This window comes from Panthera leo, chromosome D4 (genome assembly GCF_018350215.1).
Source record: "Panthera leo isolate Ple1 chromosome D4, P.leo_Ple1_pat1.1, whole genome shotgun sequence".
NCBI classification, from domain to species: Eukaryota; Metazoa; Chordata; class Mammalia; order Carnivora; family Felidae; genus Panthera; species Panthera leo.
The window spans coordinates 85,081,408-85,223,304 of record NC_056691.1 but is presented as its reverse complement, the minus strand read 5'-3'; the positions used below and the strand labels follow the sequence as shown (position 1 = coordinate 85,223,304).

At 52.9% G+C, this 141,897-nt stretch overlaps 1 protein-coding gene, 1 long non-coding RNA gene and 1 other non-coding gene across 4 annotated transcripts; 1 reads left to right on the top strand and 2 right to left on the bottom strand.

Annotated features, from left to right (window-relative positions):
* Positions 1 to 59,141: 59,141 nt before the first annotated feature.
* On the bottom strand, positions 59,142 to 139,017 carry LMX1B (LIM homeobox transcription factor 1 beta). 2 transcript variants are annotated; one of them, XM_042913829.1, is made up of 8 exons: positions 138,879 to 139,017; positions 137,867 to 138,053; positions 64,747 to 64,979; positions 62,661 to 62,842; positions 62,399 to 62,476; positions 62,192 to 62,258; positions 59,852 to 60,016; positions 59,142 to 59,541 (listed from the first exon to the last, which is right to left on the bottom strand). In XM_042913829.1, exons 1-8 carry the CDS (start codon positions 139,015 to 139,017, stop codon positions 59,384 to 59,386), a joined length of 1,209 nt encoding a protein of 402 aa, XP_042769763.1. In that variant the 3' UTR covers positions 59,142 to 59,383. The 2 variants fall into 2 exon arrangements, with proteins under 2 accessions (XP_042769763.1, XP_042769764.1); XM_042913830.1 differs by having other exon boundaries at positions 59,873 to 60,016.
* TRNAE-CUC lies at positions 61,868 to 61,940 on the bottom strand. The gene has a single exon. It is a non-coding gene; the product is annotated as a tRNA-Glu (tRNA).
* LOC122205443 lies at positions 105,785 to 108,747 on the top strand. The gene is made up of 5 exons (XR_006196055.1): positions 105,785 to 106,048; positions 107,101 to 107,154; positions 107,385 to 107,623; positions 107,760 to 107,960; positions 108,406 to 108,747. It is a non-coding gene; the product is annotated as an uncharacterized LOC122205443 (long non-coding RNA).
* Positions 139,018 to 141,897: the final 2,880 nt, after the last annotated feature.

Below are 141,897 nucleotides of genomic sequence, written 5' to 3'. Positions count from 1 at the left end.
AGGGAGAAGCGTGTGGAGTGCACTTGAAGTTGTACTGGCAGCTCCAGGGGAGCCCGAGCTTGTATGGAACTGTCCGCTGCAGCTGCAGCTGAAATCAGAGGGGAGCCGAGAGGATGGAAAGCGGGGTCCTGGATTCCCTGAAATGTGCCCTCTGCACTGCACCATTCCACTCCACTACGGGATCAGGAGCTGCTATGGCCGCCATTTCCTTCTGGAACCCGTCTCCTGTCTGAGCTTCAGATGCGTCAACAGGATTGACACTCTGACATCGCATGTGCCTCAAACTCAAAGAAGCCGAAACTGAATCATTACCTTTGTGTCAAACCAGTTTCTCCTCCTAATTGTCCATCCCAGCATCCACCCAAGTGGACAGCCTAAGACTCAGCCTCGGCTTCTCTGTGGCTGCCATTCTCCATGCCTCATTAGTCACCAAATCTTGTGGGGTCCGTCCACCTGCCCCCGACTTTCTTCTTCTCTCTCTCCCCCTTCCTTCCTTCCTTTCCTATCAAACTAGCACAGATTAAAAGAACAAGACTAAAGACTACCCATACTGATGACAGCATGCTCTCATACTTTGATGACAAGAGGTCACATTGATAACCTTTTGCAAGGCAGTGCGGCAGAATGCGTCAATAGTCACAACTGTTTTTATCTTTTAATCTAGTTATCCTTATTCTAAGAATCTGTCCTGAGAAAATAATCCTATATGCAAAATCCTATATGCAATCCTATATGCAAAAAAAAGCTTTCTGCACAAAGATGTTCATGACAGTATTGTTTATACGAGCAAAACCCCAAAACAAACAGTAACAGTGACAAAAAACTAGACACAACCTAAATGTTAGGGCTAGAGTCATGTTTAATTGCACTATTGTGCCTCTCTCCCGGTGGGGTATCCATCAGTGTTGCTGTTCTCCAGGGGTCTGGCCTTGATGGTGCATCTTCCCATGCTCTCCCATGGGAGGGACTCCCAGGGGAAGTCAGGCCTCTTCCCATGCTATACACTCTCCCGTGGCCTGGAAGACCATCCACATTGACCATTCTGAAATCCTTACTTCCAGCCCAGATAGCTCTCTTGAACTTCTCACCTGTATATCCAACAGCCATCTGGACATTGCACTTGAATAACCCAAAGCCACTTCAACCTCAAGAGTCTATAACTAAACTTCATGTGTCACCTTCAGCCTCCTGCAATCAGGGGTCTGAGCTCAGTGGGTGGTACCACCATTTTCCTGGATATGCAGGCTAGAAATATGGATGTCCACATTCTCCCCTTCCCACAACGAACTCATCACTAGGTTCTGTTGATTCTACTTGATGTTATTCTCAAGAACATCCATTTGTCTCTATTTCTTGCCATCACTAATCACCAACAGGCAGTTTTCTTGCCATCACTAATTTCTTGCCATCACTAATCAGTTTCTTATCTGCTCTCTCCACTTCTATCTTGCTTCCTCTAATCCCTCTCCCTCTCTGGAGCCAGAGTGGACTTGGAAAAGCACAGATCTGATTGTGTTCTGAGTACAAAGATGCTGGCCTCACTTCTGAAGCCACTAACATGGCACTTTGCAGTTCCTGGTGGTGTTTTCAAGAGCGGAATGTGGGGGGGTGGGTGTTTCTGTATGTGGGTTGACGGTCACTCCTAGCCCCGCTTGAAACCAGCAGAATCTTCCAATGAAATGAGCTGGGAAGCACCACCATGTGGCAATGTCTGTAAGTGGTCTCTCATTCATTGACAGACCTTTGTTGAGCACCTACTATGTGTTAGGTCATGCACGTTCAACGGGGGGGGGGGGGGGGTGGTGGTGAAAATTTTCACCCCCCCCCCCAGGCATGAAAATTCGTTCTTGGTAGGTGAAAAATATTTAGCTATGACAATGTTTTGTGGCCCTCCAAAGCTCAAGCCTACTCAACAATATCTTATCCCTTAGTATTTAATTTCTCCCATCAGGGAGAATTTAAATTAAATTAAAAATTTCTCCTTAGAGGAGCAATAATGAAAGAAAAAAAAAGGTTGAGAAACACCATGGTAGGCTTTGGTGATGTGGTAGCTACTGAGTCAGACATGGTCCCTCACTGTTCAGAGCTTTACCCACTGGCAGGGAAGACACACATTAAATTATTATACAATGACTAAGTGAAAGAAGCCAGACTTAATAGGCTGCATGCCACAGGTTCCATTTATATGGCATTCTGTGAAAGGCAGAACTCTAATCGCAGAAATCAGATCAGTGGTTCCAGGGACTTGGGGGGGGGGGATTGACCCTAGGGGGCATGAGAGAACTTTCTGGGGTGGTAGAAAAATTCTATGTCCTGATTGAGGTGCTGCTTCCACAGCTGTATATTTATGAAAACTCGTAGATCTATACACCAGGAAGGGGTGAATTTTATAAATATACAAGTTCTGGGGCACCCGGGTGGCTCAGTCGATGGAGCGTCTGACTTCAGCTCAGATCGTGATCTCAGGTGAGTGAGTTCGAGCCCCACATCCGGCTTGCTGCTGTCGCCAGCCTGTCAGCGCAGAGCCTGCTCTGGATCTTCTGTCCCCCTCTCTCTGCCCCTACCCTGCTTGTGCTGTCTCAACAATACAAAATAAACATAAATATGCAAGTTATATCTCAATAAAGCTGCCTTAAAATTATTATACAACAAATCGGAGCGCCTGGGTGGCTCGGTTGGTTAAGTGTCCAACTCTTGATTTGGGCTCAGGTCATGATCTCATGGTTATGAGATAGACCCGCCTACAGAGACTTGCTGGTCTTGCGGGAGAGTCTGGAAAGGGACTTGATCAGCTTTGCCTTTGCTAAAGGTCACTGATGCAGTGTGGTGAATAGTGTGGCAGGTGGCACTACAAAGAAGTGAAAGATGACAATTCCTTAAACTAGGGTGGCAGTGATAGAGAGTGACAAAAGTGGATAGATTCTAGAAGTATTTAGGACATAAAATCAATTGGACTCCATGGCAGGTTGGACGTGTGGGATGGAAGAGAGCAGAGGGGTCAGGGGACCTCTGGCTTCTGACTTGTCTGCCTGGGAATATGAGGGTATCTTTCAGAACCAGAGAACCCTTGGTGAAGGACCAGGTTGGCGGGAGATGGGGGAGGGGGAGATCCTGCGCCCGGTTTTTTTCACGCTAGAGTTGGATGTATCTATGAAGATCACGAGTGAGGTCAGGGTGGAGGCATCTTTTGGGGCATCGAGGTACCTACATGCTTCTTGTCAGAAAGTTGTTCCTTTCTCCAACCGGAAGTAAGTTCCTGAATACCAGCCATGTCTAGTGGGACCAGGGATGAGCACTTGGTCTGGGGAGGTCCATAGGTCGCTGCTGATCCTCCTGGCACAGCCCTGCTTCCTGCCCTGTCCGAGGTCTGCGTGTTCACCTTTGACCTGGATTCCGTCAGATAATCTAACTTTGCAACTCCTAAAGCCATGACAGAACCACCACAGATACCTGGGTGTTTTGTTGCTGTGCCTTTTTTTTTTTTTTTTTAAATCTCTGTTGATATTTGCCGAATTTCCTATCAGTATTTTAGTTAATTTTTATAGTACTGAAACTAACTTGGTAAGGCAAGTCCCCCATCATAGCCTTTTACTTTCCAAATTTCTTGACCATTCTGTGCAATTACTCTACTAGATGAACTACAGGACCAATTTCTCAAGATAAAAGTGTCCCGTGGAGATTTTATTGAAATCACATCAAATTTATAGATTACTTGAGGGAAGATTGACAATTTTGCAATACAGCCCAAGCCCGGGATCTGTTTCTCCATTGATTCGAGGTTTTTTTTTTTTTTTTTTTTAATGTCCTTCATCCAACTTTGACATATATCTTTGCACATATTTTGCTAAGTGCATTCTTTTTATCCCCTGGTGCTTTCCAACTTGTTATTGCTGGTATAGAGGACAGACATCGATCCTGGTGTATTTATCACCTGCTGTTGTCCTCTGTATTCAATGCTCTAATTAGTTCCTGTGGTTTTCCAGCTTATCCTCTTGCCTTCTCAGGGCAAACACTCCATCTACAAATAATGATAATTTTGCCTCTGCCTTGAAGAGCTGTCTACCCCTTCTTTCTTTTTGTTGTCTTATTGTCTTGGCTGGAACCTTCAGAACGAAGTCAAGGAACAGGAGTGACAGCAGACAGAAATGTTGCTACCTCGAGTAGAAGAGTCTATCGTGATGTTTCCAAAACTGACATCTGCTGGCCTGCAAGATGCTGGCAGCTTTATTGAGAAAAGAAGTGTGCTGGGCCCAAATAACTTTGGAATATGTGGAGGAAAACAGAGACAAATCTGTTTCTTTAATTCTGCAATCTGAAAATATGATGCTAATATGCCTTGTGAATGTCCAAGACTAAGTAACATATCTTTGACTGATTTGACCATCGACCTTTTCTTGTCCCGCTTTGTTTAACATCTCCTGCAACAGTGTTCTAACAGGGTAGTGCTAGCACTGCTGCTCTAAGGTTTCACCAGCAAGTACAATGTTTGCTGTGATTTCTGGGAAAGGAATTTGCTGGGCAGGGGTGGGGGAAGGGCACCAATAGTTTTATCACGGTGAGATGACTTTCTTCAATTTCTGGTTTAGTCAGAATTTTCTTAAAAACAGAAAAGAAGAAGAAGAAGAAGTGTAGGGGTGCCTGCGTGGCTCAGTGGGTTAAACATCCAACTTCGGCTCAGGTCATGATCTCGCGGTTTGTGAGTTTGAGCCCCATGTTGGGCTCTGTACTAACAGCTCGGAGCCTGGAGTCCGCTTCAGATTCTGTGCGTGTCTCTCTCTCTCTCTGCCCCTCCCCTGCTCGTGCTCTGTGTCTCTCTCTGTCTCTCTAAAAAATAAGTGAACATTCAAAAAAATTCTTTTTAAATACGGAAGTAGAAGTTGAATTTGATCAAATGAATTTTAGGTATCTGTGAAGATGGTCATATAGTTTTCTGGTTTTAAATTTGCATAAAGTCCACCACAATGCATTAAGTGTGGTTCAAGATATTTACCATTGGGTAAATAAACCATAGGATCACCTGATGGTGGAAGAAACAGGATGAGACTGTGCAGCCAGCAGGCTGGGGGCTCCCAGGGTCTGACTGTAGCGCCCAATATGTCCCTGTGCTACCAGGAGACAGCAGACTGCCTCCTGGGAGTTGTTTGCTGCTGTGACTTAAGTATCCATGAGGATGATTCTGAGTTCTACGGCTGGCTGAGACTTCTAGGCTAAGAGCAACAATTCTAAGAATCCCCTAGTTTATTTGATACTAATTTTGTAAAACCAGTTTAGGGAGGCTGGGCTGGAAGAATATTGGGAACAGAGGGCCGTTCTTGCCCCTTGCGTTTCCTGCCCTGTTCCCCCTTCGTCCCCATTCCTCCCACTCAGAAATTAAGGCATTTAGTTGACCCCTGGTTGAGAAGTTGGTCTGAATGGAGAGCTCAAGCCAATTGCCAACTACATCATCAAGGTTTTTTTTAATTATTATTATTTTATTTTTAATGTTTATTTTTGAAAGAAAGAGACAGAGTATGAGCTGGGGAGGGGCAGAGAGAGAGGCAGACACAGAAACCAAAGCAGGCTCCAGGCTCTGAGCTGTCAGCACAGAGCCCGATGTGGGGCTCGAACTTAGGAACTGCGAGATCACGACCTGAGGCGAAGTCGAGCGCTTAACCAACTGAGCCACCCAGGTGCCCCTAAAATTATTTTTTAAATTAATACTAATGTTTAGCCATTGTTGAGCGCTTGCTACGTACCAATTCTTGGCTAAGTTTGTCAAACAAATTAATTTAATCCTCCCATCCCTCTGAACCAGATGCTATTATTTACATTTTTATAAACTGGGGAACAATCACAGAGCGGCCACAGCACTTACCTGGGTCACCCAGCCAGTTCCTGGTAAGTGGTGAAGCCAGATTCAGAACCTGACAGTTTGCTTCCCAAACTCCCACTCTTGAGTGAAACTAACCTTGCTTTCCAAGAATAAACTCCGTAATGATGGATTACTCTTTTTTTTTTTTTAAGTTTATTTATTTATTTTTGAGAGAGAGAGCATGAGAGAACGAACCGGGGACAGAAAGAGAGAGAGAGGGGGGAGATGGGATGAATCCCATTGCAGAGCCTGATGCAGGGCTGGTGAAAGCTGGATGATAAAAGAGGAACAAAACCCTAAAAACGTACCCCGTAAGAGTCAACCTTCAAGTTTTTGGCCCCCTTGCCAATTTCAGTGTCTTCAGGCAATTGCCATTTGCCTTTTGTCCAGACCTTTCCTCGTAATCAGAGAGAAAGATCGGCCAAAGTGGCTCACTTTATCTTGGCCAGCACCAGAAGAAGCCCAGTGTAGATTTTGCAGATTGAGTTGCTGTGTAACATAGTCACATATATTTAAACTACTAACTGATACTCCCAAATTGTTCTTTAAAATGGCCATATCAATTGACAGTCCATGAGCATGATACAAAATCCTTCCTTTATACCAACAACTGATATCCAATTTTTAAATTTTTTTCCTAATCTTCTGGGTGAAAAAAGATATCTTGTTGAGTTGATTTCAAGTTCTTTGTTGGCTAGTGAGGTTAGATCATCTTTTCATATATTTTGGGTCATTTATATATCCTCATTTGTAAATTGTTCCTTCTTATTCTTTGCCCATTTTTTTGTTGTTGTTGTTGTTGCTGTTTAGTCATTTGTCTTTTTATTATTGATTTGTAGAAATTGTAGTTTCTACTGTCTGGAATTTATTGAGGTTTACTTTGAGACTCATTACTTAATCAATGTGTTTTTATGTTCTGTGAGCATTTGGGGGAAAAGGCATTCCCTGCTCAAGATCCATCTAGATATATTAAAACGATCTTGTTAATTTTGTTATTTAGGTTGTCTATATGATTTTTAAAATATCTGATCAGTTAACTTCTGAGACAGATGTTTTAAAATCTCCTAATCTGGTTGTGGTTTTGTAAAAATCTCTTCATATTTCAGTTTTTGTTTTATATATTATTTTCAGCATACTTGTCCATGTGTGTGATCCAGATTAATAATTGATCAATTGCTTAGTGATTAAGAGTAGGAACTATGGTGTTAGGTTCTCTGCATCTGAATCTTGGTTTGTCCTTTTACAAAATATGTACATGCGGATGGCTTGCTTACTTAGTATTTCTAAGCCTCAGTTTCCTTATCCCCAAATTAAATGGGGCAAAGAATAGCACTGACCTCCCAGAATTGTTGTGAGATTAAATAGAATTATCCATGGGAGTGTTCAATAGATGGCCATTATTACATTTTCTTGATGATTGGACAAATTTTGTCAGTTAAGAAATAACCTTCAGTTTCATTTAATGCTTTCCCCCTTAAATTACACCTTTAAAAATGTGAACATTGCCACTGTCTTTATTCTATTCGAATTTTCTCAAAATACATTTCTTGATTTTATTTATTTATTTATTTATTTATTTATTTATTTATTTATTAAGTAAGCTCTACATCCAACATGGGGCTCAAACTCATGACCCTGAGATCAAGAGTCACATGCTCCACTGACTGAGCCAGCCATGCACCCCTATATTTACCTATTTTAAATCTTTCATAATTATTCAAGTTTCGATGGATCTCTTATAAAGGACAATTGTAGACAGTTTCCAAAGAGACAGCCAAAGGTGGCTACCATAAATTCTTTCCTTCCCTGTAAGCCGAGTCCTTCCACTCACCTGGAGGTAGGGTCCGTTTCCCTGAATCAGCATTGTATCGGGCCCTTGATCAATAGAAATCAGAGGGAGTGACATTGGTCAGTTCCAGATCTAGCCTTTAACAGGCCAGGTAAATTCCACTTGTGTTTGGGCAGACAGTCACCATACTTTCAGGATCAGGCTCTAACATTAAATGATGAAGCATGTCTAGAAAAAGAGAGGCCGTGGTAGAGAAGCATGAGGTTCCATACATGTGAGTGAAGTATATTTGGAGAGTCCAGCCCAGCCCAGCCACCTGCAGAATGCAGCTGGGTGACCTCAGACCATGACCCAAGGAGCAAAGACCTCAATAAGGCCCTGCTAGCATCCCTGACCCACAGAATCGTGAGAACTAACAATTCATCAGTTGTTTTAAGCCACTAAGTTTTGGGGTGACTTGTTACTCATCAGGAGATAACTGAACCAAGAAGAGAGTTGGATTTTTCTTTTTTACTTAACCTGAGAGTCTTTGTCTTTTAATAGGAGAATGTAATCCTGTTGAATTTTTTACAGTTGTTAATAATTGTCTTGCATTTGACATCTTGTGTTACGTTTCCTGTTTCTTTTACTTTTGCGTTGTTTCTTCTCTTTGTTTTATTGACGTTTATTAGCGTGATCTTTCTTCTTTTTCTCTCTCCTTTTTTGGGCCATTCTCTATTGCCCATACTATTCTTTAATATAAAAAATTTTTAAATGTATTTAAAATTATATTTCTCTCTCTCTCTTTTTTTTTGAGAGAGAGAGAGATTGAGAGCTTGAGTGGGGGAGAGAGGCAGAGGGAGAGAGAATCTTAAGCTGAGCATAGAGCCCGATGTGGGGCTCAATCCCATGACCCTGAGACCATGGGAGCTGAAATCAAGAGTCTCACGCTCAACCGACTAAGTCACCCAGGCGCCCCCAAAATTGTATTTCTTTAAAAAAAATTTTTTTAATGTTTATTATTTTTGAGAGAGAGAGAGACAGAGAGAGAGAGAGAGAGACAGAGAGCAAGCAGGAAAGGGGCAGAGAGAGAGGGAGACACAGAATCCGAAGCAGGCTCCAGGCTCTGAGCTGTCAGCACAGAGCCTGATCCGGGGCTCGAACTCAGACTGTGAGATCATGACCTGAGCTGTAGTCGGCCTCCCAACCGACTGAGCCACCCAGGCACCCCATATTTCTAATAAAAATGTCAAAAAACTTTAAGTATCTATAATCTCCAAGCAAGATTTGCCCTTTAGAATGATACAGTGTTCCTTACACCCACACTTAAAAAGCACTATTAAGTAAACATATAAGATTAATTTTGCATTATTATTTTTTTTTTTAATTTTTTTTTAACGTTTATTTATTTTTGAGACAGAGAGAGACAGAGCATGAACGGGGGAGGGTCAGAGAGAGAGGGAGACACAGAATCGGAAGCAGGCTCCAGGCTCTGAGCCATCAGCCCAGAGCCCGACGCGGGGCTCGAACCCACGGACCATGAGATCGTGACCTGAGCCGAAGTCGGAGGCTTAACCGACTGAGCCACCCAGGCGCCCCAATTTTGCATTATTATTAATTGTCACTGTATGTATCTTATATTTCAAGAATCCTTTTTAAGAGATTGCACAATTTCACACCCACATTGCCAGCTACTGGTTAGAATTAACTATAAGCTAAACAGTTCGGAAAGAAAACCAATAAAATGTACCTAAGCTATTAAAAAAAAAAATCTTACCAGGTTTAAGTTCTTATAGACCACATTTTAAAAAGTTTTTGTCTTGAGTAGATACTTCTTTGAATCCCTGTTGAAAAGAACGTTTATATATTTTGAGAGAGCGTGTGCACCAGCAGGGGAAGGGCAGAGAGAGAGGGAGAGAGAGAATCCCAAGCACGGATTCCACACCTAGCGTGGAGCCTGACATAGGACTCGATCTCATGAACCGTCGTGAGATCGTGACCCGAGCCAAAATCAAGAGTTGGATGCTCAACTGACTGAGTCACCCAGGTGCCCCTGAATCACTTTTTCAGAAGGGATATATTGGTGGCCCGGGTCTGGAATTTTCTTTTTTCTTCTCACATGAATATTCTGCTGGGTATCCTAGCATCACTGTTCTTTCTCCTCAGAGCCTTGAACGTTTTCTCACACTCAGTGTGGTAAATGAGATGTCCATTGACAAGTTGTTCTTCTTTCCCTTGTCGGTAACTTGTTTTCTCTTTCTGGAAATGTTGATCTATTTTCCCTGTAATTCTGGTTCTCAAATTCCTAGTCCAACAGCAGCGTTACTGGATGTTGAAATGGAAGTTTTGGCCACGCCCTAAGCAATAGCCGTCAGGTACCCAGGTACGGGTGGGAAGCGGGAGACCAGCTCCCCTGCGGGATCTGCAGAGGGTCCGTGGCAAGGAACTCGCCAGACACCTCCCCAGCCTCTCACCACACTGAGTGTCGGCAAGGGGCAAGGCAGTGGCTACTGCAAGAGAATTTGACCGTGGACTTTTGGGGAGGGCTGTCGGTGTGATGGGAGTCCCTCTCCTCAGCAGGGAGAGGCAGGGGAGGGGGGGACCCATCTGAGGCCCTGTACGAGAGGCTTCATCAGAACCATCTGGAGAGCTTGACGTGGAGCCCCTGAAGCTGGGGCCCACAGTAGACTTGTGTCAGAAGCCCACCTGAGAAGTGTAAAGGGTTAACTAAGGGGAGCTGACTGGCTGCTGGACCCGAAGGGGAGGTGTCCGTGTGAGCGGTTTTCATTCTCTGGCTTGTCATGGCTAAGGATACATAGATGCTTCTTGTGAACCGGATGTAGAGATGTCTTTTCCCTCACTGGCGGGGCGGCATGGGGGGTGGACACGGCAGAGTGGAGGAAAGCTGAAGGTATTGCCAGTTCGTCAAAGCTGAGGAACGAGGAAGCTAGCGGCCAGGGGAGAAGTGCTTTTGCCTGGGCCAAGAGAGCTCAGGGGAGCAATCGTGTGATTAAAGGTCTTTGGAGAGCCCGTGTAAAGACCCAAGAAAGGACGTCAGCTTGAACTCCCGCCAGGCCTGGAGAGTGTGACGGCAGCTCCTGACGGTACGGTCAGGTAACAGCTTTCCTGCTCCCCTTACTTCTCTTTTCTCACCTCCACTCCTGGGCCCGGAGGAGCCAAAGTCAGGGTAATAAGGATGATAGAGAGGAGAAAACGGAGAACACATTGGTCAGGCATCCATCTGTGGATGTACCAAGGCATCTCTGGGCCATCCCTGTGGATGGAGGGAAGACGTGATGTCTACGCCCGTTCAGTGTTAGAGGAGAGAATCTGCCTATGTCTGCCCCCAGCAGGGGATGCTCTCCCCATTTCTCTAGGCATAGCTAGTCTTTTTTTTTAATTTTTTTTAATGTTTATTTATTTTTGAGACAGAGAGAGAGCATGAGCAGGGAAGGGGCAGAGAGAGAGGGAGACACAGAATGTGAAGCAGGCTCCAGGCTCCGAGCTGTCAGCACAGAGCCCGACGCAGGGCTTGAACTCATGAGCTGTGAGATCATGACCTGAGCCGAAGTCGGACGCTTAACCGACTGAGCCACCCAGGCGCCCGTAGGCATAGTTAGTCTTAATTCCTGCCCTAGTAGAGCCAGGGAAGCCAGTGAGTCACTTCCTGATGAGGGAGTGGGATGAGGGCTCACACGGCTGTTTTTTGGACGGTACAGGGAAGGGGGGCTCTGGAAGCTAGAGAATTTGGGGAAAGGTAATTTCACATGAAGGTTAGAAGGCATAGTTCCGCTATTCGGCATTTATCCAAGAGAAATGAAAAATGTGTCCATGCAAAACCTCGTGCATGAATGTTTATAGCAGTATTATTCTTAATGCCCAAAAAGTGGGTACAGCTGAAATGTCTGTGAACTGATGAGCAGGCAAACAAGACGATATATTTACACATGAATATTACTCAGCAATAAAAAGTAACGAAGCCTGATACATGCTACAGCATGGATGAACTATGAAAACATGCCAAATGAAAGAAGCCAGTCACAAAAGACTGGACGTTTTATGACTCCATTTATGTGAAATGTCCGTAATAGGCAAATCAGTAGCGACAGAAAGATTAGTGGCTGGGGTTTGGGGGCAAATAGGGAGTGACAGCTAATGGGTATGGAATTTCTTTAGGAATGATGCAAATGTCATGAAATCAGATACTGCCAATGGTCGTACAACTCTGTGGCTATTAAAAACCACTGCGCTGTATGCTTCAAACAGATGACTTTCAGGGTGTATGAAGTAGATCTCAATAAAGCTGTAAAAAAATCTACATATGGTGAAATGCAGAAATAAACAAACAAAACCCCCAACACAAGAAAGTGTAAGATTAAGTAAGGCATGGGGAAGGTACCAGGTAGCTTTTGGACGTGGTGGGTGTGAAGAATGGGCAGGGCAATCCTAGGTGGCATCGCCCTGCTTTCAGATGGCAGAGTTAGGGGCAGGGCCTTCCAGATGTCACGAAGGGTCTTGCCTGCCTCTCTAGGACTATGGTGGATGCCTCACAGAGAGTCCCTGACAAGGGCCTGGGGACAGGAGGTCCAGCAGATGTCCTCTGCTCTGGGGATTCCTCCCTACTACAAGGGGGAGGTTCTTGAATTGGCGCTTTGAAGATTAAAGAATGAACCCAAGAAAAGAACAACAAAAGCCCCACCGAGGCGTCAATATTTTGCAGTGTCTGCCCAGCCCACAGCAATCCCCATGGCTCAGTCCTTCCCGCCCTCTACCTAACAGGAGGCCCCCAGAAGCCAGGCTTACTAATGGACCCCCCTGGCAACAGTTACCTGGCCCAGCCTGTCGCCAAAAGCTTCTCAGTGGACACGAGGAGGGTGGGAGGCACTGGGTTGCAACACCAGATGGGTCTGGGCAACTCTCATTGATGCAGCCCGCGACTTTCCCTCCAAGAAGGGCCCAGCCCAGTCAACACCGGCTTGGGTAGGTGTTGCTTGGCAGACACAATCCTGACCCTGCGGCCTCAGCTGCCTGACGCGGTGTCTTCCCACTTCCAGGTCGGGCAAGATGACTGTAAACCCAGGAAGGTAGAACCTAAGCACGGAAATCATGAGGAACTGAGAAACCCACATTATCAACGTCAAAGAAACTTCAGTTAAAGACTAAATACAGGTGCAGTAGGGAGGTTAGGGATCATTCGGATCAGATTTGTCTGTTTTGAAGATGTTTGAAGCATTTTTTAATAAAGATTTTATTTTTAAGTAATCTCTACACCCAATGTGGGGCTCGAACTTACAACCCCGAGATCAAGAGTCACATGCCCCATTGATTGAGCCAGCCAGGTGCCCCGATGTTTGAAGCATTTAAGAGCACTGGAATATTAAAAGGGGTGTGATTTTTAACTAGATGTTTAAGAGGATTTGAGAAATATTATAAGCAGTTTTTCAAAATTTTTATTTATTTTTGAGAGAGAGAGAGAGAGCGTGAGTGGGAGAAGGGCTGAGAGAGAGGGAGACAGAGGATCCTAAGTGGGCTCCAGGCTCTGAGCTGTCAGCACAGAGCCCAATGCGGGGCTTGAACTCACACGCCATGAGATCATGACCTGAACCAAAGTCAGATGCTTAACCGACTGAGCCACCCAGGCACCCCAAGGTCTGAGTACTTTTTTTTTTAATTTTAATTTTTTTTATTAAAAAAATTTTTTAACGTTTATTTATTATTGAGAGACAGAGAGAGACAGAGCATGAGCAGGGGAGGGGCAGAGAGAGGAGACACAGAATCGGAAACAGGCTCCAGGCTCTGAGCTGTTAGCACAGAGCCCGATGCGGGGCTCGAACCCACAAACCGCGAGATCATGACCTGAGCCAAAGTCGGATGCTTAACCGACTGAGCCACCCAGGCGCCCCGGTCTGAGTTTTTTAAGCTGGAAACTTGAAACCTGTTTCTTCCCCAAATTAATATTTCCATGCAATTACCATAAGCCAATATTGCAATAAAGGATAGTCTTTACTAAAAAGATGTATATAATTAATGAATATATATATAATAAATGAATATAATCAAGGTTCAAGAGAATTTGATACATTTACAAGTTTTGACTGAATAGTTGCATAAAGATGTTCAAATGTTTGTGGAACTTTTGGTTAAGAAATTTACAAGTTTAATGCATTTGATCATGAAATGTATAAAGAACAAAACGGCATTTATGGTCTACGTCAGGCCCTGTTCTAAGCATCTTAAATGCATGAATTCATTTATGCCTCATCACAAAAGGTATGAGGTAGGAGCTATTATTATCCCCATACTATGGATGATAAAACTGAGGCACACAGAGGTTGAGAAATCCAGCCAAGGGCCTGTGGACATACAAGTGGCAGAAACAGATACAAACCAGGCAGTCGGGTTCTGGCTGAGCCTCATGCTTAACCATGAAGCTCTGGAGGCTGCCAGATCGTAAAGACCGTGCGACACCATCGACTAACAACCTGTTCCCCTAAGCTGGTGGGAAGTGGCTGCTCTTATTTACAAATGAGTCTTAACTGAGACCATTGAAGGGGGTGAATGATACACCGCAACCCTCAAAACATTCACATCTTGTGCCCCTTCGAGAGGGCTTGGTGGGGGCTTCCAGCCTGGGTACCCGAAGTCAGGGGGAATATCTGAAATACTTCACAAGTGGTAGGTCGAAGGGCAGGCGAGGTCAGGACGCGTTGGTGGTGTCTCACTCCTGGCTGGCGGTGTCCTTTGAGATCTTGTGCCCTAGCACTGCCCCCCTCTTCCCATTTGGCTTTTCTCTAGTTCTCTGCCCTGATTGGCCCCTCTGCAGTGTTCAGGAACCTGGTTTCTGATGGGCAAGTGTCTGTGGCCAAAATGTGGCACCTGCTACTTGGCAGCTGTAACTCCTCTCTCCTTTCTCATTAAAATTCATTTCAATTACTGAGGAAATACATGCTCGGTGCAACTAAGTCAGACAATAACAGAAGTGTAAAAAAATAAAAGGTAAGACCCCAACGGAAGACCTACATCTTTAATAATCTTGTCTACACTTACAACACTCACTTGTTTTACAAAATTGGGATCATACTAATTTCATAATGTACAAATTCTTTATTTTTTAAAGTTTATGTATTTTGAGAGAGGGAGAGCGAGAGGGGAAGGGGCAGAGAGAGAGAGAGAATCCCAAGTAGGCTCTGTGTTGTCAGCACAGAACCCGACGTGGGGCTCGAACTCACGAACTGGTACATCATGACCTGAGTCGAAATCAAGAGTCGGTTGCTTAACTGAGCCACCAAGCCACCCCCAAATTCTCTATTAACTTAATAATATATTGTGGGCATTTTTCCAAATGAGTAGTCACTTCCTCACTCTTTTACAGGCTTCAAAGTATCCCATCTGTGTTTAAAACAGCAAGGTCCAAAAGAAATATAATGTGAGCCATACATGCAATTTAAAATTTTCTAGTGGCTACATTGAAATAAAGGAAATGGAACAAGTGGTATTGATTTTAATACTCTGTTGTACTTAACCCAGTAGGTCCGAAATATTTTCACTTCAACATGTAAACAATATATCATCACTGAGATTTTTTTTACATTATTTAAAAATACTCTTTGAAATACAGCGTGTATTTTACACTAACAGCATGTGTGAAAAAGTCACATTTCACGTGCCGGGTAGCCACACGTGGCCAGTGGCTATCGTACTGGATGGCATAGACTTCAACCATAATTTATTTAACTGTGTGTCTGCTGATGAAGACAGAGATTGCTTCCAATGTTTGCTATTGTAAGCAATGCTACCATGAACATTCTTATGCTTATCACGTTACACACGCATGTGATTATTTCTGGTAGGATAGATTTATAGAAGTGAGGTTTCTAGGTCAGAGAGTTTATGCATTTTATAGTATAATAGATATAGCTAAATTACTCTCTAATAAGGCTAAACTAATTTATACTTCCAGCAACAGTACATAAGAATGATCATTTTCCCACATTCCTGCCAAATTGGATGGCATTCCTTTTTTAAAAATTCTCATTTCTCTCTGCCCTTTTGCATCTGTATGCTAGCACACTGCATTGCATCATGAAGGGGAGACCATTTCAAAGCTGGATTTTTTTTTTTTTTCTATTTGCTGCCACTATCAGCCAGATAGAAGATGTGTCTGGCTGTGTAGGTGAAAGAAAACCCAGTATACATTGGCTCAAATAAATCACCTTTTTTTTCTCACGTAAAAAGAAGTATGGAACAAGGTGGCCGCTCGTGGTGGTTGACCCAATGATCACTGAAACCTTCAAAGTTTTTTTTCTGTCTTTCTAATTTAATATTCTTAGCTGGTGGGCGTTTCTCTCTTCGTGGTTGTCATCTTATGGTTACAAAGTGGCTGCCACCACTCCAGACGAATGTCTGTGTCCCAGGAAGGAAGGAAGGGGAGGTAGATGGCACTAGCTACTTCTTACCCAGCCACACTTGGTAGGATTCCAGACCTTCAAGAATCTGTGAGGTAAAAATGTTCTTGTTTCAAGCCCCTAAGTTTTGGGCCGACTTGTTATGCAGCAACGGATAGCTAACAGAGTGCTCTTGGAAGACCATCTCTTTCCAAGCTACCGACTCCCATCTCTGTATCATTTTCTTGCCCTTAAAAAACTCACTCCTTTTCACAGGGCAAGGGCAGCTGTGGTTGAAAGGGAAAGGTAATTTACAGCCATTCAGAGAGCAGAGAAGCCCTGGGCAAACTTTCCCCATCTTTTCACGCTTTCTGATGAGTTTCTTGGGATTTCATCTCAGAAGAGAGGCCAGGGAAGGAGATACTTTGATCTCCACATGGACTCAGGTTTCTGTGACGAACCCTCCTGGCCTCCCTCTGCACCCCTCACTGATTCTGCCCCAAGGGAGGTGAGACTCGATTGGTGCACCATGCCTCACCCAGCCTCCTCTGGGCTTTCTGGACTCCGTAGGCCTGCCTGCAGGGAGAATGCAGGGGGTGGTATAGCTTCCCAGAAGCCTCTGCCCACAAACAGAAAGGGAAATTCAGATCAGAGGGAGCATATGACACAGTCCTCTGGGTGGCTCATCTCAGCCATGCCCTCCAATTGGACTCGATGAGTAAGTAAGCTGGTTTGATCTATCTCGGTGTCTAAGTTCTCATTGGTTCCAAGTCACGAGGGAAGGAGAGGTTCTGTTTGTTGTTTCCACCTCAAATATATATATCCGAATATATATATGTGTGTGTGTGTGTGTATGAACATATATATATATATATATGTATATGTATATGTATATATTCAAAGACACTGCACTGCACTTTTTATGAAGATATAAAACAAGTTTTATATAAGGGAAGGATCAGGCAACTGGGTCATTGTGGGTGTGTGGTGTGAGGCCGGTTGGGACAGAGGTTGCAACATTTCTTGGTTCAACCTGTGTCCCCGATATTGAGGGCAACTGAACGAGTGTGTCTACACCCATTCGTCCCTCTGATGTATCAAGGACGGTGAATCCTGGGTCCCCCCTTCCAGCTCATCCTTCCCTTCTCTGGGCAGATCTCCCATGGGCCTGCAGGGCTGGGCTTTGACCCCACCTCCCTTCCCTGCAGAGAGGACAAGGATTCAGTGAGGCTCTGACCCCACAGGGAGGGTCTTGACTCCTGCATAGCACCTGCCGGCCATAGCCCCGCTTGGGACCTCACGTGGAGGGTGTGGAGCAGCGTCCCCCCCTCCCCCGAAGCTGCACCGGCCCCTGCTGCTTCCCGGCATCCCCGATCTCTGTTCAATGCGTGATTTTTTACGATCGATCTTATATCCGGCACAATCAGATTTATGGCTCCTGCATCTTATGAAATTACACAGATGTTGCTTCTCTCCAGGACAGTAAAAGGCAATAACATTCTTGCAGATTTCTACAGCAGGCAATTCAATAAAGGGCCATGTATATTTTATAAGTACAATAAAGACAAGGCTCTCTGCCCGCACTGCGGCCCGCCAGGACCCAGAGCTGCACTGGGCGGCCTCCCGCACCCCCCTTCCTGTCTGTTTGTCGATCAGGTCTCTCCCACTGCCACATGGGGGACCGGGGAGATTTATCCCCTTTCTGATCCATTATTTAAGTTTGGCTCCAGGGACCCTGCAATGGGGGCTGTTTAAAATTTAAAGGTGTTTGTGGAACTTAATACTTTCCTCCTCCTGATTTGCACTATAAAATTTTATCTATATTTTTGTTGCCCCATAAAACGTTTCTATCTTATCGGGATGGCTTGTCCTTTTACGGGCAAAGCCATAAATACCTGATGAGGTGAGGGTTGGTGGAAGGTCTCATAGAGGAGTCCTAGGGGGAGACAGGAGAAGACAGCCTTCCCCTGATCTGCCACAGACACCCTGGGTGGCCGGAGGCCGGGGAGGGGGCTGGGCACCATACTGTTCGGAGGCTCGATTTCTTCACCTGTAGTAGGGAGAACCATGGCACTCACCAGATAGGGCTGTTGCAAGGATTTGGGGACACGTGGCACCAGGAGTGTTTGCTGGGTGCCGGCCACAGCGTGTGCAAAGGCCCAGAGCTGTGAAGAGTGGAGGGAAGGGGCTCTGTCTCCAGGGCAGGATTGCAAGGTGCCAGGCCAGGCTGGGAGCAAATACCTGTGGCCAGCTCAGCATTCACTCACCTCTCTGTGCCTCGGTGTCCTCATTTATACCATCGAGGTCCCTGCCTCACGGCAGCGCTGTGTGGATTAATGACTTCATTCCTGCAAAATGACTACCTTGGTGCCCTGCACACGGTAACCACTTGGCGAGAGTCAAGTGTGGCTTTTGGTATTTTTACAGGCAGGGCAGGCAGTGGGGCAAGGCAGGCGACGTGCCCAGGTCACAAATTGCAAGGAGGCCTCGCTCTCAGAGGTGTGCAGGTGCAGGGTTAGCACCCGAGAGCGAGGCCTCCTTGCATCTCGTGCCCTACGTGCCTCCCTTGCCTGCCTTAGCCCTGGCCCTGCTACCGAGGCCTCTTCCGTGGAGGCAGGTATGCAGACATGGCTGAACGAAAGCAGAACCTGGGATGAGGGTGGCGGGGGAGCAGTGTTCACTGTCAGTGGGAGCTCTAGGCCTTGCTGGAACGAGATGAACGGCTTTTGGTGTTCCCCAGGCCAAGCCAGGCTGGAGCTTTCAGCTCATACTCACCGATGCCTGCTCTGTGCCAGGTACTTGCTGGGCAAGTCAAGCCTGAACTTCACCCTCAAGGAGCACCCGGACAAGTTGTAGGGACGGACACAGACAGGCGTGGGCAGGGATCAGGGGCTGCGGTGGGCACACGGGAGCGAAGGGGCTTCTTTGGGTGAGGATGTGAGATGAGTCAGGAGAGGCTTCTCAAAGGAGGTCTCCTGAGCTGGACCAAGAAGGACGAGGAGGAGTTCGCCAAAGAGAGAAGGGCACTCCTCCCGGGGAGGGCAACGCGAGCCCAGGCTCGGAGTGTGAAATGCGTGATTGATAGGTACCAAGATGGGAGGTCAGTGTCTGGGTGGGGAACCTTGTTCCTTGAAACTTCTGGTTACAACAGAGACCTCAGCTGACATCAGCAGGAGTTCTGGAGCCGGGATGGCCCCCAGAGCCACTCCAGGCGGAGGCAAGGAGGCCAGACCTTGTACTTCTGTGCTAAGCAGTCACTGGACCGCCATCCCAAGGCGAGGAGGAAGGTCCATCAGCCAACGGTGATTTCGGGGCATGAGTTTAGTGTGAGCCGTCAGCAGGCAACACTCCTAGCAGCTGAGGGAGTGGACGCCCTGGTCCTGGGGGGATCTCAGGAGCTCATCACAGCCTCCAGGACACCAGCCTCACCCTGTCAGGGGAAAGGGCTGGGTGCCCGTCCCAACAGAAATACAGACAGACCTGCCACATCATATTCACTGGGATGTCTGCTATCCATAAAACCAGAAAAATAGCATGCATGGCTGAGGGTGTGGAGAAGCGGTGGTAAAATACACACAGCATAAGCTTTATCATCTCAACAATTTCTAAAGCACACAGTTCAGTGACGTTAAGTACGTTCATAGTGCAAACGGGTTGTAGTTGGTGGGAATGCAAAGCGCTGCGGCTCCTCAAAGAATTAGAATAGAATTACCACGTGATCCAGCCATCCCGCTTCCGGGTATACGTCCAAGTGGATCGAAAGCAGAGACTCCGAGAGATAATTGTACGTCATGTTCATAGTAGCATTACTCACAGTAACCAGAAGGTGGGAGCTATCCACGTGTCTACTGATGGATGAGTGGATACACATATATAACAGGATATCATTCAACCTTAGAAAGGTAAGGAAGGGGCGCCTGGGTGGCTCAGTCGGTTAAGTGTCCGACTTCAGCTCAGGTCATGATCTCGTGGTTTGTGAGTTTGAGCCCCGTGTCGGGCTCTCTGCCATCAGCCCAGAGCCCCCTTCAGATCCTCTGTCTCCTCCGCTCTCTCTCTGCCCCTTCCCTGCTCACGTGTGCACTCTCTCTCTCTCTTTCAAAAACAAATAAACATTAAAAAAATAAAATTAATAAATTTTTAAAAATTCCACAGGCATCTTGGTGGCTCAATTAAGCATCTGACTTTTCATTTCGACTCCGGTCATGATTTCACAGTTCATGGGTTCAAGCCCTGCTTTGGACTCTGCTTATGATTCTCTCTCTCTCTCTCTCTCTCTCTCTCTCTCTCTCTGCCCCTCCCCTGCTTATGCACACACTCTCTTTCAAAATAAATAAACTTTAAAAATGAAAAAAAAAAATTCCAGAACTAGAGGTTATAGGACAAGGAGTGCTCTGGGCCATCCCTCTTCTGGGCATGCGGTCTTTGTGAGAGCTGCTATTTTGTGCAAGGTCATCCTAACCCCTGGAGCTCAGAGAATGGCCAACAGGTGGGTGCTGTGTCACTTGGGTCCTCAGGGAAGCAGGAGCTGAGAGGGTTAGGAATGCAAATGGTCCTTTGGGGAGTAAGCCCCGGGAAGGGAGCCGGGAGGAGGAAGCAGGCATGGGAAGGGGACCACTGGTTGTGGTTTGGGCCTGACATAGGCTGTGTCCCCAGCCAAAAGCTCTGGGACAAAGGCTGTCAGTTGAAGGAGTCCCATGTTGGATCCTTCTACCACAATCTTGCGGGCCGCCGTCGTTGGCTGCTGCCACCTCAAGAAGAACATGACCTCGGCTCAAAAGCTGAGGCAGACTTGAAAGAATTAACAGCTGGAGGCTGGCAGCTGACTTCCTTCCCCCAGCTGGGCAGTGAGTTCTTCCTTGAAGGGAATTTCTGAGCAGGGCATCTCCACGTCCTCACAGCTGTCTACCCACTCTGAACCGGTGAGTCCTATCCTAGGACTTAGGATCTCGGATCCTAAGTCAGGCTCTCTGGACAGCCAGAGCTGTGACACGGCCAACTCTGGAGCCCTTGGTGGCCACGTTCTGTCATGTGGACGTAAGGGTTGAGGGCAGGGGAGGCAGGTTTGTGGAGGGAGAGGGGGTGAAGCAGGGGTGCAGAGAGAAGAAACAACGAGACGGAGAGAGAAGCCCACAGCACTCATTTCCTGGTGCCGATTTTAAGGCTTAGCTGCCTTGCCCCCCCCAGCCTGGTAGTTCACCATGTTCTTTCCCAAGATTCTGCTGTCCCTCCTTTTGTTTAAACCAGTCATTAAAAAGGTTTTATTTTGTTTTTGAGAGAGAGAGACAGAGACAGAGAGACAGAGTGTAAGCAGGGGAGGGGCAGAGAGAGAGAGGGAGACACAGAAACCCAAGCACACTCCAGGCTCTAAGCCATCCGCACAGAGCCCAATGCGGGGCTCGAACTCACGAACCGCAAGATCATGACCTGAGCCAAAGTCGGACGCTCAACTAACTGAGCCACCCAGGTGCCCCTAATGTTTATTATTTCTGAGAGAGAGAGAAACAGCGTGAGCAGGAGAGGGGCAGAGAGAGAGGGATTCCGAAGCAGGCTCCAGGCTCCAAGCCATCAGCACAGAGCCTGACGCGGGACTCGAACTCACGAACCATGAGATCATGACCTGAGGCAAAGTCGGACGCTTAACTGACTGAGCCAACGAGGCGCTCCTAAACCAGGCATTTAAGAAAAATCACTATAACCCAGACCTTTAGCCAATCCAGGGAGGATTTGCCAGGGCTGGAGGAAGGGGAGGAGGAAGAGAGTCAAGAGGAGGAGAATACGGAAAAGTTGTGGCTGGTGGCTGTCCTGCCCCTCCGCAGGCATCTCTGGGGATTCATTGCGACCTTTCTCAGACTGGGGATGATCCTTCCCGGATTCTGGGTGCTGACAAGTGAAGACACAGATCGGACTGTCCCAGAGCCTTTCCAGGGCTCCCCGACTTGAGCCATTAGGGTCACATTGTTGCTGCATTCTCACTGGTCAGTGGGCCAGGAGGCCTGTTTCTCTGGCAGAAACTAACTGGGCACTGAAACTCACCATCCCTCATCAACCCCTGGAGATGACAGAATAGGATTTATAAAATTGAAAAAGAAGAGTACTCGAAAGCAATGAAGAGAATGTTCTGAGCCATGGAACCCAAGGACTGTCACCCAGCTGGATTCCATTGGCCAGAGCCCGTCACCAGGCCAGCCCAAGGCCAGCAGTCACAAGGATGGGGAATGAGGCTCTGCTTCTTGATGGAAGGAGCTGCAGGGTCACATGCAAGAGATTTCTGCCCTCGTATTTTTTCTTTTCCATTCACCGTGCCGTGGCAGATTGCAAACACAGTAGATTGCCCACCTTAGATGCCTGCCTCTTCTTATCCCCATGCTACAGATGAGGAAACTGAGAGTCAGAGAGTTTCAGTGATTTCCTCAGGGTCCCACTGCCAGCGAAGAAGTGAGTAAGGATGTGGGACTGGAACGTAGTCTAATTTCAAAACTCTTGTGTCCTCAATGTTAGCAAAAGGCGAGAGGTGGAGAATCACTCCGCCCCTTTGAGGTGGGTCACTCACTGGCAAAGGCTGTGGCCCTCACAGGGAGCGGGAACGCAGAATTCCAGGGGAACTTGACCCTTTCTAGGCCCCTGCGTTTTCTTAGTGGGCACTTAATTTCCAAAGGAAATCTCTTGAGGAAAATCCTAACTTTGTGTTAGATGAACTCAAAGGCAAGGAGCTTTTGCTTCATACAGAGAACATGTGGGGCTTTGAGAGGTCCAGGACAGACGAATGCAAGAGGGCAGGAGGACCAGAGTGTGTGGGACAGAGAAAAGGAAGTAGGAGGGGAGACCAAGGTGTCGGAAGAAGGGTGATTTTGAGAGAGAGAGAAAGGTAGCTTGGTGATAGACAGACAGACAGATAGATAGATACGGATGTAGAGTCACAGAGAAGCATTTAAGTGAAGATGGAAAACAAAGGATAGAGTGTGAATTGAGAGAGAAAACAGAAAAGCAAAGTGAGAAGAGAAAATCATTAAGAAACAGAGGCACAGAAATATAGAAAACAGCAATCGATGGACGGAGAGAAGGAATTTAACATAAAGGCACAGAGCCGAATGCAAGAGAGAGACATCAAGAAAGGAGGAGAGAGAGAGAAATGGGGGAGAAAGAAAGAAAACGTCACAATAAGAAAGAACAGAACAGGTGGAGACCAAAAGTAATGAAGACATAGGCAGAGAGAGGGAGGGAGGAAGGAAGAGAGAGAGAGAGAGAGAGAGAGAGAGAGAGAGACAGGAATGACAGGAGGGGGCAAGGAGACAGACAGGAGGGAAAGAAGGCTGCCCAAGGAGGAGGCGGATGCTGGGAATTGCCCTCCCTCTGCTGTCTGCAGGGAGGCTGACACCAAGGGGCGGCGACTCCCCCTCCACTGGGAACGACCCGCCCCTGCCACTGCAGCCCCGAAGCCCCCTACCCCCACCCCCCGCGGTACCAAGAAATCAAAGACAGGAGGTATTTGGGTGCAAGTATCCCTCATTCTGAACAGAACCATTAATGTATTCTAAAAAGCTTTTTAGCTGTGGCCTGCTCTGCATGTTATTAATTTCTTTATTACAGATCTTGTTATTTTCAGAGGTCCCCGGGGACCCATTAACAACAGGTTTTTATGGGAAAGAAGTCGGTTAAAGTGGTGGGAATAACTGCTCCTCAGCCCTGAGTCAGTAATCGGAGTTGCACCGAGGATAATGTAGGCTGTTTTAATTTCCAAAATAGCAACAGTTCAGACATTTAATTGCAGTTTTATGCCCTTTTTTCATGCTGCCGAGTGTAAAATATGTGACCAGTAATATATAACGGCTAACCACTGCGCCCCAGCCTGCCCCAGCTTCCTGGTCTCTCCTGGAGAGGGACGCAGGGAGGAAGGAAAGAAAGAAGGGAAGTGGGAGGAAAGGAGGGGGAAAGAGCGAAAAAAGTCCCTCGGTGGCTTTGCCGGAGCTCGAACCACTATACGGATTCAGTTCTGTCTCTCCCCTCACATCCTCCCCGACCCTTTCTCCAGCTCAGCGCCCTTGACTCGAAAACTTCATATTCCACCACCCCCCCCCCCATTTTTTCTCTGCCGTTTCTACCTTCCCCACAGGTTGTGAGCACCTGGCCCAGGTGACCACAGGGGACCAAGTGCGACAGGGTGATAGGGTTGGCCTCTGTCACAAGTTCCCCTTCCTGCCCTCCCCCAACCCGTGACCTACAAACTCCCAAGGAAACGCACCAATGAAAGCGCACGGATGGCACGCACCAGTGACATTCCTTTGCGCCTTTTCCTGGGCAGGCCACCCTGACCCCCAGTAAAGGCACGGGCCACCGATCCTTGCTGTCCTGACTCCCCACCTGCTTGGTTGGACCCGCCGCCCTGGGCTTTGTCTCTCTAGGACCCATGGGGTCCTAGTGTCTTACACTTTGTTTTCCTGAGCCTCTCCTGTGACCCCTCTTGCGGCCACACCCAACTGACCATCCCCTAAAAGAACACAGAACAATCTCTTAATGTGGCAACAGACGGGAAGCCTTTTCTGAGTGAACCGCGCGAGTCTGTCGGGGGCTGATGTACGGAGACCAGGCAGCTGGCTCAGCGATGAGCACCCCGCTGGCCACTGTGAGGTCTGGAGAGTTGAAAAGCTGCTTGTCTGGTGGGTGACACCAGCCCGCGTTTCTTCTCTGATCCCTTCCTCCCTTGGGGGCCAGGAAAACCTTGTCACGTGTGAGCTCCGGGAAAGCTGACATGGCACTAGAGGGCAAAGCCCAAAGCAGGTGGGGCACGCGGTGCAAATTTATTGAGCCAACGACAAGGATTTCCCTTTCCCCCTTTAGTTCCTGCCATCCTGGCACCCACAAGTGGAGTGTGAGCTTCCCTCCTTGGATACCGCTTTACTCTCTCTGCGAACAAGGTGCCTCATGTGAGCAACAGGCAATTCATCAAAGTTCTTGATTTTACGAAACCCCAGCTGTGGGGGTTCGTGCCTCGGCTTTGCGTTAACTCTCTTCTCTGAGAACTGCCCCTGGATTTCCAGGGGAGGGCATCCAGCTGTGTTTTACCAGGAGACTCGTGTCCCTTGGGCATAGCTAACTGGACCAGGTGTGGACACGTGACCCAAGGTGAGATTTTCACAGAGCAAAGGAGTCTCAATCGATGGCTGAAATTATACCTTGCTTAAATTTTTTTAACGTTTATTTATTTTTGAGAGAGAGAAAGAGAGAGAGCGAGCAGGGGAGGGGCAGAGAGAGAGGGAGACACAGAATCAAAGTAGGCTCCAGGCTCTGAGCTGTCAGCACAGAGCCCAACGCGGGGCTCGAACTCTTCAACCGCAAGATCATGACCTGAGCCGAAGTCGGACGCTCAACTGACTGAGCCACTCAGACACCCCTGGAATTATAACTTCGACACTGTAAACCGTAAACTTAGAAACTGTAGAACCATAATATTGCTTGTGCTGGAATGTTCTATTGTTAACTTGGGTAAGCTACGAACTACCTCTCCCAGAATCTCTTTCCAGAGTAGAGTTGTCTGAAAGAGGAATTTGGAAGTGGAAATGCAGTAGCTGCTGTTGTTCTATGATGGTCTTTGTGGTCAAATATAGTGATGACAGATGCTGAGGTGTCTGGGCGATCATGTTACTTTTGTCCTATAGTCTATTAACATGGAGTATAACATTGATTGATTTTCATATGTCGAACCAACCTGTATTCCTACAATAAATCCCACTTGGTCACGGCACATAATGTTTCAGTTGATGAATTTTTAAGTTGATGAATTTGGTTTCCTAGTATTTTGTTAAGGATTTTTACACATATGTGCCTAATGGATATTGGTCGATAGTTTTTCTTTTCATGTGATGTTTGTTTGCTTTTGGTATCATGATAATTACTAGCTTCACAGAAAGTGAGAAACACTTTCTCCTTTTCTATTTTTTGAAAGAGTTTGTGAAGGATCTGTGTTAATTCTTTAAAAGTTCAGTAGAATACACCGGTGAAGCCATCTGCTTCTAGGCTTTTCTTTGTGGAAAGTTTTTGATTACTAATGGTTACTGGTGACAAGTCTATTAAGTTATTCAACTTGAAAAACAAAAAAGCCAGTGTCAATAGTTCGTCTTCCTAGATGTGTGTCCATTTCATTTAGGAATTATTTAATTTGTTCATAGTATTCCTTTATAATCTTTTTTATTTCTACAAGGTCAATAGGGCTATCTCCTCTTTAACTTCTGATTTTTGTAATGTGAGTCTTCTCTGGGAATGAGACTTTGAAGGACACCCACCCATTCTGCCCCTTCTAACGGCTGCCAGCTTTTTACAGTAGTCACAGTAAAAGGGCTAATGCAGAGCCAGGAAGAGGGGAGATGAGAAGAGCGAACGTTAAAATGCCATAAAGCTTGCTGTTCCTACTGAGGTGCAGCTATTGGCTTGAAAAAAATAATAATAAATGCTTCCCAGATTGCTGCAAACCTTTGGTTAATTTCCCGAGTTCTGAAAAAGTTGTTTCTGACAATTCTTGCCAGTGTTTTCATTACTTTTATGGCAGAGGGAATTTTCAGAGGTCCTTACACTGCCATTTTTGCTGACGTCATTCCTCCTTTTTCTTAGAGGTACCTAAAATAATAGTGTTTCTTACAATTGTTGACATCTTAGATTTGATAAAATATGGTAAGCCTTAGCTGTAAAACACAGCTAATGAACTAATGGGAGAGTTAAGGATAAGGTGACACTAAATGCTACACAATAAAAAAAATAGGGGGTGGGGTTGATATATAAATTAAATGTCTTAGTCCTTACATTGTTGTGGAAAATGATAGAGATACTGATTATTAACCGATAAAAAGGAAAACAGAAAAAAGGCAGGAAGAAAGAACAAAGAAAAGCCAAGTGAAGAGACACATACAGACACAAAATAGATGTTATAAATAATTACAAATAAAATAATAATCACAATAAATGTAAATAAATTAAATTCATCCATTAAAAGATATTTTAATTTTTCAGATTGGTTTAAAAATTCAGCTGTCTACCCTATTTATAAGAGACACACCTAAAAAAGTGAAGTAGGTTGTAGTAAATGTATAGATAGAAATACACAGTAAGTTATGAGTAAATACTAACCAGAAAGGAGCTGGTATAACAATGTTGATACTAAACCAAGTAAGCTTTAAAGAGCAATATTAAGAAAAGTGGGTGATATTTATAATGAAAAGAACAACTTTCTAGGAAAAGATAACACTGAACTTGATACAGCCTAGAATTCATTAAGCAAAAATTGACAAGTCCCCAGTTATAGTAGGAGATTTAAACACATTTGAGATGGAAGAAGGAGAAAAAAAAACCTAGTAAGAATAAAGAAGATATAGAAGGGGCACCTGGGTGGCTCAGTCGGTTGAGCATCTGACTTCAGCTCAGGTCATGTTCTCACTGTTCGTAAGTTCAATCCCCACATTGCTCACTGCTGTTGGCCTGTCAGTGAAGAGTCCACTTCAGATCCCCTGTCCCCCTTTCTCTGCACCTCCCCCATTTGTGTTCTCCCCAAAATAAATAAATATTAAAAAAAGAAGATATAGAAGACTAGAAAATAGCATTGATAAGCTTGATATAAAGAACCCCTGTAGAATACTGAATGTAGCAAATGGAGATATATAGTCTCTTCATGTATATGAGGAATGTTTATAAATATAAACCCATTCTAGTACATAAAATTGTTATTTCACAAAAAAATAACAGAGAAACACTATCACACAGACCTCATAAAATTAGAATTTAATAATAAAGGCTAGCTAAAGTGGAGAAACATCTCTAAATAGTTATGGATTAAAGAAGAGATTATAACACCAACTACAAATATTTATAACTGAACAATTTTTTAAAAACATTTTTAATGTTTCTTTCTGAGAAAGAGAGACAGAGTGTGAGTGGGGAGGGGAGGAGCAGAGAGAGAGAGAGAGAGAGAGAGAGAGAGAGAGAATCTGAAGTAAGCTCCAGGCTCTGAGCTGTCAGCACAGAGCCTGACATGGGGCTTGAACCCATGAACCATGAGATCATGACATGAGCTGAAGTTGGAAGCTTAACTGACTGAGCCACCTAGGCGCCCCTAACTGAGCAATTAAAACTCTACACATCAAAACTTGTAGGTTGTGTTAAAGTGGAAATTAGAAAATTATAGCCTTAAGATAACTTGAACCAAATTTTCAACGCAAGAAGATTAAAAGAAACTAGAACAAAGAAGCAACAAAAGTTAGCAACAAAATCAAAAGTTGATTCTTTGAAAGGACTAATAAAACAGATAACCTCTGGTAAGGTTAATGAAGAGAAAAAAGAAACTTTTAAAAAAGGGACATAAGTACAGACACAATAGAGATGAAAAGGATCATAAGGCAATGCTTTGAATAACTCTATGCTAATACATTTAAAAACGTATATGGAATAGATATCTGTTTTATATATCTAAAATTGATCAATATTAGCTTCAGAAAAAAATAGAAAGCACAAATAGATCTATAACCACTTAAGAATTTGACTACAATGAAAACATCAGAACTTAGACATTTTTTCAGATGAATTTTACCAAAATTTCAAGAAACAGGTAATGCCTGTCTTGAACTATTTCATGAACAGAAAGGGAATAAAGCTTCATTTCCATCTCCTTTTCTGTGGCTGAGATGACCTTGAAGTCAGAATTGGAAAAAATAGTATACAGAAAGAAAAACAATAGGCCAGTCTCACTTAAGAACCTAGATGTAAAAATCCTTTAAAAAAGTTAGTAAAATGAAGGGTGCCTGGGTGGCTCAGTCAGTTAAGCCTATGACTCTTGATTTTCGTTCAGGTCATGATCTCACGGTTCGTGAGTTCAAGCCCCACATTGGGCTCTGTGCTGAAAGTGTGGATCTTGTTTGGTTCTCTCTCTCTCTCTCTCTCTCTCTCTCTCTCTCTTTCTCTTTCTCTCCCTACCCCTCCCCACTTTTCTCTCTCTCTCAAAATAAATAAACTTTTTAAAAAGTTATCAAAACGAATCCTAAGTTTTACACTAAAAACACACCAAGATGAAATTAAATTTATTATAGGAAGACAATGATGGTTTAGTATTAGTAAATCTATTGGTGCAGTTCACCACATTAACAGATTAAAAATAAAATCATTTTAAATTTCAATAGATGGAAACAAACCATTTGAAATAATAGTAAAATAATTAAACTCTTAGAAAGCTATTAATATAAGAAATTTTTTTTTAATTTTTTAATGTTTATTTACTATTGAGAGACAGAGAGAGACAGAACATGAGCAGGGGAGGAGCAGAGAGGGGAGGAGACACAGAATCCAAAGCAGGCTCCAGGCTCCAAGCTGTCAGCACAGAGCCCGACACGGGGCTCGAACTCATGAGATCATGACCTGAGCTGAAGTCGGACGCTCAACTGACTGAGCCACCCAGGCGCGCCAAGGAAAAAATTTTTAACCTACCTTTGAAATATTAGAGGCAATCCCTTTACTTTTGTACTGAAGAGAAACATGTGCAACACCAATTATATCATCCATAAAAAAAAATCATTGATAAGCTGTACTTCATTAAAATTGAAAACTGCTCTATGAAAGACAAAAATCAAGAGAATTGTAAAAACATACCACAGGTTGGGAGAAAACATTTACAAGAGAAGTATTTGATAAAGACTGTTATCCAAAATATACAAATAACTCTTAAAACTCAACAATAAGAAGACAAACATCCCAATTTAAAGAATGGGCAGAAGACCCGAAGAGATACTTCGCTAAAGAAGATACCTAGATGTCCAATCAACATATGCAAAGATGTCCCACATTATATATCATCAGGGAAATGCAAATTCAAACAACAATGAGCTATCACTACACGCCCATAAAAATGGCAAACATCCTAAACACCGACAACATAAAGTGCTGACGAGGATATTGAGCAACAGGAACTAATTCGTTGCTGGTGGGAATGCAAAATAATACAGCAACTTTGGAAGACAGTTTGGCAGTTTCTTAAGAGAACTAAACATACTCTTACCACATGACCGAGCAATCACACTCCTTGGTATTTACTCAAAGGAGTTGAAAACTTATGTCCACACAAAAACCTGCACAGGGATGTTTGTAGCAGCTTTATTCATAATTGCTAAAACACGGAAGCAACCAAAATGTATTTCGGTAGGTGAATGGATAAATCAACTAAGGTACATCCAGGCAATGGAATAGTATCCAGTGCTAAAAAGAAATGAAACATCAAACCATGAAAAGTCATGGAAGAACCCTAAGTGCACATTGCTAGGTGAAAGAAGCCAATCTGAAAAGGCTACCTGCTGTATGTTTTCAACCATATGATGTTCTAGAAAAGGGAAACTATGGAGACAATAAAAAGAAGAGTGGTTTCCAGGCGTGCAGAGAAGGAGAGATTTTTAGGGCAGTGAAAATAGTCTGTATGCTATTGTCGTGATGATAATAGGTCTGAACCCACAGAATGTCTGTATAACACGAAGAGTGAACTAGCCTAAGGTAAGCTATTGACTTTGGATGATTATGATGTGTCGATGTAGCTTCATCTTTGGTTAAAAAAAAAAAAAAGTTCCATTCTGGTGAATAAATGTTGACAATGGGGAGGCTATCCATGTGTGGGGACAAGGAATATAAGGGAAATCTCTGTACCTTACTCCTAATTTTGTTGTAAAGGCAAAACTGCTCTAAAAAAAATTGTTTAAAAAAATTGTTTTTTTAAAAAAAGAAATACGTGGGAAAAAGAAAATAAAGAAAGACACTGAACTTGATACAGCCTAAAATGGTAAAGGTAATATAGGTAATGGTAAAGGTAATAAGAAAGGTAAGAATACATTCAACATTATTCATGAAAAAAATACATATATCTATTAAGCTAAGCACTGGACGATACAGAAGCAAGGAAAACAAAGTTCCTGTTCTTAGAGAGCTTACATTCTAGTGGAAGGAGGCAGACAAAAACAAACCAATAATGTGTAATATGTTAATCCTAAAAAGAGAAATAATGTAGGGTAAAGGGGATAAAGAAAACTGTGTGTATATGCATGTGTGTGTTATTTTAATAGGGATGGGGAAGGCCTCACTGATTCCATGCTAGTTTAAAAAGACCTGAACTTCATGAAGGAGTGAACCAGGTTGGATAAAGTAGCTCTAGTCAGTGGGAATAGCAAGTAAAAACATCTTTTATATGATTTTTTATGTAGAAAATTCAAAAAAATATACACCATTAGAACTAATAAGAGAATTTAGCAAGGTTGCCAGATACAAGATAAATATATTCAAAAACCACTTGGGTTTCTATGCTATAGCAGCTACCATTTAAGACACAGAATGTGAAAAAGCAAAAGACTTCATTTACAACAGCAACAAGATCAGCATAACTATGACTAAATGTAACAGAAGATGCATAAGACCTATGTAAAAAAATGAATTATATACCTTTTTTGATCTAATAAAATTGAATCAAATAACATCTAATATTATCTAATAAAGAATATCTAAATAAATGGATCATGTTTATAAATGGAAAGACTCGGTATTGTAAAAATAGCAAGCTTCCATATATTAATGTTGAAATTAAATGGAATTCCGACCAAAGACACAGCAGTTTTTAAAGAAACTTGGTAAACTGAAGAGTGACAAGGGCATAGTGAGGTACTTAGCCATACTGCATTAGGGTGACAGTAGCTAAAACAAACAAACTTCAACATCTTTGTTTGTTTAAATAAATCCCAAATGGATGTTTCTGATAAGTGGACATCTCTCCTACAAGCAGCAAGTTGTGGACCCTGGCTTATTCCATTTTTGGTTCCCATCTTTCAAGGTCACCATGCATATTTGCATCAAGCTGGTGGAAAAGGAAAGAGAATGAGGGATGATGCAGCGAAGTTTTTGTAAGCAATGCCTAGAAATGGTGTACATTGTTTCCATTCACATCACTGGCCAGAACTCACTCATGTGGCCACACCTACTGCCAGGGAGGCTGTGAGATCGGGCCCATCTGCAGTCCCAAGAACAACAGGGAACAGGTAGGGTGAAAAGCTAGCCAGTCTCTGTCATACCTGCCATATCCAAGACTTCATATACAGACAAAATCATCAAAACTATGTGGAGTGGCATAGGGATAAACAAATAGATCAATAGAACAGGAAGCAGAGCCCAGAAACTGAATTACACATGTATGGAAAATCTCTTCACGACAGTGACAGTTTCACAAATCAGTGGGAAAGTGAGGAGCCATGTCATAAATGATGCTGGGACAACTGGCCATCTGGACAAGAGCCAATATAAAATAATATATATGGAAGGCCAGACATAAAAACCTAGGTGACTTGAGATCCTAAACATAAAAGAGCAAAGACTTTAAAATAATTAGAAGAAAGTATCAGAGAATATCTTATGGTTTCATTTAGGTAAAGATTTCTTGAACATGGGAAAGACAGAGAGGGAGGGGAGGAAACATCGACCACGAAGGAAAAGACTGGTAAATTTGACTCTCCTTTCTGCTTCATTGTTTTACTTGTTTATTACTGAGCCCAGACCACTAACATCCTCAGTATAACATTTTTTGAACCACAAGTAAGAGAAAACATTCTCAAAGTAAAAAACTGTAAAGGGTTATATTCAGGTTACATACAGAACTTCAACAAGATGAAGGCAAATGGCCAGCAGAAGAGTAGAAAAAGGACAACTAATATGCAAAGGAGAAGATGGAATTTCCTATAAAAAAAAAAAGGCACAGATGGGGGCACCTGGGTGTCTCAGTCGGTTAAGCGTCCGACTTCAGCTCAGGTCATGATCTTACACTCCGTGAGTTCGGGCCCCATGTCGGGCTCTGTGCTGACAGCTCGGAGCCTGGAGCCTGCTTCGGATTCTGTGACTCCTTCTCTCTCTGCCCCTCCGCCTCTCACTCTGTCTCTCTTTCAAAAATAAATAAACATTAAAAAAAATTAAAAAAAAAAAGGAACAGATGCCCAACTTCACTGATAATTATGGAAACACACAAGAAAGATCAACAATAAGATACCCAAACACATCAATCAAGTGGGCAAACATTTTAAAGTCTGGCAGTATGAAGCATTAGTAGGAAAGATGTGGGGAAATGGAGGCTCTTGTGCCCTGCTGGTGGGAAGGCAAATTAGTGCAAACACTTTGGAGAACAATTTGGAAATACAGCCTGACAATAGACACACCCTGGGGCCTGGTGATTCTTCTCTTTGGCATGTGCACCAGAGACATTTTGCTCTTAGACACAAAGAGACACGCATGAGGATATTCATGGGAGGATTGTCTACAGTTGCAACAAAATCAAGAAACAATCTGTCTACGAATAGCGGAATAGAGAAATCACGGTGTTTTCCTACGATGGGCTTCTCTTCCTCAGGTGAAATGAACGAACAAAGGCTACGTATAACAACGTGAACAAACCTTGGGAAAATAATGCTGGATGCAGGCAAGTTGAGAATGATTCCTTTCATATAAATACGTACACAGTGGCATGTAACAGCTGATATAAAAATTAAAAATACACCAAATAATACTATGTTTTTTATGGACAGCTACATAGTGAAAGTATAAAAATGTGGATGGGCAGGATACACACCAACTTAGAGTTACCTATGAGTCAGTGCCGGTGAAGAGGGTGGTGGAAAGGAATCAGGATGAGGGTAAAATCATATAGAAGTAATATGGCAGGGGCAACTGGGTGGCTCAGCCTTAATTAAGTGTCCAACTTCGGCTCAGGTCATGATCTCGCGGTCCACGAGTTCGAGCCCCGCGTCGGGCTCTGTGCTGACAGCTCGGAGCCTGGAGCCTGCTTCCGATTCTGTGTCTCCCTCTCTCTCTCTGACACTCCCCCCATTCATGCTCTGTCTCTCTCTGTCTCAAAAATAAATAAACGTTAAAAAAAAATAAAAAAAAAAAGAAGTAATATGGCAAAATGTTAATGGTTGCTAAATATGGGTGATGAACAGAAGGGTTTTGTTATATTACTCCCTATTCTTCCACGTGTGAAATATTTTGTGTTTAAAATTTTATTTAAAAAATTTTTTTTAATGTTTATTTATTTTGAGGGGGGAGGTAGGCAGAGAGGGGAGAGAGAGAATCCCAAGCAGGTTCCGCCCCATCAGCTCAGAGCCCGACGTGGGGCTTAAATATACAAACTGCAAGATCATGACCTGAACTGAAATCAAGTGCCAGATGCTTAACCAACTGAGCCACTCAGGCGCCCCCTTGTGTTTAGAATTTTAATAAAATAATTTCTAAAAATCTTAGGGAAGGATTCCAGTTGGCCTATCCTGAGTCACGCCCATTTCTGAACCAATCAACTGGAAGAAAATGGCGGCTCTTGCTATAGCGACATATAGGTAGGTTCTGTGGATGTGGATAGTGTTACTGAGAAGGAAGAGAGGTAGCACAGAAGGTACCCAAGTTACCTACTCTGTGCTGGTCCCAGGACATAAACAGCGAAGATATCTTGGAAAGGAACTAGGGAGCACATTGGAATCCCCAAGGAGCTTCTTTCAGGAATCAAACCCCAGCCTGCTGAGTCAGAATTTTCCAGGCATTCACATTTCAAAAAAGCCTTCCATCTGGTTCTGATGGGAAGCCCTAGTGAAAGAATAGTCACATAAGGTCTTGGGTTCAAAGCAGTGTTGAATCCCTGGCTCAGGTGAGCAGGGCCCAAGCCTTTACCCACCCGCCATGTGTCCGGGTAGGGACCCCTCCCCTTTGAGAGACAGCCTGTGGACAAAGGAGAGAGGACGCACACAGGTGGACTGGTTTCTAGGAATGCCCCATTTCCAGATTTCATCCTCCAGTGATACCCTTGGCCTTAACCACCCACTCTGGTTCCTCTGGGGTTTGGCGTTAGGAGGTAGATTAGGGAGAGAGGAACTTGAGCTCCCCCTGGAGGCCAAAAGTGTTATTGTTGGAGATTCTCCAAAGCTCTTTTGCGTGGTTAAAAATAATCGTAAGTAAAACAATGGCTTCCCCCACCCTTAGTAAATGCCAGACAGTGTGCAGAAATGATGTGCCCAAAGTCCTTAAGCTAGGGCGTGGCACATCGGGGATTCAAACCCAGGTCTGTCAGACTACCAGAGCCATACCATGGGGAATCTTGGGTCTTTAAAGATCCTCCATAGCGTGGCAGCAACCGGCCACCTCTCCCTAGGCCTGCCCACGATGACACCTCAGAGTCTACTCTTCTCCAAGTACACGGAGCACCACGTGGTGGTGGTGATGCTGTTCATGCCTCCATGCCCTTCTTATCGCTGCCCTCCCTGCCTGGTGTCCCCTGTGTATCCTTTCTACCAACACACCTATGTGGCAAGTCCTACTTGTTCCTCAAGGCTCCGCAGCATGTGCAAGAGCGATGGTTGTCCGCCTGTCTCCCCCGTTCCGCTGTGCATTCCCCCAAAGCGGGCACCGATTTACTCATCTCTGTATCGCCAGCTGATGACAGAGGGGACGAACGAACACACCAACAAGTGAACGAACGTGTGGCAATGGCGATGGCAAGCAAATGGTAGCGATTGCGGAGGAGGGATGCCTGTAGCCATAGTAACGGTGATGTTGCTGTGTGATAGTGCTAGGGGATGGTAACCATGGCGACACTGACGGTGAGGCCTGTTTGGACAGTCCTAGCGCTGTCCACTGTCCCTGTCCATGCTAAGCCTGACCTAATCGGTGGCCAAAGGAGACGAGCGCAAGCAGCAGCTGTTGTCCTGGTCTCCAAGACCCCCGCCCAGGGCTGAGTTTCACAGTGGTCGGATCCCCTGAATGGTCTCTGAGACTCTAGGAACACCGTGTTGGGGACGAGGGGGTAGAGTCTGCCTGGACGTGTGTGTATCTGTGCAGGCAAGAGGCAGTTGGACGCGCAGACGCGTAAGGTGGAGTTTGCGCCGAGGCTAGTCTTGTTGTTGTGAGTGCCAGGCAAGGGTCTGTGGCCAGTGTATTGGGGGGAAAGGGACAGCCCCCTATATGAGGGTGGGTACCACCAGATGCGTGGGGTGTTGCGGGGAGGGTATCAGTCTGCCACGAGAGTGGCCTCAGAGCGGTGTTTCTGGGAGGGGCGGGGTGTGTGTGTGTGTGTGTGTGTGTGTGTGTGTGTGTGTGTCCACGTGTGTGCGCGTGCGCGCTTGTGAGAGCGTGTGCGCGCACGCCCGATCGCTGTCATGGGGGGCGGGGTCCCAGGGCTGTGGGGCGGGGACCCTTGGCCGCACAGCTTGCGCGGCGGGGGGTGGGGGGTGCTCCTCCCCATCCATCACCCGGAGCGCAGCGAACGAGGCGGATATCACGGTGTCACGGGCGACTCGGCTCGCAGATCTTATCCTCTTCATTTCCGCCCGAGCCCAGCCCGCCCGCGCTGGCTCCCTGAAGGCTCCATCCATCACGGGGGAACGCGGGGGGCTGCAAGGGGTGGGGGGGGGGGGTACTCTCAGACGGCGCGGAGAGGGAGGGGCGGCAGGAACCAGAAGCACCGTCCGACACCCGAGGAAGGACAAGTGGGGGCTGGGGGGCTTCTGAGTGCGCTGTTCCACGTGGGGGAGGGGACGCTCTCTGCCCTGGAGCGGACGAGGGACAGAGGCCAGGCGAGGCCCTAGCCTGGGACACTCGGCAGGTTGCTGAGGCCCGGATCCCTGGGCGCCTGGCCTCTCTCTCTCTCCCACGCTGGGGGGCAGCTTGGGGAGCGTATCTGTGCCCCAGGCCTGGGAGGGGGTGCCGAGCGCCGGGCCCGCACCTGGACCCTGCGGGGCGACCCGGGGCCCGGGCCCGCGGCGCGGGCGGGGGCGAGCGCCCCGAAGGGAGGCCTTATTTCATTTCCCCGCGCTGCTGAGGTTTCTGCGCAGTGTCTCTCTCACCTCTTTAAATTTTACGGCGCTTGGCTTGTGGCCGCCGGCCCCGCCCTGGGGAGGAAGCGGGTGCTGGGTCTGGGATCCTACACCAGCCGAGGGGTGGCCCCACCAGGCAGGGCGCGGGTCAGGCCCGGGGCGCCCGGACTCTGCGGGGCGCCCGGCCTGCGAACCCCTCTATGGTTCGTCCCTGGGACCTTCCAGGAAGGTGGTGTGGGCTGTCCTGGGCCAGGGGGCGGAGTTTGCCTCGGAGAGCCTCAGGTCAGGCCCCGCCCCCTTTCCCGACTCCAAGGCTGGACGCGCCTCCCTCCTCTCCCAGAGAGTATTGGGGTGTGTGTGGTGGTGGGGACCGCTGGAAGAGGGCATAAGAGGAGCAGAAATCGATGCCAGCCTTGGGTCTCCTTTGCGGTGCCAAATCCACCCCACCCCAAGCTTCCTCTGGGGCAGGATGGTACCCCCAAAGTCCAGAGGCGGGGTCAAGTACTCAGGCCAGGCAAACTCTGGTCGCTGATGGCCAGGCCCAGCACCTGCCGGGAGATCAGGTTGGGGGGCTGGAGATGATGAGAGAGGGGTGAAGAGGCCCCCGGCCCCCACATGATTCCCTCAGGAGCCTGAGATTCCCTCAGATGCCTACCGGGGTCAGTCTGGGGTAAGGGTAAGGGGTGTGGCCCTTCCTGGAGACAGGTGAGGGAGAAGAGGGGAGCATGAACAACAGACACCTGTGAACATGACAGAGGGAGTGAGGGAGGAGAGACGTGTGAGCAGGATATGTGAGGATATGGAGTATCTGTGGATCTCATTAAGTGGGGGAGACGCTGCCCATAGACACAGCCGTTAGGGTAGAGTCAGGATTCGCACACAGTTCTGACTCCAGAGCTACCTTCTTAGATTTGCAATCATCACCTTGACTTCTCTACAATTCACCTTTTTTGGTTGTTGTTTATTTATTTTTGAGAGAGAGAGAGAGAGAGAGAGAGAATAAACAAGCATTGGAGGGGCAGAGAGAGAGGGAGACACAGAATCTGAAGCAGGCTCCAGGCTCTGAGCTGTCAGCACAGAGCCCGATGCATGGCTTGAACCCACGAACGGGAGATCATGACCTGAGCCGAAGTCAGACCCTTAACCCACTGAGCCACCCAGGTGCCCCTCTACAGTTCACTTATTAATACAGCCCCAGGCTGCACAATCGAGCAGCCACCCACGTCGCTGTGACAAGTACGTAACCAGAAGAGAACAAGGCACGAAACAGAAATTTGGCTCCTCTGGCCTCCGAGATGGGACCATCGGCACAGCAGTGGGAGACACCAGCCGCCCAGGATGCCCCTTGCAGGGGCTCGGGGGAACACCAGGGCTGGTGCAGTTCAGAGCAGGGGTGTGGGGGCAGTTCTGGGGGGCAAAACTGTAGCTGGAACGGCCCACCTGGTGGTTGAAGGCTGCTGGAAGCCTCTAGGCTGAAGAAGCCTCTAAAACATTTTTTTTTCTCCATTGACCTGGAGAGGAAATGTCCTGGATATCACACTCTAGGGAGCTCAACCACCGGCATCTTTATGAGGAGAACTGGTCACCTCCACATGACCCAGCAAGGGCCTGATACGGCCGCCCCTCCTCTATTCCCACTCCTGCTCCTGCGGTCTGTCTCCTGGTTAATGCGCCCATCTTTTTCACGCTCCTCACGTACAATCTCTCACCACGTCCTGTTGAATTGCTCTTCTCCACATCTCTCAAATCTGTCCCCTTCTCTCTTATCCCTGCCACTAGTCATCGTCCCCGGGTCTTATCCATCCTCCAGACTGTGATGACAGTAGGGCCGTGTCATCCCCTCGTAAAACTCTTTAAGGGCTGCCTGCTGCTCCCAGGATAAAGCCCGAGTTCACAGCATCACGTTCAAGGCCTTTAAGCTCTGGTCTGACTCCCCTCTGCGGCCGCCTTTCCTGTGTCCTTAAGTCGCTTCACTCTTGCATGCTTCTGAACCCGTTGCAGATAATTTCCTCTGCCTGTAATGTCCTTCCCTCCCTTCTCTACAGGGCTCGCTTCTTGTCACACTTTGAGGCCCAGCTCAAATGTATCTGTCTGCTTAGGGAAGCCTTTCTGGAGAGAAACGCTTCTCCGTACTCTCATGAACTCTCTGCTTCCTTGTCCCCTGGCTAGGAGATGTCTGGCTCTTGTATGAGACTGCCCACCGAGGGCAGGGGTCCTCGTTCATCACAGGAGCCCAAGGACCTGGCAGAAGGAGGCATGAGGGAATTGCTACTGAATGAGAAAGGGGAACCTGGTTTTGTTTGGGACCTAATACCAGGCTGCCTCCAGCCTGTTTCTAGACTTCTTGGACCTGGGACGCTGAGGCCCCCATAATTGGGGTATGGGTGAGGAAAAAGGAGCCGGTGAGTGGCTTGTGTGAACATTACCGCATCACACAAATTCTCTTTCCTCTGAGCCTCCCTCACACCGCCCCCCAAGGCTGCGGAAGACCTACCTGTAATGAGGACTCAAGATTCAGACTCACTGCCTGTGGCTTTTGCATCTCATAGGATGCCTGGTTGCCATGGAAACGTGCGTGCAGGAAGTGCCTGTTGGCTCCCTTCCCAGGGTGGGAGCAGCAGGCTGAGTGCCCTGTACAGGCTCTGCTTGAGCCAGTTTGAGATGGTGCTAGATGGCTGGGGGCCTGCCCACTCTGGGCCAGACTGGGTCTCCTCCTTCTTCTCCCAAGAGAAGCTTGTGGGTTCATCCGAGTGTCGGCCTGGCCTGCCCCACATACTCTGGGGCTGCAACCCTGTAAATACGTTACTTTTCCTTTGGGAACCAGCAACCCACGGGTTAAATACTCATGCTTGGGCTCTGGGGTCAGACCGAATGTCTTGACTCTGCCACTGGACGGCTATGTAGTCTTGAGCAAGACATTTGATTTTCTGAGCCTCAGTTTCCTCATCTATAAAATAGGGATGATAGAAATTGGGCAGAGGGAGAGGGAGACAGAGGATCTGAAGCAAGCTCTGTTGACAGCAGAGAGCCTGGCACAGGGCTCGAACCCACAAACTGTGAGATTGTGACCTGAGCTGCAGTTGGATGCTTAACAAACTAAGCCACCTAGTCGCCCCTGGGATTTCTACTTTTGGCAAGATGGTGAACTACTGCTCTGAAAGGCCTTCCCACTAAAATTCAAGTCGATTCTGCATGAATTACAAAAACAAAACAAAACACCCAGCATTTTTATGCTTTGCTGGGATTGTTAGAAAGTACGGGGAATCTCCAGAGCGTGTTTACTCCCTGCCAACAAAAATACAACAAGACAATGGGGAACTGAAACTGAAGCATTGGAGTGGTGAATAACAGGTTAACAGGAAAGTTAGGCTAAATGGTGAAATATGTGCTGTGATAGGCAAATTAAGTCAAGAGCAGAGGCAAGGTGAGAGAACTTAGCAGGAGACTCTGGCACTGAGCCAGGGTCTCTTAACGGTGGTTGAAGTAACTCCAGGTTAATAGCAGCCCCTGACTCTTGGCAGAAACGAATGCACCTCAGGAGGAAGGCACCGTCAGCTTAGGCCCCCAGGATTCTCACAGATTAAAATCAACAGAACATGAGCTCACAACCAGTGATCACCAAACTACAAGGAAACAAGCCACAATGAGTGAGAGTCAGCAACACAATAAACACTATACTTGGATACCTTTTCCTAAATACTTTGGCTATTGGAATGACTAAAGACCGAATGTAGAAGAATCATGTGTAAAAGGTTCAAAGAAATACAAGATGGAACACAAAACAATGATTGACCTAAGACTTATGTACTCCTCTCTTTTGAAAACTATCTTTTGGAAATGATACCAAAATAAAGCCATTTTTACATGCACAAAACCTGAGGGAATTCACCACTGTTAGACTTTCAGTAAAGGAAAATAATCTCAAAAGGAAAAAGAAATCATTAGTAAAGAAGTGGTAAACACGTAGGTAAATATAAACAAAAAATGTATGAAATGGGAGTGCCTGAGTGTCTCAGTCGGTTAAGCATCCGATTTGATTTTGGCTCAGGTCAGGATTTCACCATTCATGGGATGGGGAGCTCTGCATCAAGATCTGTGCTGTCAGCACAGAGCCTGCTTGGGATTCTCTCTCCCTTTCTCTCTGCCCCTCCCCTGCTCACATGCTTGCTCTCTCTAAATTAAAACAATATTTTTTCCAGTGTGATTTTTTTCTAATTTACAAACGTATGGCAATTTTTTTACTCATTTTATCATTGACTTTTAACCTGCTTGCATTGTAGGTTACAGAAACATGATTCGTATGATGCCAGTTATTATAATTTGTTGAGAATTGCAGTATATTCTAGTATGTGGTCACTTTTTATAAATTTCTCATGTGTGCATGAAAACGTGTGTGTTCTCTAATGTTGGAGCTGGGATTTTATCTATAGCCACTGGTTCAGGTTTTGTTAATTGTGTCGTTTAAATTCTCTATGTCTTAATTTTTTTCTTTGCTAGACATATCAATAATTACAAGAGATACGTTGAAATCTTTCATAATAATCATGGATTTATCGATTTTTCTCTGTAGTTCTTCCATTCTTGCTTTGTATATGTTGAGGCTGTTTTATTCATTCAATTGTTTTATCCTCTAGATGCACTAAAACCTTTATTATTATTAGAAGCTTTATCTCTTACAATAATATTTAACTTAATCTCTATTTTTTAAATATTTTAAATTTATTTTTATGTTTTTTATTTGAGGGAGAGAGAGAGAGAGAGAGAGAGAGAGAGAGAGAGAGAGAATGCCCGTGAGCAGGGGAGGGGCATAGGGAGAGAGACAATCTCAAGCAGGCTCCATGCTCAGTGTGGAGCCAGACATGGGGCTCAATCCCATGACCTTGGGATCATGAGTGAGCTGAGATCAAGAGTCAGACACTCAACTGACTGAGCCACCCAGGTGCCCCTTACTCTCTATTTTTTTGATACTAATAAAACCCCTGCAACTTTCCTTTGGTTAATATTTTTCTGATATATTTAACGTATACCATTATTTTCAGCCTTTCAGGGTCCTTACGTTTTAGGAGTGGTTCTTACAGACCACATATATCTGGTTTAAAAAAAAAATTGTATCTGATCATCTCTGTCTTTTGCCGAGAGAGTTTAGCACACTTGCATTTTTTTTTAAAGATTAGTGATAAATTTGGACTTGCATCTGCCATCTAATTTTGTGCTTCTTTTTGACCCACCATCTTTCCCATGGTTCTCGTTTCTCCTTTTTCACTTTTTAAAAACTTGAGGGTTTGGGGGGTACCTGGGTGGCTCCGTCAGCTAAGTACCCAACTTCAGCTCAGGTCATGATCTCACAGCTCGTGAGTTTGAGCTCCACGTCGGGCTCTGTGCTGACAGCTCAGAGCCTGGAGCCTGCTTCGAATTCTGTGTCTCCCTCTCTCTCTGCCCCTCCCCCACTCATGCTCTGACTCTGTCTCTGTCTCTCCCTCTATCTCTCCCTCTCAAAAATAAAGAAACATTAAAAAAAATAAAAAAGAAACTTGAGGGTCTTCCATTTCTTTTGCACTGCAGTTGGTAATCACATCCTCCTTTTCTATTCTTTTAGTAATTACCCTTAAAGTTATATCTTTCAAACTTAAAAAAGTCTAAAGTTAATAATTATTTTATTTCACCACCTCCAAAATAATCCAAGGAGCTTCAACCACATTAACTCCAATCACCCCTCCAACTTGTGTACAATTGATGTCCAGTATTTGAGGTCTGCCCTTTTTCTTGCCCACAAAGTAGACATTATTACTATTGATACTATTTTATACATTTTTTAAAGAGTATTTTTATTAAGTTTTTTATTTATTTTGAGAGAACAGCTCCACGCTGAGTGTGGAGCCTGACACGGGGCTTGATCCCAGAACCCTGGGATCATGACCTGAGCCAAAATCAAGAGTCAGACGCTCAATGGACTGAGCCACTTAGGCACCCCCACTGGAAAATGTTAAAGCACTTAAACTGAATGCAAATATTACATATCCAAACTTGTGGAATGCAGTAAAAATGGTAGCTGGAAGGAAATGTAGAGCCTTCAATACTTATATTAGGGGAAAAAAAGGGCCGACAACTAATGAGCTAAGCGTCCATCTCATAATATTAGGAAAAGAACAATAGAACTCAGTGAAAGTAGAAGAAAGGATACCATAAGTTAATAAAGTAGAAAAATAAAAATACATAGAATCAACAAGGACAAAACTGGTTTTTTCAAAAGGTCTGATAAAACAGATAAGTATCGGCAAAGTTTAAAGAGTAAAACGACATGGGCATAAACCAATAATATTAAGAATGAGAAAGAAAATACTGCTACAGGCAGAGAAGAGACTTAAATGATAAAAAAAGAGGGGCACCTGGCCATCTCAGTGGGAAGAGCCTGCAACTCTTGCTCTCCCAGTTGCAAGTTTGAGCCCCGTGTTGGGTGTGGAGATTACTTAAATAAATTTAACTTTTATAAAAAGATAAAAAAGAGAATGTGCTATATAGCTTTGCATTAATAAATTGTAACACAAGCAAAATGCACAAATTCCTTGAAACACATGACTTCTCAAAACTGACTCAAGAAGAAATAAAAATCCCAAATAGTCTCAAAACTACTAAACATAATTGAATACATAGCTGAAATAGTTCCGCATAGAAAATATCAAGCCCAAATGATTCCAAACATCCAAAGAACAGATATTACAATTTTATACAAACTCATCCAGAGGATAGAAAAGAGGAAGCCCTCATCTCATTTTGAGAAGCCAGCATAACTTTAATACCCAAACCTGGACAACCTCACGCATGTACCTGCATACAAAAATCAAGAAAGAATAGGAGAAAACCGAAGCCAACGAAATATTTAAAATCACAGATAGCTTGGGGAGCCTGGGTGGCTCAGTCAGTTAAGTGTCCGACTTCGGCTCAGGTCATGACCTCACGGTTGGTGGGTTCGAGCCCCGAGTCAGGCTCTGGGCTGACAGCACGGAGCCTGGAGCCTGTTTGGGATTCTGTGTCTCCCTCTCCTCTGCCCCTCCCCCACTTGCACTCTGTCTCTCTTAAAAATAAATAAACATTAAAAAAATTTTTTTTAAACCCCAACATTAAAAAAAAAACAAAACAAAATCACAGATAGCTTTGTATAATAACAGGAATAAAGAAGAAAAAATATAGGGACACCAGGGTGCCTCAGTCAGTTGAGCATCTGACTCTTGATTTCGGCTCAGGTCATGATCCCAGGGTTGTGGGATCAAGCCCTGTGTCAGGCTCTGCATTGAGCATGGGTTCTGCTTAAGATTCCCCCCCACCCTTTTCTCTCTCTCTCAATCCTCTGTGCCTTTCCCTCACTCACGTGTGCATGCACTCTCTCTCTAAAAAAAAAATGAGAAAAAAAATATATTTAAAATCATTACCAAGCTGGCTTTATACCATGGGTGTAAGGGTAGTTAAACATGAAAATATATTATATATGAATATAATACAATATAATTAGTATATATTATAATACCATGCATAATAATTGTATATCTATATATTATGTCACATATTAGAATATCATATATCATATATTATACATTAGAAAGAAACAAAATGATCATTTCCAGATATGATTATCTACATTCAAAAACCAAAATAATATACTGAGAGATTATTAGAATTGATAAGAGTTTATCAAGGTGGCAGGATATATGATAATATTTAAAACTAAATTACATTTCATAATACTTATAAAACAGCTCAGAACAAGACAACATTTAGGAACTTGAAAGTAAGCACTCTAAAAATAAAGCTAATAAAAGATGTATACGACCTGATGCAGAAAATCCTACAACTCTGCTGAAAGATACTAAGAAGGAACTAAATAAACAGGGAGCCTCGATCCTCCCGATCCTGTTCGAGGAGGGAAAGACTCGTCAGCCATGTTTTATCAATTCTCCCCATATTGATCTATAGAGGGATTAGAATTCTGATCAAAATCCCCACAGGACATTGAAAAGTATTCACAAGCTGATTCTAAAATCTATGTGGAAGAGCAAAAGGCCAAGACTAGCCATACAATCCTGAAGAAGAAACGGGGGGAAACATGCCTTCAATGCAATCAAGACTTACATAAAGTCTTTGTAGTTAAGACAGTGCGATTCTGGCACAGGTTTAGCCGAACAGACCAATGCAACAGTAGTAAATGCTCAGATGCATGAAAACCTGACATACATACATACATACATACACACAGACAATAGAACCGGTTTTCCAGGGAAAGGATTAATTATTCAATGCGAGGTGCCTTAATAACTGCTTACCCATATGAAAAAATATGAAATTGGATCTTGATCTCGCCTGTGCCAATCTCTTTTTTTAGAGACTTTATTTTTAAGTAATCTCTACACCCAACATGCGGCTGAGATCAAGAGTCTTATTATGCTCCACTGACCGAGCCAGCCAGGTGCCTCCCCCAAATAAATTCTTAATGGCTTAAAAATTTTAAATGAGAAAGTCAAAACATCAAAATGTAAGAAGAAGTATATAAGAGAATATCTTTATGGCTCCGGTAAGGAAGGAATTTATAAACAAAACAAAACAAAAAAGTCAAACCATAAAATGTAGAATAAATTAGTCTACCTTAGATAGAAGAACTTCTAGGGCCACGTGGGTGGCTCAGTCAGTTAAGCAGCCGACTCTTATGTCCACTCAGGTCTTGATCTCAAGGTTTGTGAGACTGAGCTCCATGTTGGGCTCTGGGCTGACAGTACAGAGCCTGCCTGGGATTCTCGCTCTCCCTCTCTCTCTGCCCCTCTCCCATTCTCTCTCAAAATGAATAAAACTTTTTCAAAAATTAAAAAAAAAAAATTGGGGCGCCTGGGTGGCTCAGTCAGTTAAGCGGCCGACTTCGGCTCGGGTCATGATCTCAGTTTGTGAGTTCAAGCCCCACGTCGGGCCCTGTGCTGACAGCTCAGAGCCTGGAGCCTGCTTCGGATTCTGTGTCTCCCTTTCTCTCTGTCCCTCCCCCACTCACACTCTGTCTGTCTGTCTGTCTCTCTCTCTCTCTCTCTCTCAAAAATAAATAAACATTAAAAAAAAATCCATAAATAGAAGAACATCTATTCTACAAACTGGGAGAAACTCCTTACTTACAACACATATAACTAGCAAAGAATTTGTATCCAGAATATACTAAAAAAACAAACGAACAACCCTAGAAGTCAACAAAGAAAAAGACAAACAATCCAAAAGAAAATTGAGCAAAAGACACAAATGAGCCTTTCACAAAAGAGAAAACACAAGCGGAGGATATCCGTAGGAAAAGACGCTCAGCCTCATTAACAGTAAGGTAGTATAGGTCGCAAATTCAGATCGTTTGGGGCAGGTCAACATTGGGAAGTACCGTGAAGGATGTGGAGTGACAGGAACTCTTATTTATCGCCAAACCACTTTGGAAAACCGACTTGGTCTTACGGAGCCGACCCTGTGCCTATCCTGGCAACCCAGCAGTGCCCCTACCAGCGTCTGGTCTGGAAAGACTGTCCGGTGTCTGTGCAGTAAGAGCCTTGTAGCTGGAGACTCATGGCAGCATTGTTCATTCTCGTGAAAAGCTGGAAAAATCCAAATAGCTGCAGTAGGAGAATTCATAAATAAACGGAATGTTATACCGAAACAAACAATGGCTGCGTGCAACAATGTGGGGGAAAGCTGGCAACAGTACTGATTTTTTAAAAGGAACCAGTAGAATCTGTGATATCCTTTGTAAAAAAAAAGAAAAAGCTCAAAAACAAGCAAAATTGAATGATATCTAATGGGTGGGATTAGGATTTTTTCTTAAGTCACAACAGTGATAAACACCAAATATAAGATAGTGGTTATCTTCAGGAGTGAGGGAGGGGGAGGGAGGGGGTGGAACACAGAGGAAGATTCAATGGTTTGGGTAATGTTTCAGTTCTTATATGTGGCCCATGTTCAGAGGCGTTCTTCTTATGCTTCAAAGCTCATCTCAGTTATATATTTGCCTGGCGTATGTATCGAATATAATGAAAATAAAAATGAACCCCACCGGTACACTTAAAAAAACAAACAAACAAGAAATAACCAAAAAAGGACAGAGCGAAAAAAAGGGTCCGGACAAAGATAAAGATAGTAGGTCAAGGCAAACAAAACAGGATGTAGGCGTGCCAGTGTTGCCATCGAAGGAGAATTCAAGGCTAAAAGCATTACACGGGACAGAGAGGAATGCGATTGAACGATGGAAACGTAGAACAATCATAAACCTTTTGTGCCCAACAACAAAGCAGCCGCCTCTAATAAAGCAAAAACTCCAGGAAAAACACAATCACAGCAGCTTGCCTGAATACTCCCCCAGCGCGGTGGTCGGTGGTCCGAGAGTCCTTCCTTCAGTGGTGCTGAGAGCTGGGCCCACTCTTGAGCAGGGCCCTGGCTTGGGGGGGTGGAGGCGTCGCCACTAGGACGGGGGGGCCCACCCTCTCGGTGATCTGGAAATGGCTCAGGGAGTGTGGCCAGGCTCCTGGGGGTCCCAGACTGACTGGTCCAGACTCCCAGCCCCACGTCCTGCAACTGCTCCTATATCCAGCCTCCCCGTGGACGAGCTTTTTTCGTCTCCTTCCCCGCATGCTTGTCCACCAACTTTCTAGGTTCCCAATCTACAGGATTTCTTCTCCGGGTAATTCTGGTGGTGGGTGGGTGGGTTGGGGTGGGATGTGATAGGGATGAGGGGGCTTTAATCTGTAAAATGAACCCATTCTCCTCCCTCCCCTTTCCCACGTTCCTGTTCCCATCTGTGCTGATCAGCTGTGTGAACTTAGCAAGCTGCTGACCACTCCGAGCTCTGCCTTTCCCCTCCAGACGGAGAAAGGCAATGATGTAAGGGGCACAGGTCGTTCCTGCAATAGGGCCCGGCTGGCTCAGGAGGGGGAGGGTGGCTTTCTGGCCTCCAGTATCCCTTACTCCTCCCTGCCTCTCACGTCCTGAGAAACGGACTTGCTGGCCTGGGAAGCAGCTTAGAATGGGTCACACCCCTCAGCCCTGCCTTTGAATCTTCACCCCTGTTTCCCTGGGAAGAGGCCTCCTCGTTCGTCCCTCAGGCCATTCCAACTCACTCCTTGGCCTGGAGCCTGGTCTGGTGAAGCCCGCTCCACCCCTTGGAAGGGCAGAGTTGCAAAAAATTGGGAGCTTTACCTGTCTATCCCGGCCTTCCCTCTGGGTAGAACTGCTTGTTTACACAGGTAACCTGCTCTCGGGATCTGCCGCTCACTCAACAAGCTCCTTTACCCCTCAGAGCCTCAGCGTTCTCACCTGTAGAATGGGGATAATCGTAATACTTTGAGGAACAATGAAATAAGACCACACCTGGAGTGTGGCCCGTGCTAAGTCCCTGGGACGTAGCAGCCGTTATTACCGTCATGGCCGTCACGGTTATGACCACATTTCTAGATGTTGGCAGGGCATTTTATAAACAAAAAGGTCATTTGCAGTGAGTTGACCTCTTGTGCAGCTGCAGCTTGACTGTTTTACAGAGAATGACTCCAGTTTTCTGCCCTTGTCACAGTCGCTCTGTTGGTGGACATTTTTGCGATGGGTGTAACCTGATTATTTGCTCATTAGCAACTCAGCACCAGTAATTCACTTTTTCAACCGAACTCTGTTGCTTATGAAGTACCCCACTGCCTGGGCCTATGGCACAGCCTCCAAGTTCCAGCTGTGGGTGAACTAGAGGGGTTCCCCCTCTGTGTGGCGGGGAGCCTGAGGGGACCCTGCACCAGGCAGGTGCTCATGGCCACCAGAGCTCTGACGGCAGGCACTGCTCTTGGCAGGGACGATGTATGCATTTTACTATTGTATGAAACTATTGTTTCCATTCGTTCTCAGGAATCTCTGACGATATCCGGTTGAATGGGATCCACAGGAAAAAATGTCCCCCAAACAATGTCTCTTCTTAAATGCCAGCTTGAAATCTGTGTCCCTGTTAGGTAGAGCTTTCACAAACTGTATTTGTAGAAACAAAGTGGGGTGATGTTGCAAAACCGGGGGCGGGGGAGGTCCATGGGTTGTTATTGTGTCCTGTTGAGAATCAGCTTTTTTTTTTTTTTTTTTTGGAACACTGATTTTTATGTCAGTGACTTGGAAATATTATCTCATTTATTTACCCAATAATCCTGTGAGATGGGTATGGGTTTTAGTCACGACTCTTTGGTGGCAAGTGACAGAGACTTAACTCTAACTAGCTTAAGCAATAAAGGGCTTTATCAGCCATTTATTCGTTAGCTTCTTAATGGCTCCACAAACCGAAGCCTTGGTCTGCCTCCCTGTCCGTTTGACCACGGTCTCTAGGGCTCCCCCCTGTGGTACAAAGCATAACTGCCGGCATTCCGGCAACGGGATCTCGGAAGGTGCCCGGACATCGTCCTTGGGCCAATCACAGGTAATGGAGTGCTCTGGCCAGGAGGCGAAGAGGCCGCAAGATTCAGGCTGACTGGCAGGGCCAAACTCCCACTGCCCATGCCTCGATGCCTCCTCTGGCATGGCCCCTGAGGTCATGTGAGGGCCGGGAGTCTGTCAGCCTCAGAGCGTAGGGAAAGGAAGGCTGGCATCTCATGAAACACAGCTCCTGGAAGCTTCCCTGGCCTATAGGGGTGGGGGGAGCTCTGCCATTGCCAGTGTCAAGGACAACCCCAAACGCTCCGTCCCGCGCCTTTGGGCTCCTCTTGGCTCGGTGTTCTGGGCTGAGAGTTAGCTTCCCGGGTAGGCAGAAGCGAGGGGCACCCACAAATGATCTTAGCCCTGTTGTCTGAGTGGGTTTGGCAAGGACCCTGTGTCTGGCTCACTTACTCATGTGACCCTCATGATGGCTCTGTGCTCACACCTCAGTTTATAGAGAAACCAAGGCTTGGGATGATTAAGTGACTTGTGCAGGGTTACATGGCCAGTGAAGGGCAGAGCCAGGGCTGGAGCTTGGTAACACTGCTCTGTATATTTCCCAAAGCTGGAGGGAGGGCGGTGCAGAGTCCCCCAAACCCCAGAGGAGTCCCAGCGACGGAAATGATCAGAATGAAACACTGACCTCTGATCGGGGGCTTCCAGCTATGACTTGAATCCCCTGTTCTGGAAGCATCTACAGGGGTCTGTGCTCTATGGGGGCAGACCTGGATCTTGCTCCCGTGAGGGAGCATCCCTCATGTGCCTGGGGAAGCTGAGGCTGCCCTGGGTCATGGGCGGGGCCTGAGCCCGCTATCCCTCTTTGAGGAGCAGGGGAAGAGAAGGGGCCAGGGTATGTATATGTGTGTTGGGGCGGGGGCGGGGGTGGGGCTACTCAGCAGTTCTGTGCTCGCCCTGGTGGTCCTCCCTCTGGGTTCAGGGAGGCCTGATTCCCCAGGAGCCAGAGCACTGATAATAAGTAGCCTCTCTCTGGCTTTTAGCCTCGTCGAGCCTTAGTTTCCCTATCCATAAAATGGGGGTCGTGGCAGTACCGGCCTCACAGGTCAGTGTGAGGAGTCAGTGAGATGGGCAGAATAAGGCTGGGGTTGCAATTTTTACTCCTCTTCCACCTCCCCTTGTTTTCCTCCTCCTGTGTCTTCGTCACTGCCCCAGCTCTGGTTCAGATCCCAGATCTGTCATTTCCTAGCTGTGTGGCCTCAGGCAGGTTACCTAACCTCTCTGAGCCCACATTCCTGTTTCTGTAAGATGGGAATGCTCACACCTGCTTCTCAGGGTTGTGATGAGGAAACGGTATCATCCCTGTAAAGCGCCCACACAGGGCCTGGGGCTCAGAAGCCTCTGCAGAGGAGGATTTCTTCCCTCCTTTCTTCTCTGACCATAATCGGAAGCCATCCCCACATCACCTCTGAGCCCAGCCGCTGCGTCGGCTCTCACCTTCCTGACTCCCGATCGCCACCTCGTGGCCTGACAGGTAACTGCAGGTACTGAAGTGAAATTCCACCTAGCTTCTGGTCTGTCTCCAGGATTGAGCAGCAAAGCACCCCAAGGTTTGTTAAGGGGAGCACTGCTCATAGAAGGCTCCTGGGCATTCTGCGCAGAGGATAGACGCACAAGGGGCTGCCTACCATTGAGCCCATTCCCACTAGATTCTGTGCTAAGAACTTTCTGTGCATCACTTTGTTACTGATTTGCCGCTGATTTGGATCAGAGTTTTCCAAAGGAACAAATGAAAGCTCCCGGAATCATGGTGGGGCACATCAAGGGTTCCAAGGCCTTGAGATGTATGTTTTCCTTTACCTGTGGAGTGGGTCTAGGGGTTTTTGTTTATTATTCCTCTTCAGGCCACAAATAGATACATCACGATACTCTTGTGTATTATTCAAAATCTCATAGTGTGCTGACTTTATCTCCAACTAAATCAGAGAACGGTTTGTGCCAGGTGCCCTTCCAGTGCCAAGGGCCTGAATGGCTCCTGGCGTGTTCAGCATGGGTACTGGCAGCACCAGGGACCTTACCTCCTGCCACCTCTGGCCTTTGGGTCCTGAATTCCACCCAGGCGCGCCCCACGCCACTGGTGCCCTGCCGCTGAGCATTTGCTCTGGCTGTTACTCCTCCAGAAGGCTTTCCCTAAATTTCCGGGCACAGCTGACGAGCTTTGCCACTTGGAGTCCTTTATGCCTCTCTCGCAGCTCCTGCTTCAGCTCCGTCAGGCGGGCATGCGTCCTGAGAGGTCTGCCGGGCGAGAGGTGAAGATCAGGGGGAATGGGCAATCGGGGGCTATCTCTGTTCTCCAGTCAAGCCCCAGGGGTTGCTCTGACGTCAAAGCCATAAATAGAGCCCCCCTGTCTGCCTGTCAGCGCCCGGGGTCAGAATCTGCCTGGTACGGGGTCCCAGGACACTAGAGGCAAAGAGGACATCTGAGGCACAGCGGCGCTGGCTGTAGGAGGGGAACTCCTGGGAGGGAAATGGGAGAGCGGGGTCTTCGCCTGCCGGGTGGACATCACAGCCCTTCCTGCCTCACGGGGCTGCGAGGAGTAAGTGGAACGAACCGTGCAAGTCTCAGCACAGTGCGCGGGGCACGGACAGTCGCACAGGCAGCCGCCGGAGAGCAGGCCGGCATCACTGCCTGGCCCTGGGGGCGTGTTCCCATCAGGGCAGGGGGCTGCAGGGCTGGGTGCGGTCGCCCTCCTTCTGGCCATCCTCCTAATGCCCGTGGGACCACTGTCTCCCTGGCCATCGGTCCAGGCGGATGTTCGTTCTGCGTGCCGTGCACATCCCTCACCTTCTCTGGTCCGGGGCTCCCGCTGGGCAGGTTTCTTGGGCCAAGCTGGGGGACGGCAGCACAGGGGGCGTTCCGGGGGCAGGACCGCCCTGTGGGCAGGACCAAGGGGCAGGACCCCCCTTGAGGACCCAAGGTTTGTAGGGTAGGCTCAGAATCACATTCCTCTCCTGGGACCTCCGCCTTCTCAACTCCCACGGGATCCCCGGCCTGGACCCTCTCCAACCCCAAGTTCCCGAGAGGAATCACCCTGGAGCAAGTTACTTCTCTCCAAGCTTCGTTTGTTGTTGTTGTTTGTTTGTTTGTGTTTGTTTTTGTTTTTCATCTGTGCAACGGGATAAGGAAGAGCTGTTCTGGGTTGTTGTGAAGGTCGGTGGGCTGAGGTCGTTCTGTTCCCGGCTGCCTCCGGAGCGGGGGTTGGGCGGGAGGGAGACCTCCTCCCACGCCCTCTGTGTCTCCAGGGACTCAGCCTGTGTCTCCCACCCCTCCTGTGCCTTCACCTTCTGGGCTGGGGAGAGAAGACAGGCAGGAGACAGGGGAGCGCTGGATTAGCACGGCCCCTCCTCTCCACCCCCCCACCCCCCCCCGCCACATTTTTTAGTGACAGGATTTTAAACGGTTGCTGTAGGCAAGAGAGTTTGCAGCCCACTGCTGGGGGTGGCAGGCAGAGCTTGGAGGCCCCTCTTTTTTTATTTTTAAATTTTGTAATTTTTTTTTTGAGGGAGAGAGAGAGAGAGAGAGAGCAAGTGGGGGAGAGGGAGAGAGAGAGAGAGAGAGAGAGAGAGAGAATCCCAAGCAGGTTCCACACTCAGCATGGCCAACTCAGAGCTAGATCCCGACCCTGGGATCATGACCTGAGCCGAAATCAAGAGTGGGATGTTTAACTGGCTAAGCCACCCAGGCGCCCCCTGGAAGTCCCTCTTGCAGGAACCTGGGCCTGGGGCTTGGACGTGAAGACCCGGATTAGTCCTGTCTCTGTGCTGTGCCGCTGGGCTGTGACTTAATTTCTCTGGGCCTCAGTGAGGCCACTCTGAGTGTGGGAGAGTTTCCTTGGTCCCCAGGTCCCTGAGCCTGACCTTGGAGGACCACAGGCTTGAGGGGACAGCTGGGGTGCCGGTGAGGCCATGGATGTGCAGCCAAACCTGATTTGGAACCCTGGTTCTGCTGCCCCTTGTTAGCTTTGTCATATCGAGCCGATCACTACCTCCTTCTGAGCCTCGGGTTCCCTTCTGAAAAATGGGACCTTAATACTTGCTGTTCCGGGTATTGTGGGGTGCAAAGGAGGAAATGAACCGGAGTGCTTCCACTTATCTAGGTTTTTGGCTGTGAGAATTACCCAGAGGCTGAAGAGGGCGAGGGGGTGGGATGTGCCCCCTAGGGGGCGCTGGTGTCCGCGGGCGGAGGGAGAGTAGCTAGAGGGGGCTTCCAGGTAACCGTGGCCACAGCAGCGGGGACGGAAGGCTGAGAAGGAGGAAGCAGAGAGGTGGGGGGAAGGGGAGAACATTAGGACATCAGATCCGTGGACGTGAGGCCCAGAGGCCTCCAGGATGCACAGAGGTATGAAGACGCACAATGATACACCCACGTGTGGACACGCGAACATCTTCACCAACACACAGAAACACGGCCGAGACTCTGCCCGGATCTGGACAGCCTTGCTGGTAGACATCGCTGCACAGGATACACTGATACCTGGCGGACATGTAGCTTCATGCGCAATATATCCAGACCAATCGACCCCCAGAGCTGTTTCCACGGACACGCACATACACCCACCTACATGCACACTGATAGTCCCCAAACTACTCTGAGGAAGTTTGAGAGTCTCTGTGCCTCTGAGTCTCTCTGCCCACCCTCCCATCTCTCCTGGATCCCACAGTCATGTCCCATCCCAAGTCCTCATGATTACTCCGGGATCTGGCCTCAGCTTCTTCATTCTCCCCCTGGGTGAGTTCACCCACCTTGTGCCTTGTGACCGTCTGTCTGGCTCTTGAACACCTGGGTGCTCCGCCTCTGATCTTTTCGAGGCCCCCAGCTCTGCTCCCAGACATCTCCGCTTGGATGCCCCAGAGACCCTCAGCTCCGCGTGTCCCAGACCAGAGTGCTCCAGGAACCCCCATCTTGGGGATCTAGCCGTTGCCTTGACTGCCCTTCTCGGTTATCTCTAGGATCTGTCCCCTTCATTCTCCCCACTGTTCCACTGTTCTCCCCCCTAGTCAAAACCATCGTCACCTGTCACCTAGGTGACCCAACCAACCTCTGTGCCTCTATCCAGTCCTCCCAACCCAATCGGATCTATTCTTCACTCATCATCAAGACCCTGGGTGGTCTGGCCCTGCCTCCAGTCTCATCATTTCTCATTCCCCCCCCCCCCCCCCTGCTCCCCCCACCCCCGCAAACTTAGCTATTCTTCTAGTTTAGGAGATTTACAAGATTTTGCCTGACCCTGAGATTTTGCACAAGCCCAAAGCACTGGCAGACTCCCCACTTAGTCTCCTCCACGCTGGCTAACTTCTGCTTGCAGCTTAATATGTAGCTTCCTCCAGGAAGCCTTCCATGATGCTTCACACCTCCAGGTGAGGTTGAATACACTGTAACAAGGCCTCTCCATCCCTCAACTGAGCGTGTGTCACAACCTACCTCCTTGAGGCACAGACTACTGATCCCTGGTTCTCAGACTGGTAGCTGGCACTTAAAGGACCCTTCACGTCGGTTGGGTGAATGAATGAATGAATGAATGAATGAAGAGTGCTGCAGAATGGGAGAGAGTGGGATGTGATGGAAACGTTTAAGCATGGAGGTGATTCAGGGTTGGGACAGGCCCAGGATTAGGGAGACGATGATTATGGGATGGGACAAGGAATGGGTCAGGGCGAGAACAGGGCCCCGAGGCCTCCCTCCTCCTTGATCTGCTGTCCCTGGTGCCCCTGGAGAAATCCCTCACGCTCTGGAGGGCCCGGGCCCGCCCCACCCCACCCCTCCCCTCCCCCCAAGGAGAGGCGGCACAGGCGTGTACAGGTTGGTTTATTTACAAATATACTGATGTCTCGTCTTTTGTTGTTTCCATTTTCTGCTTTTGTGGGAAGAGGCAGAAGGTGAGCGTGGAGGGCAGGGTGGGGGTGGTGATGTGGTAAACGCTAATAAATAATTTAACAATGACAAGTTATTAAATAAAATGTGTCTGGGGATGGCGGGTGGGCAGTGAGTCTGTACAAGGAAAACAGAGGAATGGCCGGCGGCCGGTCCCCACGCCCAGCTGGGCTGGGGGCACCAGCAGACAGGCTCATTGCAAACTGCACCTTCCAAGGGCCAAATGTTGGAGGGTCTTTCCTGCTCCCCCAGCCCTCAGGCCTCGTGCACCCGGAGTGTGGGTCTGTGAGCCTCCGTGCGCGTCCGGGTGTGAGTGTGTGTCTGTGCGCGCGCGTGTGTGAGTGCGGATCCTCTCCTCCCCCAGGGCGGAGGGAGCCCCAGAGCTGCAGGTTCCCCGGACAGGAGGTGAAGTCCTTAGCCCAGGTGGCGCCCAGAGCCCTGGCCAGGCAGGGGTCAGCCAGTTCTCCTTCCTCCAGGCTCCCCGTGCGCGTGCGCGGAGCGCGAGGGGCCCTGGCTCCACGTGGGTGGGTGGGGCAGCCTCACTGCTAAGGGCAGCTGAGCCCCCTAAGGGAGAAGAGGCTACTCGGACCTGTGATGGGGGCCTGACCGTGCTGGGGCCCTGCTTGCCCAGAGGCAGTGGGCTCCTCCCCTCCCCCTCCCGGGAGGCCCACAACATGCCCAGCCCGCTTGCAGGGACCGCTTCTCCTGCGGCTCTGCGGTCTGATCTTTGGAACCATAGTGGCCCGCGTCTGTGTGGCCCCCTCCGGGAGGCTCCACGGGGCAGGCAGATGAGGCTCTGGCTGGGGGCAGGACGCCACCGTCTTGTCTCTCCTCTGCCTCATTTGCGGTGTCAGTTGGGGCCGATTCCTTCCTCCCTCTGAGCCTCACCTTCGCCAGCAGGGAAACGAATTCGGACTTGGTTTTATCCTGACACTCCCCCTGCCCACCTCACACTTCCTGCCTCTTCCTTGGGGCCAGACCTTTACCTCCCTCTTCTCTTGGGCTTCCCATCCCAGCCACCGGGGGGGGGGGGGGGGGGGGGGGGGGGGGAGTGCCCCTGACTACTCACTCTGCCCCCCAAGTCAAGGCTGCACTTCCCCCCACATGAAGCAGGAAGAGCCTGTTCACGGCAGCTCACCCCAGATTCCAGCGAGCCTGCGAGCCTCTGCGTGCTTCTGCTGGGTCGCCCTGAACATTTGCTTCCTTTCTCTGAGCCTCAGGTTCCTCACCGGAGAAATGGATCCCCACTAATGTTTGGACAGGGCTAGGTCTGAGTGTGAATGGCTCTCCTTCTAGAAGAAAGCCCCTCAAGGGTGGGCCCCACATCTTGTTCATCTGTGTCTCCACACCCAGTCCAGGGCTGGGCGGAGCGGGCATCAGTGTCTGGGGGCGCCTGAGGGAACTGGGGGCAGTGAGCTGTAGCATACGGCAAGTTCCTAATCACGACTGATCGGGTGTCTCTGGCCCACGGGGCTCTCTAAGGTTCCCTTGGCTGTGGCCATCCATGGGACAGCAGTGGGGGGGGGGGGTGTCTCTGTACCAGCTCCTCATAAGGAGCCACTAGTGCACAGGGGGGACAGAGCCGTGGCTGGACTTGGGAGGTTGGGAGGCCCCCAAATGGGAAGAGATGCCCTCCAGGGGCTGGCAAAGTTTCCCAAGACAAGTCATGTCCCTCTGACCTGGAGGCCATTCACCAGAGGAAGAGGACGAGGAACTGACATGGTGCCCCTGCTCCCTCCCCTCTCTCAGCCCAGCTCTTCCAGCTGCAGGGTCAAGGGAGTGGACCAGATGACCGTTCCTGAGGTTCCTTCCAACCGAAAGAGTCTGGGAGAAAAGGACCAGGGCTCCTGGGGGTTGGGGGCAGGGGCCGCCCCAAGTGCCCTCAGCATGATTTGGACCATGTAAGCACAAGAGAAGGAAGAGAGCATCTCTCAAGAAACCAGCATGGCTGTCTTAAGGGACCGCTGGTGGCCCAGGACGAGAGAGGGCACAGCTGGACTAAGCTACAGAGAACAGAGGACAGCGGCCAAGGTCCCTGTGGCAGCCTGTGTGGAACGAGGAACGCACGGAACGGCCAGGCTGGCTGCCCAGCCCGAGGAGGGCTGCTGAGAGTCCTGCCCCACGACAGCTCTGGTGAAAAGCACAGGACACTCCGGAGAAGCTGAGGCCTCCCCACTGGACAGAGGAGCAAAATCACAGGGCAGGTTGGCGAACTTGGAGGATCCCAGAGGGAGTCAGGTGGGGGGCCCAAAGGCAGAGAGAGACACCCATCGTTCTATTAGCTCAAAGCCTGGACTGGGCAGATCTCAGGGTGGCGGCCTAGGGCTTGATGTTAGAATTAAAGGCAGGGCTGTGAGCACCTAGCCGAGGACACAGTGGCCACCAGGGGCCAGCGAGGGGGTCACTGAGAACAGGGCCCTCACGTCCTCTTTCGACAGGGTTAGAGCTGAGTGGATCCGGGGTGGGGTGGGGTGGGGTGGGGGGGGGGGTGCAGATCTGGCTTCCGGCAGGGCGTTTGACAAAACAGGGCTGGAAGCACACTGGAAAGCATCATCCGAGGAGGACTGACCGGTTCACGGCCAATGCCAGACGGGGAGGGGCCCTGAAGGTTCACATGCCTTCGGTAAGAAGCACAGGGCTGACCCCTGACACGGGCAGATGTGCTCAGGAGGGACAGCAAACGAGTGGTCACAGAGTTGGGGGTGCAGAGAAACTCCACAGGCTGGACTGAGTCAAATAAGAAGAAATGTAAGAAGTCAAAAAGTCAAGGTCCTTCACTGGATCTAAATAAGAAATGCCCCCTCCCCCACTTACACACAGAAGAGAGATGTGGCTTAGCTGCCACATGTGTGACGGCCAGGAGATTCAGTTACAGAAGGGAAGGGAGAGTTTCTAGGTTATGTGGCCTAAACTGTGCACTGGATTTGGGGCCACATTAACAGAGGCAGGGTGCCTAAAGCAGGGGAGGTGGCTGGCTGATGTCAGTGGGAAGACAGGGTTATATCTACTCCACCTTTAGAGGGAAAGCTGGAGCCCAGATGAGGGTACAGTTTTAAGAGGAAGAGCTGGAGAAACTGGAAAAGTCTGGCTTTGAGAAGTGAAGACTCAGGGCTGAAAAAGGCAGAGGCGAAATCAGCAGAAAACGGCAGCTGACTCGGGGCCCCGATGAAGTAGCGGGCTCCTTGCCACTGGAGGGACGCGAGGAGAGGCAGAGGGAGCCACACCTCAGATGATGAGCCGAGTGGGTGACTTTTGAAGTTGCTTTCCTGCCTGGAGGTTCTGCCATACGTCCTCCCTGGTTCTGGGGGCTCTGTCTCTGCCCGTGGAGCTGGTCGCGTCTGGGGCCGCCCCGCCAGCTCAGGCAGCACCTACTTAGGCTGAGGCTGGGATACATCTGGGTCTGCATGTTTCAAGCCCCAAACTCCCCCCTCCCTCCCTCTCCTCCTTCCTTCTCTCCTATTGCTGTCAGAAGGGGGGTCCCCGCCCCCGTCTGGCCTCTTTCCCCTTCCTGACACGGCCAGGCTGGCCCACAGAGCGCCTCTGCGTCTCTTTTAGCTTATCCACCTATCTGTGTGTGTATCACACGGGTGTGCCTTCGAGTGTGCGTGTTTGCAGGAGAGGCTCAGTCTACCCTCCCCAGGGACTCCCCCTCAGGGCTGTGCCTCAGTGGGCCTGGCACACCTGCCAAGCTCTTCCCCACTTCTGTTCCAGGCTCGGGCTGGGACAGGTGAACCCAGGCTGGCAGGCCTGCCCTTGGAGGTGGGGGAGGTGGGCACCAGCCCAGGGCGCAGGGTCCTACGCTCCTCGCAGGTGACGGGTGCCGCGCGCAGCATCCCTGTCCCGGGGCACGCGCGGGGGCCTTGCCTTGGCCTAGGCCCGGCCTGTGGAGGTTGGCTGGACACAGAGAGGACGTTTAAAAAAATAGAGAGAATTTAAGCTTCCCAAAAAAGAGATGGGTAGGGAGAAGGAGGTGATGGAGGCCGAGGTGGGGCTGGGAGGCGAGTGGCTTTCCGAGACTCTGGGTCCCTGGGGTGACACGGTCTCTGCGGGCAGGGTACAGCCCTGCCCAGGCTGCGCCCATCTGCCTGCCCGGCTGGCCCAGGAAAGGGCACCGTATGGCTGTGTGTAGAGTCTGTGCGGGCGGTGGGGCTGGCTGCGGCGGCCGCAGGCCCACCCCAGGACCCTGGCCCAAGCGTCCATGCAGCCAGCTGGCTCTCAGGAGGCGAAGTAGGAACTCTGCATGGAGTAGAGCCGGTCGATGGGGTTCCCCACGCGGGCCTGCAGGGAGCCCACGTCCGAGGAGCCCAAGAAGCAGTCGCTGAGGCTGGTTAAGGAGGTATCGCTGTCGATGTCATGGAAGATGGAGTCGTTCCCTGAGGGTAGAGGGGGCGTCAGGAGCCAGTACAGGCTGGGGCTCCTGGGGGCCCTGTTGGCCCTGCAGGCTGTGTGGCCAGAGGTGAGGAGGGACAGGATGGCCTGTGGCGGCAGCGCGGGACCAGAGGTGCTGAGGGCCATGGGTGGGGTCGCGAGGGCGCCCCTGGCGTCAGGAGGAGGCAGGTGGGCTGTGTTGGCAGGGCCTGCCCGGGCCCGGGGGTGGGAGGTGGCTGTCATGGCCCCAGGCCTGCCAGGTCAGGCAGCGGGCGGGGGCGGTGCTGGGGCAGGCAGGGGCTGGGGGCGGCTTACCATAGGGGTTCATGTGGTCACCTGGCATTTGGGGCGGCGTGAGGCCCTGCTGGAAGGGGTCGCTGCTGCCGTAGGGGCTCTGCTCCATGGCCACGATCTGCTGTTGTGGGGGGGCCAGCGGCGTGTAGGAGGCCATCATGCCCTCCATGCGACTCGACAGGACCTCTGGGGACAGAGCACACCTTCACCGACCAGCCCTGTCCACCTGATCCTGGAGGTCCCCCCACCCCGGGAGCCCTCACAGATGTACCTTGGGAGTTCCCACGGACCTCCCTCCCACACGATCCCCCAGTCCAGGGTGCCCACACCGTCCCTCTGACCTCCTCCAGACTTCCCCAGGCTGCTTATGGCCTTCCAGGGCCCATGAGCCCAGGTATCTAACCCCTGGCCCCTTCCCCAGACACACACTGTAGTTTCCTCTTCAAAAATCAGTTTATCGAAAGCCACAGACCTCCCCATCCCACCTCCTCCCTTCCTCCAGTGGCCTTGCCCTCCAGGAGCTCACCACCTGGCAGAGACAGACATTAAGCAGCCAGTAATCATTCAACATGTGGGTGCAATGAGCTCCCTGCATCTGGGGGCATTAAGGTGGGGCCCATGCCCGGGGCCAAAGAGCTTCAGGGAAGGCTTCCTAGAGGAAGCCTACCTCCATATGACTTAAAGAAGCAGCAGGGGTCCAACCATGCTAGGGGCAGGCATGCCAGGTTGAAGGGCGGCAAAGGCAGGGAGGGGAGAAACTGCTGGGTCAGAGCAGGGAGCCTGGTGCACAGGGCTCCACTGTTGAGAACGAGAGAAGGCCAGGGGTGGGGAGGAAGATGGCTCCTTCGGGGGCCCAAGCTGAGTGTGGGTTTTCCCTGAGGCTCTAGGAAGTCAGGGGAGGGTCTCAGCCAGGGAGGGGCAGGCTGGAGGCCGGAGGCAGAGACCGTTGAGGAAGTGGAGGGAGGGTCTGGGGTCCCTGTAAGGTGAATGTAGGAATGACAACCCCTGGGAGGAGTATGAGGGACACAGGACAAGAAAACCACCGCCCTACTTGGCAACCGAGCAGATACAGCAAATGGAGGACAGGAAGGGTCAGAGGTGACTCCCGGTTACTGGCGTGGCCACCGGGTACGGAGTGGTGCCATTTGCTGAGATGGGGTGGGGAGGAGGAGGGGGTGTTGTGCGGATGGGGTGGCAGGGTGCTGTGTGGAGTACAGTATGGGCTGTGATGAGCTCAAGGCGGACTGTGGAACATTCTCGGGAAGGCTACATCTCAGGGGCAGCTGGGAACACTGAAAGGTGTGACATAGCTCAGGAGGTGGCTGGGAGACCAGAGACAGTGGCTATAGCCCCAGGAGGCCAGGCTGTCTTGGGAAAGGCGGCAGAGGCGGCAGAGGAATAATGGGGCTCCAAGGCTCAGATGCAGCCGGGGACACTGGCCTGGCCCTGAGTCCTGAGTAGGAGGGGCTGCCCACTAGTACCCTAGCATCTGCCCTGGAGTCCCGGTCTCACCTGGGAACAGGCAGCTCTAGGGCCCCGACTCTACTAGGGCAGTCCCAGGAAGATCTCCGTGCCCTCCCTTCAAGGCTCTGTGTCCCCATGGGGCTTGGGAGGCCAGCCCCGGCCCAAGAAATGGACACGGCATTTTGGCAAAGCCCAGTGTTCAGGGGCCTGGCCACTGCCCTCAAACTAGCTCCTCGTCACTCAGCAGGAGCCCACCCCCAACTCCTCAATGGCTTGCGGAAGCTCTCTGGAGATTTCTCCGGAGACTTCTGCTAAATTGTAGCATGGGCAGTGGGGTGTATGGTCATGTTAAAGGGGCCGGCTTTGCCCCTTACGAACTGAGAGAACCCAACAAGTCCCTTGGTCTCGCTGAGCATCGGCGAGCATCGCCGTGACAATGCCCTTCCCCTCGTGGGTCTGTGGGAGTGAAGCGAGGCAGAGCGTGGCCAGCGGTGAGAAAGGTGCCTGGCACAGCGTGAAGGTGAGAGATGGTTGCAGATTTGTGTTTTTGTTTGTTTTTTTAAGTAAGCACTATGCCCAACGTGGGGCTTGAACTCACGACCCTGAGATTGAGAGTCGCGTGCTCTACCAACTGAGCCAGCCAGGCGTCTCAGATGGCTGCAGTTTCGACCTTGAAAATTCTGCCACCCCTGTGGGCCGCCCACCCTGCCATCCCTCCTCCTGCATCCTGCCCGTGGTCCCCACCGCCTCTCTTGATCTCACCAGGTTCCAAGGTAGCAGTTCCCTGAGCCCTGATCACCACCCCCCCACCGCCCCCGGAAGGTGTCGGCTGGGGGGCTGGGGGGATCTCATTACCAGAGGCTGAGCCTGGGCCCCAGTGCCCTGGCCCCGGCTCACCTTGGCCCAGCCGCTGGGAGTTCTGCTGTTCCTGCTGCTGCTGGTGCCGCCGCGCCAACTTCTTCATCTGCGGGGGACACAGGTCATGCCAGTCCCTGCCCCCCTCCCCCCCCCCATCCGTTCATTCCCAGCACCTCCCATCAGGACCCTGTCTTCTGCCCGCACCCCTGCTCCATCCCTGCCCAGCGGGGGTAAGCGGCCTCTCACCTTGGCTCTTTGGTTCTGAAACCAGACCTGGACCACACGCACGCTGAGGCCCGTCTCCGCCGCCAGAGTCTCTCGGACCTGCCCGGATGGACGGACACAGATCAGGCCGGGGGTGGGGGTGGGGCGCATGGGGCTTGGGGGAACTGTGGGTTGGCGGGGAGGTTCAGGGAGGTCCCCGTCCCCAGCAAGAGCGGTAGGGGCATTGTCTGGGAGGGCAGCGGGTGTGGGGTGTCAGCCCCGCCCCACCCCGGGGGCCCCTCACCTTTCGGCAGGGCTTGGAGGACACCTCAAAGGAGGCCTTGAAGGCTCTTCGCTGCTGCGTGGTGAGGATGGTCCGGGGTCGCTTGGGCCTCCGGGGGTCCTTCCCGTCGTCCCCACTGCCCTTGCTCTGGCTGCCCTGCCCCTTGGCTGGCTTCATGTCTCCATCCTCGTCCTCACTCTTCACTGTGGTGGACATACCCGGCCCGTCAGCTTTGTACAAGGGTCTCAGCCTTGTACCCGTAGGCAATCTGTTGCCTGGCGGGATCCCATTACTTCCAGCCAACACCCGCCAGGGCTGGCTCCAGGGACTCCGGAGACCCCAGCCCAGCATGTCAGCCTTACAGAAAACTCGTTCCCACTGCCCTCGCCCAAGGCCAGCGGGCCCCAGGACCCAGGGAGAAAACTCTGGGGAACCTTCTTCCTTGAAGCTTCTAGGGACTAAGAGATGTCAGGTGATGACATACCCCAGACATTCTCACACAGGAGTATTCATGACCACAGAATACATACCCCCCCCCCATGGAGTTACACACTCAACCACCTGCATATGTGCACGCACACTGGCACGTGGGCCCACGGAGACCTGGGTGCATGCAACTCGAAGACATATTCACACACACACACACGCACACACACACACACACACACACACACAGGTGCATGCTCATAGGTGGACACATACAGGCATGCACACACCTGAACAGGCACACACACACACACGCAGAAGCACGTGTATTCACCCAGAGACACACCCGCACCCACCATGCACACGCGGCCCCTTCCATGCCCCAGAGTTGTGGGCCCCGGAGATGCCAGCCCCGGATGGACACCACATGCTTCCTGCTGCCCCTGAGTCTGAACTGGCCTCCTTTTCCCAGGCCCATCTTCCTCAGAGCATGAGCCCCTGTGGAGGGGGTGGATCTCTTTCCTCCAAGAGCCCCTCCCAGGCCTGATAGGAATGGGTCCATGGCACCTGGTCAGTGTCTGCTCTGCCATGAGTCCAGGCAGCCTCCACGGTGCCCTGCCCATGGGTGGACAGAGGGACAGACAGATAGGGGGCTCACTACTTCCTCCAAGGGCCCCCACAGTAACAAAGCGAGATGGGCAGGTCTTGTGACCGTGGGCTCTAGGTTACCCTAGGTTGCCCCGGCTCAGCAGCCCAGGGTATCTCCTCTCCACGCCCTCTGTTCCAGTCCTCCCCCACTACCCTGGAATGACATGGCACCAGCCTTCTCCCTAGCTTTTCCCTTCCAAGACTCATTCCTCCTTTCCCGTACCTGCCCTTCTGCCAGGAGGGCTCTAAGCTGGCACAGTCCTTTTGGAGGCTGGAGCAGAGTAGAGGGGTGCCTTCATCCTGGGAAACAGGGTCTTTCCCTGCACCACCGAGGGCCCCCACCCAGCTGGGAAATGACAGCTCAGGCTGCTGCTCCCCACTGATGAAGGACGCACCAGGTCCCTGCCTCTCGGCCACCACCAGCCTGCAGGCCTGGTGCTGGCAGAGACGCCTGTGGTGCTGTGCCATGGCGGGGGCCACGGCAAGGACAAGAGAGGGTGAGGGCGGTGGGCCGGAGAGCAGGGTGTGTGCGTGTGTGTGCAGGTGTGTAAACCGCAATACAGTGAGCAGGTGGATAAACGGGTGTGTGGCCACACGCAGAGCTGCTCAGTGTGCGTGTGATGTGCGTGCTGGGTCATGCGTGTGCATGTATGCGTGTTTAAGTGGACGTGCACGTGTGTGTTCCTGAGTGTGGGCTTGTGCGTGTGTGGGCATCTAAGCACATGTGTCCATATATATATACTCCTGGGCCTGGGTATCCACACATGCATTTTATGTGCTTGTGTGTGTGTGTGTGTGTGTGTGTGTGTGTGTGTGGTCATACGCACATACACCGGTGCACAACACACGTGGTAGTGTCCATATGTGCATCTGTGCGCCCGGGGACGTGCACACACATTAGTGGCAGGTAACGGCATGCGGTCACGTCAGTGCCACGTGCACCGGATGTGGGTGCACCGTCTGTGTAGCTCAGGTCCTTTGCCGGCAGGGGCCCCTCCCTGCCGCCTGCCCCCCAGCTCCAGCCGTGGCTCACCGGAGTCGGACTCGTCGGGGCTCACGGAGCTGAGCAGGTCCTTCTCCTTCTCGTAGTCACCCTTGCACAGCAGCTGGCCCTCCTTGAGCACAAACTCGTCGCCCTTGCGGAGCTGCCGCTCACACACACAGCAGCAGAAGCAGCCCAGGTGGTACACACACTCCAGTGCCCGCATCACAAACTCCGTGGGGGCGATCTTCTCCATGCAGCCGCTGCACTTGGCTGCGAAGAGCCTGCAGGGGTACAATGTGGGCGCATTGGCTAGGCTCGGGGGTCCCTCCCGGAGGCCACTGCCCATCCAGGGCTGGCCTCTCCCTCCTGCCACCCTGGCCTTCCACCCCAGGCAGGAGAGGCCCACCCTGGGCACAGAGCCAGACAGCGGGAGGCCCTGCAGCCCTCCTCCACTGGCTCCCAGGGCCCTGGTGGCCCCAGGGTGGGCGCTGGGCATCCTGCCCAGAGATGCGCTCCCTAGGTGTGTCAGCTCAGGGTCTTTCCTGCTCAGAGACACAGTGGCCACTAGAGGGCAGAGCATAAGGTCGGTCTCAACCTTCTCCGAGAGCCAGGTGGTTCCTGCCCTGAAAAGGGCAGGCTGGTCTACCCTCACCCCAGAACCTGCTCCGCTTCCTCCTTGCTTGCCCCTCTCTCCCACATCCAAGCAATCCTTGGCCTCGTCCAACTCACCACACAAGTGAGGCCCCTCCTCTCCTGCCTGAGCAGCTGCCCTAGTCCCCATCCTGGGCTCCTGGCCCCTCTGACCCTTCAAACTCACCCCCCAGGATAAGAGCCAGAGGGAGCTGTCTGCAACACACATCTGCTCATGCTGTTTCCCTGCTCCACGCTCTTCCATGACTCCCTGGTGCCTCAAGGCCCTTTACATCCTGCCTCTCTCTCTGTCTTTGCTCCCCCAGGCCATGGCCCCGTGCAACAGCCTGCAATTTCTCCAGGCCACCTTCACACTGGCCTTTCAACATGTTCTTTCTCTGCCCCTCAGCTGAGCTGACACCTGCTTATGCCTCATTTCAGCTTAAGTATCTTTATCACACGCAGAAATTCACTGAGCATGTACAGTGTGCCAGCCGCTGTTCTCAGCACTCTGTAGGCAGAAATGCATTTAATCTTTGCAACAACGCTGTGAGACAGGAGCGAACACGGATCCCATCTTAGAGATAGGGAAACTGAGGTGCCGAGAGGCGGAGTCACTTGCTCAGGGTCCCATGGTAGTAAGTGATGGGGCCGACTCGGAGCCCGGGCCTGATCCAGCCCCTCCATGACGAAGCAGACCCATCTTCCATCTCTGGAGACAAAGCCAGGCGGGGGTCTCCATGCCTCCAGCCAGCGTGGGCAGAAAGGTCTGAGCAGCACGGCCCCTCCCCTGCCCTCACCTACTGACCGCTCCTCCCGGCTCCCTCCTCCCCGTCACGTGCCCTGCTCTGTGGGAACTCAGCCTCAACAACACTTTGATGGAAAAATTTATGAAGAATCAAATTATTGCTGCTGGGAGGGAATTAAAACCATTTTTCATTCCCCACGTCCCTGGGCCACGTCTGCGGGCGCCACCCTGGGAGCGCTGTGCACATCCCATCCCTCTTTATGGCCCGCCATCACAGGCACGGATTACAGCTGCAATTCTCTACTAATCGGTTCTGGAACAGAAACGGCCATAAATGCAAGGCACTCGGCCTGCCTCCCTTCCCGGGGCTGCCATCAGCACCGCCCACGATGAGCGAGTGGGGCGCGGTGGACGGGGCCAATCCGAGGTCTGCCTGCTGCCCTGGCACTGGCCAGGGCACTCAAATTGGGGGCATCCCCAGCAACCCCGTGCCACCCGCCTCTGTGCTACTGAGCGGGCTCCTACTCATCCTGCAGTGCCCAACTCCAAGGCCACCTCCTCTGGGAAGCCTTCTTTGATGTCCCAGTCAGGGAAAGTAGCCTCCTGTGTGCTCACCTGAGATTCCCTCAGGCCTCAGTTCCCTCTACTGTGAAACAGAGATGTCAACAGGACCTCCCTCAAAGGGCTGTTGTCAGGAGTCAATGATACTGAGCATGTAACTTGGTAAATGAATATCACATCACAGTGACTGCACGTGTCAGCTTCCAACTCTTATAGGGGTTCCAAAGGCAGGACCTGGTTCTACATGATCCTCAAGGAGGGCTCGGCGAGTGTTTGCAAAGCAGGTGAGTGAAGGCTTGGGGTGGGCTGAGGCTCAGGCCAGGCTGTCAGCTGCAGGCAGCTGGGGCCCCACTAGCCCACACAGTACGTGGCTTTGCAAGGGGAACATGAGCTGGATTTCAGCTCCGATTTGGCTCTTTGGCTGGATTCCTTTGTTCAGGGTACAACCTACCCAACTGTCCATGGCAGCCTCAAGCAGAGGCCCCTAGTAATCTGGCTGGGTGTCCAGCTCTGCCAAGGTGCTGGGGAAGGAGCCACGTTTCCACAACCTGATGCTCTGATGTGGAGGATGCTTCTGCCCTGCCCCCCTCACTGTCCCTCTGTCCCCTCCCCACACTTCGACCTCCTGATCTAGGTGCCATGCTAAGTTCTGCAGCCTGGCCCCAGTGGCCTATGAGCAGACAGGCACCGGCTGCATCTCTGTGCCGGCATGGCAGGGCCGGGGTCCTAGGCCAGGGTCAGCACACCTCGGGCGTCTCCCAGACTGGAGGCCCTCTTAGGTAGGGGAGGAGGGCAGCAGGAGAGGTGACCCGCATTTGCAGGCACTGCCACCATGCAAGCTGCATTCAGAACATCCGTGCTAATGCCTTGGCAGCAGGGGGTCGATTGCTACTTTCTCCAAACTCATCAACACAATCTATTATTAATACTTCTCCAAAGGCTCAGTGCCGCCATTACGGAGGCAGCGCCAGCCACTCGGGGCATCATCTGTTATCTAGATTGCAAAAACTCGGGATATAAAACAAACTGCGCACACTTTATAAACGGAATGTGCCATCCTTTTGGTCTCCAAGCATCTCTCCACCCAATAAAACATCAGGGGGGGATGCATGAAATACTCGCTCCCAATTATGGGGCTGCCTTTGTCTACGGGAGCCGGAGTGAGTGCTACGAACGCATGTGTGGGAGGGGTTGGGGGCACCAGCGGGGTCCCCTCCTCTCTGTGAGCCTCCCTCCTGCCCTCGACCCCTCCCGTCATGAAGGGCCGGTGGAACGGGCCATTGAGAAGCGGTCCCAGCCACAGGCCAGTGGCAGGGGCATTGGATGGACTTGGTTTCAACGCTCAGTTCCACCACTTCCTGGCTAGTGACTGCACAAGTAATTTCTGCTCTCTGAGCCTCAGTTTACTGATCTGTATAATGGGCTCAACAACACTGCCCGCTTCTCCATGTGAAGATGCAGCGAGTTTTCAGTGTAAAAGCCGTGAACATAGAGGGAGAGGTCAGTGAGCTGAGCAGGCCTTTTGAGGCCAGGAGTGGGCCTCTCCAGGAATGCCGCACAGAGGCTGCAAATACCGACAGAGATAGAGTTGCTCTGGCTGAGAAGCTCTGAGCCTTCCTGCCCCACAGGGGCCCTGAAGCCTGATGCAAAAGAAAGGCCCTGCCAGCACCCAAGGCACTAGATCTGGAGCCCAGGTCATGATCTCAATCCCGACTCAGCCACTCACCGTCTCTGTGACCTGGGGCAAGTCTGGGTCTGTGTCCTCACCTGCAAGACGGGGACAATAGTTCTCACTCCCCAGAACTGTGCAGGGGGTTCCAGATGGGTGTACTTCTGTTACCACACTTGGGCCAACAGGCTAGGATGGGGCAGGCCTGGGGGTGTGAGGGGATGGTGGGGGTGCCACGGAGAGGCTCCGAAGCTCTGGTTCCACCTGTGGCTTCCCCTCCAGCTGTCTGGCCCTCTTGGTGCCAATCCCCTGGCCCAGGCTCCTCCCCCAGTCTAGAAGCTCCAAATCCAGAGGGCACCTTTATGACCACACCACAGACACACAGGCTCACTGGCAACCCACAACCCCATTGTCCATGTAAACTGCCAATCCTTTCCTCCTGCTGTCCCTAGTGTCTAGAACACCATTCCTCCCACTCCCGACCTCTGACAACCAAACATCTGTGTATTCTGAGGATTTAGCTTAGATATCCCTTCCTCCAGGAAGCCCCCCTTCTTCTCTCCAGTCTCAGATATCCACCTCACTGAGCTGCTCATCCTCACACCCCCTCCCCATTGTAGTATTTATCCTGAGGACTCCACTTGATCAGTTTCCCGGTCCACTTTCCCCAGGATCACCTGTCTTCCGGGCTGAGCACAAGGCCCCGTGTACACTAAGGTGAGCAAATGTTTGTGGAATGAACACTGAACCAACCAATACAGTCTGGTCCCACCTGTGAGGTAGGGCAACTTGGTCCCCAGCCCCAACCCAGTCCGATGGGGGCAACCACCACCTGCCCTGGGAAGACAGTGTTTGTGCTGGGGGGGGGGGGTGGGGAGGGCACTGCTGGGGCGGGCAGCCCAGCCCTGGCTCCGTAACTTCTTCCCAGTGTGAATTTGATCAAGACATTTAACCTCTCTGAGCCTCAGTTTCTTCATTTAAGAAACGGGAATGGTGGTACCTACCTACAGGGTTGTGAGAAGGCCCTACTGCACGTAAAGCCCTTGGCCCTATGCCAGCATGAAGAAGGCACCCCACAGAACGGCCATCTGCCTTTCTCTTGTTCCTTATCGTCCTTATTGTCACCCTCACCGGGTCTCCGCCACTCCTGGGAGCAGCTTTCCTGACACCAGGTTTACAGGTCCCAACCAAACCTCCCTGTCATGACCACCCTGGGTTCTGGGTCCTTCTAGCTTCTGTCTGGCCTGAGCTGGACAGAGCACTCCCAGCTCAGTTCTCTGTGTGCCTGTCTCACCAATGTGAATGAACTCAATTACCATCACCTGCATCACCTCATTAAGTCCTTGAAGAACCCTAAAAGGAAGACACTGTTTCCATTCCCGTTTTACAGAAGAGCACACGAAAGTGCAGAGGGCAGGTTCAAGGTCACACGAGTCACAAGGTCACAAGCACCACCATACACTCCCTCCATGCTTTGTGCATTCAAGTATACTCAAGTGCATTCAAGTGCATTCTGCCCATCATTCACCCTTGTCCTTTGCTGGGGGTGCCATTCCCATGTCTGTCTGCCCTCAGGGCTCTGAATGCCCCAAGTTCTTATTACTCAGCATTGGCCCAGCACCCAGCAGGTGCAGCCGAGTGGGTTTCTCTTAAACCAAACCGAACATCTCCCCGTCACAAACACATCCTCCTCCGCCAGGATCATCTGTGATTTCGGAGTAAGAAATTCCCTTTTTAGGGACGTCCTTCCCTTGAAGAGTCCCTGGCTATGAGAACACATCTCCATCTCCTCTGAGTTTTTATTGGTTTATTTGTTTAACGCTCAATTTATTAAATTCATGAAGCTAATAAAACTCTGAAAACCAATTTTTTTCTGGAGCATTTAAACATGGATTACAAATCTGATTAATTAATTTCTCTTAAGCCACTGACAACTGCAGAGAGGCAATGCAGTATATCTGATTCTTTTACCTCCAATAAAACTGGCTTCCTAACGTCCTGGGGACCCTCCAGCCTCTCCTTGCAGGTTTTCAGCCCCAGGTCTCAGACTCCAGAAGCATGTGCATTAGGCTTGGAATCTTGGCTCTGTCACTTCCCAGCACAGGAACCACACACAAGCCTCTTCTCTCTGAGCCTCAGTGGCCCCATCTGTTCAATGGGGATAATGGCTGGGCACCGTGAGGCAGGCACCTCATCATTTCTTCAAGACTTCTGGCATCTGCTCACCACCCTCGAGGAATGGAGGCCCCTCTGTCTCCTCCTCACTATTCTGCCATTCCCATACCCCATCGCTGCATTCTACAGTTTATGCAGCCCCTCACTGGGTCCTCAGTCTCAGAGTGCCCAACAATTTCAGGGTAAGTCCAAAGGCCTCATCATGGCACTCAAGGCCCTACTCCAGCCCCGTCACACCTGGCTTCAGATCCTCTACTCCAGCTGCCAGGGTTCTCGTTGCTCCCTGAAAACAACAAGTCCTTCCTGCCTCCTGAACACTTAAAATTCCATCTGCCCCCAAAGCCTGTCTTCTTTCTGTCTTTTGCTTCTTGTTGAACTTCTCTTCATCCTTCAAGACCCAATTCCAGGCTGGAAGACCCATCCTTCCTCTGTGAAGCCTTCCCTGAGACCCAGATATTTGTGTGTCTGAAGCCCTCACTGACCCAGAAATCAGAAACTGGGTCTAATTCACATGCACCCATCCCACACTGGGTTCTGGCATTGAGGACGTGACTAGGGAGTGTTTGTTGAATGAATGAATAACCTTATGAGAAATGAAATGGGCAGCGCAGGTAGGAGATGAGAACATTGGATACTCTGCTTCCAGAAGTTTGAGAATGCCACCAGGTAGCAAGACAAGTGAACTCACTGCTCTCTCGTCCCATGACCCCCTATACAGCCCGGAGTCCAAAATCCGAACTTCTATGTTGGTTAAGTTTTTTACACACCTCCTGTTGGGCTGGAGTCCAACTGTGCCCTCGTCCCTAGTATACAGGGAAAGCCCTGGGGTGGGAGGGCCATGCCAGTATTAAATGACTCCCCTGACCATAAGTGACCGGGCAAGGCCTGGACACCTAGCTTAAGGTGGGCCAATCCATTCTCTGTCCCGCGTCCCTATCTCCTGCTCACCAAGAGCTTTCTGGCTGCCCCCCTGGGCTTAGAGGTGCACTTTCCACATCTCTGGCACCAGCTAAGCAGCCCCGGGCCACTCACATCCCTTTTTTGAGATTCAGTTTCCTCTTCTGTGAAAAGGGGGTATTCATCCTTCCCTCACCTGGTGATTGAGAATCGGTGAGTTTTAACCTGTGTGAGAGGGTCTAGCCCGGTGCCTGGCACAGAGGGTATTTTGGCAAGTGTGCCTCTCACTCCTTCCCCAGTCTGAGTCTCACGATGGTGCTGGGACACGGGCTCTGGAACCTTCTCTTCCTCACCTCCAATTTCATCACGAAGCCCTCAATCACATCACTGGGTCCGTGCTCTCCCCATCTGTCTGTGCCTCTGAGGTGTGTAGGCTTCTGTCAGATCCTTACCGAGGGCCACACTGGGGACCAGGCAGATTTGGGCCTGGTTTGCTTTAGGGTCTCTCCAGGCCCAAATCCCACAGTGCCTGGAAACTCTCCCTCCATGGGGAGGGAACCATAGCCCTCTGGCCCACTGGCTATTCCTTCTCACGTTCACCCAGCAAACACCCAGGGAGGCTGACTTTGAAGCTCTGAGCTCTCAAGCTCATACAAGATGCTTGACGAAAGAGGCCAAATCTGGTCCCATGGGGGCTGACACAGCATGACAAGTGCCTTGACAGGGTACACGTGGCAAGCTGGGGGGCACAGAAAGTCATGATGGTTAACCTGGAAGAGGTCTGAGGACTTTCTGGAAAAGCTGGCATGACACACTCGTTCTGAAGGCAGAAGGAATAGTCTGAAGAGTCTGAATCCCAGCTCTGTCACTTACTGTCTGACCTCGGGGCAAGGACCACGGTCCCCGCCTTACAGGCAATCACTAGGATATGTTTAGCCTCTAGGTGCCACAGGTCCTTCAGAGGCTCGTGGGGAGGATCCCAGGATGGAGTGGTCGCAGAGCGCTTAGGGCAGGCTCATCTGCAGTAAGCGTTCCAATAGGGGGCCGACATCATTATTGCTCTAGGGCTGTGATGTCTATGATGATGCCCGTTAAGAGATGAGCTGGAGTTCCGGGGGGGAGTGCCCAGGGGACAGGGCCCTAGACACCCCTGGGGGCCCAGCTGCGGCCGCCAGAGTTTGCCGGTCACTTGGAGGAGCCGATGGGGTGAGAGCAGGCAGAGGGAGCCGCCGGGCCTCCTCCCTCCCGACTCGTTGACATCTCCCCCACGTGCCTGCCGCGTCCTTATCATTCCGGGCGTAGCTGTTTTTTATTTTGAGACAAAAAGGGGCCTGTTGATGGGGATCCAACTCAAACCAGCTGCAAACATCTGCTTTGATGCGGCGGCGGCGGCGGGCCAGGCGGGCGGCGGGAGCCGCAGGCAGGGGCCCCGGTGCGCGCGTCAATCACGCGGCTGGAATGCGCGGCGTGGCCGGGCGCTCGGACCGACGGCGGCCGCCGGAGCGCGGGCCTCGCAGGGCCTCTCCGCAGCCTCGCCGCGCCGGGGCCGGGCCTGCAGCGAGGGCTGCCCCGGAGCTTCCTGCGGGCGCGCAGACCCAGCTGTGCCGGCCGCCGGCTCTGAGGCCCTTTGATCCGGGCCTCGGGCACTGTCGGGAGCACACCCCCTCCCCCGCCCCCCTCCCTGGCCGGGGCTGGAGGTCACGGGCCAGGGGCAGGGAGGGACGCGCGCACAGCCGGGAGCCCCCAGGTACCATCCAGGGGCCAGCCTGGCCAGGCAGACACACATTCGGTGAGTGCACACACATTTATGTAATGCCTACTGTGTGCCAGGGACCGTCTAGAGGCTGGAGATAGAGCAGTGAACCAAATGCACTGTTCTTCCCACCCCGATCCCCACTCCCAGCTTCCATTCTAATGGGTGAGGGGACAGGCAACAGATAAACCCGTAGCACTCAGAGTGTAATAACTGGTGACAATATGATGAAGAAAAATGAGCGGGGAGCGCAAAGAGGATGGCCAGGGCTTTTAGGAAGGACAGTCAGAGGCCTTGCTGAGATACCTGGGCCGGGATGGGGGTGGGGGGAGTTTCCCAACAGAGGAAACAGCAAATGCAAAGGCCCTGAGGCTGAGTGTATCAGGTGTTGGAGAAGTGACAAGAAGGCCCTCATGGCTAAAGCAGGTGAGTGACAGGAATGGTGGGGGGGGGGGCGGGGGGGCACTAAGATGTGCGGGTAGAAGCAGGGGGCATATCTTATGGGCCTTTGACTTTGTGGGAGGGTTCTGAGCTGGGGGTATGAGATCTGGCTGACATTTGAACCAGATTCCTCAGGCAGCTGTGTGGAGGAGGGGGTGGGAGCAGGGGGATGAGTTGGGAGGTTATCTCAATAATCTGGGCAAGAGATATTGTGTGCTCAGACCCAGGGAGGTGCTGAGAAGCAGTCCGACGTGGGATGCGTTTTGCAGGTAGGCAGGGACACCAGAGGATGGGCAGAGAAAGGATGGACACATGACCTGGGGGCCTGTACAATGGGGAAGGATGGAGTTGCCATTAAATGAAATGGAGACGGAGACCAGGTGGAGGAGGGGAGAATGAGGAGGGTAGTTCCGGACACATTGTGTGTGAGCTGCCTTCTAACAGCCACGTGGATGCATCTAGGGGGCAGCTGCATATATGAGTCTGGAGTTCAGAGAGCGGCCCCGGCTGGAGATACTGTTTGAGAGTTGCCAAGACAGACAGACAGGCGCGCGCGCACACACACACACACACACACACTCCTAAGAGTCAGTTGCTGTGTGCACACGGCTTGGCACCTGATAACTGGCCTCACCTTTGGGGCTATGACCCCTGCAGTGGGTAGAAGCAAGGCCCAGCCTCTGCCTCAGGAGGCTATTTTCCATCCAGGGTACTGGAGCTTCTCTGGGGATCAGACCTCTCCTAGTGACTTCAGGGAGAGACAACGTTGCCAGGCAGGGCAGGTGGAAGGCAGGGCATCATCCCATCCCTCTGGCCATCCTTCCACATGCCCCTTCCTGCCCTGTAGCCTGGGCCAACAGTAGTCAGAGGGTCTGTGGGCTCCAGGCCAGGCCCCAAGCTAAGGGCTTTACCTGTGTTACTTTTATTAACCTTTGACTTGAAGGAGTTGAAGCTCCTCCCTCTTTTTGCTGCCCTTCACTGATGAATTCAATTCACTGATGATTCTTTTCATCATTCTTCCACCTAACATTCGTTGAGCACCTACTATGAGCCAGGCCCTGTGCTGAGCTCACAGTAGGAGCCTTCTCCTCCCACTGGCTCATCAGACCCCTCTAGGCTGATCTCGGGTTCCCTTCACCGAGTCAACGGCTCTTGGGTGCCAAACCCAGCAGTCATAGTCACTGTTATTACTTACTAAAATTTACTATTTCCTACATGCCAGGCCCTGTGCCTTATTTGCACTGACCCATCCCCCATTAGACCCCTTACAGGCAGGCGCTGCCACTCTCTTTCCACAAAGGAGGAAAGTGGTGCTCAGAGAGGGTAACACAGCCGCTCAGCATCAGAGCTGGGATCGAAGCTGGGCAGTGGGGCTCAGGGCTCTTGCTCATTCTCCCGGCATCATTGCATGGCTTCCTGGACCTCCCTGTGCTTGAGTCCCTATCCTGCCTCGGCCTCCACCTCCCTGCCCACCACTCGGAATGGCTGTGCACTTGCTCCGTTAGCTCAGAGCTGCTGGGCCCATGACCTGGGCTGGGAGGTTACAGAGGCCAGGGGCTCACATGCAGGCGGAAGAGGAGAGACTACACCACGGGACGCAGAGGCCGTTGGATTTCTCTCCAGGGTCCCGAGTGGTCAGAATAGACCAGGCCCACAGCCATGTACCCAGCCATGTACCCATGTACCCAGGGCTGCCAGATCCAGGGCAGGGCCTGATGGAAGTGCAACACTGAGGGAGTGGTGGGGGTGGAGAGAGGGAGGGGGCAGGGCTGGAGTCATGGAAGGCTTCCTGGAGGAAGTGGCAATAAGGAATGCAAAGGATAGAAAGGGAGAAGTGGTCAGGCTGGGTTGGGAACAGCAGTGTGCCTGATTCCAGAGTCTGAACTCTGCCCCCTAAACAGGGGCAGAGAAGCAGGGAGACAATTCTGCAAAGGAGAGGTTGAAAAAAAGCAAAGGTATGAAGAAAATGGAGGCCATTTCCAGGGTTAAGGAGACAGTGGGTCAGCCATGTTGGAAGTGAGAAAGAAGGGTCAGGCTGCTAGCCTTAAACGTTGGGCTAAAGAGAACAGGTCAGGTTTCTTTTGTTCCCACTTATCTATCCATCCACCCACTCACTCACATAGTCACTCAGCCTGCTATCCATCCATCTATCCAAGCATCCATCCATCCACCCACCCACCTGCCCAACTATCCACCCATCTCCCACCCAACCACCCTCTCAGTCCATCCAGCCACTGCACCCATGTACGCAATCAACCAGCCAACACATATCCGGGCCCTTGCTCTGTGCCAAATCTCTTCTTGAGAGCAGAAACTGCCTTCTAAGGCTTTCGCTGTAAGACTCGTTGATTCTGTAAGCACTGACCAGACGCGCTGTGCTAGGTGATGAGGAATCAGTGGGGAACAAGGCACAGGGGCACTTTTCCTCAGTGAGCTCCTGATGTAACGGGGAAGAGGGTTTTCCAAGGGAAAGGAGGTCTCAGAAGGAGAAGCCCAAGGAACCACTGGACAGCCTAACGCTGACTAGCTGACGTTTTGGCCCCATCATTCTGACCCCAAGGATTTGGACCTTCTGGATGCAGCCCACAGCATTTTAATTAGGATTATAATGACATTGATAAACTTCCTTTGAGAAAGTGTTTTCTGGAACGAACTCCATTAAGACAATTTAATTTTTTGATCAATTTTCTTTCCAGCGCCGTTAAATAATTTACAACTTTTTCCTTTGCCATTTTTATTTTCCTGAACTTATTTTCATTGAGATAAATTATTTCCCATGAAGAATTTTCAATAAAGTTTTGCTTTACCATCAGGTCTGTGCTACAACTGCATCTTCCTGATTAGCAAGATCTGACTCTGGTGAATCTGTAGCCGGTGACGCGGATTACCATGGGTGGTGTCACCGTTGCCAGCTGTATTTAGTGCTGGTTAATTTACTTACTCAACACATCCCCCAGGCTCAGGTAGGGTGGTTTTCCACGTTACCAACAAAATGACCAAAGTTTACGATCACACGTTTTATCAGGCCGCCAATGAAAACACACTCAGGGTCAAAACCACGGGGTCAAGACAGACTTGTGGGTGTCAATGTTGGGTGCAAATGTCCAGCTTCAGCTGGGACCCCATAGAATGAGTGTGCTCCTTCTTGCCCTTCAGAGACTCAAAGACAGTGACCCCTCCCTTGACATCTCCTTCTCCAGGTTAACCCCTCTGCCCACGTTCCACACTCTGGTCATGAGCTTGAGTTTGTCCAAATAGCCCTTAAAGCCTAGCAGCCAGCTACTTGGTCCTCCAGGGGCAAGAAGAACCATAGCCTCCCTTGTTCCCCACCCTATACTCCTCTTAATGTAGCCAGAGATGTAACATTAACTTTGTCAGCCCAGTCAATGAGGGCCTCACTGCCCAGTCTCTCTCATGAGCTCTGGACTAAGTCCTGCCACACCCCACAACCAACCCGTGCTCTTGCAGTCAAGTTTTTGACCCCCTACCCTAGCTAGCTCTACCCTAGCTACTAAATGTCAAACTCACAGGAACCAGACCAGCCCTGTGCTCAGAGCTTCACATGTAGCCCACCCCCTAAGGTAGGGGCCTCCCATGTAGGTGGACCTCATGGCCACCCTGGCAGGTAAGAGTCCCTTGCTTACACAGGTCACCCAGCTGATCAGGTAGAGCCATGGCCTCATCTCAGGTTAGTCTGGCTGGTAACCACATTGGTACCTTCCTGGAGGCTGGGAAGGTGGTTGGGGACAGGGGAGCAAATGCCCCAGCGGGTTGGGAGCCTGAGACCTGTGTGTGCCAGGACAGAATCACAGTGTGTGGGCAGAACATGTTCCCCAGTTGAGGGCCCTGGGAGATTAACCTGAGAAGTGGGTGCCCCAAGGCAGCAGGACTCAAGGCTGGTGGGAGGCAGGAGGAGAAATTCTTCTGTAAGAGGAAGCCCTTGGAGGTGTGGCTGGCGTTATTTCGTACCCACAGCCCGACGCTTCGATAGGGAGTAAGAGGAGGCTCTGGGAGAACGCCTCCTTGGGTCTCTGAGCTCCGGAGCTCCCGGCGGGTCAGGGCCGAGCGCCTGGGCTGGGCACCGCCAAGCACGGCCGCTTGCGGGGTGCCCGCCCGCCCGTCCGTTTAGTGGGTAACTGATCGCCCCGCGCCCCGCCCCAGCCGCCCGCCGCCCGCCCGAGCTGCTTAATCACCGCCCGCCCGGCCGCATTAGCATAGTAATGGCCTTTAAATTGAGCCTCTTTGTTTTTTAATTAAGCTCCCAGCAGGTACAGAGAAGAGCGATTATTGAGGAAGCTGCCAGCGCTAATCGCCCGCAGTCATTTGACAATTAAAAAGCGCCCGGCTTTAACCCTTTCCCTGCGCCCGCAGCAGTTCCCCCGGCATTTATCCGGCACCAACTGTGTGCGCGCCTTCCCGGTGGGATTCGGGGACCCCGCCCCTAGTAACTCCGAGAGGTCTCTGCCAATGACTCCATTTTTCTGAGAAGCAAACCGAGGCGCAGAGAAGAGAGGTAATTTGCCCAAGACCGCAGCTAGAGCAGGGGGCAGGAGGGATTGGCAGACAGATTGCTGGAGAAATACAGCTGCTTGGGCTCGTTTGGAGCACCGTCCACCTTGTGAATCTGGCAAAAGCCTTCTTGCTCTTCAAGGCCTGGGGGGGGGCACTCCCCACCCCATGGCAACAGCCCCCTCCTCGGAGTTCTCAGGGCAGCCTCTCCTCCCTGCTGGTTCACCCATTCCCCAGACACCGTGTGTCAGGCTCAGTGCTGGGCACTGGGGACAGCTATGACCATGAGGAGGGAGACAGGAAACAGGAAAGAAAGGCACAACCAAGGGGCGCCTGGGTGGCTCAACCAAGGGGCTCCTGGGTGGCTCAACCAAGGGGCGCCTGGGTGGCTCAGTAGGTTGAGCGTCCGACTTCAGCTCGGGCCATGATCTCTCAGTCTGTGGGTTCAAGCCCCGCGTCGGGCACTGTGCTGACAGAGCCTGGAGCCTGCTTCAGATTCTGTGTCTCCCTCTCTCTCTCTCTGCCCCTTCCCTGCTCCCGTTCTGTCCCTCCTTCTCAAAAAGAGATAAACATTAAAAAAATTTTAAAGAAAAAGAGACAATTGTTCCTGATCCAGTCCAGCCTGGGAGGCGGGGGCGCATCAGAGAAGACTTTCCTGAAGACAGGTTTGGGCGTAGACAGAGGAGGGAGAAGCAGCCTGGCCAGGATGGGAAGCGATGGACAGACCAGGTAGCAGAGGAAACAGTGAATGCAAGGGCCCAGAGACACGACCAGAATTAACCAGAAATAAACAGTGCAGAGGGTGCGTGTGGAACCCGAGGAAGCTGAAGAGCGGCAGGAGCCAGTCTGGGGTGCAGGCCTTCTTACACCACTTACAAAATGTGTTCTTTAAAGACACAATTGAATTTATTTTTGAATAGGCAACGCATCGCGTGGTTTAATACTCAAATGTACAAAAACGTGTCGGCTGAGGTCTCCTCCACCCCATCAGGTCTCCTACCCAGAGGCAACCAAAGTCTACCATTCAAGTCCCCTTCTGAAAATTATGCAAGAATAGGTAACACATACATAAACCCGTGTGTATACCGTGTTCCCCTCCCTCAACTTTTTTTAGTGAGGACTGGTTGGGGGTTTGCCCACTTTTCCTTTTCTTTTTCTTTCTTTCTTTCTTTCTTTCTTTCTTCCTTCCTTCCTTCCTTCCTTCCTTCCTTCCTTCCTTCCTTCCTTCCTTCCTTCCTTCCTTCCTTCCGTCCTTCGCATAAACACCAATTAAAACTGTTCCTCATGCACCCACCCTCCCACTCATGGTTGGTGAGGATTCCATGTCTGGCCCGGAGCACCTCCTTTTACAGCATCCGGCAGTTCTATTGTATGGGCAAACCCTAATTTATTTAACCTGTGTCCTGTTGATGGCCTTGTGGGCCATTTAAAGGATTTTTGTCTTACTCTCAAGAGCCACGGGAAGCCATTGAAACGTTTTAAGTGGGGAGTAGCTTGAGCGATTTACATTTTTAAAAGATCACTTTGGCTGCGGAGCAGGGACCAAGGGTGGGGGAAGCGCAGAGTGGAATCGGGAAGAGCAGCCAAGAGGATCGCTGTCGCTGTCGGTGCCCTGCAGGTGAGAGGCGCAGGGGGGCCTGGGAGGGGCTGCAGGAGTGGGAGAGCTTGATGCCGCATGTGAAAGGGACTGGGCATTGGGGTGGGTGGGAGGAGCTCTGGGTGGCTCCCTCAACCCTGTCACCCTGCCGGGTGCGTGCTGGATGGATGAGCAGTGACTGAGATGGGGACACATGGTAGCGGACGGGGGACCACGTGAAGATGCCAGGTCCAAAGTTACTCAGTCTCACCGTGCTTCAGCCTCCACAGTGTCCAATTCATCACTGGGGCTGGGATCTCCCTGCCCCGCCCCCCCCCCCACTGGCCCCACCGCCAAGTCAGGCTCTCCGGATCTGAGCCTTGTTCTGCCCCAGCCAGCCCCAAGCCCCGTCTCTTGCCTGTTCACTCTTCAGAGGGGCCTGCTCCTAGTGGCCCTGAGCCCCCCTTCCTCCACTCCAGGCTGAGCTGGCGTTTGGGAAGAGGGGGCAGCCCTGAGAAACACTGGCAGCTGGCCTTTTAAAACACATAGACGAGGCTCCCTGGGGCGTGGGTGTGGCGGTGAGGAGGAGGGCTCTGGACAGAGGGTCAGATTTTGCGCCTGGTCACCACAGGAAGAGATGCCCTTCATGGCTCTTGGCTCCCTGGTGGGGCTGGGGGGCAGACTGTCCGTTCCCTGGAGCTCCCCTCACCTTGTCGCTTTGCCACCATCCCTGGCTCAGAGCTAAAGGTGTCCCCCAAGAGAGGAGCTGGGGTGGGGGCAGCCAGGACCACCCTCCGACTCCGCTGCAGGCCAGAGGAGGCAGTGCGCATAGGGCAATGCAGGCAGTGAGGGGTTAACAGCCCGCGCACCCCCATCTATCAGCCAGCATCTCCCAAACAGACGGACAGACAAGGCAGCTGTCCAAACAGGCCTGTGTACCTGGCCACAGCCGCAGAGAGGACAGGGCAGTGGCTGTTTACTCTGCTCCCCTCCCCCACAGTCACACACTCACACGCCCTGGCAGGGCATTTCCATGCAATCTCGCCTTGGGGATGCACCCGCCACTCCTGAGCGAGAAGGTTCTTAAATGCTCCTCTCTGAGGTTAGGAAATGTCCTTGCTCAGGGCTCCAGGCTGGGAAGGGGGGCGGTGTCTCTAAGAGTTGGTGGCTGAGATGGCTGGTTGGCCCAACTGGGCCAGAGTCACCCTGTGCTGCGGGTAGTGCTTCCCAAAGCGCGCACTTTCTGCCAAGAGCAAAAACGGAGTGTCTTGAAGCCTGGGGACCTGGTGAAATTGGGGCGCCTGGAGCATCGCCATCTCAGATCACTTCTGGGGAATATGTCTGCTCTGGGTGGACATGGCTCTCAATAGGGACTATCCGGCTTCTAGGGCCCCATGTCAGGCCCCCTGGGCAGCTCCATTCCGCTGTCCCAGGACTCCTCACTCAGGAGAAGCTGACCTCACTGACTGTCCTCCAGACCGGTGTCCTCTCCTTGGTCTCCATCTGCCTGAGGCCACCAATAGCCACCCTCACCTCTGCCTGAGTGACAGCTGGGTGGGTCCTCCCTCTCCCTCAACAGCTGTCCCCACATTGGACCCATCGTCAGGCTCCTAAGTGGCTCTCAGATCTGCCCCTCCCCACCGGTGCTGAGCTGTCTGTGGGTCTGGGGTGTGTTAGGTGTGCACAGTGCCCAGAGACCAGCATGCCACGCCCTCCCCCTTTATCCGCTTCCCCACTTACTTCCCCAGCTTCCTTCAAATGCCCCTTCCCTTGGGAGATCCCCCTGTGATGCCAGGCTCCCCACCTGCCCCAGCATTGTGTATTGAGCACGTGCTGTGTGCCTGGCTCTGGGGGGAGCTTATACACTATTTATCCCTTTTCCCTTCAGCCCTGTAAAGCAGGGGAAATGACCAGCCACTTCACAGATGAGAAATGAGAAAACTGAGGCTCAGAGAGACACCAGGCCTTGTACCATGCCTTACAACTACAAAGCGTCAGAACCTCAAATAAGAGAGAAGGGCAGTGTGATTTGGTAAAGGAAAAGAGCCTCTTGCTTATATGTGAGCCGAGTTCCTAGTGCGGTGCCTGGCACAGGTGGGCAGTGAGAGGGGCACAATTTTGACCAAGTCTCTGTGGCAAAGTGCCCATGGATCTCCGGACCTCACCACTACCAGGCCATCACCTGTCTCACAGCTGGTAGCGGGGACTCCCGCATCCCTGGAGCTTTCTGTGTCCGGCTTTACTGAGGGGCACTGAGGCTCAGAGAGGGAAGCTCTTGTCCACACTCATCCGGCTGGGACACAGTGCAGCCAGGATTCTGTCCCAGGCTGCGTATCACTCCCCCCCCCCCCCGCCCCCAGGGAGGCCAGGTCCTGGACCTCTCCTCAGCAACCCCCACCCAATGTGACATCTTTACGGCACATGCTGGGTCTGCGAAGGCCTGGATGGGGTGAGGGGGAGGCAGGACACCTCTCAAGTAACGGATTGTAAATTCCTGGGCCCCGGCTTTCCATCCCTAACAACCTCCTCCAGGGGCTCACAGCGCCTGTCCCTTCGCAGCCAATTTAAATGAGGGGTCCCAGACCCTGGGCGTAAAGCATTCCAGACTTGGGAGAGGGGGCAACTATTGTTTCTCTGGGAAAAAATAAAATAAAATAAAATAAACCGGGTCTCTGCAGCTTCTAATCACTCTCACATGTGCTGTGTGGTTCCCACTGAGGACAGCCCTCTACAGTGTAGGAGCCCCTTGTGGGCACAAACCCTGCTTCTCCCCACAGCCTGGGAAGGAGGTCCTGGACCCCCATTATACAGTGAAAGAAACTGAGGCTCGGGGGGGTGGGTAGAGAATACAGAGCTACACGTGCTGGGCCCCCATCCATTTCATGCCAGACTCAGGGTCTCATTTAATCCCCCAATAATCTCACACTGACTGACGGTCCCCATTTCACAGAGGAGACAAGTGAGCACCTTGCTCGTGGTCCTCGGCCAGGATCTCCTTGGGCAGACAGGCCCTTTGGAATCTGAACCTCGGCCCTTCTGACTCCAGAGCAGGAGACCTTTGCCCTATGCAGTGTGGCCTCCCCAGGTGAGGAGCATCCGATGCTCCTTGGAAGGTCCCAGCAGCCCTACCCTGGGCAGGTCCCCCCACAGCCACAGCTGGGGCCTGAGAGCACCAAGGCTGGTTTTTAATAAGGAAGATGAATTTTCTTGGAAGCCCCAGGTTTGGGGCGGGGGAAGGGCAGCAGAGGTTGGCGACTGAGGCTCTCTCTGCCCTTCTGGTGGGAGGGGAGTAGAGGCCTAGCCCAGTGGCCTCTCTGCTGGCTGCTGGGGGCCTGGGCTGTGGGGGGCCACCGCCCGGGGCCTGGAGGGAGCTGGCTCTGCACGGCCCGCGCTCTCTCCCCGCGTAAGCCCACAGGATATTACACTGCCTTTGTGTGCCTGGTGACCCAGCTGCTGGTTATTGAAAAATTCCACCGCTCGGTGCAGGGCAGGCCCGCTGACCCCTCATCCCGGGACGCGCCTATCTTTCAAAAGATACGGGATTAGAGAGCCAGACCCGACCTGGAGCAAAGCCCCGTCTGGGGTGTCTGTGTTTTCCTGGCCTCTCGGGATACTGGCTGGAGTGGGCTCTTGGCGCAGGATTTAATTAGTTGGAATCAGCCTGTGATTACCGCGACGACTATTTACCCAGCCACTCTGCAGTCTGAGCCCTGCTTGGAACAAAGATGGGCCCCTCGGCCCCACTGGCCAGGCCAGGGGCCCCAGCTGAGCCTGGGCCCAGCTGCTGGGAGGGGAGGGCGGCGGGCCTGGCCAGGCCTTCTGCTGGCGCACCTCATTTAACCAATATTTGTGGGTTTTTGCAATGCAAAGCATCTACGTGGGGCTTTTAAAAAATTAAAGCATCTCAAGAAATTTATGGCCGATTTCCGACCCGGGGCCCCTCCCCCCAGCTCACGGCTGGCGGTGGTGGCCAAGCAGAGCTGGGTTTACTGGGAGGAACTGAATCCCGAGGACAGGCGTGGGTGAACCGGGTGTGGGGGCTGTGCCTGGGATGCCAAGCTCTGAGACAGCGGAGGAGGTACCCTCGCCCCATGCTCCCCTTGCCCCCCACCTGCCACCTCCCATGCCCTCTGGCTGTAGTCTGTCCTGCGCGCCCCTCCAGGAAACCACGGTGGCAGCAGCTAGCTTGGTGAGTGAGAAGAGGTCTGTGTGTGTGCCAGCCTCCTGATCCTCATGCCTACTCACCACCCATGTGAGTTCGCTTGTGACACAGACTTCCACCACGGTTCACAGGACTCCACACGTACACGTACCTCTCTGTACACACGCATATGCGCACACCTGGACTGCACACGCCGGTGGTCTATAGGCTCCACCCATATCCACCTACACGCGCCTGCCAACACTTGTGTGCGGTTCGGCACTACATGTGGACGTCCCCGTACACACACGTGTATAGCCACTCACACCTACCTGTCTGTTTTGCCCTACTTCGCTGCTGACACATACACAAACACGAGGGTCTGCACCCATGTGCACACACATACTCACGTGTGCGCACTAACACGTGCACATACGTACAACTCTATCTACAGGCTAATTTCGAGCAAGCTCCCACGTTCAGGCACAGGTACAACTGTTTATACGCCTGTGGGCACACGCAGATGCACATACGCTTCCATTGGTGGGGAGATCCATTGCCTCTCCTCATGTAGGCGTGGATCTGGCCATGGGAGGCTGCTGGGGCCTTTCAGGGACTGCCCCTTAGAGGGGTGTCACCTAGATCCGGGGTCAGGTGACTGCTCTAGGAACCCAGTCCTGCTGGCCTGCATTATGGAAGGTTGAGGCACAGGCCATAGATACTCTTGGGAATTCAGATTTGGGAGAGCTCTCAGGGCTCAGTTTCTAGAAGAGCCACCAGGCTGAGGTCCGGGGCAGGGCTGGCCTGGCCCCTGTTCCTCAGGCAGGTCCTGCCCACAGATGTCATCAATCCCTGGCCCAGGAGCCCTGCCTTCAGCTTCCTCTGAAGGTGCCATCCCTCCCCCAACCTCGGCCATGGTCACAGTGGTTCTTGTCCTGCTTTGTGGTCCGGGATGCTTGGGGGTCATCCCGGGGGGGGGGGGGGCGGGGAGCAAGGACAGGGAAGTGGGATGCCTAGATTTGAAGGGACTTTGGGTTCCTATGACCTCCCTTTTCCACCCTGCCCTAAATACAACTGACCCCCAGCCCCAGAGCCACGTGGCCTCACAAGTACATAGACGTGCCTATAACACATGTATATACCTATGGACACAGGTATATACACCAAGGTGACCGGAATGCCATCTACTTACCCAGGGCACATACAGGCACATACACTGTCATGTATCCACCCTTTACTCCTTGGCTCTGCAGCCTGGAATGCCCTCCGATCTTCTCTGCCAGTGCAAACCAGACTCCTCCTCCCTGCCTGCCCTTCTACTTCTCTAGTTGTTGGGGCCAGGGCTGCTCAGAGCTCAAGTGCCCAGAGAGCCCCTCGACTGGGCTGCACCCAGGCCTGTCACAGTCTCCGTGTCCATTTCTAAATGGCAAATAAGTCTGATGGCAATCTGGGTGTCTTTACCCAGTAAAGCATCTGTGGTGGTTTAACAAAGGAAGAAAACAAGCAAATGCTTTCCCCACATTGTGAGCAAAAGGAACTAGCAACCTGGGGGCTTTTTTCTCCCTGTTTAGGAGCCCCAAGAGGACCACCCCAAGAGGGCCTGGGCGGGGTGAGAACTGGGGCACAGAGTCGTGGGGCTTCTCTGGAGTCTGGAAGAAGTGAATTCATCTCAGAGTTGTGACCTTGGGCCTGTGACTTCACCTCCAGAGCCTGAGTTTCCTCATCTATAAAATGGGAGGTTATAATCTGCCTTTGCAGGGTTCTGGTGAAGATACAGTGAGATGGTGAATGCTGAGAGCCCAGGACAGTACCCAGGAGGTGACTCCCATACCCCTTCCAAAGCCTGACCATCTCCCAATACTGAGGTCCCTGCAGGCCCCTGGCCTCAGTAAGAGTTCCTGTCCCTGAACCTCAAACATGAAAGTATTCCCTCAGTGTCCCTTACTCGCCCTCTGTCCCCTATCCTGCCAGGACACTAAGCTCCCTTTCACCTCTCCAACCAGCCCACCCTACCTCTTGGCCAGCCATGCTCTGAGGAGACTGTGTCCTTACCCACTGATGCCAAGTGTCCACCTGTGTTTCCTTCCTCAGTAACTTGGTTGCAGCTTCCTTCGCTTTCCCAAACCATCTTTCAGCTGAAAGTACCCACCTTCCAGACCCAAGGGTCCCCTCTCTCCCTCTCTCCCTCCCTCCCTCCCTCCCTCCCTTCCTCCCTTCCACCCTCCCTCCCTCCCTCCCTCCATTCCTTCCTTCCTTCCTTCCTTCCTTCCTTCCTTCCTTCCTTCCCTCCTTCCTTCCACCAGTCAGTGTTTATCAAGCAGCTACTATGTACCATGACTGTTTAAGGGGCTGGACATTGAAGCTTATACCCTCCTCTGCCATTAGCCACATTTAGCCATCCCTTCTGGAAACCATGCAGGTATATGGCCTTGGCCTCTCCCCTGACACATTTGCAAGTTCCTGGTTCTCCATGTCTCTCTCTTTTTTAAAAATGTTTATTTAATTTTGAGAGAGAGAGAAAGCACCAGCAGGGGAGGGTCAGAGAGAGAGGAAGACAGAGGATCCAAAGCAGACTGTGTTGACAGCAGAGAGCCCGATGCGGAGCTCGAACTCAAACTGTGAGACCATGACCCGAGCCAAAGTCAGACACTTAACCAGCTGAGCCACCCAGGCGCCCCTGGTTCTCCATCTCTTAAATGCCAGGACCCCCAGGGCTCTGTCTTCTTATGGCTTTACCACTTTGATGCCAAAAGCTCTCAAGCCACCACCTCCAGTTCTGTAGCATCGACCCATCCTTCAAGCCCCCCTCTTCTTCCCCTGGGCTCCAGACCCCCTTTACCCACCTGCTTCCTGGGCTGCTCTGAGTGAGTGCCCCCAGGGCACCAATGTGCTTACACACAGCCCAATGTGTTTACATCCTAGTTCCCGTCATGCAGCACATGTGCACAAAGATATATGTACGAGGACGTCTGCTGATATATTGTGTGTGTGTGACAGCGAAGCCCTGGCTATAGCCCAAAGGCCTGTCAATGGTGGGGGGGGGGGGCGGTGGGTTGGGGCGGAAGGGTTAATAAATCACAGCTCACCCATTCCCTGGACTGTTACATCGTGGTTGCAGAGACAGAGGTAAATCTACGTGCACTGACATGGGCAGATGTCCTCAGCATGTGGCTAAGTGAGCGAGTGCAGGGCAGGGCAGTGCTGAGAAAATACGGATCCCTAAAAGGGAAAACCAAGTGCATGTGCACAGAACATGCTCGCACACATGTAGGAAAGGCCTGGAATGTTACCCATCAGTCAACTGACTGCCTCTGGGAAGGAGTTAGGGGAAGGGGTGAGGACTGTCCCATTTTGCTTGCCTTACTTCTGCTTTTCTGAAAAAAAATCTTTTTTTTAAGCTTACTTATTTATTTTGAGAGAGAGAGAGAGAGAGAGAGAGAGCGAGCAGGGGAAGGGCAGAGAGAGAGAGGGAGAGAAACACAAGCAGGCTCTGAATCGCCAGCACAGAGCCCAACGCGGGGTGGAACTCATGAACTGCGAGATCATGACCTGAGCTGAAACCAGGAATCAGATGCTCAACGGACTGAGCCACCCCGGTGCCTCTGCTTTGTCTGAATTAATTTTACAATGAGCAGCAGTGACTTCTATAATATAAAAAAGAGAGAAAATGCCCCACCCTGGTTTCTCACTTCCCCTGGGCTCTGCTCCTTCTGACCAGCTCTTCTGGAGGTGACATCCCCATCTGTGCTCCCAGGTTAAGGTGCAGGCCTGCTCACACACGACTCCTCTTCCCCAGTGGCACCCCTCATCCCTGTACACCCACCCTGCTGGCCCTTACTCTGGCTTCCTCGCCCTTCTGCCTGCCTCCTGGCTCTCTGGGAATGAAAATCAAACCATGTCACAACCTGCTCAGAAGTCTTCACGGCATCTCCACTCGGCAACAGAGCAGAGCATCCCTGACATCTACGTCTACGTCTAGGTGCGTCCTCACCGTCCTCCTCAGCCAGCCAGAGCCTCCTTTCCACATCTCATGCCCAGAGCTCCGAGCTGGTGCCAGCCAGGGGAGGGACCGCAGACACATCAGGCCGTCATCACTGCTGGTACCTTGGCAACTCCCTCCCGCCTCCCTACTTCCTCTTACCCTTTCTTTCTTTGCCCTCGATTCCCCCCACCTACCCTCTCTTGCTGCCTCCCCTTCTTCCTTCCAGAGGTGGATTTGAGGCTCCAGCCACACAAAGGCAGGCTCCCCCTGATCTGCCCCCCCCTCGCTTGATCGGTCTCACGCAAGGGCTCAGCTACTCTGCGAGCTGAAACCCTCGCCCCTACCTCTGGCCTCCCCCCCACCCCACCCCTCCTCCTGGCCTGCCTGCTGCTCCCTCAGGGCTGTCTGTGAATGCTTTCCCTCCTTCAAGAGCTAGATTCAACGTGTGCTTCCTCCACAGAGGCCGCCTGTGCCCGGCATCCTCCTGTGGGCTGACATTTGTGACGCCCTGGGCCCCTGGAAGGTGGGGAGCTGCGCAGCCAGACCTGGGTTCAGATCAAGTCCGTCAAACCTCAGTTTTCCCATCTGTAAAACAGAGCAAATACGGTTGCTGCCTCATAGGTTGTTACAGGATTGCTGAGCTCTGAAGCACAGCACCTCAGCACAGAGACAGGCACGGGTGCCCTGAAAATGACTCCTCCTCTCTTTGTTTCAGGGGCACACTGCAGCCTCTCAGTGCAAGTTCTTCCCGGGTTTTGGTCAGCTTTTGCACTAACCCTGGAGACAACGGTGCAGCCTTCAGGGAGGGCCTGTACTGCCGTCCTTGGTGGTGGTGATAGCGGGAGGGGGTCTCTGTGCGGGGGGACACAGCTGAGATGCCCCAGGCTGGCATCCCGGGGGCGGGGGGCAGCTGGTGCCTGCTCTGTTCAAAGGCCAGCGATTCTCCACGGCTGGCGAAGGGCGGGTGGGGGGTCAAACGGGGGCCCCTCCTCCTGAACACTCCCCAACCCAGGGGAGGGAGGTGGTCCGATCAGAGACTCAGTGACCCCACCCCCGCAGCCCAGCACCGGGGTCGCTGGAGGGGCCTTTGTTTCTCCGGAAAAGAGGGGCTGCCTGTCTTTGCCAGAGGAACCCTCCTGGAGCAGCCCCGCTGGCCGCCGGCCACCGCGAGCCCCACGCTGGACGAGCCTTTTCGCCAACACTCAGTAAATACGCAATACTGCATTAAAGCAATAAATAGTCATTTTAAGGAAACCGAGACTCAATTTAGCCACCAGAGTCAGGAGCAGTGGTTAGCAGGGCTGCGGAATGTCACCGCACAGCTGGCAGCCCCGCCCCCATGGCCCCAGCCCCAGCTCCAAGGGGGAGGCCGAACAAAGGGCCATGCCAGGCTGTACCACCCCTCCCCCCAAATCAGGTTACCGGTTTGGGGGCGGGTGGCTGGGCTCAGCCAGCAGCTCCCTGGAGCTAGAGGAAGCCAGAGAGACAGGCAGGCATGGTGGGAACACCCCACCCCCACCTGGGGACAATGACAACAATGACAACTATAACAATAGCAACCCTAGCAGGAAGGAGGACGCAATCCCCACTGAATGGGCACTTGCTTGGTGCCTAACACTGGGCCAAGTACTGGACGCGCGTGGTTGTACCGAAGGCTTCGCCCCCTCTCGTGAGGTACAGCCCTTAAACCCCATTTGCAGGCGGAGAAGCTGAGGATCAGGAGGGCGTTACTTTGGTCAAGGACAGGGAAGATTTTGTGCAACTTGGGCATTTACTAAGCACCTAGCACAAGGCCGCATCACTGTTCCAGCTCGGCTCCTTGACGGACGGCCCCTCCACCTGGTCCTGACAAGGGCGAGTATGTCGCTCCCTGCCCTGAGCCTGTCCATCTGATCGGGTCGGGGAGTGGGCTGGGCTGCGTGGGGGGCTTGGGGGGCCGGGGCCTGTGACTTGGTCTCCGGAGTTATGCGGGCAAAACAAACAAGGCTCCTCTGTGAAGGGCTGGGGGATTTGTGCTCATTGCCATGGAAACCACCCAGAGCGTGGGGGGGGGGTGGGGAGGGAGGCTGGCGCTAGGCTCCCCTTCACAGATGTAAGACCCCCTCAGCCTCAGACCTGGGGCCGGCTGTGGGTGGCCTGGAGGCCGCTGGAGGCAAATGAGGGGTGGCTGAACTGCTGTCTCCCTAGGCTGGGGTGGGAGATAAGACCCTGGTGCAGAACTCAGGCCAGGCTCCGTGGGCTGCCCGCACGGGACAGCAGAGGAGCCTGTCAGTCAGGATATGCCAAAAATACCAGGCAGAGATAAGAGCGGTAGCTCGTATCCACCAGGCTAAAAATAGCCCCACGCTGGGAGGCAGAGAGGCCAGGGAGGGGGATTCCCCACGGACGGCCTGGCCCACTGCCCCTGCGCCATGGGTGGCCTTGTCTGGGATGAGCCCATTTCACCGGCAGGGCAACCGAGGCCAAAGGCAGGGCGAGGGCCTTGACGTGCTGTCTCAGAAAAGGCACTCTCGAGTAGGAGGGCCGGCTCCGTGCCAGGTGCTGCTTGGCACGTGATCAGCAGGTTCCATTTCTTCCACAACAAATCAGGATGGGGAGGATGACAGTAACAATAGCTGCAGTCGTTAACGGTTATTGCAACTCGTTATCTGCCGGGTACCACTCCGAACACCTATGTGTTTCACCTCATTTCAGAAATGAGGAAAAAATTATTCTTGTCCCCACTTCAAAGATGAGGAAACTGAGGCTCACAGAGGTCCCTTGCCGAAGTTACACAGCTGTGGGAAAGTGGCAGAGCTGGGGTTTGAACTCAAGTCTCTTCGACTCCAGAGTTTTTAAACCTTAGACTGTTTAGCTGAGATCAGCAAGGCCCAGAGAGGCATATTCACCTGCCCCAGGTCACACAGCAACAGAGCTAGGACTAGAACCCAGGGTTTCCTGGCTTCCGGGTCCTAGGTGAGTCATCACAGCCAAGGCCATCCTCCTTGCCAGCAGTGTCTGGACTGTGTCCTTTTGTTCCTTCCACTTGGTAGCCCTGCCCCCACTCCAGCCTCATCTGTCTGTCTGAGCTGAGGGTACCAGCCTCCCTGCCTGTCCCCTGTGGCACAGCCCCACCCAGAGGAAGGCCAGGCCAGGGCCCGGGGCTGCCCTGTCTAGACACTTCTCGAAACTCGGCAGCAGTGGCCGCTCTCAAGGGCCCGGCCTGGCTGGGCCCAGCAACAATGGGCCCTCTGTGCCCAGCTCGGGGCCTGCTTCAACAGGCCGCCCACCGGTTCCCAGCCCAGCCCCACACACTTCCGCCATACCTCCCCAGGCCCCTGTGCCCACCCTGGGAGCAGGCATCCTTCCCCTTGAGGGCAGGGCGTGGGAGTCGCACGCGGCTAGACCAGGGAACTGGTTCTGCCGAATTCCCTGGGCTGCGCTCCCAGGCTGGGAGCCAAGAGGTCTCCAGGGGCAGGAACCGGGCCGGACGCCACTCACAGGCTGTGACACTTCAGTCTCCACCACCACCCTCAAGTAAAGAGGCTCCTGGCCCCATTTTACAGCGAGGGCAACTGAGGCTGAAAGGGAATTCCCAGGCTTCCGTGTACTAAGCAGTCACTTGTGCCAGGCCCACGCTAAGCACTGCACGTGGGCCATGTCTCAGTCCGCACAACCTCCAGATCCCCCATTTGTTCGGATGAGAAAAACACAAGCTGAGGGAGGTCAAGGGACTTTCGTAAGGCCACACCGCTGGTAAGTGGCAAAGCAGGGGCTGGCAGTGGCGGTCAGGTCCATCTGACTCCAGGTTTCTTTAACCCTCAGGGTGCTAGGGCTGTGAACCTGTGGGAGGAGGAGGGGGCAGGGGGCTCTGCTGCTCCGCAGGTGCCCTCTGTGCCCGGTGGGCCCAGCGCTGGGAGAAAGGCCCACTCCGGAGCCATTCCGCCTCCACAATCCCCGCATTGTTGATTCATTAGGTAATTTCCCTGGAAGCACCAGCTGTTCGGAGGGTGGGGAGATGACTGATTGAGGCGGCCGGGGGCTGTGGGGGCCACTGGGCGGGGTGGGGGGGGTGAGCTGCAGCCAGCCCGGGCTGGGGCAAAGGTCATGCCTGGCCAGGTGTCCTCCCTTCCCACTGTGGCGGCCACACCTTGCAGGGACCCCTGGGGGCTCCGAGGACAGTGAGGGGCAGGCCCAGCCCTTCCACCAGGGCCTGGCATTTCCAGGTGCCTGCCCGATGCCGGGCCACGGCCCCACCGCAGGCTGGTGGGCGGGGAGCAGCAGGCGGGGACCCCACCAGGCCCCACAGAGCCCCAGGCTCCTGGCTTGCCCAGCTGAGCTGCAGCAGTTGGGAGGTGTGGGAGGGGCCTCCCTCATCTACGGCTCCTCTGAGCCTCTCCATGGCCTCGGGCTGGCCCATTAAACCTGCTCCGCTGCCCAATAAACAGACAGCAACCATGTGCTTCGGCTCAGCTTCAGTGCCCCCCGCTCGCGCCAGCCCTCCGCCCACCATGCCGTGCAGCTGCCCTGGGGAGGTCTGCCTGCCCTGCCCAGGAACCTACCCTGGCCCGACTGCAGTTCCTGGTGAGGGACCAATGGGGCCTTGAAGGCACTGCTGCAACCGGGTGTCCACACTGGCCCCAGAGGTCGCCCTGCATCAGGGTGTGCACACCGGCTTCAGAGGTCACTCTGCATGGGGTGTCCACACTGGCCTCAGATCACCTTGCATGGGATGTCCACACTGGCTTCAGGGGTGGCCCTGCGTGGGGTGTCCACCACTGTGTCAGGGTATCTATAATGGCCTCAGAGGGTCTGTGTGCAGAAGTTCTTCCACTCTTCTTCCCCAGGCTACCCCTTTCCCATCCCAGATCGAAGATCTTGCTGTTCTGGGGCCACCTTCTGTGGGTTAAGCACTCTGGCTCTGACTCTCCAGCAGCTGCCTGCGCATGTCCCTCATTGTGACAAAGGCCCTGACACTGTCCGTTTCGCCGTTTGTGTCCTCAGTCCATGCAAAGGACCACAGCAGCCACGGCCTGGGGCTGGCTCGGGTACAGGTGCTCTGGAACAACGGTGTTAGATGAAGGAAGGGACAGACAGATACAATTAAGGGATCATCACCCAAAAAGTCTCACTGCAGCCATGCAAGCAAGCTGACCCACTGTATTCGAGCGCTTCTACGGCTCTTAGTGTGTTCTAGGCTTTGACACCTGTACTTTGCCCCTACCACCTCAGTTACCCTTCACAGCGTTGTGTGAAGGTAGCTATTGTCCCCACCCCTAGCTTCCAGATGAGAAAACTGAGGTACAGAGAGGTTACATAACTTGCCCAAAGTCTCGGTGGTCAAGCTGGGGTTTGACTCAGGCCACCTGTCTCCAATGTCCTCACTAATTGCTACACTATTACGCTGGCCTCAGAAATTACTTCTCAGGCAATGCCAAGAGCACTTTCACTGACCACAGAAAGCTTATATTGCCTTGGCCACACCAGGACAACCTCTAAGAATAGTGTAGACACACAAAGGACAGCCTCTGAAGCTAGCATAGACGACCCCACACAGGATAACCTCTGCAGCCAATATAAATAGCCCCTGGCCACACCAGGCAACCTCTAAGGTCAGTGTAGACATACGGGACAATCTCTGAAACCAGGCCAGTGTCCACAGCCAGGAGACGGAGCAGAGTCCCTGCCCTGACCTGAATGCGGAGGAGGCTGGATGAGCCTGGGGCCAGCCCTGCTGGGTGAGGGGGGATGGGGGTGGTAAGCGCCTGCAGGGCTGGCCCAACCCTGGCCCAGCTGGGACACAGGAGGGCCTCCTGGGGGTGGCGTGAAATTGTCATTCTCTACTGAATGGCTGCTGGAAGGAGGCTTCCGGGCCCAGCTGGGAGGAGGGGGGGGTCAGTGGGCGCCCCTGGACACGTTCCGCCCAGGCCCAGGACCCTCCTCACCACCTGCCCAGCACTGGTGGCCAGGACAGGAACCAGACAAGCCTGGGGCATGAGTTGCCTGAAGCTGTCATGCTCTGTGGGGCAGGGGGTCCATTCAGGCCTGTGACAGGGCCCTTCTGGAGCCAGACAAAAGGCACCAGCTCCCAGCAACAGAGGAAGTAGTGTGCCTGTGTGTGTGTGTGTGTGTGTGTGTGTGCATGTGTTTGCATGATCTCTGTGTGTCTGTCTGCCTTTATGTGTATCTGTGTGTACATGAGGCCCTAGCAAACCCACCCCCAAACATGCTGGCCCCGGCCCTGGAAAAGCACAGCCTCTTAGCCCCGGGAAAGGTCTTCCTCATCCTGCACCCTAGCCCCAGGTCTGGCCTGGCCCATCCCATGGTGAGGCTTTTGAATGTCTTTAGCCCCCAGTACAGACTTCCTGCCTCCACCAAGAAGTCCTCCTCACCCACCAAACTAGACCTGAGATGGGAAAGGGGCTCTCTGGTTTGGGATGCCTGGCCTCTCCTGCTGCAATTAATGCAAATGACTTTCCAAGGTTTTGGCTTGATAATTTGATTATTTGTTCTGCATTTATCTCAAGCAAAGTGGATGACAAATAACTGCAAACTAATGTGATAAAAACCATTTATAAAGCTGCCTCGTTCGGGGGCCTTCTCCTAACTATTTATGACAAGGTAATAATGCTGCCGTGTGCGTCCGCCTGACTTTAAATTGGTTACTTAGAGGCATGATGGATGAGGGGCGAGGCCACCTTCTTCTGAGGAGAGCTCCTGATTTCTGATCTCATTTTTGAGGATAATGAATTATATCTAATTAGACCTTCCCAAATCTAATCAGGAGGTGGGAATGTGGACCAGAGGGAGGGGCTGGCAGGCGGCAGGGAGGGCAGAGGGTCAGAAGGTGGGGTGCCCCCAGACCCCTGGAGGCCTGGCTGCCTGGGGGAGGGAGCAGCCCAAACTGAAAGACTGGCTTGCTTCCAGCCCACTCCCTGTGCTCTGGCCAAAGATCTCGAGCTGACAGGTCCCTCCCTGGCTGTGGGCCCTTCCTGACTCTCTTCCCCCAAACTCCAAACCTGGCATTTAGCACCCTTTGCAGGCTCAACCTCTCCTGCCCCGCTGGCCTCATCTCTTAACCTTCCCCCAGTGCCTACAACCCAGCCACCACTCTCCCCAAACACCGTGTCCTTATTCATGCCTCCTTGAGAGTTCCCTCTCTGTCCTCCACATCCAGGAATCTCCAACTTGGCTATCATGTTCCTTAGCCCCACTTTTGAGAAGATTTCTCCCATATTACTGCTACTTCCCCCAAGCGAAGCCCCACGGCCCCTTGTTCATCCCCTCACCAGACTGCTAGCCCATGCTGGCCCTTGATGCTAAATGAAGACAGCACCCCTTCTTCTGGCTAGACATAGCTCTGTACCAAGTGAACAAAGTACAAGACGGATTTCAGTCTCCTACTCACTTTCTTGGCTGGGTGCCCTTGTGCAGTGAACAACCTGAACAATAATACACAAACAGTCTTAGGTGCCCTCACCAAACTGGGAGCTCCCTGGGGTTCCCTTACTCATCTTTGTATGTTCCACGCCCGATATGGTGGCTGGCACACAGCACATCGTCACTATTTGCTTCCTGAATTGAATGGACAAAAGCATCAAGATCGTCCCACTTTAAAACCTCCAGCCCAGGAGCTGCCAAGACTATCCATGTCCCTGTAGAGGTGGCAAGGTCTCTGCAGTGAGGATGCCCTGCCATCCTCCCTCTGAGGCCTCTGGGGTCCAAAGCCCATGGGTCTTGCCCTCTCCCCTACTCCCAGTGCAGGTGGGCAGCCCTGCTTCTATGCATAAGGTGAACCTGGAAATAAGTCACTTTTGGGTAGCAACTTACACGTTGTAAGCGGAGTTCTGTTTGCAGAGAACTAAAAGTATGCTCAGATTCCCAAGTGCACTTTGCCTGTTCTGTGTATTTTGTGGGTCACAGAAAACACCTTCCCAGTTTTTAAAAATGCTCTCTGGTGCTTTCTGTGCACTACCATGTTCATGCTCTCCAATTCCCTTATTCTCCTTCCCAGACACGGTCACATGTCCACTTTGTCAAGCTGGCGATGCCTACCTCTGTGAGAAGCCTCTTTCATTCTAGAGCCTTTATCCTGTCGATTTCCCACTTGCTTTACTTTTTTAAGAGCTCAGAATAAAATGTAATAAGACACTGAGAAAAATACATGCATGTTGCTTACAAGGTAGCAAAGGGGCCAGGTGAGTGGCTGGGAGGTGCCAGTGCCAACTCAGAAGAACGGGATTCCTCCTTTCACTGGGTGATGGGCAAATGCTGGCTCCAGGATGGAGGGCAGTCTGGGGGTATTGGTGCACAACATCTCCAAATATGGCTACGCTAAGTGTAACATCAGAATACCTGGTGTTCCCCCAGTGCACTGGTTCTCATCCAGGGATGATTCTGCAGATTCTGCAATCCCCCTACTACCCCCCTCCCTGCCCAGGGAATTTCTGCAGTATCTGAAGGCATTTTTGAGTGTCATGACTGCAGGTGTGGTGCTGGTGGCATTTGTAGGTAGAGGCTGAGATGTTCTCAGTGCGTAGGCCAGCCCCCCCCATCCCCACCGGCCCCTGCCACCAGGAAAGGATGACCTGGGCCAGGTCAAGAGCGCCTGGACTGAACAACACTGCCATCTCACTGTGGTGCAGACTCTCACTAGAGCTCAGTTCTAACCAGACGAAGGCACAGAGACCTGAGGGACGGACAGCAACAATGTGCCACCTCCCTCCTGTTGGGCTCCCAAGTTCTACCTGCTCCTGTGTCCCTCAAGTTCCCTGGAGCATCACATCCTTCCTTCCTTGGCATATTACCCTAGAAATGCCTTCTCCGAGCCGCTTCTGAGCCCTTCGCCCTTGTCTTTTTGAAACCATGAGCTAGGGGATGCAGCCTCTGTTGATGATACACTATTTGACTTCATGGAAAGGTTTAATGAGAGCCTCTGATGGGCAGGCACCACGCAAGGGTTTGGGATTGGACGCCCGTCCATTTCCCATTCCTCACATAAGACACCTGCAAAAAATGAATCTGGTAACAGGAGGAAAAAAAAAAAATCTCTGCTGCCGTAGTCAACAGCCTTCTGTGGCCAGACAATGGGAATTTTCTGCTCTGTCCTATTTCCTCTTCTGTCTTGGCTGCTGGGATGCTCAGAGCTTTTAATCCCCATTCTGGTAAGATGTCAGCTTGGGTACTTGATTTACTTCCCCTGTACTCGCCACAAATTTGACCCACTGTTTTTATTTGAAGAATCTTGGGAGCTGCTAATGCCCTTTCGGGAAGTAGCAGGTACATACCATACACGGCGAACACATCACCATCCCCCGAGCAGCGTGAGCCAGTCCCTTTGAGAATCGCTTGCCCCACGCTGTCACTTTCAATGACCAAAACAGCGGCATTCCACCTTGGGAATATGCTAAAAACCACTGGACCGTACACTTTGAAACAGTGAATTTTACATGACGTTTTGTTACGTGAATTATAGCTAAAACAACACAACAACATTATACTCCCATTTCCAACTGAGGCTTAAGTAGCGAAAGGACCTGTCCAAGGTTGATTGGGTCATTCAACAAATATTTCTTGGGCAGCAACTGTGTGCCAAATACTGCTCTGCCCAAGATACATGGGTAAACAAAACAGCAAAGACCTCTGGCTGCCTATGCTTATGCTGTGGGGAGCTTCTCAGCAGGCAGGAGGCAGAGCCAGGATTCCACCTGGGGGTGCCAGTCAATCTGGCTCCCCTTTCCGTCTGCCTGCCTGTCTTCCCTCTTGGGAGAGAGCAACTCTGTGCTGGGCAGGACCCCCAACTTCTCGCGCTCTGGCCGGCTCCCTCAGCCTCACCCATTGGGCTTGTCCCCACTCTCTTGCACAGGGAGGGCACTTAGATGTTCTCATCCAAGGGCACTGCCACAGGAGAGCTGAAAGGCAGAGCCAGCAGGCCTTCCTGGCTTCAGCCCCCAGCCAGGGCACCTTTGAGGGCCTCCCCCCAAGTGAATTATCCCACAACAAAAGCATGGTTTTACGACTCTCACACCTCCTGCTTCCCTGTCTCCTCTTAGGAAATGCACGTGAAAGACACGGTCATCACCTCCCCATTTCACAGGGTAAAGGGACTTGTCCAAGGTCACACACCTGCCAAAAGCAGCATTGTGTCACAAGTGTCCCTACTCTTCCCATTGGCCCACCCTGTTCCCTGTGGCAAGCTCTAGGCCTCGCATTCAGAAGGCACTCAATAGTTGTTCCTTTATTTCCTTCTCTAGAGTCAGCTGCTCTGCCTTTGGCACTCAGGTCACAGGGGAGAAGGCAGAGGTCACAGGGGGAAGGCTCTATTCTGGGACATGTGGCTGCAGTTTGGTAAGAACGAAGGAAATCTCTTCCTCCACTGGCCTTAACCCCTGACTGGCTGTCCCCACCCCAAGTGGCTACACCAGGCCAACCTGCGTACCTAGCGCCCGCCCACCCATGTGTTCATCATTCATGCAAACTGGATTTGGGCGCCTACTCCCTGCCATGTAGACACAAGGCTCACAGTGCTGAACCAGACACAGCCCCTGCCTTCGAGTTATTTGCTGTCTCTGGGGAAGACTAGCGAGTAAACAGACCATGACAATACATGGGATCGGGGCTGGGATGGGGGAAGCACGGCGGGCTGTGGGAGCCCAGCCAAGGGGCGGCAAATGCAGACAGAGTGTTGGGGAAGGCTCCCTGGATATTGTAGTCCAGCTGAGACTGGCAAGAGGGGCAGGAATTACCCAAGAGAAAGAGGCAGGGGTGCGTGCTGCACGCCAGCAGCGGGGACACATCCCAGGGCCGGCACGTAGCCCAGAATGGCTGGAACGCAGAGTGGAAGCAGGTGGAGGCTGAGGAGGTGGGCACGGCAGAGCTTACAGTGTGTCCCTCTCTTAACACTGGAGCTGGGAGACATCTGGGGTCTGCAGTGATGTGGCTAATGCTGCATTTGAGAAGGTTCCAGCACCTTCTCAACCCTGGGTGGGTTGGCTGGGCCAGGCCTGGAAGGGGAGAGCCCAGGTAAAATGGACACATGAGCCAGGGCAGTGATGGGCGGGTAGAGAGGAGAGAGTTCCAGAACTGATTCGGTAGGTGAATGGCCAGGCATTGAAGACTTGATGCATGTGGGCGAGAAACAGAGGTGGGATTTTCAGCTTGGGAGCCTGGCAGATAGAGGTGCCATTCACTAAAATTAAAACAAAAAACCCAGGGGGTTAGGGATGGGGAGTGAGGGGGAGAGGGGTGTGGCTATAACAGCACAACAGGAGGAATCTTTGTGAGAGAACTAACTGTTCGGTATCACATCTGTGGTGGTGGATACAGGAACCTACCTGAGATAAAATCACACAGACCTCCAGGCACACACAGAAACATGAATGCATATGTGTAAAGAGGAAGAAATCTGCATGAGATGGGTGCATTGGATTGATGTCAATGTCCTAATTGTGATATCATACTATAGTCCATACAAGACATTTCCACTGGGAGAAACTGGGTAAAAGGTACTGGGGGATCTTTTTGTATTTTCCCTTACGATCTCACATGAATCTATTATTATCTCAAAATAAAAAGATTAGGGGTGCCTGGGTGGCTCAGTTAGTTGAGAGTCTGATTCTTGATTTTGGCTCACGTCATGATCTCAGGGTCATGGGACTGAGCCTCAAGTCGGGCTCCACACTGAGCAAAGAGCCTGCTGAGATTCTCTCTCTGCCCCTCTCCCCTGCTTGCACACGCGTGCACTCTCTCTTTAAAAAAAAAAAAAAAAAAAAAAAAAGTTTAATTAAGAAACACGTACTTGAAAAAACAGTGCAGAGGAGCATGGGTTTGGGGTGGGGGGGAGGGTTTCAAGCTAAGTCAACTCCTAGAACAAAAAGAGCCAGGCCCCATGGCTCTGTCCCTGGCCCTCTAGCTGGTATCCCTCTTCAGCTTGCCCGGCCCTGGGCTGGACCAGCCCTGCTCACCCGATTTGGCCTCTCCCAAGGGTTCTTTCTTCCCTATTGACATCACCAGGGCCACACCTCAGCATCATGTCCCTCTCTCCTCCCCTGTCCCTGCTATACCCACGAGTGACCTGTGACACCCTTGTTCCCACAGGGAAGTGCTGGATTCAGGGACCAGCATCACCAGGCCAGGTCTGGGCCCCTTCCTCTTGTCCCCTGCACAGAGCATGTCTGTTTTGTGCCCACCCAAAAGCACAGAGTCGTGCATGTGTAAGAGATGCATGTGGACAGACACACACGGCACACAGGCCATGGATGTGAGTAAAGATGTGTGCACACCAACAGATCTGGAGCCCCAGACCTGCCCTGGCTGCCTCCCCCGCCCCCCACCTGCAGGAAGGCTTCCCCGCCAGGTGCAGCTATCACGCCCCAAACAAATCCCAGCTGATAAGGACACTGCCTTTGAACCGGAGCCCTTCCCTCTGCTGCGATCAGATAAGCAGGCAGGGAAGAAAGAGAAAATCCCCGCTTTTTCTCCTCCTCAGACTCCTGCTGTGCTGCTGCGCCACGCAGAGGGGCTGCCTGGGGGCCTGCACCCCGCCCCGCCCCACCGCGCCCCCTTTCAATCATGCCGCGGATCACAGGCACAGTGACAGGCCGCTCCTCCGGTTTGAGTTTCAACCCGGGGGAGCTGCAGCCGCAGGCAGCAAGCTGGGGCCCCTACACCTGGGTCTGATGGGCCACTGGGGGGCCTCTGTTGTGGGGACCCTGCCTCAAAGATCCCTGAGCCTCATGGGGTATCTACCTAAGGGACCTCCCCCTCCCACCTCAGGCACCCTGGCTTGTGGTTTTTCGTCTCAATAGCCCTGGCATGGAGGGCCACCTAGCTCAAGAACCCCAATTTATAGGATTCCCCTATTTTGTGGGATGACCTAAGCACAAACCTTGATTGTGAGGCTCCCATTTGAACCAGTATGTCGGAAACTCCATCTAAGATTCCGGCTTGTAGGTCCCCATCCCCCTCAAGGGCATTGGTTTATTGGATCCGTGAGTGCACGTCCCTGCTTGTTAAACCCCCAGCTCAGGGCTTGGCTTCTGGGGATCCTCATCCCCAGACCCTGATGACCTGGGTCCTATTTTCAGAGGTTCTGATCTCTGATCCCTCTATATTGCAGAATCCAGGTCTTCAGGATTCCTTTCCTCCCTGAAGAGCCAGGCGCTGAGACCCAGGAGGCCTCAGGAGAGGGACTTGGGACCTGGGGGAGAGGGGTCAGGCGGGTAGGTTAAAGGGGCAGCGTTCCCACGGCCCTGCCTGGGGCTGAGGCATAATTAGAGGTCTCAGGTGTGTGTGTTGTGGGGTGGGGGTGGGCTCAGAGGGCCTTCGTTTTGTTTATCCTTCACAAAGACCCCCAACAGGAGGCCACCACCGTCTCCCCCCTTGAGAGAGCTCTGCATCTCAGCTCTAGGCTGCCCCAGTTCCCTGCACCCTGCCCCCGCCTTGCACCTGCCAGCTGCCTGCCAGGAGGACAGCAGCCCTCAGGGGTCTAGAGACCTGCATGGGGTCTGTAGCCGACAGGCCAGGCCGCCCTGGAGCCTAGTGCGGGTCGGAACCCCCTCCAGCTCCTCCCGGCCCTCCTTCCAGGTGCCTCCCCCCACTCAGCTGACTCGACAGAAAACCCCATGATTTATTTATGCCCAGGAGCAGACGGAGGAGGATCCATTCAGCCCCAGAGAAGAGAGGGAGGTGAGGGAGAGGGGAGAGAGACGAACACGCAGAGTGAGAGGGAAGCCCATCTCCACCCTGGAGCCCCATGCAGGCCCCTGTCCCCACATCCCCACATCCAACTGCATCTTTCCCCATCACTGCCTCATCTGGGCCTTAGCAGACCCAATTACTTATAATAAACAATTCCGTTTATCTTTATCAGAATCATTATCTAAATTGGCTACATGACACATACTGTTCTCTAAGTGCGCCCCGGGGAGGAGGGGCCATAAAAGCCGGGTTCTGCACTCCGTAATTATCCCTCTATGGGCCATAAACCATTACACTGGTGTTTAAAATAGGTATGGCGAGCAGTTTCCCCGGCCTGCCGAGGGCCGCCCAGGGCACCCACGGAAAGGATGCGCTGGAAGTTTTGCTGTGGCCAACAACTTCCAGCTGCACGGCGACTCCTAACGGGGCTTCCTGCGAGGCCCTGGCCCCGAAGAAGGGCAGCGCAGGGCGTGCGGGGCCAGGCCTGAGAGCGGACAGCCAGAAAGGAGGCCGCGGGGCCATCACGGGGCTCTCTCCACCGCCTGTCCTGGCATAAGGAATGTTCTCTTTCCAGGACCGCTGCCCCCCGCCCCCCAGCCGCTGCTGACTTGGGCTTTCCTCACTGTTTGCAGAAACGCCTCCACCGCCCGTGGGGCTGGTCTCCCCCTCGTCATCCCCAGGGAGGCCCACGTCAGCATCTCACTCGTGATTAAAACAAAACACCCAGCTGCCCCCTCGGAGCCCCGCCTGTCTTTCAGCTGACCGCTCAGAGCTGCCCTGCTCTTGTCTTCCCAGAGGCCTCCGCTCCCTCTGGCCTCCAGGAAGGCTGACCGAGTCTGCATCCCTACAAACGGCCCATGCCCCTGGCAGTCAGACCCCATGCTTGATGGGCCAGGACAAGCTGCCCAGACACTTGGGCAGGGCAGAAAGCCCTCTGAGGCTTGCCTGAGCAGCCTTCAGTGGCTGGGCATGGAGACTCGGAGGTGGTCACACAAGAGTTCTCACCTGTGCAGAACCAACAGGGACAAAAGGGCACTGTAACAGAGGGGCTCCTGGTGAGCCACCGCCTGGGGATACGGGGAGACAATGAACAGGAGTTCACCAGGTTGAGAAAAGAAAGGAAGAACACATTCTTAGCAGATACAGCAGGTGCAAAGCTTTGGAGACAGGGATAAAACTGATGTTTGAGAACAGTAAGACATTTTGTGTGCTTAGAATAATGGTTCTCAAGGTGAGGTTCCCCAGAATAGTGGCTTCAGCATCAACTAGATGTCTTCCTAGAAATGCAGATTCTCAGGCCCTACCCCAGGTTTACTCTGGGCAAGTGGAAGTAGCAATCTGTAGTTTAATAAGCCCTCTAGAGATTCCAGTGGCTGCTTGGGTTTGAGAACTCTGGTGCTAGGGCATACACGAGGCGGGGAGGCTTTGAAGACGCAGGGAATTCAGTAAGGGAGCTGCCTCTGGGAAGCTCCTAGAAGGTCTTGGATTCCCGGAAGGGTGCTGAAGAGCACGGAAGGCTTTTTTTTTTTTTTTTTTTTTTTTTTTAAAGTTTACTTATTTATTTTCAGAGACAGAAGAGTGTGAGCAGGGGAGGGGCAGAGAGAGAGAGTCCCAAGCAGGTTCTGCAGGGTCAGCACAGAGCCAGATGTGGGGCTCCAAGTCACGAAACTGTGAGATCATGACCTGAGCCGAAATCAAGAGTAGGATGCTTAACTGACTGAGCCACCCAGGCGCCCCGAGCACGGAAAGCTTTTAAGCAAGAAAGTGACGAGGTCAGATTGACATTTTAAGAAGTGCACTCTAGGGGCACCTGGGTGGCTCTGTCGGTTAAGCGGCCGACTTCGGCTCAGGTCATGATCTCACGGTCCGTGAGTTCGAGCCCCGCGTCGGGCTCTGGGCTGACCGCTCAGAGCCTGGAGCCTGCTTCCGATTCTGTGTCTCCCTCTCTCTCTGCCCCTCCCCTGTTCATGCTCTGTCTCTCTCTGTCTCAAAAATAAATAAATGTTAAGAAGCGCACTCTGACTTCAGGGTGTAGTGGTGGCTGGCAGGCAGGGAGGCTGAGAAGATGCCCTTGCAGTTGTTCAGGGGAAGGATGGGAAGGCCTGGGCTGGGGGATGGCTGAAGGTACAGAAAGAAGGGGACACAAGATTTGAGTGTCAGTCAAGGGGTCAAACGGCCAGGATGTAGGTAGGAGGTGAGGGAGTGACAGGCATCAGGAATCTGACCTAAACACCCAGGAGGATGATGGGTGCTTCTCACCAAGTAAGAACCAGGGATCTGGATGGGTGAGGACCAGGACTTCAGGTCAGCAGAGCCCTTGCAGCGGCCAAGTCAAGACGTACAGCAGTTGATGCCCCATCCAGGGGGAGCTCTGAGTCTGGAAGCTGCTCATGTGTACACAGGGCTGGAATCATCGCCTCCCTCCACCCAGTTACTTGGCCCCAATTTGGGGTTCCTACAGTGGCGGCCTCCTCAGTCCTGGTGACCCTTATTGTCCTGGGCAGCCTGTTACTCATTCCTAATGCCTCCAACTGGTAGCCCAGCATCCATCTGCCTGATTCCAGCCACCATCCATCCACTCAGGTGTCTGTGTGTTCACCTCTGGCTTGCTGAGTCACCACTGTGCCGACCCCTGTGCTCCTTGCTTTATATTCATTCTTTCTTCCAGTATTTCCACACTCCCTAGGCAAGGGATGGTTAGCACCCTTGTACAGATGAGAAAGCTAAGACTGAGAGAGGCCAAGTCACCTGCCCAAGGTAACACAGCACAGCAAGTGGGAGGGGTTGAGATCCGAACCCTAGTCCTGCCCCCACCACCACTCTGCCAGGATGGCACCTGTGTTTTCCTCCAGCTGCAGGGCTCCAGCCCAGCCGGGTTCTCCCAGGGCAGGAAGGGGCTTGTGCCCCTGGCAGGCAGACCCAAGGGGCTGGGAACCTGCCTCGAGGCCTCCTTAATGTGCCCATAACTCATTCCCTGGGTTCACTAATGTTCCCTGCTATTAGTGCCGAGCACAGCTAAGCAAACTACAAAATATTCCTCCGACTCAACAATCAATTTCCATATTGTTACAAATGGAGTCCACGCCCGCCAGGGTTCATTTTTCTTCAAAGACCTTTTTTTTTTTTTCTTTCCTTCTCTTTCCCCACTACAGTGAGGAAGTCATTACTGAGTGTTATGAATTTCACAACGTGCTGAAAAAATATAAAGGCGTACCACATAGAGTCAGGGCCACATGCTGGAGAGCTGCCTTTTCCCCCTCCCCCTAGAGCTGTGAGCCTCCCCACAGCGTGCCTTCCCACAAGGGCCGCCCGGAGCCACTGACCATTCCCAGGCAGAGGCTGGGCATTCGCATCTGCTGTCTTCTGCCAGTGCCTTTCCCCTCAGGTCCATCCAGCGGGCTCCCAATCCACATCCTAACCCAGTTCTTGCACGTGTGTGCAAAGCCGTTGTGCAAGGCTGTTCACCGTGGAAGTAGGTGTGATGCTCAAAATCAGGTCAACCCCCCACCCCCACCCCGTCCATTGCTCGGGAACTGGGCCAGCTGACGCGCTGACATGAAGGGCACTGCCCTGGAACTACAAGTCGCCAAATGGCCTGTGCAGCATCATCCTGTTCTATATAAAACTTATGCGCATGGAACAGAAAGTAAATGTGTAGAACAATGTCTGCAGGGATGTATCCCACCTTCTTCAGGAGTCTATCTCCAGAGACTGGTCCTGGTTGGGGGAGGGGGAGGAAATTATTTCCCATCAAAAAAAAAATTTTTATGTTTATTTTTGAGACAGAGCGTGAGTAGGGAAGAGGCAGAGAAAGAGAGGGAGACACAGAATCTGAAGCAGGCTCCACGCTCTGAGCTGTCAGCACAGAGCCTGACGCGGGGCTCAAGCCGATAAGCAACGAGATCATGACCTGAGCCAAAGTTGGTTGCCTACCCAACTGAGCCACCCAGGTGCCCCTCCCATTTTTGTTTATACATTTTATATTCTATATTATCTGAATTTTCCTAGCATGTATTGCATTGGTAATAATAAGAAAAGGATATTTATTTAAAATAGTGAGTTTATTTGTTGCCTCTTACCTAAAGAAGACCTTCCCTGATCCACCAAAGCAAAATGTATCAGTCCTTCCTTTCAGCAAACTCCTGAACCTTGACGTTAGAGCGTTTAGGGCACATATCAAGTTCTGACTGTATCTCTTCCCTCCCTTCCTTTTAGGCCATGACTTTGCTCAGTTCACCTCAGCAACTCTAAAGCCAGCACACAATGTGAGCCACACCCTGCCCCTGCCCCCCCCCCCCACAACCCCTCCCCGGTCCAGGGCAAGGACCTTGCCTCAGTGGCCCAACACTAGAACAGGGTCTGGCATGGGGAGAAGCTCAAGAAAGTCATGTGAACTGGACTAAGAGTCTGGTTCCGGGAACACTGTCTCTAAGAGCTAGACTCTGCTCATCTCCCAGAAATGGAACCCAGGGGCTTGTCTCACAGATGTACAAACTGGCCCTGGTGTCACTGGAGTGAAGTGTGCTGCACCTGGATATCTGACTACTTGTCTGTCTCCTGCGCTGTGAGCCCACGAGGGCAGGCTACATCTGTATGTTTCACTGTTATGTCTTCATTTGTCTGACACGGGGTCTGGTATGGAGTAGACCCTGGTGACAATGGGTGGGTGGGTGGGTAGACAGACAGACAGATGGGTGGGTGGTTGATCAGATGGATGGGTGGATAAATGGATGGGCAAATGAAGGACAGATGGGTTAGATGGATAGGTGGTAGAGAGACGGATGGATGGGTGGATGGATGAGTAGATGAACAGATGGACGGGTGGATAAATGAGTGGGTGGACCAACGGATGGCTAGATAAGTGGATGGGTGGATGGAAAGGGTGAGGTAGATGGAGAAACAAGGTAAGAGGGATCAGCACACCTTCCTGCTTTTCTAGGCACTCAGACATTCCTTTTGTCATTCACATTCTACTCTGGGGCATTACCCCATGTCACAGGGGAGCAACCTGAGGGTCTCTTTCTCTTCTCAAAAGGAAGAACCGAGTTTAGCCCAATGTTTTGCCCCTGGTTAAGAAGCCACGGATCCCGGGTCTCAAATGAGGAGAACTGAGCCAAAATTCTAACCCTCCCGCCCCACCCCCCCTTCCGGGTTAATAATCAACTCAGGAACTACGTATTGAGCGTCTATTGGGCACCTGGTACTGTACTAAGCATGCTGAACAAGCTGGGGCAGGCACTACCTTCACTGGTCTTCCATCCCAGAGTACAGTGGGGCTGTTTCCCTAAACCTCCTCCCTCATCAGCTTCTCCCCACCAACCGACCCTCCAAGCAGCAGCTGGGTGCCATTGCTCCCTTGCTGAAAGCCCCTCTGTGGCTCCCTTTGGACACTAGCGTCGCCTCAAAACTCTTAAACATGGCATCTGGGAATTCTGAGGACAAGGCCCACTTCCTTTCTAGTGCTGCTTAGAGTCATTCTCCAGTGACATCATCCCCGGCCCTCTCTCCTTCCTCGTGTGCTCACGGGCCCCTGCAGGACGGATCTCCCACCTGCAGCCTTGTGAGCACCATCTCTGACTTAGAGGGTCACTCTAAGTCAGTCTTCTAATTGTCTTCTCCTCCATGGATCTTGCCTCCTTCCAGGCTGCCCTATATGGTTGTGTAGATTTTTCATTGAACAAGATGCTTCTCAGAGGGGTAAGTAGGTTGAAATTCAGTCCATGCTCAGCTTGCCAAGCCACGCACCCTGTCGGGAGGGCTGAGTTAGAGGTGGTTCTGCTCCCTGCCTGGCCCGAGGACGTCCCTCAAGCACAGTAGGGATCACCCTGGGTTTGGTATGGCTGGTGTCCGTATCTGTCTCCCCTATCAGACTGAGTGCTCAGTAAGGGCGGGGTCCAGGTGTGAATCCTCCCTGTGCCCTTCCCCAGGACTGACTGACCAAGAGGAGGTGTCAAGAAGGATCTGCTGAGAGTCAAGTGCAGAGTTCTGGGGAAAGGGTCCCACTTGATGTGGTGGAAGGAGGTCTATTTGAGAAGTGGGCTTCCTGGTCTAAGGAAGGCTCCTCACCGGTGACCTCCCACGGGGTACAGGCACCCCAGCCAGATGAACACGAATGAGGAGCTGGAAGAACGCAGAGACGTAGGATGCCTGCTGCTGCTGAGACCAGGTGGGAGAGGGGAGCAGAGGGCCTCTCTGGGGTAAGACTGACAGCAGGCGGGCTGGGAGGGCAGGAGAAGCCCTCAGGGCCCCCCGGAGCCTGTCAGCTCTTGGCAGGGATTCTGAGAGGGCCTGTCTTGCTCCAGAGAATCCCAAGTGAAACATGCCCGTCTCCATCCGCACCTGACTCAGAAAGGAGCATCCCGAACTTCTCTGTGTCAAGACCAGCCGAGCGGAAATCTGAGTCTCCTCGAACCCTGCAAAGTGTTTCGAAGGCCCCTTTTGCAGAGTTAAGCTCAGGGAGAGGCAGTCACTGGCCCAAGCTGCCATGGCTAGGAAGTGGCAGGGTAAGCGATTGGCTCCGTTCTGCTGGGGGAGCAAGGCTGCTGACCTCCCCCCACCGCTTCTTCAAGGGCACCACACTGCATTTCAGACCACAATCTCACCATGCAGGAGGTGGAGACTGGGAGCTTCAGATTTAGGGAACAGCTGATCCCCAAAGAATTGTCCTAAGGCTGCAGGGGCAGTGCTCCCAGGGAAGGGGAGGGGACTGCCATGGGAGGCCCAAGCAAGTTATTCTGGGAGGGCAATAGGCTGGAGGTGGTGTGTGTGTGTGTGACATTTTCCCTCTCCCTTTTCTGTGCCTGACCTCCCAATCCTCTGTTGGCCATTAAGCTTAAATGGTGATTTGGGAGAAGCCTTCCAGTCAATCAATAGCTCACCCAACAAACAGGTTTTTCAAAACCGCAGTTTATGGATTTCTCTCCCCATCTCATTCTTTAATACTGACAGCTGCTGAGCTGATCGGGGAGACTCTCCATCCTGGGAGACCAACTGTGCAGATGGCCTGCTGGTGGGATGCAGGACACCAAAGGCCCAGGGCCTGAATGCCCAAGAGCCAGCAGCCCGGTTAGCTGGCAGGGAGGTGGCTCCCACCTGGCCTCCTCTCCTCTGTACGGCTGGCTGGGACAGAAGGCCTGACCTGCTCTGGTGGGGAAGTGGGCAGTGCGGTCCAGCAGGTACATCTCCTGCTTTCGGGCCTCAGTTCTGCCCCTTCCTGGTTGTGAGATCTTGGCAAGTCCCCTGTCCCCTGTGAGCCTGGGTCCTCATCTGTGAAGTGGGTGTAAAAGCTATTGTACAATTCCACGAGGAAACAAGGTGTCTGGTGTGCAGCGAAAATGCTCCATAAATGTTACACTGTATTGTTCCTGGTCAATCCCTTTTTAAGGCCCCAGAAGCCGTTGTCTACCAACAAGCACTGTGGAAAGATAACAGGGCACCCATGACACGCCTTGTCATACCTGTTCATGACCTGCAGACAGGTGACTGTAGATCCCAGGATGCCTTGGACAGTCCTGGTTTATACCTGTGGTCCCAGACTAATTATTAATAACATCCCCTTTCACTCTGAAACCATCCTGGTTTGGACAGTGAATAACACAGTCACCTAATTTGCTGAGCTGCCCAGCTGTGTTAGGGACAAATGAGATGTCACTAAACCTTGTCAACACTCCAGGAGTAGGGGTTATGCTCCCCACTTACAGAGTAGGCAACTGAGGTTCAGAGAGGGTATGTGACTTGCCCAAGGTCACACAGCAGGCAAGGGACTGAGCGAGGTGCAGGCTAATCCCAGGTCTGCGTGGCCCCGCTGTACTGCCCACATTATCCGTTCTCCTGAGCTCTATTGGGACATGTAGGAGAAGGCTCAAGGATTGAAAAGTTGGTGCTCCTGGGGGCAGACAGAGGCCTTGGGACAAAAGTCCCTCCTGCAGCTGTCTATACATGTACACACAGCCCCTCACCTCTCCACAGGGAGGTTACAGAGAGCAGACCCAGCTACCTGGAGAGCTTCCCCCAGCCATGCACGCAAGTCAGCCTGACCCAGGATAACAAGCTGTGAAGATCTTATCAGGCCCCTGATGGCTGATGCTGATGTTAGCAGGCTGTCCCCTGCCCACCATGGCCGCCTCCTCCTCCTCCCAGGCTGGGGGATCCTGTTTTCTTTCCTAAGTGGAACATCAGATTACTCAGGTCTGATTTCACTGCTGATTGTGGGTGGGAGGAATGGGGGGGGGGTGGGAGGAACACTTAACACCCAGACAGTTCTCAGGACAGGGTGAGGCCGCCGGAGGGGGCTGCCTATCCATCACCTGTTGACAGTGGCCCGTCCACACTTGGGACCATGGTTTCACTCCATTGTCCCTTCCACCCCAGGGAGGGAGTTTCTGAGTAAGCAAAAGACCAATTTGTCTCCAACTTTCAGGATGGACAGGGGAGTTACCTGAGAGGTCCAAGAGAAGTATTCTCCTCGTTTCCTTCTTTCACTCATTCACCCATTCAACAGATCCACCCCAGCATCTGTCTATAATGGGATAGCCTCGCCTCAAAGTATTGCCAGGGCAGTGGTGGGGATGGTAACAAATCAGTGTGATGAGGGCTGGGGCATATGGGGAGTACCTGGAGGAGGCAGGGCAGGCCCTGCAGAGGTCAACAGTCCAGGAGTAGGGGTTATGCTCCCCACTTACGGGGCAGGGCAATGGCAGAGGCTTCCAGGGGGATGACCACAGAGCTGGGTCTTACAGGATGAGCACAGTTTTTCTGACAAAGGGGAGGGAAAGCTATTCTTTCTCGGTGGAGGGGAACGTGTGGACAGGGGCATAGAGGCAAGAATGAGAGTTGAGTGTCCAGGGAAAGTGAGAATTGGGAGTGAGAACCGGGCATCTGGGGATGGGGCCTGAGGGGTATGTGGGAAGAAAGCCGTGAACAACCTTGGCACCTGGCATCCAGACTGGCATCTCTCCTGAAGGTGCCAGAAGATCTTAGAATGGCTGTGAGGAGAGGTCTGAGCATGGCCTTTGGGGCTTCACTCACTCATGCACTCATTTGTTCAACAGTCTTTCTGGGATCCAGGGTGTTCCAGGCCCCGTTGCAGCAGGAGACAGACTATGAGCAGGACAGTCGTAGTCCCTGCACTGTCGGGCCCTCTGGGCTGGCTGGGGACACACATATGAACATAAACTGCCATGGCATTAGGTGGCATGAGGGGTAATACAACTGTTCTAGTTGTGGGGGAATGTCAAGGGGAAGCTTTGAGTGTCACTATGACCCTAGCAGGAATGTGTGCACTGAGTCTCAGCTTCCACATCTGGAAAACGGGGACGGCCAAGCTCCCTACCTCATGGAGTTGTGAGAGCATGTGTGTCAAGTGCTCGCCCACGGCCTGGCCTGGGAGCGTGAGCCGTTACCACAACTACTCATATTTGAGTCGGTAAGGAGCTGCTGGGACAGGTCCTGAGAACAGCAGCCATGTGGAAAGTGGGTTGGACACAGCAGAAACCTGGGAAACATGGTGGGGTGAGAATCCCCCAGAAGATGGAAAGGCTGGCCATTCCTTTCCAAAAGATGCAAAATTCCCTTCAAAACAGAAGCCAGCCACTGTCGGTAAGCCAGCAGCCTGGTAGGTTATGTGGTGGACTGGCCCAGGGACAGAAGCTGGGGCCAATGACACTGAGGAAGGGGAGGGCAAGGGAAGGAGAGGGTGTCCCAGCTCAGGATTGACTGTCTCTCCCTGGGCAGGCAAGCCCAGTCCCGCCCTGGGAAGACCATACTGTCAGGCACCACGGTTAAGAGCAGGGCCTCTGAAGCTATAAACACCGTCATTCAAGGCCTGGCCCTCCGTTAGCCATGACCCGAGGCACCTGTTGTGAAACTCTCAGAGCCTCAGTCTGTGACACAGGGATGATGATGTACCTGTGCTTCCTGACGATGCAACAAGATAATGTGTACAAGGCGTTTAGCATGCTGCCGAGCTCAGGGTGAGCGTCCAGCAAAGGGCACTTTGAATTACTTCTGCATCCCCAGAGTCCTGGACTCCAGGCTCCATTGTGTTCAGGAGGGGCGAACTTCCAAACCAGAACTCGGCGCCTGTAGGCCCTGGGGAGCCTGGACAGACCCTCCCCGGAAGGCCTGAAGAGGAGCTCCCTCTTGCACCCCACGCCAGGCTGTCTGGGGGAGCCCTGGGGTTCAGGACAGCGGGGTCCAGTCTGCCTGCCTTAAACCATCTTCCCCGCTCACTTCCAGGTAGGCGACTTGGAAGAGTTTCCTGAGTCTTTCCGGACTCCTCTCCCCAGAAGATGTTCTAGAAAATCCACAACAACTGCTGGTAGTTGGGCCCAAACTGTCTTGCCGTGGGCGGGCAGGTCCCGAGAGCAGGCTCTCCAAGTGTCCCCTGGGTCCCCACCCTGCTAACCAAGGGTGGAGACCACTCCCAATTGGCCGCCTGGCCTGTTCTTCCACGCTCAGGGAAGAAGGTGGCCCAGCTCAGCGGAGCTGCCCTAAGGAGGTGGGGGACCTCCACCTTGCTCTGTGGACTTTGGCTCCCTCTCTGCTCTAGTCTAGCCTAGAAATGCACCAGCACAGCCTCTAGAAATCCAGGTCTGGGATACAGAGCAGCCACGGCCTGTCCTGGTCATGCCCCCACACTTAGGCTTTCCAAGTAGGCCAGAAAGGGCAGGAGAGGTACAGGCAGAGGAGCAGTGGGGACATCCCCGACCTGAGAGTGGACACATTTGGTGAATGTGGCGGAGGCCCCACAAGGACTCGTCACAGATGACAGGCATGTCACCCCCAGTCTCAAAGGCCCCAAACTGATGTGGCCCCTGCCCTCAGATGCAGGCAACGAAACCCAGTGGCAGTGCAAATGCTGGCCTCCCTGATTCTGCAGCTGCTCAAAACAGGACAGGGCAGTGACCTAAAAGCCACTTGAAGACATCCTGTGACAAGGCCTACAGGCCACAGAGCTCAAGACTGTGGGAGGAAAGGACTGTCTGCTGGCTTCTCTGCCTAGTGCCCTGGCTCCCACAATCGGCTTCCCCACACCTCGGCCCTAGCTCCTACCCCAACCCGGAGGCGGGAAGGCAGGCACCTGGGCTCCACAGCTCAGAGGAAGATCTCCCTTCAATGGACATCTCCTTAAATTTGTACAAGGGTGTGTTCTTTTTCCTCCCTTCTTCTTTCTATACGTTGGGTTCTAAAATCTGGGCCATCCCACCACCCACATTAACTGCGTTAAGGAGGAATTATAAAAAGAAATCAAATTTCCCATAGCATTTGAACGCCATTAAAATGCCAAACAATAAACTACCAGGCTGCAAATTAGATCAGTGGAAATATCAAACACATTGAGGTATAAAATCCATAATTGCATTTAGTGGCAGCCGTCCCTGGAGAGGCCCTGCTAAAGATCATCACAGCCCCACATATGAGAAGCTATTGACAGAGGAATAAAAATCGACAGGCCAACCAAATAAACCGTGCAGGCTTCATTAAATATTCAGCAACGGAAATTTGACTATCCCAGGCCTCTCCCCTTGGTCCCATCCTGAGCCCTTCTCTGCCCAGCTGGGGGCTCAGTCCCTGGCCCTCCCCAGCCACCGACAGCTTGCATAGGCAGGACCAGAGGAGAGGGTCAGGCAACGGTGGTGGGAATGGGGGGGGGGGGGGGACAAGGCTGCCGCAATAACAGGGGGGCTCCACTGGGTTATTATTGTTGGGCGGGTGTTATTAGCTTTCACCCTGGAGTAGGTGGCCCTGAAGTCTTTAATTAGGTCATTACGGGGGTAATTTCCAGGGAGGTTTTAACTCCTTAACAGCTGAAGAGCCTCCAGCCAGTGACCAGATGCCCGGTGGGGCTAGGGCCTGGCCTGGTGGGCCGGTAAAGGGGCCAGGAATGGTCCCTAAGCAGGGGGAGGGGGGCAAGGCTTTGTTGGAGGCCCCCGCCCACCCCACAACCCACCCCCCACCCCCCACCCCTCCCCCCGCAAGGATCAGGCATCAGGCTCACCTGCCCCAGGACGATGATGACAATGATGGAGGGGCAGGCTGGCCCCCATTCAGTGCAACCCCAGCCCATGGGTATCTCACTCTATGCAGGGTAGCTGCTGGCTCTGGTCCCTTGCCCCACCCAGCTGGCCCCCTGCTCATCCCTAAGCTCCTTTCCTTGTCCCCCCCCCCCATTCCTTTCCTCTCCAGTTCTCCTTCCCACCTCTTCCCCTCCCTTCCCTCCCCTCCCTCCTCACCTAGGAGCCCCGCTGCCATGTATAATGCATGCAGTGGAAGCACCCAATAGGATTAGGCACCTCCGCCCGTCTTTGCGAGAGAAAGTTTATGTAAATGACTGATGACAGCACTATTGTGTGAGGAATATCAATGGAGTAATTACAGTTACATCGGGCGCCCGCGCCGCCGGCCCGTGTTAATTTTTCACCGGCTCCCCCGGGAGAGATCGGAGCGCGCTCCGAAGAGCACAGCTAATAATGGGAGCTCGGAGCCGCCGCTGCGCCACGCGCCCCGAGGTCTTTCTGAGCAGACTGCTAAGCACTGGCTGTCTCCCCGGAGAGCCGAGAACAGAGATAAAATGATTAAAAACTGCCAAGCGGGCCTGGCAATCACTCGCTCCGCTGTCAGCCCGAGACAAGACAAATCTCTGCGATTTTTCTCTTCCCTCCTCTCTCTTTGTGAGCCCCCAAGCTGGGACGTAGGGGGCCAGGTGGGGTCAAGGTCAGCTCCCCAGGGTGGCAGGGCCCCCTGGCAGGGCAGCAGTGGTGGCGGGAGGGCACTGGCCTCCGGGCTGGGGGGTGAGTGCAGTCTGCAGGGAGCCCTCAGAAACCCTGGAGGCCCAGCCACTCACCCGTCGGGCCCAGCGAGCCAGCTCTGTTCATTCCTCCCAGAAAAACTGGCACACCTGTTGGGGGCTGTGGGTTGAGGCACACCTGTGAGGTCGCACCAGCCGGGGCACACCCACTGGAGCACACCTGTCCTGACCCACCTGCCAGGGACACCAGCAGGGGCTCACCTGGGCTGTGGTCTCCTCGGGCTTCCAGGAACCTGCCCCCTGACCCAGCAATGTGTCCTCTTGGCCCCTCTCCGTGAGCTTTCAGGCCCTGAGACCCCAGCCTGGGCACCCTGGTGAGGCTCCTGGACCACAGGCCCGAAGTAGACCCCCTTTGTAGCGGTCACGGAAGAGGAGGGGGAGTGTCTGTCTCCTCCCAGGGTCTGGATAAAGCTGGGGGGACAGCATCCTAAGTATACACACCTTTGGCCTTAAAACTAAGCCTGGGCCCAGCACCTTGGAAGACAGAGAGGAGGAAGAGGAGGGGGTAGAGAAGGGAAGAGGGGAAGGGAGGGACAGGGAGGGGAGGGGAGCAGCTGTCGCCTGCTCCTACGTCTGAGAGAGAATGGGGAGGGGGCTGGCCTGCCTGCTGCCGCCCCACCCCAGAGCAGCCTCCTTCATGCCACCCCACCCTCCATCTACCACTCCAAGAAAGGTGAGAGGAAATTCCTGCTGGGTTCTTGGAGCTGTGGCCACAGATGTCAGTCCAGGGAGAGCCATGTGCAACTCCACTCGTCCTACCCAACCCCATGTCCACACACACGTAGCATGCCTTCCCACGCTGACACGCACAGATCCAGGCAGACGGGTACAAACATGCGTGTGCGCTGAGACACAAACTCACTGACAAGCAGGTGCACTCTGTCTTAGGCATGGAGGACGCTGTGTGGACAAAGACGCACCCACAGTGCAGCACGCCCAGGCACGCAGCAGCACATGCAGGGACACACGCACGGACACGGGCACCGTCCCTCCCCACCACCAGCCCTCTAACGTCTGCACTGGCATTCAAATGCACGAGGATGAGCCATGGTCCCCCAAGGAGGCGCCAAACCTGCCTCTCCAGATGCTGCCTGTTCCACAGCGCTGTGCCGACCACCCGCCTGCCATCAGCTCAGCCGCAGTGAGCTGGGCAGGTACCGCGGCGATTAAAGTGTTGGGGACGACTTACAGCAGTGATAACCCCCTGACAGCATGGCACGAAAGCTAGGCAGAGGCGGGGATGGCAGCCTCCGGCTGTGGATGGGGTGTCAGGACCAGGTGGTATCTACGCCAGATTGGGCTGGTCCAGCTGAGGCCAGCGGCTTCCTGCCCTCTTGCCCAAGGCTCCTTGGGCTTCTCCTGGGCAGCACAGCTGTGGACAGAGAGCTGTCATCTCGTACCTTGCCATGTGTACACGTGTGCACACGTGCGCGCATGCACACACACACACACACACACACCCTTGAAAACACAGAGGCACATAGGGACACAGCACCATCACTGATGGACACACACAAAGATGCGTGCTCACGTGCTCACACAGAGACACAGACGTGGACGCCTGGTGAGCACTGACATGAGACGCATACATATTCACCGAGTCCCCACATTGGCTGGGCCCTCGCAGAGCTCAGGTCTGTTGACACCCACTCCCGATATGCATGCGATACACATGTACTTATAGATATCTGCCCTCGGATGCACACACCTCAACATGGCCTTGCAGGACCCCTTCCTCTCTGGTCCTGTCCTGCTTCCCCTACAATCTGCCCAGCTAAGTGAATTTCATGCTCGAAACTGACCTTAACAGTCTCCTCCTTAGAATCTTTCCATGGCTTCCAGTGGCCTCTAGAATAAAGGCCAGACTCCCCAGCACAGCCTTCAAGGCCCTGTATGATCTGACCTCTCCTCGCACCCCCCCACGGCCCACTTCCAGGCCTTGCACATGCCGGTCCCTCTGCCCAAAAGCTGCTCCACTCCCTTTTCACCGGGATAATCCCTCTGTCCTCAGCGTGGACAGCTCTTCCTCCAGGAAGTCCTCCTCCACGCCACTCAGGCTGGGAGAGGAGCCCCGTTCCTGGGGTCTACAATGCTCCATGCTTCCACCATCAGAGCCTTTACCAAATACTGCCAGGCACATGCCTCTCTGGACAGTGAGCGCTTTGGGGACAGGGCTTGTCTGACTTGTGTCCTTAGTACCCGAGACAAGGACACAGTGGTCTCACAGTAAACACCAGAAAGAAGGGAGGAACCCCCAAGTGTGATCCTAGCTTCTATGTGAGACCGAGGCCTGAGAAGGGCTGGGGGTGAAAGGAGTGCTGGAGAAAGTGCTGGCAAGAAGGACACCCAGAGACTCCTGTGGCCGTCATCAGGCTGCCCCCACCGTCCATCATTGAAGAGCTGGCAGCCCACAGGGCAGGCTCTGGCTCAGACTCCCTGGGTTCAGATCAGGCCTCCGGCTCTCCCCTCCTTTCCCCTAGGAGGCAGCAGCCCACGACACCAAATGATTCAGCGTCTGAGCAGTGGGGCCTGAGTCTAAACCTGCCACTTCCCAGCTGAGTGACCTCAGAGGAGCCTCTCTGTGCTCCAGTGTCCTCAGACACAATCTCATTAGACTTCAATAACAGTGATAGCAAAAATAACAAATGGCAGCTTCCATTTCTTCATTTGCTGGCAATCTTGATTTGGGTTTTTAGGCCGCCCAATTTATAGGTGAAGAAATCGAGGTTAAGTGGCAGAAAGTGAAAGAAACAAGTTTGGGACCACCAGCCTCTGAGTCACACACTTATTCCTTTGAACCTCCAAGGTCATGGGCGTGACTGCGTTTTGTCACCAGTCACGTGTAGAGAATTACTAGGACCGCTGGGCTCGTCAGCCTCTAAGCCTGGAGCATCCTGGCCACAGCATCTCCTCCCATTACAAATGGTTTTCAAAATCTTCTCATGCCCACCTCCTCTTTGTACACGTGCCCAGTCTCCCCAGGCCCCAGCAGTCCACCCCTCTTGCCTGTGTGTGAGCCCCAGGAGGCTCTGCCCGCTCCCCATGTGACATGTGGGCAATGGGCTAGTGGGTGACAAGCAGTTGCCTGAAAGGGGAGTGTGGGGGCACTGGAGAGGGGCCGGGGCTACAGTCAGACCTGGCTGTGATGTGCTGTGTGGCCTTGGGCAAGTTGCCTCCCACTTCTGAGCCTCAGTCTCGTACCTGGAAATGGGAATGATAATCACATCTACCTCTCAGGCTTGTCATGGGGCTTCACACGGTGCGGTGCGTGTGACAAGCTTAGCCAGAGCCTGGCATGTAGCAGGTGCCAGGACTCTGAATAAGTCTGCTGAACTGCAGTGACCTGAGGAGAGTACAGCCGGGGCCAGAGCTGGGAGGGGAGGGAATACTGTTCCTCTGAGCAGGCCACTGTCTTCCATGTCTCTGGGCCTAGTCTACACCCTCCTTCTCACCTTCCCCAACCCTGTCCAAACATCCTACCTGGTGGAAGCTTTTCTGCCTTCCCAGGCAGCCTTCAATACCCCTTCCTCCAGGAAGCCCTCCCTAAGACTCTTCCCTCCATCACAGCCCTCCACCCACAGGATTATCCTCACCACTCCTGCCTTTCTCTGCTTCTGTTCACTGTGAGGCTAGAGCTCCAGCAAGATAGGACCAGCTGCATCACCTCTGTTCCCTGCTCCCTGTAAAGTGGGTGGAGGAGGGGGCAGAGGTGGGGGCTGGCCCCAAGGAGGTGGGTGAGAGGGGAGAGAAGGGGGCAAGTCAGGCTGTGGAGGCCCAGAGGGGGTCGAATGGCCTTCCTAGGGTTTATTCTGTTAGAATTCTTTTCAATAACAAAAATACTAACGACCGCTACAGTAACGATAGCTGTATGGGACACATTTCTTTCCCTTGCTTTCTCTGTATTCTGAGCAACGAGCTTTGTGCTAAATGCTTTATACCCTCCTACCGTTAATCCTTCCAATGACCTGGAGAGGAGAAACAGTTGTACCCATTTTACAGATGAGGAAACTGAGAATCAAAGAGGTCAAGGGACTCATCCAAGACAGCAGCTCACAGACATGGCATTAGGGTGGGATGAGCCCGCACTCTGGGGTGCTGATGAACAAGGGACTGCTACAGTAGGTGGGCAGCTGGAGATTGTGATGGGGATAGTCCCTGAGCCCCTACTAGGTGCCTGCTCCTGGCATCTGTCTTCCCTTGGCTAGACCCCATGCAGCTCAGCACCCCGGGGCCCATGTGGTTGGGTCTCCTCCACACCGCCTGCCCCTTTCATCATGAGCTCCAAGGGTAAGGCCCAATCCACCTTGTTCCCCAGGCCTCCCTAATGCCCGCACAGGACCCAACATGCAGGGGGCTCCACACATAACTCTGGAACGCCACCTTCGGAGACTGGCTCATCTAGGCTTCTCGACAGAACTCCATCACCACTGGGCAAGGAGGCATTCCTGGACTCCACCATGGAACTTTCTGGATGCCCCTTCACAGTCCATTCTTCCAGGGTCAGCAGCTTCTCCTCTGAGGTCCCCTGCCTGCTCTTCATCCCCAGACACACAGGGCTGTGACAGTCCTGTTCACTTTGGCCTCTCAGTGGCAGCCCAACGTGCTTGGAGAAGGGGTCCTTCTGGTTGCATGGGTGGGCTGGGCTTCCTTCTTCCCTCCCTCCCTGCCTTCAGCACATATTGAACACTTACTTACCTGCGGCATTGTGAGCAGGAGCCACGGGAGGATAAGCATCTCGGAGGCCAGGGAATGGAGTGGTCGAGCTAAGCTATGTGACCTTGGACAGCTGATTTCCCTTTCTGTGCCTCACTTCCCACATCTCTGAAACGGGGATAATAACAGAGCCTGCCTGGCCGACTTGTATGGGCTTAATGAGATCATTCCAGTCCTTAACTCAGTGCCTACACAGTACAAAGAAATAAAAAATAAAACCCTTTACTTCCATCATGCTATTGTAATTGTGTGCAGGGAGGACCACATTGGGAGCAGGCAGCCCTTTAGGAGCAGAGGGAACGAGGGAAAGCGCTGGAGGGAAAATGTGCCGGTGGACCCCCACGACCTTTGCCCACTTCCTGCCTCCCAGAGGGTACTAGTTTTGCCCCCCATCCCTCATTCTGGCCCCCATCGTAGACAGCCCAACCCCTACATCCTGGGGGTTCAGGGAGAGAAGAATCCTGGCCCAGCCACAGTCCACGCATGCTGTAATCCTGCCATCCATCCAGTAACCTCCCCCCCTCCCCCTGATGCCACTCCATGCCAGACAAAGTGCCAGGCTGCAGGAAGGCTGCGTGTGTCAAGACCGACAGACAGACAACCACAGCTCATTCATTCATTCAGTACGTGCATGCCGAGCACCAACCAAGTACAAGGGCCTGTTCCAGTCCTGGGTGTACCCTGGGCAGAAGCTCTCAGACCTCAGTGTATACAGATACCCCTGGAGGGGGGCAGCTAGGAATGAGGATTCATAGGCTTCACCCTAAGAGTTTGAGTCCTTCCACAGAGCTAGGAATCTGCATGTTTAATAAGCATTGCAAGACAGACTCAGGCCGGGAGGGGTGTGTAGTGGGGGAATACAGAACCAGAGAGATTTCATGAAACTGATGACTCTTATGCCAAACTTCAGAGGAAGAAGACTTTTCCAGAAGAAAGGATGATGGCATCCTGCGAATACATCCTGCACAACTGCCACGGCCTGAATAAGACCCAGACGTGGACAAATGTCTGAGCGTGTGGGGAACAGCAGATGAGCTGGCGTCTGAGCACAGAGGACAAGGAGGCAGGGCCTGACTGAGGAAGCCCTGGAAGGCCAAGCTGAGAGCCAGGAGAAAGAAGCCATTTGAGAACAAGCCTCCAGCCAATGGTACAGGGGGGAGGTCTCCTTAGCCCAGCAGGCCTGGTTCTAGCTTCCTGGTTCTAGCTTAAGGCACCCAGGCCTCCGTTCCAAGCCCAGGCCCAGAGCCAGAGACTCAGGGACTGGAGATGGCTACATGATTTGCAGGGCCCAGCACAAAATGAAAATGCAGGGTACTTGTTCAGACCATATTAAGAATTTCAAGAGGGCAACAGCCGAGTATTAAATGAAGCACAGGGCCCTCCTGAGTGTGCAGTCCTCTGGGAATGCACAGGTCTCATGCCCATGAAACGAGACCTGTCAACCATCCAGCCAAGGGGATCACCTTTGCTGGGACCAGCCCAGAGTGCTCAGGACCCCAAGGCCTTAGCCAGTCACCCCAGCTCCAATCCCCAGGTCTCTTGGACTCTCCCTTTGCCCCATCCCCTCCCCTCAACCCTCAGAAAACTGCTTCCTAACATTGCCTTGAGCCTGTCCCCTCCCAGCCCCTCCACTGCCCTCACCTCTGAGGAGGCAGCAGGAGGACCCTCCTGCCAGTCTCCAGTCCCCAATCCCACACATGTGCTGCCACTTTCAGTTCCATAAAGTGCCTCTCCTGTCCTGTCACCCACCTGTACAATAATCTTCGATGGCTCCCTTCTGCCCACAGGATAAAAGACAAACCCTGTTGCATAGCTACCAGCCCCTGCCCCCCTCTGCAACCCTGTATCCCAGCAGCCCCTAGGCAGCCTCTCCAGCCAGAATCACTGTCCCAGCCCACTTTCTCAGCCCACCAATTTAACCCCTAATATTCCTGCTTCCTGTGCCCTTACCTGGAATGCCCTCCCAAATCCTCTCAGCTCCCACCGCCCATCTCACAGACACCTGCCCAGGGAAACTCAGCACAGATTCTTGCTGTTCTGTGTTATTAACCAGATCCCTACCCACTGCCCTTCCTGCTAACAACAACAGCTCACACCGACCGGTATGGCCCTTGTTCATGCACTATTTCATTTAATCCTCAGGACAACCCTAGAAGCTAGGTTCTTTGAGTACCTCTGTTTTACCAATGAGGGAACAGAGGCTCAGAGAGGCCGAGGAACTTGCAAAGGGTTGCCCAGCTAGACAGAGGCTGAACCTGGTGTCTAGCCCAGACAGTTGAGCCCCTCAGCTATTTCTCTACACTTTTCTTTCAATACTAAGCAAGCACCTATGAGGTATCATGCCCTGTCCTGGCCAAGGCATGGCTCAAACACAGAACTCTAGCAAAGGTTCTGCCTGGCACATACAACCAAAGCCAGACACAGGCTCAGGCCCAACACAAAGGACTACGGGAGCATCCACAACAGCAGCAGCAAGAACCAAATACCTAATTTGAAGACATTGCATCTGCTTTCTCTTTTCAATTCCATCATTGCCCTGAGGCTGTTGTTGCTCGTCAACAGCCTTTGAGAGAAGTGTGGTACAGAGAGGTAAAGCATCAAACCCAGGGTCACACAGCCAGATCAAACTCTGAACCCTGAGGTTCCAAAGCACCGGCATCTTTTCTCTGTCTACCTGGCTAAGAATCTTGGCCTCCCAAGCGATCAGTTCTTGGGCCACAAAATCAGAAAAGAGGTCAGCATATTCCAGACATGGGGACTGAGCAGGCTTGATTTCTACTTAACTGTGCCCCCTCCCCCCACCTGCTTCCCCCAGGGGCTCTCTGAGGACAGGGTGGGCCTACCCTACCCCTTCCTAGCCCAGCTTAGTCAGGACCTGGCTGAGCAACTCCAAGTTCCCCAGCTGGGTTTCTGGTAATTAGCTGCTCAGAGATGCACCAGTCTCTTACCCAACACCCCCTCGTGACCCCCTGCCATGAGCACTCACCAAGTAGAGCACAGGCTTGGTTCCATGGTACTCCCTACGCCCCAGGGCAAGTTGCTTCCATTTACAAGTTCTTGTTATTACTATCCTTGCTATCATTACTGTTATTTTAATTTAAATCTTCCACATTCAGGGAGATGTTTCTCTGCAGCCACGAGGGCATGTCTGTGGGAGGCTGGCACTTTGGTGATGGGCCTGAACTCTTGCCACGTGGGACGGCAGGACCAGTGGGCGGCCAGCTCCATCCTCCTTCAGGGGTCTGCGGCTGCTCACTTATCAGGCTGACATCCCACAGGGGGGCCGCCGCCCTGCCCGCCCCTCCGGCTCCAGGCCTGCCGACTGGAACCAGACCTGGACGGGTGGGCGGGCAGGGGCCTGTGGGAGGGGGCCAAGCCCTCACCACAGGCCCCTTTGCAGTTCAAAGTGACACACTGAGGCGCTGTCCCCTTCAAAGGGCAGACAGCGCCTGCCCTGAGCTGCTGTACCCGCAGGGCAGGGGTAAAGGTGGCCCTGTGAGGGCTGGTGAACTCCCATCTACGGGTTGGGTCTGCTTCCCTGTGCCCTGTCCTGAGTAGGACACATACCAGCAGTATGCAATTGGGGGTGGGGGGAATCTCATTCCCTCTCTGAACTTCCCTGCTGTCACTGTGTATTTGCAAAGCACTCAGAAGGCACTTGGGGACGGTCATGCATGATTCCGACAATGCCGACGATAGAGATGATGATTCAGTCTGAGAAACAACACCCCAAAGCCAGAACACCTGAGCGTGATTCCCATCAGCTGCTCGCTAGCTGTGTGACCCAGGGCAAGTCACTTAAGTTCTCTGTGCTTTGGTTTCCCTACCTATAAAACAGGGTTAGGAGGGGAGGCTGCCTCGTGCCAAGTAGCCACAGGCACACTCATCCCCTCAATGCCAAAGTATGCCCACCTGCTGTCAGGATAGTTGTTCGGCCCAAGCGAGAGCCACGGAGAAGGTGATGGCATGGTTCAGGTGCTCCCCACCACCACCCCCGCTCCCAGGCTGAGGCTGAGAAGTCCTCAAGAGGACAAGTCTTCCCACCTACAGATGACAGCTCCGTGCTGGAGCAGCTCCCCCCACTAGCTGTGTGACTCTGGGTGTGTGGCTTTACCTCTCTGAGCCCCAGTTCTGTCACCTGGAAACCTAGGTAAACAATGGTCCTTTTGGGAGCACTCACTGCGATCCGGAATGCCAAGGGCTTAGCCCGGAGCCTAACCAAACTTGTGCCCAATAGATGGTAGCTCTTATCATTGCTATCTTAAGCTATGTGACCTTGGGGAAATCAGGGCACGTCTCAGGTCAAGTTTCAATGCTGCAAAATGGGCAATGATACTAATAATGCCTGCCCCAGGGCAGTGAGAAAATTCAATGAGATAATTCCCATCAAACCCATAGGCAGTGTGCAATAAACACTGGCCATGAATTATGAGGCATTCATTCAACAAATAACATTCAGCTCTGGTGCCTGGCCACCACAGGACCCCGAACCCAGAAAGGGGCTAAAATCTGCCCTCTTAAAGGATTGCTGGAAGTTTTCTCCTGACAGAATGCCTGGGCCCCAACTCTGGTTCCACTTACTAGCTGTGTGCCCTTGGGCAAGTCACTCAACTTCTCTGTGCCTCTGCTTCTCATCTAAGTAAATAATCACAACATCCATGTCATAGCGCCTTTAAAACCTGCGAAGTGCTGGGGATGCCTGGGTGGCTCAAGTCGGTTAAGCATCCGACTTCTGCTCAGGTCAAGATCTCAGGGTTGGTGGGTTCGAGCCCGGCATCGGGCTCTGTGCTGACGGTGTGGAACCTGCTTCGGATTCTGTGTCTCCCTCTCTCTGCCCCTCTACCTCTTGCGCTCTGCCTCTCCCTCTCAAAAGTAAATAAACATTTAAAAAAAACATTAAAAAAATTGTGAAGTGCTTAGAGCGGTGCCTGACAAACCATGAGCACTCAACGAGCATCAGCTGTGGTTATTATTGCCGCTGCTGCTGTTGTGTGCTCTCTGGGCCAGGCCTGCCCATCAGCAAGCCCCCTGCAGCCGGGCCCCCTTCTGCAGCTCAGAAACTCGGGAAGTGTTAGCTCCTGCGAGGCCGCCCGAGTATCCTGCAGAACGGAGGCTTCTGTGGGCTTCCTCTCTGGTCTGTTTCCCCAGCAGCTGGAACACTCAGAAAAAAGCTTCCAGCCTGCTGGGCTTGTCAAAGCAGGGCCAGCTTTACTAGAACCAGCTTTGGACGGTAATTTTGCGGTCATAACAACTATTTTCTTTACATACTGCTATAGAAAGGGGAACCCCCTGCTTTTTTTTTTTTTTAACCTAATTGAAGACACCATCAAGCGTAAATATGCTGGAGTTTTTAATAAAAAACATGATGGAGGAAAACATTCAAAGCTCAATAATCAGAAGCCAGTCGAGTAGAGATGTCGCTCCCTCTCCCTACCCCCTTGGCTGTGCTCTGTGCGGGACTGGCTTTGGGGCTGGCAACTTTTAGACCTATGGCAAAAATAATGAACAGCAGTGAGGCTTGGAGATAGCCTGAAAAATATCCTGGAAAAGAAAAACATATGCCAAAGAGTGTGGTGTAAAAGTCATATTTCATGCCTGACTTTAGAGAATGTTAATAAGGATTAGAACCATACTCCAACAGAGCAACTATCAGTCAAGGCGGGGTAATTAATTTTGCTTCAGATCTCTGCTTGGGAAAATGAAAGCAGTAAGTGTTGTTTCACAGCACAGAGATTCCATCACACTAGAACAACCCAAAGAACTTCCAAAGCTGTGTCCTGATCCCAGCTGAAAGAAACCTGGCTGTTGCTGGCAGCCTCTGCTGGTCTGTCGCCGTGTAGATTTGGGGATCTTTTCCCAATGTTGACAATATCAAACTCTTTTTTTTTTTTAAATTTCAGGATTGGCTAATAAATATGATTAAGATAACACATCCCAAACCACATGTCCTCTGCTCAGCCTCCAACATGTGCAGTACAGATGTGTCTTCCGTGTACAGATGACCCAGCCGGTTGCTCCCCTGAGGCAGGGACCCTGGGAGACAGAACCCCGAGGGGTCCTGGCAGCCCACTGGCCCTCTCTGGCCCTGGCCAGGCTGCTGGCCTCCCCGTGACCCACTTTAGAGAGGAAGGGCTGAGCCCAGGGTGTCTGGAAGTCAGACACTAGAAGGACAGAGGAATGGATGGTGGGATGTGGCACTGCGCTCACCTGGCTCTTATCCCTGCATGTCCCAATTTAGAAGATAAAATTCCCAAATTCTGCTATCCAGAAAGCTTCCCAACTCATTCCATCATGGAGACATGCCTGTTACCCCCCTCAGGAACCAGGGTTGAAGGGCCTTCCCCTCCCAGTGACCTCAGACTAGGGAAAAAAGAGTAAGCCAGTGGCAAAGCCAGAGTCTGGCAGAGGGTTCTAGAAAGAATTGTGGAGTTGCCACACAGACCCCCTAACTTGGCAGTGGGCAGACTGGGGTTCCCGTCCCCCATTGTGCCACAACTGTGTGAGCTTTGAGGCAAATACTAGCCACACCTGGGCCTCAGTTTTCCCCTTTCTACAGGGATCCGGAAGAGCTCTTCATCTGGCACATGCTAAAGCAGTGCAAAGTATGGGTGGTGGGTATGTTCCTGGTGCACCCACTCTGTGGTCACTGAGGAGGGCTCTTGGAGGTGGCAGAGAAAGTCAGGCCCTTGAAACACGGCAGGGAAGCCTGGGCCTGTTTGTATCGACAGCCAGCCAGTCTCCACCTCTCGGGAGAGGGGGCAGCAGTCTCAGACACAAGAGCCCCTCCCAGCCTGACCAAGCAGGGCCCTGGGTTAAGTAGGAGTGAGCCTTCTTCTTAGCTTTCCCCTGGGGCTAGGAGGAAGAAAGGAGTCCCTCAGAGTTAGCCAGGCCAGGCAGAAGGGCTCAAGTGGGCGGAGAAGGGAAGGGCATTCTACCACAGTGGTAGAATGAATGTATGAATGAATGAATGAATGAATGTAAGAGGGAGGTAGGGGTCTCCCACTTCCCATACAGCAGGCAGGCTAGGGGTAGGGCACATCCCTGAGAAGAAGGTCACTAGGGGTCCCTGGAAGAGGGGTACTATGACCTGGCTGAGCCCCAGCTGCCTGCAGGGCAGAGGCTGGAGGGTCTCCTTTCTGGACCAGAGGCTACTCAGGGTAGACACGAAGGGTCAGGCTCCTCCTAAGCTGGGTGGGGTCAGGACCACCTAGTGGAGGAACTCTGTCACCAGCCCCTCACCTCCTTTCAGCTGAGATCGGCTGAGCATTGACTGCCGCATTTCTGGCCCCCTGTTAAAGCTCAGGCACTGGTCTCCCCGGAATACCCCAGGCTTCTTCCCTGCCTAGCAGCCCAGGCCGGTGGGCCCAGGGCTCGGCCAGGCCGGGCTGATATGAACCATCTGCGTTGTCTTAGGCCGCCCCTCTGCCCACTGTCCCTCTGAACTCGGCCGGTTCCCGCGGGCCGTTTGATGCCTCGTAGGGTCACAGACCCCCGCACACAAATCACCGCCGAGGGGCTGGGGGTGGGGTGGAGGCGCTGAAACCTAATCCGCAAAGTTTGCTCTGCCGCCGGCTCGCTCCTTCCCTCGCTCACTCGACCACCCCCCCTTTCCAAACAAGGCTTATTTTTCTTGCCAAAAAACCAAAGTTGGTATCAAGTGTTTCCAGGGAGAAAGTGTCTCCCCCGCCCCAGCTCGGGAGGAAGGGCCGGAGCTGATGGCTGAGCACGGGATTGCAGAGGGCTTCGGGAGGGAACCCTCAGGAGGTGAGGTCCCAGCTCCCGGGTCTGTCAGTCCCCATGCTTAATGGTCACAGACCCGACTGTCTCTGACCCTGCCCTGTCCCCTTGGTCCCCCTCCCAGATACTACTCTCTCCTTCGTGGCTCTCCATCCCTGCGCGGCCAGAGATGGAAGCATCACTTCCTGCCCCTTCTCCCTCCCCATAAAACAGCCCTTGCCTGTCGCTTTTACGAGGTGACACCCTGCTTTCAGCCCGATCCTCCCGCACCGGAGCCTGGGCTCGGGAGGGAGGAGACTGTGAGCAGTCAGGCGTCTCCAGAGAGCTCCCAGGGCACACTGGGGTCCTTGCGTGACTGCCCCAGAGCACAGACTAAGAGCTTTAAAAGGAGGCCAAGGAGCTGGGTATGTTAGAGACAAATTCCTCCAAAGTCTCCTCTCCAGCTCCATTGACTCTGGGGCCTTCGATCTGAGATGCTAGAAAACTGGCCAGGAGGTAGCCGGCCTGGTCCTCTGGAGGGGTGCAGAGCGGAGCCCCGGGAGCACACAGGTTTCGTTTGCTGGGTGGTTTTGCTTTTGGTTTTTTCAGCCGGTGCAGCGACCCGGAACCACGCCCGGGGCCGTTTCTCCGACGCCCGCAGCTTCCGACTGTGCCCGGAGGTGGATGCCGGCGGCTAAAGTCCGCGCCCCATGGCGCCCGCTGTGCGGACTGGAGTTCTAGTTGTCGGAGCAGGCAGCCCGGTCGGGGCAAGGCAGAGACGTCGAGGGGGCCGGTCGGCACACCCGACTGGGTCTGTGCGGCCGGGGGTGGGGGGTGGGGGGCACAGGAAAGGTCTGTACACTGTGGGACAGGGGTGGCGGCAGCAGCGGTGGCGAGAATAAAGGCGCCACGGGCCCGGCGGAGAAGCGGGTTTCCGCGGGGGTCGAACAAAGGAATTCGCCCTCAGAAGAAAGGGGCCGAGCGAGCAGCCGGGAATGGTCAACCCCGGATACTCTCGCAGGAGTAAGAGCGTCTCGACATCAGTCCCAGGGATCCAACGAAATCCGCCCCGCGCAGGACCCCAGCCTGGCATCTCCATTCGGCCTCTCCCTTCTTGTCAATCCCGCTTTCATGGGGATGGTGGGTGTGCACCCCCCAGCGCCACCTTTCCTGGGAAGAGGGGACAGAGTGGCCCGTGCTTTCCGTCAGTGGAGGCAAAAAGTCTCCCCCCTCCCAATCGGCATCTTCTGGTCGCGGCGCCGTTGCCCCCATTTTCCAGAAGCTGACAATTGAGGCTCCCAAAAAGCAACCCCTTCCCCCACCCCTATTGCAATGCCTGGCCGGCTCGGGAGACCCAAGCGCCCTCGGAAACGAAAGTCGCCCCCGGGGCGACAGGCCGGAGCTCCCCTCCTCCCGCAGCCCTCGGAAGGGGTGGAGGGCACACGGTTGTAAGGTGCTCGGCTTCTTTTCTCTGCTTGACATGAATAAGGGGATTAGGACGGCAAGTTTCCGTCGTTCACTCCGTCGGACAAAGGGCCCCGCGGTCAGAGCGGCGCAGCCTCTGATTAAACAGACAGAGCCCTGTCACTCAGCAGCATCCTAGGTACTTGTGTTCGTGACATAATCTTATTAGAAGATAAAACCAGCGAAATCCTTTTCATAATGAAAAGTTACATTTAATGGCTGGACTCACCCCCCAACCCCTCCCGACCCTTCCCCCCTCTTCCCGTTGCTGTTGGATATGGCTCGCCTGTAATTGGCATTTAAAGCACCAAGTCCGAGAGAAAAACGGGGTTTAGGGTTTTTGTAATCCCCCTAAACTGTCTTTGTTCGAAATCTCCACAGATACAAGTCTGTTAAGAGTAAATATTTGTGGATTGATACAACCACATTTCCCCCCCTACAAACCAAATCTGAAAAACCTCTGCCCTCCCGCCGCGCACGAAGGCCAGGGCGCAGGAGGGAGGGGGCTGGGCTCGGCCGGGCGGAGCGTCTGTATCGGGAACTCTGCGTTTGGGGTCGCCTCGCTGCCTCCAGGAGCTGAGGGACTTTGCACATTTCTCAGGCGGGAGAAAGGTCTTAGATTCTTTTTTCAATTTTCTGTGCTCTCGATAAACAAACCTCCCGAACCCGCTGCTTTTGGGCCTGCCTGAGGGGGTCGGCGGGAGGGCTTGGGGAGGGGCGAGGGCTTTGCTCAAATCCGAAAGAAAATGCAAACTCTCTCCACCGGCCTCGCTCCCTTCCAGCGGGTTTAAGTGGCTCCGAGAGGACTCGCTCCTCCTGGGTTGTGGAAGGCCCCACCCGGCACGGCGCCCCAAGTCCAGCCTAGGAAAGCACCGGGAGCCACCAAGGGCCCCCGAAACACGAAGGAGTCCGAAGGTTGCAGCAGGGGCCCGGGTTCCCGGCTCCAGCCCAGCCCGTCCCAGGATCGGATTCCTTCATAAATCAGCAGCTGGGTGAAAGGGCTGCGCTTTAGAAAGGGCAGGACCGTGTGCGCGTATTAGAGCGCGCGGTTCCCAAATCCGGGCTAAACCCCTGGTGACACCGAAATTCATCAACCGCTGCTGGCGCCCGCGGCTCAGCTGAGGAGCCCCAGAGCCTAGGAGCTTGTGCACCGCGCTGCCCGACTTGGGGAATGAGAAGAACGAGGAGCAGGAACCCTCCAAGAGGTGGGCCTGGAGGAGGGCACGGGTGGAGACCTCGGGAAGCCGCCCCGCCCGTGCGCGCCTCTGGCGGGGAAGGAAGCTCACCACCGGGGAAAGGCAGTTATTCTAACCTTTTTCCTTCTCTGGCAAGGGCTGGCCCTACACGGACATTCTAGTGCGAAGAGGGCAGTGACCCCCAACCCCAAGCCCTTCCAACCCTGCGGCAGTAACCGCCCCCACCCCCACACCTTTCAGGCTGGGTGCTCTAAGGAGAATCACAGTTGCCCAGAGCAGAATCTGGGGCTTCAGGGAGAGTAGAACTTGAGGACTTAGGGATGCCATCAGCTTTGGGAGTTAGACCCACCTGGGAAAATTGTGCTACAGAGAAACTCTGGACCTGAGAGAAGTTACAACTCTCTCCACCTCGGTCTTCTCACCTATCCAGGGACCTAGAGCAATAAAGGTCAGTACACATCGCAGCACTCAAGAAATGTCCGTTCCTTTTCTTTCTAGATATACTACTTCAGCCTGCCCCTCTGAGGTCAAGAAGGCTCTGCTTCTGGGAGTTCACAGCTACACTGGCCATGTTCAAGAGTAGGCTGGCTAAAGGCAGGACCTATGTGCCTCAGTAGCAACGGGGAGCCATCCAGAGGCTGCTGCCTGCCTGCCTGCCTGCCTGCCTGCCTCCAAGGACCAGTTTCTGACAGCCAGACCTGTCCCATTACCTTTTCAAGGGAAAAATTCAAACCACAGGCCACAGACCTGGGTAAGGAGCAGGAGGAGGGTGGGCTAGGCCACTCTGGGAGGCCTGTTTAGGAGGCTACACTCTCTGGGCCTGCTCTGAAAGGCAGACAATGCATTCCTGCCAGGCAGGGCGTCTCCAGCTCACTTCCCAGGCAGGCAGGCAGGCAGGCAGGAAGGAAATATACATTGACTGAGTGCCCAATGCAGGCTGGCACCTTTGGGTTTGTTTCACTTTATCCCCAGAGGTTGACTCCCTTTATCCTGTGAGATTGTAATTATCACCCCTGTTTCACAGAGGAGGAAACTGAGGCTCAAGAAGAGCCTTACCTAAAGGTCTTTGGCTTGTGTCACAAGAACCAGAGACATTCTGGATCCCCGACCTGGACTTGCAATTTTGTACTTTCCTTTGAGAAAGTGTGAGAAAATGTGCCCCACCCAGGAGGCTCTCCATTCTCAGGAGGTGGCTCCCAGAGCACCTTGGTCCTCTCCATCTCCACAGGCTCGGGCAGCTCCAGGCCTGGGCGGGCGCCCAGACCCCGACAGCCCCGTAACTATGGCGATTCAGGAATCACATGACAACAGTCACGGAGTCCCGGAGGAAACCAGGAGGTGGGAGAAGGGGGAAGAGCAGTCACACCCAGCTTGTCCTGACCCACGGCTCCTGCTTCTCTCCCGTCACTGCTTCGCCAGCACCCAACAGAGGTGCCCAGGGGTTGGGATAAGGGGAATCCTGGGCATCTGGCGGTCCAGCATGCTATCTCAGCTTTCTGCATCTAGCTGGCAGCTCGGGGGTCTCCTCACGCCTGCCAGCCCCGGTGGGCACCTCTGTTGCTCCCAGCAGCCCTCAGAACCCTCCCCGGCTGGCAGCCACCTCACAGTTCCCAGGGAAACCTCTTAAGCACGGGCCGCCAGGAAGCAAACATCTTTGTTTCTTCTGGAACCAAACTCCAGGAACTAGGTTTTTCCTTCAGCAACACTTCCCCCAGTTCACCAAGTGCAGGGCCAGCCAGGTGCTCTGCCATCAGCCAGCACACTCGGTCCGGGGGCCAGTCTGAGCCAGGCTCCCGATGGAGACAAAGCTCCCCCCCCCCCCATGTACTCACATATCCCCCGGACCCCTGTACTCCCCACAACCCCCCTTCAGGGCCCCAGGGTTGACAGGGCAGGTCCAGTGGCTGCCAGTCAAGAAGCTGAACAGAAATGGATACAATATTGCCCCGGGAATAACAAAGGAAGGGCCCTCGCAGAAATTTATTTGTTCTGATCAGGGGAAGCAAAGGTAAAGGGCAGTGAGGAAGTGCTGTCAGCCAGGCCTGAAACCCAAGAAAGTTGCCATTCTGAGCACAGTGGCCCCTTATACCCCACTACTCCACAAGGCAGCAGTAGTTAAAGCAAACACAGGCCCTTCACTGCCCCGTCAGTTACACCTTCCCCCCAAAATTACACAAACCTTGAAAGATTTTTCTGAGAGAAGATGGATGCTTCGGGAGACTTGAGGTCAAGGCTAGGCTGTTTAAAGTATATTATTAACAAATAAACATTTACTGCAAAAAAAAGAGAAAAACCCTATAGGCCACCGGGGAACCAAATCATGTTGCTTTTGGCTTCAAATGACAGGAGACATTTATGACATGAATGGAGAACACCAGCCGGTCGATGAAATGGCAAACGTCTGCCACTTTGCTTCCTCTGCCTTCGTGAATCAACTTTTTCAAATATGGTTTTCAGCCTTACCCTCCCCTCACTACCACCGCCTCCCCACTTCTGACTGCAGTAGCAATAAATATATATAATTTTGGTTTTGCTCTCTGCTGCCATCAGCACAGAATCTGGGAGATGGAGAGGGCTGGGTCAGCCAGAAAGCCAAGAGTTTTGGGTCCTCCTGCACCCTCAACTGACTGACAGCTCACACGGGCTCCTTGGATGAGTGGACCATCCCTTTCTTCCTCCCTCCCTTGAAGCTGAGGCCCGATTGCGGTGTCCAACGAATTGGAAGTTATAACTCATGTCGCTGAGTGTATCCTCCAGTCCTCAGCCTAACTAATGCCAAAGGAGGACTGGGATTTTTTCCCTCCTATTCTGTTTTAAAACCCTCATGGCCACAGGACAGAGGAAATTCCCTGGGCAAGAACTGCCAGCCCATCATGGACAGAACAGACCTCTGTGGGCTGGAGGATCCTTCTGACCACCTGAGCTGGTGTTTCTCTACCTTTTAAACCTCATCTTCTCTCTGAGAAAGGTACAGATCCCTAGATCTCTTCCCCTCACGCGCCCCCCCACCCTGCCTTCTGAATCTCCCCCTCATCCTCAGAGATGTCAGCCCCCCCCTTGCCATTTGAATCACAAAAAAACAGTAAGCACAAAGGGTTTTCCAAGTATGAAATTAGACTTCCATGTAGGATTTTCCAAGCTGTACTCAGACTCTAGAGATTCCAGTTGCTCCCCAGTGGAAAGATCTTCGCTCTGGACCAACTTCCACTCCCTCTCACGCACCCCTGCCCCAAAGAGAAACAGGCCAGAACACCAGGCCCATCCTGATACCTGCCCTTCCCGATCATGCACAGGTGGCATTTGTTCTGATCTCTACAATCAGTTTTTCTGCCTCTCTGGAGGTCGTGACGACAATACTGGATCCCACGGAGTTTGGAACACTTACTGCAGCCTCACCAGATACCTCATGCTATCCTTGCAACCACCCCGGGGTGTTGTATCATCACTCCTAATTTGCTGATGGAGAACCTGGGGCTCAGAGACAGGTCGTCACTTGGCTGAGATCACACGGCTGCTGAATGGTGGGGCTGGGAGGTGAATCCAGTTCTGTCTCAGAACCTAGAGTTCTCTTCATCACTGAAGGAGTGCTGGCCCTCACAGCGCCCCACTCAGGCAAAGGGAGCGATTTTCCCAGGGGTGCTCCTCATCTTCCCTGCACAGAGAGGTTCACGGCAAGCCTACCATGCCAGCTGCACCTTTCTCTGGCATGGAACGCAGAGGCAGTTTGGTATGTCTTCGGCGACAAGACATTCTGGCCACGCTGATGGTGATAATAGCGACAACAATAATTTCCAGAGTATTAACAACATGCCAGGCAAGATGCCAGGTCCTTTGGGGCATGTTATCTCGAATCCTTATTAGAATCCTTTCTCCCAGGTGGATATGTCCCCATTTTACAGAAGTGGCTCAGGTAGATGCCAGGACTGTGTGGCCCTAAGCCTGGCTCCAAGGGGCAGGACGGGAGGGAGCTGAGGGTTGACAGTCACATACCCCAGAGGAAATCCTCACAGCCTTCTTCTCCTACTCAAGAAAAATCCTGCAAATAAATTAGGCTGCGTTAGCCCAGAGCCTGGGGAATACAGGGTGAGCCAGGAGTCAGCTATGAATAATGCCTCCGTTCAGCAGCAGATGACCGCAGCTTCAGGAAGCCCTTTGCTTACTCTTTTACCTGCAGTCAGGGTGCTGGCGGGGGTGGGGTTAAGTGGGGGGTGCCTTCCCAAGGGCCAGAGGGTCCCCACACTCGGGCTGACACGGTGAGCCCTTCGGCCCTTGAAGCCCCAGGAAGGACACTACGGAGGCCTTTTTATAAGGCAAAGCGCTGGCTTTGCCTTCCGAGCAGACCCATTTCCAGGACAGGACCTCTATCTCAGGGTGTGGGCTGGGATGTCTGCCGCTCCGGGTTAGATGCGTGGGGGCCATGCCAGCTGGGATGCCTACTGGTAGAGGAGGTGCTGCTGGTAACTGGCACCCCGCAGTAAGGCCTATAGGAGTCCTTCCAAGCAGGGAGAAAGAGCAGGCAGAAAAGGCTGGAGCCTGACTTTGCTCTCCCTGGGCTGTGCCACACCCCTACTGTGCCAGTGCTGGGGCTCCGAGGAGAGGTGAGCCTCCCTGGAAGGCCTTTCCCGGTGTAAACACTTCCAAGGAGAGGAATGCGCTGGGAAGAGCCAGGTTGGGCCACTGGAGCTGCAGCCAGCTGGGGTGGATTTACCAAAAAACAAAACAAAACAAAACAACCCACCCCAGGACTCAGTTTTTTCTGAAACTCCAAGTCTCGCTGCTCCCCCTTCCGCGGGTGGGCGCATCCTACCTGGGCAGGGGAGCCCAAGGGGACCCTCGCAGGCTCAGCGGAGCCCTGTAACTCTGCGTGCCGAGAGGCGAGGCCGCCCGGGCAGGCCCGGCCGGCGGAAGGGCGCCGCCAGCCCAGGACGCCGAGGCGGGAGCGTGGCCCGAGCAGGAGCACCGCGTCCTCCGGCGCGCATAGGCTCCCGCTCGCACACCAACGAATCTCGGGTCGCCCGGCCTGGGAGCTGTCTTACAAGCGATTAGACTCCATTTTGTGACAGATTTTTGGACTCTCCCACCGACCCTCCCCCCTTCCGGAGCCTCCTCCAGGAATTCGCCACCTCCTCAGGATAGAAACGCTTTCCAGACGAGCGACAGACGGCAAGAAAGGGGACTTACATAATTCTACTTGGCCAAAGCCACCAAGAAAAAAAAATGGGGCGCGGGGGGGCATTATGTTGTCATTAAAAAAAAATTTTTTTTTTCATGTGTTCTCAGGAGGAGGAAGGAGAGAGAGGTGTCCGTGATTTTGCGTTTGGAGGCCCCGTTTCCTCCCGGCTTCTAACCTGGTTTTCTGTCGGAGAAGGAGCTCCGGCTGCCGAGGGGCCAGAGCCTCGGGCGCAAAACGATCCGACGCCTCCCCCCCCCGCCCTTTTTAAAAGAAGGAGCCCTCCAAAAAACACGTACGGAGAAAAAGTAAACTTTTCGAGTTACGCGTGAAATTGCCCAAATGCCGTGGCCCGCGCGCTCTGTTGCATCCGTCCAGGACGTGCGGGTGGATTTTAGCAAATAGTATTAAATGTGCCCGAACGTCAATTAATCACCCCCGTGGTGCGTAAAATAACGTTGCGCTTCTGGGTGTCTCGGATCTTGAAAACAAATCGAAAGGAAGAAGAGACGCTTAATAAAAATAGCAACCTCTTTCTAAGGACCGAACCCCGCAGCTCCTCACCGGGCGAGGACATATTTTTCAAAAGTTACTGGGGGGCGGGGGATGGTGTGTTAATTTCCCTATACCGCTGACACACAGGCTGCACAAAATCGAGAAGGCACGTTTCTGCGCCCACTTTGCCTGGATTCTTGTCTTAAAAGCATTTACGCACAGATGCAATAAATACACATCTGCGATCCTCAAAGGAAAAAAATAAATCGTGAAACACACTTTTATTGTGCAAAGAACATCGCTTCCCCAGTGAGCCCCTGCCTGCCTCGCTGCACTGGCTCTCCCTGAGAAACGCTGAGGCGAGACCCGCCCGGGGTATTTGTCCACGGGATTGTCTTGATAACAACCCCTCCTCAGCCCCCAACTGGCCGGCCTAGTGCAGATACCTAATTGGCCTTATTGGAAGAAAGAGGGGGCGAGGGAGGAGGAAGGCACCGTGAGGGGCGTGAATAATGCCCGCCTGGAGGCTGCCGCCTAGCTGGACCCAGGCTCGGAACTCCGGACCTGAGATTCGCCCAGCACCAAAATTCCCTGGCAAACACATCCCGACTGCATTGAAGCATCGAGCTCTAGGGCGCCTTGTTTCTTTTTTAAACAAATATACTTTCAACAAAGCCATTGCAACTGTTTAATTGTTTTGTAAAATTAGGAGGTGGACCGCTCTGCTCTAAGGGAACATCCTGCTCAAATCTTGTGACTTTAGAGTTCTGTGCTCCGAAAAACCAGGGGGCATCATCTCCTTGTTTTAAACACAAGCTCCATAAAGGATTGAGGGGGAGCGGAAGAGACCTGGCAGATACGTATAAGAGGCTGGAAAGGGTCCTTCCAGTATGTGAAAAAAAAAAAAAAATTCCCCCAAATCTGCACAAATGCCTTGGAGGGCCATTTCCAGTTTCCTCGGCCTCCTGCCCCCACATGTTGAGTCATCCAGGCCAGTGGCGAAGCTGGAAGCAGCACTGCCAGAGCTGAGCTAAGGGTCAGGTAGGAAGAGGTGCAGGCCAGCAGGACATGGGTAGGCTGGAGGCTGGTGAGCCCTGCCCCTCGGCCAGACCAAAGCCCCCAACCGTATCCACCTCAAACTACTTTCCCCATTTTATTTGTGCTGCTCTATGCCCGCCTGTGGTAGAGCTGACTGGCGGCCACACTTTCTCCCGGAACTGGAATCTTATCAGTCCAGGCACAGCACAAACCCGACCAACGGCAATGCGCCTGATTTGGGGTGCTCCAGACAGAGAGAGAGAGAGAGAGGTCTTGGCTGGACTCTGGGATCAGCAAAAAAAGTTGCCTCTCTGAAATGTACCCCAATTCCTGTCGGCAGAGCCCCCAGTGGACAAGAAGAGCAAGGTGCAAAGAGCAGGTCCTCTTGGACCTCCAGACCAGGGGAGCACAGCCAGGCTAGGCACTGCTGTGGGACTCAGCCAGAACCTTTCAGAGTAAGAACCTAATACCTTCTTCAGGGCTCTGGCTTGCAGCCTGCTATTTCTAGGTCTCAGCCAAGCAGCTAGAGAGATGGAGAAGGGGCACCCCAGCCTCTCCACTTCCCATCGGGGCCTGGAATTAGGAACAGTCCTTGGGCAGCTAGGGAGGCTGCAATCATCACAGGCATTGGTTAGCCTAACCTTTTCCTGGAGGCTTGGGCACACACAGCCCCGTCTGAGCCCCGAACCATCTGAGAGCCTACCCATCCTGCACGCCCATCTAAAAGGGTCTTCCAGGCCTCACTAGAAAGTTCTCGAAGGCACCCACACTGGTCTCCACAATGCCTCCCTGGGGATCCCCACACCCCCTTTTCGTCTGTTGCTCCTCTCTGCCTCCCTCCTAATCACACTGCCAGGCACAAAAACCAGAGGGTCAAAAGAAAAAGCCTGCTTTTACTCTTAACTGTCCCAGCACCTTGCGAGTCAAACCCACAGTCTCAGCTAAAAACAAAAGTCAGTAGGTAGGGCTCAACCCATAGTCTCTGGACTCAACCCCGAGGCTTAGGCTATGCCAGGGCAGAGCAGACCACCCCCTTCTCCAACACAAACACTCTGCAAGAAAGAAGGCCTGCTGGGGAAGGCTGACTTGGGCAGTCCTTCACCATCTGCCCCCCCCCCATCCCCGACCTTCCAGGAGCCCCAGATTGTGGTTTGCCACCTCTTGAGGTCCTCTTCCCAGACAGCTTCTTCAGCCAGCAGGAATTTTAAGTGAAAAATTCCCGCATGGAACGGTTTGAAGAGAATGGACACCCTTTTCTATCAGGGACTAAAAGTACACCAGGCAGCAAGGTAGGAATGAGGCATCCCCAGCTGCTCGGGGAGTTCAGCACCCCCCTTCCCAACTCCACTTGCTTGCTCCAGGAATCCGAACCCCCCCTAAAACCCTACTTTTGGGAACCATACCGCCAAGGCCTGGCTCCCTAAAGCACTGTTTTCGTTTGGAAATCAATTCTTGGTCCCCAATTTAGGCCTTGGTGGGGTCAGGCCCTGTCCCTGGACGGAGGGATTGGTATCCCCTAGTTGGCCAAGGGCCTTGTCCTGTACCCCAACCAGTACAGGTTTCCGGACAAAAGATGGCAACTAGGGACCGCCGCAAGCTCCCGGCCACCCCACCAGTGGCGGCCAGGCTGGGACCGTTCGTCCCTGCCGGGAGACGCGCAGCCCGCACAGCCCTCGGAGCTGACGGGCCCAGCGGCGCGCAGAGCCAGCAGTTGGGCTGACACGGGCCGGGCCTGGCCTGGCAGTGGGGGCGGCCGGGCTCGAGTGCCGGGCGGCGGCGGGGGGAAGGAGGAGGACGAGAGGCGCTTACTGTTGGTAGTCTTGTTTGCAGTACAGTTTCCGATCCCGGAAGTAGCAGCTGGTGGTGAGGGCTTGCTGACACGCCGCGCACTGCAAACACTCCTCGTGCCAGGACGATTCGTTGACTCGCATCAGGAAGCGGTCGGAGATGGGCCGCTGGCAGCCCTCGCAGACGGCGGGATGCGGGCAGTCGGAGCCTGCAGCGCACAGGGCAAGAGCCGGGCCGTCAGCGCCGACCAGCCTGGCGTCCCGGCCGCGCGGTGCCCACAGCCAGGGCCCCAAGCGCGAAGGCAACCCGGGAGCGCCGCCCGCCGCCTGCGCTCCCCCGGCCGCCGCACCAGGGGCCGGGCAGCCTCCGCTGGTTCGTCCCAGCCCGCGGACTCCCTCGCGGAGAGGCCGCGGGTCTCGAGCCTTGGCTCGGCGCTGCAACTCTCCCTTCCTCCGGAGATCCAGCGCTTGGTGTTACTACATACGAGAACCCGGCAAGGCGCGGGGTAGCCGGCTGGGACCGAGGCAGGCGAAGTGAGGTTGGGGCGCTTGCTGGCTGACACGCCCCACGGTGGCATTCACGGTCTTCTGCCCCCAATCTCCCCAAAACCCAGGTGGCCCAAGGGACATTTTTCTTTTAGAGGCGCCTTCCATCAAGCAGCCTGGCACCACTCCCAAGCTTGCTAAGGTGACTACTTGGGTCTTCCATCACCCTTGCCGTCCGCCTCCTGCCCCCTCGGGAGTGGCAGCTCCAGCACCAAGGCCCAGTGAGGATGGTGGGTGGCAGCTGGAGCTGTCCTGGCCTCCCTCCTCCTAGGTGGTGCTCCTGCAAATCTCTGTCCCTCCAGCATGCCTGTTTAGGGGTGCCTGTTGCCCCTCTAGCGATCACTGCAGGAGTCTAGTCTGTGTCCCCCGCACCCCTATGTCCTGCAAAACATTTCCTTATTCCGTTGGTCTAGACGCCTGTGTCCACCTCGGGAGGATGCCCCTGTCCCCTGCCCATGACCACGCGGGCGTTCTGACCCCGCACTCACCCAGCAGCACCCCCAGAGTGGCGGGCCCGGGGCGCAGGGCGTGCTCCTCCATCTTGATGCCGTCCAGCATCTTGGCGCAGTCCGTCTGCCCGCGGGGGAAGCACCTCTCCAGCGACTCGGGACCTGTTGCTATATCCATGGGACGCGGGGCGCGCCGCGGGCCCCGCCGGCCAGGGTGCTCGCCGGCCCGCCCGCCTGCCCGCTCGCCGCCGCCGCCGCCGCCGCGGCCCCGGAGCCGGGGAGGCGCGGCCCCCGCGGGGTTGGGGCTGCGGCTGGGGCCGCCGGCCGCCCCCGGCGAGCGTGGAGCGCCGACGCGCTGGCCCCGGGCCCCGGCGTCGTGCGGGCGGGCCCGGGCGGCTGCAGTCCGCGCCGCGTTCTCCCGGGCACTCGCAGCCACGCGCGCCGGCTCCTCTGTCACCTGCTTGTCAGCCCCGGAGCCGGGCTGCGGCGGCGGCGGCAGACGGAGCCGCGGGGAGGAGACGGCGGCGGCGGCGGCGGCGGCGGAGGCGGCGGGCGGGGGAGGGGGCGGGGGTGCAGGGGCGGCCCCGCGGGCTGGGGGGGCGCGGGCGGCGCAGCGGGGTCCCGGGCGGGGCGCAGCGGGCCGCGGGGCTCCAGGCGCGCTCCCCGCACTACTCCAGTGCCATGGTGCGCCCGAGGAGCCGCTGGGTTTAGAGCTGGGGCAGGCGGCGGAGGGATACTACGGCCGGGAGCCGCCTCACCCCTCCTCAAACTTCCTGACATTTGAACTCATTGGTGCGCCTCGTATCCCTGCGCCGGGATGAGCCGGCGGCTCCACGTCAAATAGTGCCGTCGCCGCCCCCCCACCCCCCGCGGGAGGGCTCCCCGCGCCCCCAGCTTGCGCCCCGCTCCGCGCCTGGCCTGGAGCGCGGGCCCCCGGCGCCCCAGCCAGGCCGAGCGCCCGCTGGCCTTTTGCAGAAGTTTGGGTCACCTTCGAAACGAATCCTTCTGCCCCACCCCTTTGAAAAATTGATTTGGGAGTTGGGGAATGAAGGCTTTCTTTTTTTCTTTCTCGCTTTCTTTATTATTAATATTTTGTAAAGCTTCAGCGCTAAGCGGAGTGGCCCCATGCGAGGCCAGACTGCGCGGACGGCGGGGAGCGCAGCGGCTCCACCAGGGGAAGGCGCCGGCCGGGAGTGGCCGCCTGGGGACCCCGTCTGTCGGCCGAGGTAGGTCGCTCCGGGCTGAGTTGGCGTCCCCTGGGCGGCGGCGCCTTCCCAGGGCCGTTTTGGTCCGCGGAGGGGCTGGCTGCAGGATTGAGGGACGGAGACCGACAGGAGGGAAGGGCTGCTGGCCCAGGACTGACCAAACGGGGGTCCTGGCCCAGGGAGAGGGGGATTGGGTCCCGGATTGGGGGTTGGGGGTGAGGGGTCCGGAAAAGATTCAGGCGTGGCAGGGACTGGGTGGAGGGGTAAGCGAAGGTCCTGAAAGTGTCCCGGAATCAAGGATGGGGAACACTGGGCAGGCGAGGAGGGTCAGGCCCGGGTTCAGGCAGGGAGAGTTTAGAGGACGATTAGGTCTGAGAGAGGGGTCCCGGGCAGAGGCGGGGGCATTAATGAGAACCTGGCCTCGCGGGATTTCTAGTTGCACGGGTAGAGGGTGGTGGCCCGGAGGTCGGTAACTGAAGGCCCAGGACGACGTGTGTTCGGTTGCTCGATGGAAACGGGATTGGCCGCTGGGATAGGTTACTTTTGGTGACGGAGGGGCCGGGCTAGGGGTCTGTAGGCCGCACCTGACAGGGACGGCGCCCTGGTCATATTGGGCAAAGTGGGCTTTGGCGCTGAGGAGTAAAAGGCCGGTAAGACCGAGCAGCCGACTCCCGCGCACGCTGGGCCTGGCACCCACCCCGCCTGGCACCGCGCTCGGTGCGCAGGCCGCTGCGTTTGGCTGCAGTGCATCGCGCCTAGGCTGGCCGTGTCTTCGGCTCCTGGGTCTCCACCAGAGGCGCGGCGCGCCCAGGAGCAAGGGGGGCAGGCGCGGGCTGACCCCTCGAGCCGCTGCGGGGCGGCCCCCGGCCCCTCCCGGAACGGAGCAGCGGTGCGGAGCGGGGCGGGGGCGGAGGGCATGGGAGGCGGGTCCCCTGACCCCGCTGGAGGCGAGAGGGCGGATCGGATTTGGAGCCTGCCAGAGGCTTGGTCAGAAGTGGCCCCCTATGCCGCGGGGCCCCGCGGAGGGGCCCGGCTTTGTGGAGGATTAGATAGCTCCCGCCCCACCCCAGTACCTGCGTGTGTGTCGGTGGGTATCTGTGTGTGTCTGTGCGTGTCGATGCTCCCGCCTCGGAGTCTGTTGCATGCCTGTGGACCGTGTCTCTGTGCAATGCAATATTTCTGTGTGCCCGAGACTTTCTGGGTTTGGAGTGTGTGAATCTGTGCATCTGGGTGTGATTCCCACGTGTGTGTGTGTGTGTGTGTGCGCGCGCGCATCTGCAGTTCCTAACATGCTTCTGTATCTTCTGTGTTTTTGTAGGTCTTTGTGTGTGTCCCTGGGTCGTTGTATGTGGGTGCCGACGTCTTTGTGTGTCTCTCAATCTCTGTATTGTGTCTGTGGGATACTTTTCTTTTGTGTCTTCCGGTCACCTTTGTGTGTCTGAGTGTATCTACGAGTTTCTGAATGATTCTGTGTGTTTGCTCGTATCTCAGAGTTTTGGGGTTATTTTTGCGGGGTGGGGGGGGGTGGTTGTGTCCGTCTGTGTTTGCGAGCGCGGTTTCGTGTCTCCGCGTCTTTGTGTGTCTCTATCCAGCACGGGGGATGAGTGGATGTGTAGCATCTTCCGCGCTCCCTTGGTCCCTTGTTCTTGAGCAGCCCGTAAGGCCCTGCGCTCCCGAGTTTGGGCCTGGGCCTGGGCCGCCTTCCTCGGGCATCTGGGGCGGGGGCGCGGCAGCTGCGGGAGAAGCCTGGCAGGCAAAACTCGGGCGCGCAGAGCCTGGTGCAGGACAAGCAGACCGACCGGGCGCATTCTGCCCTCTGCTGGCAGCGTTACGTCCCTGCACCCGATGCCTGT

Excerpts from the sequence above, each read along its gene's own strand:
- LMX1B (XM_042913829.1), bottom strand. The coding sequence starts at position 139,017 with ATGGATATAGCAACAGGTCCCGAGTCGCTGGAGAGGTGCTTCCCCCGC. Across the intron at positions 138,054-138,878 it reads CACTCTGGGGGTGCTGCTGG|GCTCCGACTGCCCGCATCCC; the intron begins GTGAGTGCGGGG and ends TGTGCGCTGCAG. Across the intron at positions 62,259-62,398 it reads TTCAGAACCAAAGAGCCAAG|ATGAAGAAGTTGGCGCGGCG; the intron begins GTGAGAGGCCGC and ends TGTCCCCCGCAG.